At 53.1% G+C, this 139,798-nt stretch overlaps 3 protein-coding genes and 2 long non-coding RNA genes across 18 annotated transcripts in view; all 5 read left to right on the plus strand.

Annotated features, from left to right (window-relative positions):
• The first annotated feature begins 21,362 nt into the window (after window positions 1–21,362).
• Window positions 21,363–34,855, plus strand: U2AF1 (U2 small nuclear RNA auxiliary factor 1). 5 transcript variants are annotated; one of them, XM_023630245.2, is made up of 9 exons: window positions 21,407–21,554; window positions 25,065–25,152; window positions 28,042–28,108; window positions 28,950–29,016; window positions 32,418–32,467; window positions 32,633–32,731; window positions 33,265–33,398; window positions 33,485–33,577; window positions 34,569–34,855. In XM_023630245.2, the coding sequence occupies exons 5-9, from the start codon at window positions 32,438–32,440 to the stop codon at window positions 34,714–34,716; spliced, it is 504 nt and encodes a 167-aa protein (XP_023486013.1). In that variant the 5' UTR covers window positions 21,407–21,554; window positions 25,065–25,152; window positions 28,042–28,108; window positions 28,950–29,016; window positions 32,418–32,437; the 3' UTR covers window positions 34,717–34,855. The 5 variants fall into 5 exon arrangements, with proteins under 5 accessions (XP_023486011.1, XP_023486012.1, XP_023486013.1 ...); XM_023630243.2 differs by lacking the exon at window positions 28,042–28,108 and having other exon boundaries at window positions 21,363–21,554; XM_023630244.2 differs by lacking the exon at window positions 28,950–29,016 and having other exon boundaries at window positions 21,389–21,554.
• An 892-nt stretch (window positions 34,856–35,747) lies between these two features.
• On the plus strand, window positions 35,748–39,101 carry LOC138920905 (uncharacterized). The gene is made up of 2 exons (XR_011432898.1): window positions 35,748–35,916; window positions 38,790–39,101. It is a non-coding gene; the product is annotated as an uncharacterized lncRNA (long non-coding RNA).
• Window positions 39,102–50,520: 11,419 nt separating this feature from the next.
• LOC100146156 (cystathionine beta-synthase-like protein) lies at window positions 50,521–91,615 on the plus strand. 10 transcript variants are annotated; one of them, XM_070252240.1, is made up of 17 exons: window positions 52,514–52,639; window positions 55,311–55,527; window positions 56,351–56,567; window positions 59,950–60,056; window positions 62,103–62,237; window positions 63,636–63,715; window positions 63,806–63,940; window positions 64,493–64,562; window positions 65,781–65,872; window positions 66,704–66,829; window positions 67,481–67,565; window positions 69,206–69,311; window positions 71,621–71,698; window positions 71,914–72,048; window positions 72,744–72,852; window positions 76,290–76,374; window positions 78,132–78,904. In XM_070252240.1, the coding sequence occupies exons 3-17, from the start codon at window positions 56,359–56,361 to the stop codon at window positions 78,260–78,262; spliced, it is 1,683 nt and encodes a 560-aa protein (XP_070108341.1). In that variant the 5' UTR covers window positions 52,514–52,639; window positions 55,311–55,527; window positions 56,351–56,358; the 3' UTR covers window positions 78,263–78,904. The 10 variants fall into 10 exon arrangements, with proteins under 10 accessions (XP_023486015.2, XP_070108337.1, XP_023486014.2 ...); XM_070252239.1 differs by lacking the exon at window positions 52,514–52,639 and adding an exon at window positions 53,141–53,267; XM_070252242.1 differs by lacking the exons at window positions 52,514–52,639; window positions 78,132–78,904 and adding exons at window positions 53,146–53,267; window positions 88,548–91,615.
• Window positions 91,616–99,180: 7,565 nt separating this feature from the next.
• CRYAA (crystallin alpha A) lies at window positions 99,181–102,174 on the plus strand. The gene is given in 3 exon segments (NM_001164011.1): window positions 99,181–99,369; window positions 100,724–100,846; window positions 101,965–102,174. Coding segments are annotated over 3 exon segments (522 nt in total).
• Window positions 102,175–138,139: 35,965 nt separating this feature from the next.
• The window catches only part of LOC106782640 (uncharacterized), an 8,185-nt gene continuing 6,526 nt past the window's right edge, over window positions 138,140–139,798 (plus strand). The window contains exons 1-2 of the long non-coding RNA XR_001379884.3: window positions 138,140–138,323; window positions 139,393–139,733. This is a non-coding gene — a long non-coding RNA (uncharacterized lncRNA). The remainder of the gene's footprint in view (window positions 138,324–139,392; window positions 139,734–139,798) is intronic.

Below are 139,798 nucleotides of genomic sequence, written 5' to 3' on the forward strand. Positions count from 1 at the left end.
GAAATATATAATAGCAGAGTAATATTGGAATAATATAGAATAATCTCTGGTGACCAAGTGGGGTTTATCTCAGGAATGCAAGACTGTTTCAGTATTCGAAGATCAATCAGTGCGATTTGCAACACGATTGTATTAGGTGAGGCAGAAAAGCATGTGACAAAAGCCAACAGCCAATTATTCAAAACTGTCAGCAAATTGATAATAGAGGGGAACTTTCTTAACCTGATGAAGGGCAATACAAAAACCCTACAGCTCACATCATACTTAATGGTGAGAGACTGAATGTTTTCCCCTAAGATTGGGAATAAGGCAGCGATGTCCACTCTGCCTCTTGTCCAGCCTTGTGGTGGAAACCCTATCCAGTGCAGTTAGGCAAGGAAAAGAAAGAGAAGGCATGCCAGGTTGGAAAGGAAGAAGTGACAGTGGCTCTAGGCATAAACAACACGAGTGTCTACATAGACAATCCCAGAGAGTCTGCCAGAGGACTTCCAGAACTAAGTGAGTGGGTTTAATCAGGTCACAGGGTGCGAAGGCCCCACATAGAAACCAATCCTTTCTCCACACCAGTCATGTACAGTTGGAAACAAATTAAAAAGAGAATACCATTCACAAGGGCTCCCCAAAATTTAGATATAAATCTAAGAAAACTCGTACAGAACCTTTATGCTGAAAACTATAAAATGCTGATAAAATAAAGGAAAACATAAATAAATGGTGGGACATACCATGTTCATGGAGTAGGAGACTCAACACAGTAAGGATGTGGGTTCTCCTGAAATGGATCTGTAGATTTAACACCATTCCGAGTAAAGTGTTAGCACGTACCTTTGTACATATAGACATGATAATTCTAAATTTTATATGGAAGTCAAAAAGAACTAGACCAGGTAAAACAATTTTGGAAAAGAATAAAGTTGGAGGAATGAACAATAGCTGAGACTTGGAAGCAAGCCAAGTGCCCATCAACGGATGAATGGAAATGAAGAAGTGGTGTCTATACACCATGGAATACAACCCAGTCACAAAAGAGACAAAATCGTGCCGTTCTCGACAACATGGTTGGACCCTGAGGATATTATGCTAAGCAAAATATCTCAGACAGAGAAAGAAAAACACCATATGATTTCATTCACATTGGAAGGTAAACACACACATAGATAAGGAGAATAGGTTGGTGATTACCAATCAGGAAAGTAGTTGGGGAGCTGAAAGGGGTAAAAGGGGCGCATATGCACGGTGATGGACAAAAACTAGAGTATTGGTGCCAAACACGATACATTCTATACAGAAAGTGATATATAGTAATGTACACCTGAAATTTACACCATGTTATAAACCTATACAACCTCAATAAAATAATTTAAAAAAATATTGGAGGAGTCAGTGTACCTGATTTTGGGATTTATTGTCACATTACAGTAATTAAGATGTTGTGATATTGGTGAAGGGTTAAACACATAGACCAATGTCCCAGAGAATCCAGAAATGGATCTATGCAAACATGAGTCATTTGCTCTTTGTCAAAGGTGAAGAAACAATTCAGTGGAGAAAAGGGAGACTTTCCACAAATGGTGTTGGAACAACTGGACATCCATATGCAGAAAAAGATCCTTGATCTGATCTCAAATCTTATACAAAAATTTACTCATAATGGAGTGTAGATCTAAAAGTAAATTTTAATACTGTGAAACTGGTGCATCCCTACAAGGGAATACTATGTGTCCATAACTAGGAGTGAAGCACTGACACATGTTGCTACATGGATGAGCCTTGAAAACGTTATGCTCAGTGAAAGAAGCCAGACCCAGAAGGTCACACATTGCGTGACTCCATTTATCTGCAACGTCCAGAATCGCCCATCGATAGAGACGGAAAGGAGATGATGGTGGCCTGGGGCTGGGGTTTGGGGGGAAGTGGAGAGTGATGGCTGATGGCTACAGGGCTTCTCTGGGGATGATGAAAATGTTCTAGAACTGGCTGTAGTGATGGTTGCACAACTCTGTGAATATACTAACAACCATTGAATTGTAAACTTCAAATGGATGAATTGTATGTGAATTATATCTCAAAGCTTTTACACAAAATAACGCATATATACCTACTAAAACATTCTCGTGAAAAGGTAGAACATACTTTAAAAATTTTTTTCTTTTTTCCCTCAGGCATCCACTGTTTCCCTTGTTAGCTTTGTTGTTTGAAAAATGTGAACAATCTACACAAGTCTCAGAGGCACGACTTCTGCCAGTTTCGATGTGGATATTGAGAATTTTGTAAGGAAGCAAGAGAAGGATGGAAAACCCTTTTTTTTTGTGAAGATCCAGAAACTGACAATTTAGTAAGTAAAATGTTTTATTTGTATTTTCTATTTCTTCCAAATGTAAGATCTGTTGAATGAATTTTAAACTTCTAATTAGAACTTCAGACTGTTTGTAGTTCTGCTAAAGGGGAGGACCTCGTCCGTTCATGGCATAGCCTGTTTTATGTGCGTGTGGCTGGAACGTCTCCAGTGTCCATCCTTCTCTGGTTTCACTCTCCTTCAGGGGGCAGGTGAGACGGTTGGGCTTGTGTCCTGACAGGACTGGGGAGCCCAGTTCTCTCCTGCAGGGCGCCCCCCCCCCCCCCCAGCATGGAAAGGCACCACTCCCTCGGGTGCCACAATGATGTTAACCCCAAGGATTTTCCCTTCCTTTGGAAAGCACAGAGAAGCCTGCATGCTGGAGCACTGGCCCTGGGAGCACGGGGCTCACATGAGACAGACCGATTTCAGAGGAAAGGCCTGGGGGGCCAGTGAGGGCCTCGGAGCCTTTGTTAAGCCAACCCCTGCTCTGTGTTTGTCCCCTGTGTCTGTCGCGTGCAGCCCCAGCATAACCAATGGTTTGCCCCCTGGGTTCAGCCTACATGCTCCAGCCTCAGTACTCCTTCTCTGATTTGTGGATGCTGAACCATCCCTGTGTCCCTGGTATAAATCCCATTTGATCATGATGTATGATCCTTTTGATGTGTTGCTGAATTCGGGTTGCCAGTATTTTGTTGAGGATTTTTGCATCTGTGTTCATCAGCAATATTGGCCTGTAGTTTTGCTTTTTTGTGTTGTCCTTGTCAGGCTTTGGTATCAGAGTGATGTTGGCCTTGTAGAATGTGTTAGGAAGTGTTCCATCTTCCCTAATGTTTTGGAATAGCTTGAGAAGGATAGGTATTAAATCCTCTCTGAAAGTTTGGTAGAATTCCCTAGGGAAGCTGTCTGGTCCTTGGATTTTATTCTTTGGGATGCTTTTGATTGCTGTTTCAATCTCTCTTGTTGTGATCACTTTATTCAGATTACCTGTTTCTTCATGATTCAGCTTTGGGAGGATGTAAGAGTCTAAGAATTTATCCATTTCCTCTAGATTATGCATTTTGTTGACATAAAGTGTTTCATAATATTCTCTTATAATCTGTTGTATTTCTGTGGTATCCGTTGCTATTTCTCCTCTTTCATTTCTAATTTTGTTTATCTGAGCTTTCTCTCTTTTTTTCTTTGTAAGTCTGGCAAGGGGTTTGTCAATTTTATTTATCTTCTCAAAGAACCAGCTCTTTGTTTCATTGATCCTTTCTACTGCCTTTTTTGTTTCGATAACATTTATTTCTTCTATGATTTTTATTATTTCTCTCCTTCTGCTGACTTTGGGTTTTGTTTGTTCTTCTTTCTCTAATTCAGTTAGGTGTAATTTGAGATTGCTTATTTGGGATTTTTCTTATTTGTTAAGGTGTGCCTGCTTGGCAATGAATTTCCCTCTTAATACAGCTTTTGCTGCATCCCATATGAGTTGATATGGCATGTTATCATTTTCATTTGTCTCAAGATAGTCTTTGATTTCTCCTTTAATTTCTTCAGTGATCCATTGCTTGTTCAATAGCATGTTGTTTAGTCTCCACATCTTTGTCCCTTTCTCAGGTTTTTTTCTTGTAATTAATTTCTAGCTTTATAGCATTGTGATCGGAGAAGATGCTTGAATTCAATTTTTTAAAATTTATTGAGGCTTGCCTTGTTTCCCAACATATGGTCTGTCCTTGAGAATGTTCTGTGTGTACTTGAGAAGAATGTGTATTCTGCTGTTTTTGGATGGAGTGTTCTATATATGTCTATTAAGTCCAACTGGTTTAGTTTTTCATTTAATTACACTGTTTCCTTGTTGATTTTCTGTCTAGATGATCTATCCATTGATGTGAGTGGAGTGTTGAGATCCCTTACTATTACTGTGTTATTATTGATATCTTCTTTTAGGTTTGTTAATAGTTGCTTTATGAGATCTGGTGTGCCTGTGTTGAGTGTATAGATATTTATAAGTGCTATGTCTTCTTGGTGGAGTGTCCCTTTTATCGTTATCTACAACACCTCTTTGTCTCTCTTTACCTGTCTTATCTTGAAGTCTACTTTGTCTAAGTATTTCGACACCTGCTTTCTTTTGTTTGCCATTAGCTTGGAAAATTGTCTTCCATCCCTTCACTCTGAGCCTGTGTTTGTCTTTGGGGCTGAGGTGTGTTTCCTGGAGGCAGCATATTGTTGGCTCTTATTCTTTAATCCATCTTGCCACTCTGTGTCTTTTTATTGGAGAATTCAACTAATTTACGTTTAGGGTGGTTATTAATGTATGAGGGATTAATGCTGTCATTTTATCACTCACTTTCCAGTTCTTCTGCATTTCCTTTGTTTCTCATCCTGTGTGTTTTTGTCTATCCATTGAATTATGTAGTTTTTTAAGATATGTTTCTTTGTTTTGTCTTTATTTATTATTTGTGTCTCTGTTCTGCTTTTTTGTTTAGTGGTTACCATGAGGTTTGTATTCAGAATCTCGTGTGTAAGATAGTCCATTTTCTGATGGCCAATTATTTCCTTAGTCTAAATTGATTCAGCCTCTTTCCTCCTCCCCTCCTAAGCGGGGTTTTTTTTTGGTGTTTTCCTTCCCTTTATCTTTAATGCTATACTTGAGTACTTCCTATTCAATTTGATTCTGTCTACCTATTTATCTCCTTACTGTGTGCTTTGTAACCCCTTTCTCCCTTTTTTCCCCTCAGTTATGAGGAACTTCTTGAAGATTTCTTGTGGGGGGGGTGGGTCTCATGGCTACAAATTCCCTTAGGTTTTGTTTGTCTGGGAAAGTTTTTATTTTTCCATCACATCTGAAGGATATTTTTGCTGGATAGAATATTCTAGGCTGCAAGTTTTTGTCTTTTAAAGATCTGAATATTTCATTCCATTCTCTCCCAGCTTAGAAGGTTTCTGCAGAGAAATCTGCTGAAAGCCTGACAGTGGTTCCTTTGTAGGTTATTTTCTTCTGCTTTGCTGCCCTTAGTATTCTTTCTTTGTTATTAATTTTTGCCAGTTTTGCTACTATATGCCTTGCAGTAGTTCTTTTTGCATTGACAAATCTAGGAGATCTGGAAGCCTCTTCCACATAGATTTCTCTGTTTCCCTAGGTTTGGGAAATTCTCTGCTATTATTTCTTTGAACACACTTTCTGCTCCATTCTCCTTCTCTTCTCCTTCTGGAATACCTACAATTCTTATGTTGCACTTCCTCATTGAGTCGGATATTTCTTGGAGACTTTCTTCATTTCTTTTTAGTCTTATTTCTTTCTCCTCCTCTGTCCGGAGCATTTCAACAGGTCTGTCTTCGATTATGCTGATACACTCCTCTATGATGTCTACTCGCGTGTTCAGGGAATCCGTATTTTGTTTTATCTCTTCCATTGTGTCTTTCATTTGTAATATTTGTGATTGATTCTTCTTCATAGTTTCCATCTGTTTTGTGAAGTAGCTTCTGAACTTGTTGAATTGTTTCTCTACATTCTCTTTTACCTCGTTGAGTTTTTTAATGATAGCTGTTTTTAATTGATTGTCATTTTGATTACATGTTTCTGTGTTCTCAGGAATTCTGGGTACTTGTCATTTTCTCTCTGGTCTGGGGATTTGATGTAGTTTTTGTTATTGCTAGAGGGGGTGGGTTGGATGTTTTCTAGCCTGATATTATTTGGTTGCAGTTACAGCCTACCGCCACTGGGTGGGGGTTGAGAGCTGCATATTCTGAGCCCTCTGCCTTCAGCTGAGATCCCAGGCAGTGGGCAGGCACCGTCCGGATGGGCAGAGGGGCACTTTCTCCTGAGTGCACTCCGGGCTTTCTTGCTCTGATCTCACTATCCGGTCTCCTGGGGTGTTGGCTTGATGAAGTCACTCCCAGTGAAAGCTGTCGCCCTGGTAGAGGTCTTCCCTCTAGGCTGCACGGGCCCTCAGGGGTCCTTGATGTTGCCGCGAATGACCATCCCTCCCCACCTCCTTCCCTCACAGATCCTCCCATGGTGGTGGGCCACAGTCTGTAGGGGAGGGAGTGAAGTTCTCTCTTACCCTGTTCCAGCTCCTCTGAGGGGGGCTCCAGCCTCTCCACCCTCCATCGTGAGGTTGCATGTCTCTCTGACTTTTTTGTGTTGTGTTAGGATGTCGTCTGTTGGAGTATGGATGCCCCTTTTCACTGTATGTTGGAGGGGAGAGAATCCTGGGCAAGTTCACTCCGCCATGATGCTGACGTTCTCCGCTCCTCTGCCCTTGGACTGGGGGACAGGCAGGCCTTGGCCCTCACAGGTTTGCTTTCTTTTTCCTTTTCGTGCTTGTCCTTGCCTTGACTTGTTTTCCTTGTCCCATTTGCCCGTCTAGATCCGTCTTGTCAGCCTCTTTCCTGTGCTCTTGGACCTCTCGTTCTCCTTGTAGCACTCACTGTCCGCCCTGGGCGCCTGGCTTCTCTATAGTCCTGACCCCCAGAGGCCTGCTGTAGCCTGAGTTTATGAGCCAAGCAAGGTCTGAGGCCGATTCTAGAGGCAGTTTCCTGTCAAGCATCCCAGAAACACACGGGGGTCTGGGCATGAGGTCACACAAGCAGACAGCACCCAGCTGAGTAATAAATGTGTTCCCCTGACCACCCGTGTCCTGCCCCCCGCAGGAGCTGTTGTGACGATCACCACGCCCGTGAGCATGAATGTGGACAGCCTCCAGTCTCTGTCCTCGGATGGGGCCACCCTGGCAGTACAGCAGGTCATGATGGCGGAGCAGAGCGAGGATGAGTCTGTGGACAGCACGGGGGATGGCGGGGCTGCGCTGGCGCCCACCCACATCGGCGGGCTGGTCCTGGAGAACAGCGACTCCCTGCAGTAGGGGCCGGGCGCCAGGACCTGGGCGGACGGCCTGACTGTTTATAGTTTGCACAGCAAACATTTTACACAGTTTTATTTCTAATATGTTTTATATGTAGATATAGAAGAGTGCACTTTTGTATTTCATAGTCAGCTTCAAGAGCGTCTTTGCTGGTGCAGTGACTTCTTTCAAGTGTGTGTGTATATGTGTGTGTATGTGTGTGTGTATGTGTGTGTGTGTATGTGTGGGTTTTTAAGGAAATTCTTTAAAGGTTTAACGCTAAAAATGTGATGAACGACAAACACCCCTGTGAACCCCTGATTAGATTAAGGACTAGTGCTGCCATTTTCTAAGAAATCATGCAGTTTTCGTTTGGTTTGCTGGTCACAGCAGGTCTCAGTGGGCCTACGGGCCCAGCAGCTGCGGCTCCAAGGAGAGACTGGACTAAAGTTACAGATTTAGCGTCCATCACACAGAGATGGTGCCTGAACCTGAAGGAGGGTCCGAGGTCTCCCAGGGTGGCTGATGGCCCTGAAATTCCTCCAATTCTGCCTTACTGGAATAAGCCAGACAGGCCCCCTTCCAGGCACAGGGAGAGGCAGGGACCTCCCAGAGGAAGGCCATGAGAGCCCAGAGGGGTTGAGGGCCACCTCTAAAGGTAACCCCAAGAGGCCCTGGCACCCTCGGACTTCTCCACGGCCAAACCAGGCCTCGTTCCAAGACCTTCTGGCTCACAAGGGACATGTGCAGTGGCTGTCCTTCACCTGCTGGCCCCCGTCTCCTGCTAGAAATCTGTGGGGTGATGGCACTCGCTGGTGATGAGGTTTTAAGGTTCTTAAAAGAAGAAGGCCCCTCAGAGGCCCCTTCCCCTGGTCTAGTCACACTACTGTCTGTATTTGTCTTTTACTCCCACCTGAAACGGAACCACTGGAGTCTGAAGGAAAGCCGTCTCCCGGGGCCCCTGGGAGGAGCACAGCGCTCCTGCAGGGTCCTGTCTCTGCTAACTCAGAGTTCCAAATCCTCCTCCTTGGGATAAATCTTGCATCAGGTTCTCTGCACCTCTTTATACCCCACCCCCTGGCTCACCCAGCTTCCCCTCCTGAACCCAGGAGACCTGGCCCCCCTGTCTTCCTTAACCAGGGATGATGGCCAGTGGCAACAAAGGCCAACATGTGACCACCCCTCCAAGGAAGCGGATTGTGGTCTCAGGGCCTTGGGAAGGCTGGTGCCAGGGGAGCCCTTGGGCTGCCCCTGATGTTTGCAGTCCTATTTCCATCAGAGATAATCAGGCCAACCATCAAAACACAGCCCCTGTTCTGGAATGAAAACCAGCCTGGGCTCAGAGCAAACACAGACGCCAGAGACAGCTCACCCCTGGGCCATCAGGGTCCACTCAGGAGACGGAATCCACATGGCAATTTGAATACGGAAGGTTCATGACAAAGAATTATTCACAGGGCATTGGGGTATGGAGAACTGGCAGTAGGACTTACAAGAACACTAAGGCGTGCAGGCATGGCAGACACAGGGAGCAGCCCTCAGGCTAACACAGAGCACCCAAGGAAGCAGGCGTGGTGTGGCTCCAGTACGGCTGTCTGCATGAGGAAGGCACAGTGGGGCTTGATGCATGGCGAAGTCACTGAAGGCCTTGCCAATGGGGTTGCTGGAGGTCTGCCCTCTGGGGTCCAGAGAAAGCCATCCTAAGGGGTGTCATGCCTCAGAACTCTCTGCAAAGTCACCCCACAGGGTGCCAGGAGAGGCTGCTTGTGGGAGGTGCCTTGCCAGGTCACTTCGCTGCAAAGACACAGGAAGAGATGCCAAAGGAAGGTGCTGGCCCCAGCGCGCTGCTGGTGCTGTGCACTGAAGGGGCCAGGAGCTGCAGGGGCCTGAACACTGGAACCAGGAAGAGAGAACCTTTCCCTCTGCCGTGCATCCACAGGGCTGAGCATGGCTCCAGCTGGCAAAGAAGAACCATTCGCAAAGCCCACCTCCATTATCTAGAGCAGCCCACGGAGGGTGGATGTGAAGCTGAGAGGCAATAAACTGATAGCTGACAAGCCCCCGCCCTGCTAAGCCATCCCTACATTCAGTCCTTGCACAGAATCTACTGGGTGCCTCCCCCCGAGCTGGAGGACCATTTACAGAGGCAACTGAGACCCCAGCAAGGGTTACCAGATTTAGCACACAAAAGTGCAAGAGAAATTTCAGATAAATGATGGACAATTTTTTGGTATAAGTCTCATGGGGTGTTTGGGACACCATTATACTAAAATGTTTTGTGTCATTTTTCTGAAATTCAAATTTGACTGGGCGTCCTGCATTCTACCTAGCACCTGACCCCAGCACCGCCCTCAAGGACACAGAGTCTGATAGACACAGTGAGTTCCATTGAGGCATTTCCCTTGGTGGCTTCTGTTCCAAGAGCAACCATCACAGGGAGTGGCTGACTCCCCACTCCCCTCCTCTTGCTCCCTATGGGCTGGCCTGGGCCATCGCTGCTTTCGTCAGAATGTCTGTCACACCACACGTGGTCACCCCCCACTATCCTTCATTCGCTCGCAAACATTTCCTGGGATCCTCTTGCTGAGCACCAGCGCTGAGTCCTCTGGGGCTAGCTGTGCTTTGGAATTCAAAGCATTCAGAGCTGAAAAAATTAACAAGCCCATCTACTATATATTGCATAACTGCCATCAGGAGTCTGGGGCAGGACCCCAAAATCAAATACACTAAAGTTTCTGCAGCCAAATTCATCCCTCCAGTGGGATAAATATCCCATAAATACTATTGCCACTTGCTTCCAGCTGATTTACACAGTAATAAAGTGGTTCGTGAAATACTGAGCTAACTGCAGACAATAAATTCCAGTACTTCTTATTCTCGAGGAAAATGCTCAGTGAAGCTTCAAACAGACGCTGGTTCAAGGGGAGCTAAACGCCTGTCTGTGTGCGTGCAATGAGTAGTCTCTACGTCTGGCTGTTTGCGGTCTCGGGAAGAGGGCACAGCAGTGTCGCATGGCTGTGGTCATTGGGCTGGAGGTGGACGTTGGAGGAGGGTGGCCCCGAGTCATGATGGGGCCCCATAAGGACGGCGCTTCTCAGCATGTCTTCCCACGTCTCCAGTCCCATAAATGTCCCTGATTAATGTCTGTGAAGCCAGCGATTAGCAGGTCACGCATCATGACCCCATCGTCTATGGGGGCTTCCTCAGTGTCCACAGGGTCTTCACTATCTTCACCCCTCCTTATTCTTATCCGTCTTGAACCCATTCCAGTGATTTCTCCATCAGTCCGGAAGGCACAGGAGGTGCTTCGTTTCCACGTTCAGCATTTCTTCCAGGTCACTTTCCCCTGACTTACACCTTTTTTTTTTTTGAAGATTTTATTTTTTTCCTTTTTCTCCCCAAAGTCCCCCAGTACATAGTTGTATATTCTTCGTTGTGGGTCCTTCCAGTTGCGGCATGTGGGACGTCACCTCAGCGTGGTTTGATGAGCAGTGCCATGTCCGCACCCAGGATTCGAACTGACGAAACACTGGGCCGCCTGCAGCAGAGCGCGCGAACTTAACCACTGGGCCACGGGGCCAGCCCCTGACTTACACTTTTGGGGTAAATAATGAGGCTTGTTATCACCTTCTTCTCCTACGGGAAAGCTTCATTTCCAGGCTCAGTTTCAAGCATCGTTTTAGATCACGGTCTACGCCAAGCGTGTGTTAGGGGCGCTGTCTGTCCAAGCATTAGCGACAGTGTAAACGGCAGTCCTGCGGCTGGACTTATTCAGGGAGCCCTGGTCTCTGTTAACTGCAGGAAGCGTACATACAAAAAAGCACTGATATTCACTCTTCATGGAGTGTAAAGCTCCTTCCACAAATGGGGGAAAAGTAAATGTCAGAAACGTTACTTTTCAAAAGGCATTCAGGAGGAGAACGTGTGCAGTGGTTGTGCAGAAATAATAAAGTGTTAGTTTTCTTCCCGTCAGCTTATCCGCAGTGGAGTCATGCCGCTGATAGAAAGGGGTCATCTGACCAGGCAGCACACATTTCTGGGTTACCAACACACGTCTGTTTGCATAATAGGATACAAGGACACAGCTTGTGCCATTCACAACCTGTGGCTTTTTCCAGTCACCGCCAGCTTCACCCTGAGTCAGTCTGCACTCCGCATGCTGAAACCCTGCCCTGCCCCCCGCTCAACCATTCTAATGCCTTTCTAGAAACGGAGCACAGGCCCCGGCTGCCTCATCAGTGTGGAAGACCCGGTCAGACAAAGGTTTTCATCCCACTACGATTTTAGCAAATCCCACAGTGTAATTTTCAGACGTTTCCTGAATATCTGCCAGACAGTCAGCTTGTTTTACATCACGACACTTCTTAAATTTCCACAGCCAACCTTCTGAATATTCATGCTCACCTTTAAAGATCAATTCTTCCGACGGTACCCGAGCTGTTTCATGACCAGCCAACCACTCCTTGGCGTATGTCGGCATCTTCATTGCCAACTCGACTCAGTCCACTCCTGTTCCATCCCTCCTCCTCCCCCTCCCCATGCAGTGTTTTCCATTTCTCTATGCTTCTTGGTCATCGCGGATGCTGTAAAAGCTCACCTGCTAGTGTTTTGATTTCCTAAGTCGTATGTCTCGGCGGTTCCCAAATTCACTGACTCCCTGCTCTTGATAAGGGCAGCGTTTCCATGTGTCCCGCCCACAGAAAGCAACGGGGCGTCTTTAACGCTTTTTTATGCATTCACAGTGCGATTGAACCCAAAGTCACAGAAAGAAAAATACATTTTAAAATTTAAAACACACACAATGTCAGCGAGCAGCAGAGACGCCTTACCACTGGGAGCGTTGGGCCGCCCCACCACCTCAGGTCAGGTCGGAGTTTGCAGCAAACCGAATTTTGGCACCGTGAGGAAGGTAGAAATACTCCTCTACCCTCTAGGTCCTTCTGGCTGACCTAAGAAGACCCAGAGAGAGAGAGAATAACAGAGGAAAAGTCAAAGAAAGTTTAATAACATGTACACCTGGGAGGAACTCAGGAAAACTGAGCAACTCGCCAAAATGGCACAAGCCATTACCTGAAACACCGCCTGCCACTGAGAACAAAGGAGGACGTTGGGGGTAATGGTTTGGGACTTCAAAGAGAAGGAAGGCAATTTACATGGAGATGAAAAAGCAAATGTTTGATAAGCAAATGTTGCCCATGCCTTGCAGAGACGATGAGAGATGGAGAGGACGTCCATTAAATGGCCTCGTTGGGTCCCTCCCTGTCTACCAGACCTAGTTCATATCATGCGACAGTTATCTATGGTGATAGCTCCTTCCTGGAGCAGCCTTTCTATCTTAAATTCTTTTAGCCAGTTAGGGGGAAGGTCAAAGTTTCTTTCAGAGTCTTTTGTTTTTAAAAGTAATCAAGCCAAAGAGTCACATTTTGGGGTGGCCAGTTCTGATGCCCCACGGCGCCAAACCTACAGGAAAAAACACTTCTAGCTTTCAGAGCTTTTTGCACTTTGGAATTGCAGATAAGGGACTGTGGATCTGTTCTACCGGAGAATCAAGGAGAAGATGGACCCGGGGTCTTCAAAGAGCCCGCAGTCTAGTAGGAGAGAGATATCAAGATACAAGCAGAGCTGGGGCGACGGTGAAGGCAGCCATGGCGCAGTGAGCACTGACTGAGTAAGCACCAAGGTCTGCACCGCGCTCCAGGGTCGGAGTCCCTGATCCCATTAGCAAATGGAAACTCTGAGTCCAGAGAGGTTCATGACCAAGTGCCAGAGACTGAATGTTTTTGTCCCCCCCAAGGTCATTGGTTAAATCCTAACCCCCAGTGTGATGACGTTAAGAGGTAGGGCATTTGGGGGGTGATTAGGTCATGAGGGTAGAGCCCCCATAAGGGATTAGGGCCCTTGTAAAAGGGACCCCAGAGAGCTCTCTTGCTCCTTTCCCCACATGAGGACACAGCCAAAAGAGGGCCGTCTCTGAACCAGGAAGAGGACTCTCCTTAGATGTTGGGTCTGCTGGCATCTTGGTCTTGGCTTTCCAGCCTCCAGAGTTGTGAGAAATAAACTTCCATTGTTTACAAACCACCCAGGCTATAGTGTTTTTGTTACAGCAGCCTGAATGGACTAAGGCAGAAATTAGTACCGAGAAATGGGGTGCTGCTGTAACAGATTCCTAAAAATGTGGAAGCGGCTTTGGAACTGGGAAACGGATAAAGACTGGAAGGGTTTGGAGGCTGATACTAGAAAAAGCCTGCATTGCCGTGAACAGATTGTTAAGGGCAATTCTGGTGAGAGTTCAGAAAGAAAAGAAGAGAGCTGGAGAGAAAATCCCAATCTTCTTAGAGAAGACTAAATAATCCTGAACAGAATGTTGGTAGAAATACGAACGGTAAGGCCATTCTGGTGAGGTCTCAGATGGCAAGGGGGAACGTGTTACTGGAAACCGGAGGAAAGGTGATCTGTGTTGTCAAGTGGCAAAGAGCTTGGCTGAATTGTGTTCACGTCCTGGTGTTTTGTGAAAGGTAGAATTTGTAAGCGATGAAATGGAATATTTGGGTGAGGCTATTTCTAAGCCAAGTGTTGAAAGTGTGACTTGGTTCTCCTGAGTGCTTACAGTAAAACAGAAGAGAGAAATGACTTAAACACTGGACTGTTAATCAAAAAGGAAGCAGATCTCAAGGATTCAGAAAATTATCGGGGCGATTACACATCGCAAAAACTGACAACACTAAGGATGTGCTCAACGGACCGTGGATAAGGAGATTAGTCAGGATCAGCCATCTCAGCAGAAGCCAGGAGCTGGCTATTCTCCAGGACAAGGGAAGAACGACCCTGATGGCAATTCAGAGATCATCAGAGCTGCCACTCCCAGCACAGGCCAGAGTGCACAGGCCTGGGGGGCAGGGCGGTTTCAAAGGAGGGACCACTGGCACCTGTGGGACCTCAACTAGGTTCCAGCTGTCCTCTGCAGCCCCAGGTGTGGCTCCAGGTTGGCTGGTGCAGCGTGGGCTTCCCCCTCAGAGTCATGGGGACATGGCTGCCTCCACCTAGATTTTCAAAGACAGGGCTTCCAGGGAGAGCTGTGGTTTGGGACCCCAGCCGCAGAGAGCTGCTGTGTGGTGACCCAGAGTTGCCATGGGGATGGGGCAGAACTGCCCAGAGCCTTGAGGGACCAACCCCTGTCCAGCAAAGCTTGGGGCAGGACCCCCATCCAGCAGGGCTGGAGGGCAGGGTGTCCAGCTAAAGAGGACTAGTCTCCAGCCTCAAACTCTCACGACTTTGCCTTGTACGGTGGACTTGTGGGGGCCTGTTACTCTTCATTCTTTCCGATTTCTCCCTCTGGGAATGGGAGTGTCCATCCTTGTCCCACCACTGTATCTGGAGAAACATAACTCATCTGGCCTCAGAGGTTCCCAGCGGGAGGGGGCTCTGCCTCAGGATGAATGCAGCTCAAGCCTCACCCACATCTGGTTTAGGGATATTTAGATGAGACTTTGGACTTAGACTTTAGAGTTGATGCTGGAACAAGCCAAGACTTCTGGGGCTATTTGGATGGAGTGAATATATTTTGCATGTGAGAAGGACATGAATTTTGGGGGTACCTGGGGTAGAATGCTATAGACTGACTTTGTGTCCTCTCAAAATTTCCATGTTGACTCCTAACCCCCGGTGTGACCGTATTTGGAGGCGGGGCCTTTGGGAGGTGAGCAGGTCGTGAGGGTGGAGCTCTCCTGAATGGGACTGGTGCCTTTATAAAAGGGACCCCAGAGAGCTCCCTGCCCCTTCCAGCACAGGCAGACACAGTAAGACGTGGTCTACGAACCAGGAAGTGGGTCCTCACCAGACACCTGCTGGCACGTTGACCTTGCACTTCTAGTCTCCAGAATCGTGAGGAATAAACATCTGTTGTTTATAAGCCCCCCAGTCTGGGGTGCTCTGTTATAGTTGCCTGAGTGGACTAAGATACTAAGGTGGCACAGGTGGAAGTGGCAGGTGCCTGGTGGGCGAGCCCAGGTGCCTGGGAGCCATGGAGGGCTTCACAGGAAGTGAAGGAATCAATTAAGCATTTCCCACAGAGCCCTCTGTTGGAGGGATGAATTGTCACCTGGGAAAGGAGGAAAGAGCTGTGATTGACAACATTTGTGTGTCCCAAAAATTCATATGTTGAAACCCTGAAAGACAAGGTGAGTGGAGCTCCTTGGGCACCAATGAACTCTTCCTCAACACGACTCACCCGCCTTCCTCCCTGAGCCCCTCTCCTGCAATCTGAGCACATCTGAGTTCCTACTGGAATCTGCGTCTCCTGAGTTGCAATTCTTGAGACTACAAATAAATTTTTTGCTTCTCCTGCGTTTTATGCCTCTTACTTGTTGACAAAACCCTAATCCTCAACGTGATGGTGAAACGGGTGAACAGTTAGCCCTTGATGATAGGGTAGCTGGCAACTAAAGGTTTTTTTCTTTTTTGCAATTACTGATTATAGCTTTTAGTCATTCCCCAGCCCACTGTTAACTGTGCTGCTTGGGCAATATGCTACCTGACTCCCACTAGGTTCCTGTAGAGAATGTCTCCCTGGAGCCTGGGTCACCATGGCAATGGGTGTGTGAACTGTTTTTTAGGATTAGAACTCCTTGTCCAGTTCAGGCCGGTTGAGACCACCAACCCATCAACTGGGCCTGCGCAGGTGCCTGATAAGTGACCCTTTTGATGTCAAGAGACTAAAAACTCTTCAGATCATGCTCACACCGCCATTTTGTGAACACGCGTCCTGTAAAGAGCCATGGAGTCTGAGTACGCTTGCCCAGATCATCCGTTACCTCAACTCTCCTCACCTCCAATCACATCTCTCCACATTCTCAGACCTCTTTGTCCCCCATCCCATAAATGTCCCTGAGTCCACACTTTCGGGGAGGCAGATCTGAGATCGATTCTCCTGCCTCTCCGCTTGGCTGCCTTGTGATTAAATCCTTTCTTTTTGCAAATTCATCATCTCGGTGACTGACGTAATTGTGCAGTGGGCAAAACAAACCTGGTTGGATAACAATGGTACCTGGAGATAGGGTTTGGGGAGGTAATTAGGTCATGAGGGTGGAGCTCTCATGATGGGATTAGTGCCCTTATAAGAAGAGACACGCGAGAGCTTGCTTTCCTCCCCCCTGCCCGCCGTATGAGGACGTACAAGAAGACGGCCATCTGCAAACCAGGAAGCAGGCCCTCATCAGGAACCACAGGGGCCAGCATCTTGATCCTGGACTTTCCAGCCTCCAGTACTATGAGAAATAAGTGTTTGTTGTCTAAGGCACCTAGTCTGCGGTATCCTGTTATAGCAGCTGGAACAAACTAAGATGATAGTATAGGTCCTGTTGTGGTGATCCAGGTGCACCAAGGCATGGCCAAAAGGAACAGAGATGGTTGAGAGAAGCCAATGAACTAGAATGGATGTGAGAGTGAGGGAATCAGAAAACCAAGGGCAACCTATGCGGTGGATGGGTGGATGAATGGGTGGGTGGATGGACACATGGATGGATGGACAGATGGACGAAAGGACAGACAGGCGGATAGATGGACTGATGGATGCATGAATGGATGCACGCATGGATGTACAGACAAATGGATGCATGGACAAACCAATGGACAGATGGATGGACGGATAGTTGGATGGGTGGATGAAGGAATGATGCTCATGGCCCTGGTTCTAGCAACCACATTAATTCTTTGTGATGGAGTCTTGTATTTCAGTTCAGCTTCCATGCACAGATCTTACCCCTGCCTTCTACCCCTTCTCCCAGGGTCTCCACAGGTGACACCCTATTTCCAGCTTCCAACTCTTCAGCAGTCATCTTCCCTGGACTGTGTCCTGCTGCTGCACCCTCTGGACGCCATACCACCCGCTGGACTGGCTTCTGTCTTGTCACTTATCTGGCTCAACTCTGAGTCTCTGCTCTTCCTAAGGGAAGTTCTGGTTTGCTGGTCCAGCTCTTCCTCAGGTGGGGGATGCTCTGTTGCCAAGAGAGATGCTGTTCTAACAGGTGAATTCATCCAAATCCTGGCACTCAGCATACAGCCCCTCCCAGCCAAGAAGACCCATGGTCCTGTCACATAGCTCACTTCTCAGCCACATCTTGTTGCTCTCTCTGCTGTGACAGCTGCTGTTGAGGCCATCTGGTCCCCTGGCTTCCTGACTCTGGCTCTCTTCCTCCAGATGTCACTGCCCAGGCTCCTCTGAGGCTGCCCCCCAAACACTGCTGTCCCTTGGGGCTCCGACCCTTGATCTGCTCTCTCAATATTTGGGGTCCTTAACCAACAGACAACATCCAGGACCTTCGAGGTCCTCTTGAATTTTGAGGCTAAAGACTTCTTTGGGAATCTGACAAAATTATGGACTATTTGTCCCCAGGAAAACACATATACACTAAAATCTTGTATACATGTTCCAGGGTTCCATATGCATTTATATACATTAACTCGATACATATTAATGAGTCCCAATATGCGACGCGACCTGGGCTCTCCCCTGAACTTCAGGTGCACATGTACCCATGATGTCCAGTGCAGCAGCCATTAGCCTCACATGGCTGCTTAAGTTTAAATTTAAATTAATTAAAATTACATAAAATGTAAAATTCAGTACCTTAATCACACTAGCCACATTTCAAGTGCTCAACAGCCATGTGTGGCCAGTGGCTATTGTATTGAATAGCACGGACATAGAGCATTTCCACCATCACAGAACGTTCTATCAGATAGTCTACTGATACGTACAAATGTTTGCTGGTCATTTCTACTTGAATGTCTGACGGGCAATTCACACCCACGCTGCGTTAGTCAGCAGTGCTGCCCTGATGCTGAGAAACAACTCTAAGGTGTCAGTGGCTTACAGAAATAAATATATTCCCGGCTCCCTCGCCTGCAGGGCATCTGGGGAGACTGATTCAGGCTGCAGGTCTGGTCAGGCCGGCTCCACGTGCTTCTCATTCAGGCCCCGGACTGCAGGGGAGCAGACACTTGGAACTTGCTCTTTCCCCAAACCGAGGAGCACTTAGAGCTTCCGTGAGATGTGGCTTACATTAGGTCTGCTCACATTCGGTGGGCCAAAGTGGGGCCAAGCCCCAAAACCGTGGGTGGGTCATAACATGTGCCCCGCCTGTGGTGACCCAAGGGCAGGCAGCAAGGGAAGGAAAAGCTATGGACAAACCTCCCACGGAGGCCAGGACTACTCCCGGATCCATTCCTCCTCAACCATTCTCTGCCTTAGTAGGTGCCCACTCTCCCCTTGGCCACTCAAAGAGCATCTAGAAGCACAGGCCAGGAGCTTGCCAATCCACCACCACCCAGCCGGAACACACAGAGGCAGGGATGGTGAGAACTCGCTCGGGGAACAGAGCACTGCACACTACGGAGCTCCTGGTGTCACTGGGGGCAGGGTGGGCTCACAGTGCAGATGCAGCAGCCCCGGTGGGTCCTCCCCAGACCAGAGCAGGAGTGCTCTCCCAGTGACATGATGAATGACCCAATTTCCTTTTAAAACCCCTTTTAAACAACAGAAATGTAGTCTCGTGCAGTGCTGGAGGCTGGAAGTCTGTCGGCAGGGCTGGTTCCTCCTGAGGCCTCTCTCATTGGCTTGTCGATGGTGTAGACGGTATCTTCTCCCTGTGATCTCTCATGGCTGCCCCTCTGTGTGCGTCTGTGTTCTAATCACTTCTCTTAAGCAAACTAGTCGGATTGGTTTCGCTCCCACCCTAACAGCCTGCTTTTAACTTAATCAGCTCTGTAAAGATCCCATCTCCAAACACAGTCATATTCTGATGTCCTGGGGGTCAGGGCTTCATGATATGAACGTGGGTGGGGGGGGGGACACACAGTTTAGCCCATCACAGTATCTGTGGTCAGTTTCTGTAACTTGTGGCCCAGGACTCTGACCACTACACTTGCCACCCCCGCCGCAGTTCAGGCCCCATCATTTCTCACTGTCTCACTGGTCTCTTGTTCCCTTCCAATCCAGGCAGGACTCTAATGATGTCCCCTCAAGATTCTCGGCCCCTGGTTGTTCAAACACTAGACTAAGGGCTGCCATCAAGACACCGCAGATGTAATGAACAAGACCTTCACACAGGGAGAGCATCCTGGGTCCTCCAGGGGGGCCCAGCCTAGTAATCGGAGCCCTTAAACAGAAAGATTTCTCTGGCTAGAGGCAGAGGCAGAGAGATGAGGCAGAGAGGCTCACAGCGTGAGAAGGACTCAACCCTCCCTTCCTGAAGGGAGCCATGAGCCAGGGAATGCAGGCGGCCACCAGAAGATGACCGACAGCCAGCAGGTAACAGGGAACTCAGCCCTCCAACCATGTAGAACTGAATTCTACCAACAACCTGAGTGAGCCTGAAAACAGTTCTTCCCTAGAGCCCCTGAGAGCCTGAGCCCAGGCTGGCCAACCCCGTGATGCAGCCTTGCGGGACCCAGAGTAGAGAAACTAAGTGAGGCTCCTAGGCTTCTGAACTACGGAACCGTGAGATTATAAAGCTCTGTTGTTTAAGCCACTTAGTTTGTGGTTACTCGTTACAGCAACAACAGGAAACTAATATATCATCCTCTATACAGCACTGAGTGATCTTTCTGAAGTACAGATACGATCATAGCCCCCTCTGTTTAAAATCCTCATTGGGGGGCCGGCCAGGTGGCACAGCGGTTAAGTTTGCACATTCCACTCTGGCGGCGCAGGGTTTGCCAGTTCAGATCCCGGTTGCGGACATGGCACCACTTGGCAAGCCACGCTGTAGCAGGCGTCCCACCTATAAAGTAGAGGAAGATGGGCACGGATGTGAGCTCAGGGCCAGTCTTCCTCAGCAAAAAGAGGAGGATTGGTGGCAGATGTTAGTTCAGGGCTAATCCTCCTCAAAAAAAAGAAACATAAAATAAAATAAAATAAAATAAAATCTTCAGTGGACACCCACCACCTAAACAGTGGTTCTCAAATTGTGTCCAAAGGAAACCCAGGGCTCCTCACAGTGGCTTTAGGCATACACAAGCATCTGATTATCATTTCTTCTTATGTGCAATCCATTCTCAAATGGGTTCTATACCAAGTTTTAACACACTAGAGTCCACCAAAATATTAAGCATTTCTGCCAGGACAACTCATTTTTGTGCAGTCCTCATCCAAGAATAAAACTTCTGTTGCTTCATCTGTCTAACTATGAAAGACTTGAGACTGCAAAAGAGGGAGGCGGTGCATTTGTCCCAAATACAAAAAGATGCATACAGGGGGCTACTTGTAGCAGGACTGCTAGTTAAAGCCAGAGACTGGAAACAACCCACATGTCCACCAACAGGGGACTGACTAGTTGAATAAACCATTCAACATCCACACAGTGGAGCTCCCACAGCTACAAAAGCAGTGAGGACCACCCGCCCCTGGAGCACGTCCTCCCATGGAGCGATCTCCAGGATGGACTGTTGTTACATGGAAAAAGGCAAGGTGCAGAAAGGAGTGGAGAGAAAGCAGGGACCGCAAACGTATATACATATCTTCTTACACACACAAAAAAAACCCAGAATAAACTAGAAAACTTGGAAATGGCTAGCCCTGGGGGAAAGACCTAGCATCCCCTTTAGATCTGTAACCTCGTGCTCAGCTCCCATCCAGGCCCCTCTTCCCTCAGCGTTCCCCCGGTGTCCCATCTTTTCCGGGGTCTTTAGGATTTCAGGGTGCTACTGATCCCCATCCCATACCCTGCAGCCCCCCGCCCCAGCGCAGCCCCTCGCCCATCGCGGGGCACGGCCCCAAGAGACGTGCGGGGTGGCTTCCTGGGCGATTGGAGCCTTTCCGAGCCCCGCTGGGCTTCCCCGGGTCCGGGCCGCAACGCGGCGCTGCTCCGAGAGGGAGTGCGTGGGGGGCGGCCAGGGGCGCCCCGACTTCCTTCCTGGCCCGCGGGCGGTGGAGGAGGGACTCCCTGGAGGAAGGGTTCGACCGGCGGAGGGGTCCCCCAGGGAGAGTGCGGGGAGGGCGAGGCGCATGCTTTTCCCGGAGCTCCGCGAACCCGCCCACGAGGGATCCAGGGCCAAGTAGGGGACGCAGGCCTCGGACCCCGCCCGCTGGGCGAAGAGCGCGGGCGCGAGGCCGGGGGCGCGCCGCCAGGGGGCGCCGGCGGGCGGCGCGGCGGGCTCCCGTGCCGAGGGGGCGGTGCCTCGCGCACGCGCGCCAAGTTCCGCCCACGCGCCGGCAGCGTCTCGTCTGATTGGGCAGCGCCGCCACGCCGTCGGGGCGGGGCGAGCGTCGTCGCGTCCGGGTGACGTCTGCTGCGGGCGTCGGGCAGGGTCGGCGGCGTCGGCAGCGGTGTCGGCGGCGGCGGCCGGTGGGAAATGGCGGAGTACTTGGCCTCCATCTTCGGTACCGAGAAAGACAAGTGAGTGAGAGCCGCCCGCCGGGGCTCTGGGCCGGGGAGGCGGCGGGCGCGGCGGCGGCGGGGCCCGGGCGGCGGCGGCAGGCCCGGGCGGGCCGGGCGGGGGGAGGGGCGCGGCGGCCCTTCCGGCCTCGGGAGCCGCGCCGTCGCCTCGTGGGCGCTGGGCGGGCGGGCGCTGGGCGCAGGGCGGGCGCGGGCTTCCGCTGGGGCGGGCGGCGGCCTCTCCCGCCCGGGGCTCCTCGGCCGCCCCCGCCGTCCCGTCCGTGGGCCGCCCGGGCCCCGCGCCCTGCTTTCTGGGGCCGTCTCGAGTTGTCCCGAAGTTGTCAATGTTCCCGATGCCCCCAACTTCCAGCTTTTAATGTCGCGCCTGGCAGCTGTAGTACAAACCTCGCCAGTGTCGATCACTTAGCTTCCTCATTGTCGGGGTTTTGCCCCATTGACAAGCCTCTTGCGTGTGTAAGCGGTGATCGGGCCGGTCATAAGGACATTTGATGGGAAAAAGTGTTAGGGAGACGCCTGGGTTAACCAACCGTGAAAGGCGTGATCAGCTTTTAAGATACTTGAAGATGCAATTCCAACATAAGGGAAAAGGTGTTAGGTGGTCCCCCCCCCTTTTTTTTAAGGTTGCATGCCTTCCCTTATCAATTGTTAAAAGTAAAAAATTTAATTTTGGTCTTGCCATCTTGGCACGTATTAATTTCCAGTGCCTTGACTGAAGTTTAGACTAAACGGCATGTCTTCAGACATTTTGGGAAGATAATTCTTGTTTTGAAAACCTGAAGACTAAAGGTCTGGCTTAATCTCCTCTTTGAGTGAGTAGTTACCATCTTGTGATTCTGCCGGGCTGTGCAAGGTTTATGTGAACATACGTCTTTAATGATAAAATCTCAGAAGTGGTAAAAGATAGTTTTAATACCACTCTTTCAAACAGTTTAAATTGTTTCTGTTCTCCAGGATGGAGTCTGTCTTGTAAAATGTCTACTTTTACACACAGTAGAGTCTCCTGTGTTCTTGGGATGAGGGGGTTATATTTTTTCCTAGCAAAAATCACAAGAAAAGCATCAGTCATAGTTGCTCCAGAATCATATTGGGTGTCAACCCTAGGCCGGTCTCTGTGGACTCAAAGATGGATGGAGTGTGGATCTTGTTTTCAAGGAACTCAGGGAGGGAGGGCCTGCATGTCGTGTAAAGGATAATTATAGTAAGATGTATTAAAACCCTGTGAATGCTGTGGAAGAGGTATGGACCCTGAATGCAGAGGAGGCAGCTCGGGGAACTTGCCTTTCACCGTGATCTTCACTGAACCGGTCGGCTCTGCTGGGAAAAGAGGCTCCTCTGAGGCAGGCTGGAGAGCAGGCAGCGTTTCCCTCTGCAGCTTGTGTCAGCATGGCCGCGGCCCCAGCCCCAGCCCCAGCCCCGTGCAGGGCTTTTTTCTTGTTCCTATAAAATACTGTATCAGGTGGTGTCTGCGCTGTTACCCTACAAAACTCTTACTTCAGAGGTTTATTCCGGTAGCATTTTTTATATTCCTGCTAGAAATAACCACATTTCAGCTGTTAGAAGTGTATGGTGAAAGTCATGGCTGTAGTTCAGGAAACTTGATTATTTAATCGAGGACACTCGTATTCTCATTTCAGGGAGATTTGGTTTTAGTTTCTGAGAAACAAAATCACCTCCTAAAAAATGAAGATAACGATTTCTGCTAACTTGTTCTTTTTTATAATTTAAGCTGGAAGTAAAACATAGGTGTCTCTACAATTAAAAACATTGTCAGTTATGCATTTGAAGTTATGCACAGTTTTCTAATCCAAGTGCAGATTAGCTAACGTCATCTCTGTGATAGTAAATCACACATCTTCTTTTACTTTTCTTTTCATTTCAGTAGTTAAATAAGCGGATCACTAAAGTTTATTGCTAGAAAAATTTTGACTAATATACTAAACTCTAAATAATTCCTTGGGCATCATGACGTGGAAGCCACCTCGGGAAGCACAGGAACGAGGGTTGCTTCAGCTCTGTGGAGCAGTTGAGTATTAGTTGTTCATGCAGGCATTCTGCCCATTCTGAGATTTTTTAAAATAAGTTCTTCATTTTTAGGTGAGTCCCTGAAGATGTAATGTTGTATACTCAAGTTAGATAATCTAGATTAAGATCTGTAAGTTTGTAAATATATATACTAATCGTTTTCCTCCCTTGACAAGTTCAGATTTTTCCATCTTTATTGCTCCTTAATAATAAATCAGTGGCCAATCCATCTTCCTGGTCCATCAAATTTCATTGAGGCCCTTTGATCTTAACTCTGGATTGGCTATCTAAACATATGGCACTTGCTAAAAAATTGAATCTGCAAGGTAACCTTCCCACCTCTGCTAGTCTCAGTGGGAATGGGGCCCATCTAGTAAGATTTCATAGTTCATCGCAGATCTCTTGAGCCACCTGGCACTGCTGCCACACTTGCCAGATCGTCCAGGTGTTTGAACAGCATTAAGGGAGAGCTTTGCGGTAGGGACAGACGGTGGCCTTGTGTGGTTCCTCCAGTCAGGTTGAGCTCCCCCAGTAGTTGCTTTTTACTGTATTGAAACCAGGAGAATTATTTATTTCAGACGTGTTTTTGGAAATTTCCTGTTGGTCTGGTATCATGGATGAGAGAACCTGGACTTTGTGTTCTGTTTGATGTAGGTCATGATTGCACTTAATGGGCACTGTGTATGAAGCGCACACACACAGAGGGGTAGGGTGACTTGCCCAAGCCCAGGCAGCTGGGAGCAGAGGCAGGATCTTGACCCTCACTACACTATCTCTCAAGAGAGAATTTCGTCGTGGAGGACTAGAGAACAGGTGCATTTCAAGTTAAATTTAGTTTTAAATTAACATCCTGTTTAAGAAAAAACAATAGAGCAGAGAAAGTTCAGAGCGGAGGGGATTTGACTGAGGAGGAATCAAGTTAGAATCAGAGTGTCTTTATTGAAAAAGTAGTGTGTGTGTGGAAGGGCAAATTCAAGCTAAAGACAGTCCTCCCCCAGCATCCACAGGCATTGGTTCCAGAACCCCCGCGGATACCAAAATCCACGGATGCTCAAGTCCCTGGTATAAAATGGTGTAGTCTTTGCATGTAACCTACACACATCCTCCCGTGTACTTTAAATCATCTCTAGATTACTTGTAATACCTAATACGCTGTAAATGTGGTGGAAGTAGTGGTTATACTGTATTGTTTAGGGAATAACGAGAGGAAGAAAAGTCTGTGCAAGTTCGGTACAGATGCAGCTGTCCTAGGTCTTTCCATCCAGCGTTGGTTGACTCTGCAGATGCTGAACCCGCAGGTACAGACCGACTGTAGTCCTAAAATATAGGCAGGAAGGAGAAGGTACCTGCTACCAACAAAAAATGATGTGCGTATGTTTTTGTAAAGTAAAAGAAAAGTAGTTTGATAGCATATATCACGTTGATGACGTATTTCCATCTCTTTGATGTCTTCCCAGAAAAATAATCGGCTCTTATTTCCCTTTGCAGAGTCAACTGTTCCTTCTATTTCAAAATTGGAGCATGTCGTCATGGAGACAGATGCTCTCGGTTGCACAATAAACCGACCTTTAGCCAGGTTTGTTTGTTTTTTCCTTTTTCCCTGTTTTCATGTAAATTAGCAGAACTTCGTGTACTTTGCGCAGGTAGTTAATAATTTCCATGTATCCAGCAGGTTGTTTTTCCTCCAGTTGCTTTATTTTCCATTTGTGTTCATGAGTGTGTTCTGTTGTTTAAGTGAGAGTGAGGCAGGTGAACCAGCCCCCGTGGAAGGTCTGTGAGCACCGTTCCGTGTTCTTGCCATTAGAGAAACTTGAAAGATAAGTTTTTAATGTTTGCACGTTGGCTGGGACCACTCTCCGTGCCTTGCCGCCCTGCCTGCGCCCTGATAGACGTGGTCCAGAGGGCAGCCCCGCCAGCACCGACTTGGCCTCTTTTCCAGGCCCCGGTAGCTGCAGGTGGGCTTTCTGCTGTCTCCCTCTCCGGGCAGCAGAGGAGGCTGAGCGAGCGGCCTGCGGGAGACGCGGGCGTGCTTGTCACAGACCCACGCATGTGCCCTGCACTCAGGGCTTCTCAGTCCTCCCGGGTGTCCTCTCTTTTGGACCCCTAGTTGAGGAAACAGCAGTTTGCTTTAAAAGAAACATTAAAAATGAAACTCAGCATTAGAAGTTGGGCGTTTCCCGTCGGGGCTTTCTGGCTGGTCTGCTCAGTCAACTGAGAAATGCCGTTGTCTTGGGCTTAGGCCTGCTGTGAGTTCAGATCAATCAGAAGTTAGAATTTTTGATAGTTTGTTTTTGGTTAAGTGAAGAAAAGGCAAAGGTTTGCACCCTACAAGTGATCGCTGGTGAATTAAAGGGAGAAAGCACCTATCGCAGGAACGGAAAACTTCCGTCTGTGTTGAACTGAACACTTGGAATTGGAAAAATCTGTGCTTCAGTCTTTGCACACTGAGGGCTGCTGAGCTCCTTCTCATGCCCGTGGTCCTAGCGCGCAGCCTCTGACCACTGGGTACCTGTTACCTGTGACCCTGCACGCTGCAGCCTCTGCCTTTGAGCTCGTGTCTTTCTGTTCACATGTAACAGAATAGACATTTATGTTTTCCTGTAAGTATTTAAGAAAATCAGCCAATTGATGTAAGAAAGAGACATTGGTAGTATTTTCTAATTTAAGCCCATAGAAAACTCTACAATTTAATGTGTTTTTAGAAGGGGGGTGATGGCTTTCCTCTCCCCGTTATTCCTGATTACCAAGTGGTTACTATAACAAGAATGTATCTTCTAGTAGCTTTAGACGTGTCTCTTTTTTGAATTTTACAATATTGGAGGACTTGCTTTAAATTTTCTGTTTTTTTGTAGATCTTTTTTAGTGCTCTGATTTATGAATTAAATCTCCCCAACTAAGCTAGTGGCCATAGATTGGGTGGTAACTATGCATCTTCAGTGTCCACTGAGTTCTTTGATTTGGGGGTAACTTATAGAGGTACCAAGTGTTGGGCTGAGAGAGAGAAAGCTCCCCTATTATGAAAGTTTTCTGTAAGTCACCCACAGACACTTGGTTTATTTTCTTTCTGAATCACTGATTACCTAGACTGTTAATCTGAAGTTAATTTGGGCACTATGGATCAAAATGAGGCAATGACTCCATTGAAGTGTGGTGGGGTCGGTTGTGTTAACTTGAGCATCTTGTTTTGATTTGCTTGGTTGGTTTTAGGTAATCTTGGCCACCCCTGATTTTAATGGACCTGCATTGCCCCCTTTAAGTGAAGTTTCTTTCATGAAACAGCCACTTCCCTGAGTGTGACCTAAAATCACTTTTCCTGTTGAATAATTGGGCTCAGTATAGCTTTCCATCAAAGTTGTCACACTCTGGTGCTTCCAGTTGGAAACTGAGTCCATCGGCTTTGGGAACATCTGAGGCCCCAGATTGGTTGACTCGGGGCAGTGCCAGATGGCTTGGGGAAGGTGCCAGGCCCTGAGTGGAGGGTCTGCGTGTCGCATGTGGTCTGGCTGTCGGATGTTCCCCCAAAGTGGGTTTCTAGCAGCAGACCTCGGACTGGGGAGTTCTCACAGAACCACCCCCCTTTAAATGGAGTGCAAGTGGAACTGGCTGGTTTTGTAAAGCCACTTACAAAACTGCTTTGGACACATGTTGAGACTGAACATTTATTTTTCTAAATCATGTGGTTTGTTGGTTCAGCTTGTGAATCTCTAGTGTATTCAGTGTGGGTTTCTTTTTAAGCTTCGTACAGTGATGTGGACATTAAGATTCATGTAATATATTAGCCTACTAACTTAAACATGGTTTGTTTTTTCAGACAACTTGATTTTAAGAAGAACGGTACAATGTAAGGTTTCAAGTCTGCCTGATCCAGTTTAAAGCACAAGGGCTAAAAGGATTTTTTCCCTTAAAAGAAGGATCGGAAAAGAGCAAATGTTTTAAGCTATTGTATTATGTAAACAGAGATCCCACCAAGAAAATGTAAATATGATAGGTGTCCATGAGAGTTAGGAAACCCATGTGGTGTGCCTGTTTCCTACAAGACCAGAGAGCTTGATGGGCTGCATACAGTAGAGTTACGCATTTGGTTTTAAAAAAGTAATTTTGTATGGGGAATATGATTATATGTGAATTTTCCGACATCTTGGTGTCTGCTAGCTTGAAGTATAAGAAAATGTTAGCATTCTATTATTTATCTTACATTAAAACACTTTAATAACGTGGGACTACTCTAAGTAACAATTACAGTTTCTTCTTGGTTGCTGGCTGACTTGACCGAAGTCACTGCTCCAACTCTGTTTTCATAATATGATGGTTTGGGTATTCTCTTCAGAAGACACGTGTCTGACTTGCGGGAAACAAACAAGCAAACAAGCGTTTAGCCATTTGCAAACAAGTTGTCTCTTTGCAATTGTCTAATATATGCACAGCAGCCAGTAGAATTCCCCTTTTTATTTTTTTTTCCCCGCAGACCATCTTGATTCAAAACATCTATCGTAATCCCCAAAACAGTGCACAGACGGCTGACGGCTCACACTGTAAGTCCCACAGTTGGAGAAATTTTTTTAAAACAATGGTGTTAAAGAGCCCACTCTTAATTGAGACAAACAATGTTGGCTTCTGAGCTGCTGACATAGAGCTGTTGCAAACAGGACAAGGTGCTGGAAGTCCTTGGTGCCTACAGCAAGAACTCGATACTTGGCCACGTTCAGGAGGCTGTCCTAGGGAAGGTCACTGGCGGGCCTCTTCCCTTGATTGACACTTGTTAATGAGAGGGGTCCGTCATGTGACATTTGAACAGTATCAGCCCATCATTGGTCTTCACAGTGACTGAACCCCTGGCATTTATTAAGTTCTTTCTGTAAAATTAAAAATCTTAGGAATATTTAGGAAGCAATAAGGTAAGTTGCCCAATAAGTGTGGGTTTTATTTCACCATTATAATTTTTCCTCTAGGAAGTGGAGATTTCATGATATGTAATTATTGTATTTCTCTAATACAGTAATTTTGCCATCCGTTTATACAGGCACTTTTCTCTCTCAGTTGTTGATTAAAAGTTTTCTGTAGCATCCAAGAATACTGCAGTGGTAGCCTGCCGAGTTATTTGCACTTTTAATTGGATTGGAACTTTGAAGTGGAGAATTTTTCCATTCTGTGACCAGAAATACAATATTAGCATATCATGGGATCTCTGTCACATTGCAGTGTTAGGGTGCTCCAAGACAGCCATCAACTAAGAGAAAACATCTCTGCTTCAAAAGAAAATAACTTGCTCTTTTTTCAGCACTGAGTCTTGACTGAAGCGATCGCCACAGGAAACCGGTTAAGTGTTTAAATTTAATTTTCCGTAATATAAAGTTGTTGCGTTTTGTATTTCAGACCATTGCCCTCTTGAACATTTACCGTAACCCTCAAAACTCTTCCCAGTCTGCTGACGGTTTGCGCTGTAAGTTCATACAAGTTCCTTCCCTGGTCCCCTGGGCTTGCGTGTCAGAGCTCAGTGTCAGCTCCACCTGGTCTGCGCTGTAGTGTCAAGGACCGCCTTTCTCTAGAGGTGTCGAGAGCTTTTGTCCCATGGCCCTGTGGAAACCGCTGCTTGAGATGTGACTCCTGCCCCCCGATCTGAGGAGACAGTGACTGGAAAGGGCGCCCTTTGCACTAGCCCAGAGCTGCTCTCGCTTCGCTCCGCCCGCCGTCCCAGGGAGAGCGAGCTTGGGCGTGACTGTGCGGGTGCTCTCCCACTTCAGAGCAGCAGTATTGGGAACTCTCTCTCACTTTAAAACCAGTCATTCTGAAATTATTTTTCAGATTTTCTTTCTTATTAGACATTTTTCCCTTAAACTCTGTTTTGGAGATCATGCTTTCATTGTGAGAGCCTCGCTCTGAGGATGTTTCCCAAGTGAGGGTCCTCCGAGTTGCGTTGAGCCCCCAGTTTTCCTCGACACCAGCCCTGTGCCGACTCGGTTTTTAATCAGATGCTTTATGCAGGTCTCCAGCCTCAGGAGTTAGTGTACTGCATTTGGAAAATACGGGGTCCTTGGTGGGGAACTAGCTCTCAAGTGGGTGTTCAATAGATATTATGATTTCTTCCTCTATTGAGAAGTACCGGATTGAAGTTAGGAATATTGTATTTACTGAGGGCTAGTTTTTAGAGAACAGGATACATAGTAGTTTCATTGGAAAGTTCAAAAAACTGAAAGTTAAATTTTATAGCTACTGAACTGTAGAATCAATTTAGTCATATGGATAAATTGAAATGAACATCCTGGACTCTTGCTAAAACCAAGAGGTCCAAACCCAAAGGTAGATGCTTCTTCCTCACCGACTGATGTTAAAGCTGTAAAAACTAAGAGAAGGCACTATCAGAAGTACCCCCGGATAGCCACAGACCTACCAATGCGCCCTTGACCGTGAGCCCTCAGTTTATAGGGTGAAATGGTCCGAGCGGGCGCCACCCACTGGAGCCAGCCCCAAACTGGGAGGCCTCCCGGTTCCGCACCTGCGAGTGCACTGGCGCTTGTCTCTGCGGGGGAGGGGCTGGGAAGTTTTTTCTCACAAGACACTAGATGTTTTTCGATGCTAATACTGACCTCATAGTAGGGAATTCATTTCTTTCCCTAAATCTGATGGTTTAAAATACCTAGGTTTTGTTTTGTTTTGTTTTTTAAGATCAATAGGTGGAGGGTAATGTTTATATATGGACTTAATAATGATATTTTTAACAGCCTGCCCTGGGGTAAAAATGAGTGAAAAGTGGGTGACTGAGGAACAACAATTAATAACTCTTTGCCCTCATTGTTTATTTGGGGACTGCGTATGCTTTATTGACAAAAGAATGTTGTATTAGTTTTCTTTGTGTCTTTATTTGCGATTCACAGTACTCTTGTTTTGTGTATGCTACAAAATAAAAGTTTAGCTGTGCAAAATATTCCAATTCTGGGGTCCAGATTGTACAAATTAAATGAAATTCTCATTCTACAATCTAGGAAGAAAATCAGTTTAAGTTGGTAAACCAGAAGTATTTGGCATCAGAGCCTTCCAATAAAATTTCAACCAGCTAGGTTCCTTAATTTCCTAAAATTACTGGCTGTTTTTTAACATACCCTTTCATCTGTAGAAAAATAAGCTTTCTATGCTTAGATTAAACTTAAATATGAGTCCCAATTTAAGAATGTTTCTGTAAGAAAACTGTGTATTTTTCAAGTTGTATTATTTAAAATATATTGAGTCATGTAGGTAATTTTTGTTTTTTTGTCAATCTCTGCCTTTCAAGTCATTTGGATTGACTCATAAGTTTTAAGCAGAGCATAGAAGATAAAATATGCCCACGATCAAGCATTTTCAAATATGAACTTTCCAGAAGCTATTAAAATACAAGATTCTATGGTACATGGTAATGATAGAAATATCATGATTTCAGCCAGTGTTTTAACCACCACCAAAACTTGATTCTCAATCCTGCTACGACCTGGAGCATGTGGATTTGTTTTTTCTCTTCTCATTTTTTCTGAGGTCGAGAAGGCAGTTAATTTTAAACCTTAAAACCTGCCCTTTGGAATGGGCTTCTCTTGGCGAGGTTTTCTCTTGTTCAGTACTTGGTTTCTGTTCAGGAAAGGGGATCGTTCCTGCAGCTTTTAAATTGGGACAGGCTGTCGAGAGGAGCAGTTGTGGCCTGATGCGTTCAGTGTTGAGTTCTAAAGCAAGCCACATTCCTGGAAATTCAAAAATAACTGAAATGCAGGGAGCCATCCGTGGGCCAGAAAGTGAACTAAATTATTCTCAGAATCAAAAGATTGAAGTTAGTTCTTATCCTTGAAGATAAAAAGGTTTTTGAGAGAGCCAGGAAATTTCTCAAAAGCACAGTCTGGGATATGCCACAGCCCAGATGCCCTTGGTGGGGTGTACAGAGGAGGCCACAGTCCAGGAATGTGGCTGTGGAAGGGGACACTTGAAGAGTAAGCTGGCCCACTTTGAAGCTGCCGCTGGGTGGGCTCCCGATCTAGTGTTTGGAGCATCAGTTTATTGACACACCAGCTTTGTGATTTCTCAGATTTAGGTTAAGAGAACTCTAGAATTCGAATGGTAAAATTTGGTAGAGAGAATGACAATGGGGATAGAATGTAAATTTGCAAAATCTACCCACACAGTGGACATGACTTCACTTAGTGCATGTGAATTATGAAGAAGAATGAACTTGATGAAATTAGTTTTGGAATATAAAATAAGAATGCTTTCCTGAACAAAGCATTGTAACTTTCCCTTTATTCAGAGGGCATTCAGAATACTGTAATTGAACTTGGTAATTCTACTGAGTCTTTATTGATGGTCATTTGGGTTTTAATCACATCAGAAAGAATTTCCTGGCATTCTGTGTGGCTGATAATCTGTAAAATAAACTAGTCAGGAACATAAGCTCTGAATCGCTTACCCTCCTTTCAGCTGTCATTTTAACCTAATAAAGGGGGGAAATCAGTGTGGTTACTTGGCCTCTATTTTAAATCTTAAAAGGAAGAAAATTCTCATTTAAAAATTTCTTGAGAGTCAACTTTTTCCTCACTCTTTCTGAAAATGTGGCCCTTTGATGCTGATTAAAATTTGTTGTGGTTTTAATATTTTAATAGCCAGAATTGAGACTGTCATAAGGGGCATTTAAAAATGTCACCACACTTCACAATTTTAACAACTGGCTGTGTAATGCAGTATCTGCAGTGCTCCACGAGAATGCAACTCTGTTGTGCTTTCTCTCTAGATAACCTCATGTGTGTTACTGTAGCAGTGTGAGTTTAAGCACGAGCTCTCTCAGGTCCCGTGCCCTGCTCTAACCAGCCAGATTTCTGTTGTCTGCAGGTGCTGTGAGCGACGTCGAGATGCAGGAACACTATGATGAGTTTTTCGAGGTGAGATCATTGACTATTTGAAACTGATAGACCTGTTCACTTTCTCTATCTGTTTGGGAGGAGTTCATTTTTCCTCATTAAAAACAATACTTACCCGTGAATTATGTTGAATTACTCTTTCATCTTTAATGTGTCATGAGCCTAACACCACTGTCCCTCCTCCAGGAGGTTTTTACAGAAATGGAGGAGAAGTACGGTGAAGTTGAGGAGATGAACGTCTGTGATAACCTTGGCGATCACCTCGTTGGAAATGTGTATGTCAAGGTAGGAGTCAGGAGTGAGGTGTAAGGGGTGCTTGCTGTGCTTTGTTAGCTGTTAACCTTGACGTTGGTACTATTCACGACTCTGCATGCACTGACTCGGCCCTTTCCTGGCTGGACGCCCGTAGGAGATAGAAGCTCGAGTAGAAGGACTGACGGGCCTCCGTGCTCATGGTTCTTCTGGTGTCACATATCTTAATCGCTGTTGGTTAGAGGCTGTTTGTACTGGGGAGAAGTTGCTTTATATGTTCTTGGTTTTGTTTTAATAAAACTTTCATTGCCTATGCCAGTCATTACATTTGCTCTTTTAACCAATCGAATTTGAAAACCAAGGCAACATAGTTGGCATAATCTTGGACCATCACAAAATTAAGTAAGCTAATTGTAAAGAAAGGATTGTCTGGTTTTTAAATTGCTGTACAACATTACTCTGCCTTTTTTATTTTACGTACATGAACATATAACATATTTGCATCAGTAATTGAAAACATTTGTTATTAAAGTGTGGTGGCAAGCATTCTTGATTTATCATTTCAGTTTCGCCGTGAAGAAGATGCGGAAAAGGCTGTGATTGACTTGAACAACCGCTGGTTTAACGGACAGCCGATCCATGCGGAGCTCTCTCCCGTGACCGACTTCAGAGAAGCCTGCTGCCGCCAGTATGAGATGGGGTAGGTGTGGGCAGCCTGGAGCTGCCTCGTTGTTGGGAAGCTAGTGTGCTGTGCACTGACGTAACGATGGTGGTTCTTTCCCTCAGAGAGTGCACACGAGGAGGCTTCTGCAACTTCATGCACCTGAAGCCCATCTCGAGGGAGCTGCGGCGGGAGCTGTACGGGCGCCGGCGCAAGAAGTGAGTGTTGCAGTGGGTCTGTCGTAGCTTTGAATTGCTGTTATTGTTTTCAAATGAAGTTTGGCCTGTTATTTCTGCTCTTTAAAAGGCACTGCTTAGAATGTAGTGCATATTTTAAAGCACACAAACCTACTCTTTGAAGTAGACTTTGTATGCATACCTCTCCCTCCTCCCCAAGTAGAGATCAACCTCAGTGACTAAGCAGGGGCCTGGTTCAGCAGGTGACCTGAAAATGCGGCTCGTGTGTGCGGCCTGTACGCTCCGGGTCGGGTGCTGTGCCTTCCTTTACATACTGCACGTTTCCCTTGGGGTTTCTTGTTTTTTTTTGGATTGGGGAGGTTTCCTTGGTTTGATTTTGGAGAGGGGTGGTGGCCTCGCCCCTGTGGACCACCGGCACAGTTGAGCACGGTCACCTCTGTCTGGTCCTGGTGTTTCCATGCAGGTATTGGGGAGAATAATGAGTCACTCTCCTGCTTAGTTTCAGCTCTGACCCCAGGGAGGTTCTCAGCCCTCTCCTGTTACACATAAATAAGGAAAGGCAGATGTTGCTCCTGATTCTGCTTTGTCAACAAAAAGAAGCATAAGGGAAAAGAATCCTGCTTCCTCCCCCTTCTCCCCCCACTCAGCCTGATGGACACCTCAGCCCATGAGCCTCTGAGCAGGGACTGGGCTGGGGAGGAAACTGACACTGGTGTCAGGTGAGGGTGAGGGATGGGTACGTCCAGTTCACCTTTTTCGTTATGATTTCCCCGGATCCTTTGTTGGCGCTACAGAATATGGAGGCTGTCGGACCTCTTCGGTTCTGAGATGCCCTTTTTGCCCTGACACTTGCACGTCTTAGCGTCTGGGTGTGCAGCTGTGAACTGGCGTTGGTGTGAATCGGCGCTGGTGTCGTCAGCTCAGTGAAAGGGAGTGTTTGAGTGTTGGGCACTGTGATTTGGGTGTGTGTTGGCCTGGGTGCCATGGTTTTGTTTCTTTTCCTTGCTTGCAGGCATAGATCGAGGTCCCGGTCTCGGGAGCGTCGCTCGCGGTCTCGGGACCGTGGTCGCGGTGGTGGCGGCGGCGGCGGTGGAGGCGGTGGGGGACGGGAGCGTGACCGGAGGCGGTCGAGAGATCGTGAAAGATCTGGGCGATTCTGAGCCATGCCGTTTTTACCGTATGTCTGCTAGAAAGTGTTGTAGTTGATTGACCAAACCAGTTCATAATGGGAATTTTTTTAAAAAACAACAAAAAAAAACAAAGATGGGTTTCTGAATAAAATTTGTAGTGACAACAGTATTCTTGGTGTAACTTATTTCTTGTGGAAAGTGGTTCTTTTAAATCTCTTCCTTTGCAGACCTGCACATCGTCAGTCCTTGAGGTGAAGGTTAGTATCCATCAGTCACTTGGAGGATGAACGACACTGTGTTTTAAAACCAGGATGTGAAATAAAACACCCAGCAGAGGGAAAATTCATATGGGGGAAGTCAAATCTGTTTCTCCTTGTCTGCATATTAGCAGTGATCCCGCGTTCTCGCTGAGGCTGTGAGTAGCCTGGTGTGGGGAGCGTGTTGAAGTCCCTTTCCTTACTAATGAGTAAATCATTGCTGAGACGTAACTGGACTGTGCCGGCATTGCTAGGACAGCTCATCTTTCTGAGAAAATGCAGTCAGTGGACCCCGTCTGTGTTACATTTTTCTTACATACCCATGAGATTTCTAGTTTTCCTTCCAGAGCTGCTGTGCGTTCCTGAAACGTGAGTGGGAGAGAAAGCAGGAGTGTGCTTTGTGTAGCGCGGGAGCCGCTCGTCGCGTTTCCATGTTCTGTCATAAGTGATGGCAGCATCACTGCTCAACTAGGTTACAGGAGACACAGAAGCCCTCTAATGCAGACCTGCCTTTCTGTAGAACTTCCCTGTTTGGTGTCGCGTTCCCTAAACTGTCTTCCTTGTCGTGACTCGGGGTGGTCTGCATGCTGGCAGTGTGACTCGTGACAGCTGTTGGCTTGTTCCAGGTTCATGCCTCCCCTCAGCTGGGAGTGAAGAGTTTTTCTTAGGAGAACTTCATACCTAAAGGCAAGCCAAAACCTGATCCCAGTGACCCTCTCAGGCCGTTACCAGGCGTCTGCGTGCTTCATTGTGACAGACCTGCAGACTCTGGGCGGCTGTGGTGCTGGGGTCCCAGGACGGGGTGTGCCGGCCTGTGAGCTCTGCTGGGCATGGAGAGGAGACCACCATGCTGCAGCTGCACAGCTGTTGAGGATTTGAAGGCAGTGCTACTGACTGGATCAGCTTATTTCATGGGAGTCAGTTCGGATGAGCTCCAGAGAGATTCTAGCGATGGAACATTAGTTTTATTCAGGTTTGGTGTCTGTCGAAATTATTTTTTTTACAATAGTGGGCAGGTGATTTGGGGTGAAGTAGTGTCAGTTTTAAGGTGATCTAGGACGTTTGTTTTAAATCATCTCATCCCCCCTCCCCCCAGAAAGTACCAATCCTTCCATTTTTCTACCTAAGTTTGGTTGCAGTCATGGAGATTATTGAGTCATTTCCACTGCATCTGAAGGAAGGAATGTGGTGACAATTTTATTTTGTGTTTTGTAACTTTGATTAGAATCACCTTTTTCTGTGCAAGTCTCTCTAAAACGTAAGTGAAAATGCCATCGAAAGTGTCTTTAAAGATCACCACTGAAGTCGGAAAGACGAGCTCACGGACTGGAGCAGGACCCTGCCTGCGCCTCCTTCCGTGCCAGGCGCAGGTCTGGACAGAAGAGTCCGGGGGGTTGGGCCCAAAGAGGCCCACCAGGTCGCCGCTGGTCCTGGGATGCGTGGCCTGCGGTCGGCAAAGAGCAGCCGCATAACCGGCCCTGCAGTCCGCCCACGGCAGAGGGAGTGCCGGCTTTCACACAGCCCTGGGTCGAAGGAGGTCTCTCTCAAGAGGGGAAGAAAGCCACTTGAAATGATTGTGATTTGTGATGAGTTCAGGTCCAGATATCACTGTAAAACGTTTCTTGTCCTGAATGTTACATCTGTCAAGACTGAAACCAAGTGGAGGACAGCTGCGGGAATGAACTCCGGATCAGGTGTCAGCACGTCCTGTCCAGCAGTCGTGTCAAGTAACTCAGCTCCTCCTTGCAGCAGGTTTTCTGCTTGCTGTTTTGACCCAGTAGGCATAACAGATGAGCTGACAGGCGCGTGTGTGTAGAGTAATTAGAAATCACTTTAAACATTTCCAGCATGGATGAATGGAGTTAGCAGTGCCCCACTAATTGGAGAAAGTTCTCTTCCTCTGAATGAACTAGTATTGAAGGAAGGATTAGTGATGTGGAAATTGCACTGTCTAAACTCAGTGGTTAATTGTCACTTCTCAATTCAAGATTCCTTATTTACCAAAAGCGGGTAAAACTGAAAATCATTTCTCAAAACAAAGAATTTTGATGCAAAGGACAGAAACAACAGCATTGCAAGTTTGCTTCTAGAGCCTTTGCAATGGGAAGTCAGACTAAGGCCTTGGTGCATTTGGATGTCACGTGGGGCTCAAGTGTGGCTGACCCTAATTAGATTTGGCTTTGTTTAGTCCAGGGTTCCCAGGCTTGTGGATTTCACAGACCATGTGAATTCTCCCAGAGAAACAAACCTGGTCGTCAACATAGAACTGTATCTTGCACTTTGCCAAGTGAGACTTTTAAAATTGTTCTCACCAAGTTTCACCATCATTTGCTGAAAGAGCATTTTATTTGTTTTTAATTTTTTATTTTATTTTTTGAGGAAGATTAGCTAACATCTGCCACCAGTCCTCTTTTTGCTGAGGAAGACTGGCCCTGAGCTAACATCCATGCCCATCTTCCTCTACTTTATATGTGGCACACCTGCCACAGCATGGCTTGCCAAGCGGTGCCATGTCTGCACCTGGGATCCAAACTGGTGAAGTCCTGGGCCACCGAAGCAGAATGTGCGAACTTAATCGCTGCACCACTGGGCTGGCCCCCATTTTCATTTTTTATTGCAGAAATTTTTAAACAAACAAAAGTGGAGACAATTGTAATGAAGCCTCAGATACTTGAACCTTGCATACTTCAGTTTGCATCCCTAACATATAAGGACTTTTCCACGCTACAATCTCAGAAAAGGACAACCCCTGATTAAGCTCAGCTCTGTGAACAACTCCCGTTTTCGTATTATTTTTGTATTTCTTTGGGTCCAAGGTTTGGCAGCCACAGGCTTGGCCAGCACGATCGGGGTTACGGCACATATGTCATGCCAAAAGTGAGCAAAGTGGAATAAATGCCTAGTTAGCACTTAGAATTTCCAGCTGGCATTCTAGGGCAAAACCAAGCAAGGGCTCCAGTTTTGAGAAATGGATGCTCAGTAGAACAGGCAGTTCAGACAGCTGTGGTGAGAGCTCGCTCAGGGCCACACCGGCAGCTTAGGATGCGGGCGGGGCCTGTCTGGGGCCTGGGGATGAGAACCTGAAGGCTTTGGAAGGCAAAACAGATTCCCTTCCTTGCCTATCCAAACTCAGGCAAGGGAGTCATAGGGGACATGGAACAAAGCAGGAAGAAAAGGGACCTCGTTAATCCCACTTAATCCAGGTAACCTTGGGAGAAACAGGAGGAAAGAGCTTTGGAAATATTAAGTAAATTGACCAGGCTGTCCCAGCGCTGGTCAGCGACAGCACGGAGAACTAATTTGAGCGATGACAATACAGGCCGTACTGGCTGTGTAATTAGAAGTGCCCAGAGGTATGAGGACGTCTGACTGTATCTGGCTCCAGCCTTGTTTCTCAGTCGGCTCTGGGCTCCGCCCCGCATGGGGTTTGTATCACCTCGGGTGAATAGCAAGTGGCTGCAGCCTCTCTGGGCCTTATGGGGCCTTAAATGCAGACGCAGGTGCAGGCCAGGCCTGAGGAAGGGCCCTCTTCCCCCAAAACAGCCAGCATCTTACGGCTCATTGACCCAAATCGGTGCTGCTTATTTTTCCAATCAGAGAGTGAACAGCTTCTAAATCCTCTACATGAAGTGAGTGTGATACTGAGAAAACCTCACAAAAGTGGGACACACAAAAAACTACGGGGGTGTCTGAGTTCTGGATATGGATGCAGAAACCCTCAGTGTGATGTTGGCAAACAATCTAGCAGCATATTAAAGTAAATTTGCCACAATTAAGTGGCGTTTATTCTAGGAATTTGAGGATGAATGATATCAAATACTTAATTTGTTCTGTTTGTTTTGGTAGGAGATTTCCAATCATGCTTATGTTGTATCTCTTAGCTGGCTCCATGTTTGTCATATTTTTAATGAGATGCGGATGCATACAGCAAAGTATTGAACGTGTAAGTCTGGATTAAGGAACAATGAGAAAGTGAACATCCTCGCATGAACCACCTGGGTCGAGAAGCAGCACACTGCCAGCACCAGATCAGCTGTCACGGCCTCAAACTCTTCCTCTCCCAGAGGGAACAGCTCTCAACATGTGCGTCATCGCGTTGATTTTATCTTACGATCTGCATAAGCTTCATTAAACATCACAGTTTTCCCTGTTTTTGAATTTTGTATAAATGGAATCTGCGTATTATCTGTCCTGCTCTTGCTTAGCTTGTTTGCAACAGTGAAAATGTTGGACATAGCTCACTTGAAACTTGCGGTGTATCAGTGTGGTAAGGAAGGAACAGAGTAGTTAATACACAGTGCTGTCACCGCTGACCAGCTGGAAGAACAGGAGGAGAACGGGGCGGGGGGCACTTCCAGGCAGAGGGAATGGTGGGGTAAATTCCCCGAGGCGAGAATGAGGTTAGCCTTGTGGATCAAAATAGGCTGGCACCAGGCTGTGCTGTGGAAACAACCCTGACCTATGGGCAGCTCTTCTCGCCCTCCCCGGACATGTCCATTGAGGGCTGCTGCAACCCCCTTCGCTGTCATCACTCAGGGCCAGCTGGGGGGCGGCCCCATCTGGATGGAGCGTTGCCAGCCTGCTGGCTCTTCAGGGCTCTAATCAGAGTGATGCAGGAACTTCCTTCCATGCCCCATCAGTCAAAGCAAGTCACATAGCTGCCTATGACCGCGGCCAGAGGGGTGCCTGACGGAGCAGTCCTGGGACACTGGGCGGGCAGCAGTGTCTCCCACAGCGTGTTCAAGGCGCCCTTCCCCAGAAAGAGAGTCAAGGAGACGTTGTACAGGCCTCTCAGCTTGCAAAGGACCTGGAGGTCTGTTCTGAGTCGAGGGAAGGGTTTGATGCTTTCACAGCAGTGTCTCACTGCAGTGTGGAGAATACTCCAAAAACGGGTCCCAGGGGAAGAAGGGAGACCAAGGGGGAAGCTGTTGCCATGGTCCAGGCCTGCGGGGAAGGCAGCGTGGACCCTGAGCGGGTGGGCGAGGCCGTGGAGTCTGGGCTCGCTGTTCCAGTTTTGTTTTGTTTCTTTTAGCCCTTCTGGTGGGGGTGCAGTGGCAGTCACTGTGGTTTCCATTTGCATGTCCATCGTGAGCTCATGACGTGGGGTGCCTTCTCATGCTCTTGGCCCTTGGCATTTCTCTTTGTGAAGCACCTGTTGACATCTTTGCCCACTTTTTAAAAAAATTGAGTCATTTGTCTTTTTCTTATTTATTTCTAGGAGTTCTTTACATGGTCTGGAGATGAGGCCTGGGCTGATGTGTGTTGCATGTATGTCCCCCAGCCCATGGCTTGCCTTTTCCCCCTCTCCAGGTGTATTTTGATGAACACGTGTCCTTAAACTGAATCTAGTCCAACCCATCAATCTTCCTTTTATGGACAGTGCTCCCTGGCTCATATGGAAGCATCGTCACCTCCCCAGGTTCCTGCTTGTGTTCCGTCTTTGCCATGAGCTTTGGTGACCACCTTTCACATTCAAGTCTGTGATTTCTCTCCAGTCGTGTTGTGTGTGTGATGTGAGGTTGGTTCTTTTTCTCCACAGGTGTCCAGTTGCTCCAGCACCATGTACTATAAAGACCATGGCTTTTCCCTGCTGAGCTGGGGGTGCCTTTGTGGGGAATCAGAGCCCACGCGTCCGCTCTGGATTCTCTTCTGTCCCGTGGGTCTGTTATAGATCCTTGTGCCCGGCATATGAGCCAACAGGATTCGCAGGCGGGTCCGAGGTGGGAGGGGGAGTGGACACTCAAGGTGACCTCCATGGGCTTTCACTTCAGTCGAATTCTTTGTCTTCATGAGCTTTGTTACTGAGAAAGCTGACTGGAGAACGTGAACTTGGGTGTTAAGGCCCAAAGAACTTGTGGTACCACCTCCATCCGTGGTTTGACCTGGGGTCAGCCCAGGTCTGCAGAGCATGCCCCGCCACCAGGATGGCCCGTGGTGGCAGATGTGACGAGAAAAAGAACTTTCGTTTTTCTGAGTTGCTGCCTCAGCATTTCACGGTATGAGAACCCTGCTCACACCCAGAGTTGGGACAGTTAGATAAGGACCTGAGCCTAGGACGCCCGCCAAAAGCTCCCGCTCTGCCGTTCCCAGGGCGCCTTTTAAAATAACCGCTTAGAGGTGAGCCTGTGAAATGTTAGTGACTTCCGCCCCACCCACCTTATCAATAACGGGTGTTGCCCTCTGTCTACCTCCTGCTCGCTAGGGACCCGGACGGAGGACGCTCTTTCCCAGCTCTTTGCGCCCCTACACTGGCATCTGTAAGTAAGAAATCTGACTACTTTCACTGCGTGGGTGTACGGAATTGCACCTTCAATCAAAACGACCCCAGGGTTTTCACTTCCCCAAAGCTGAAGCTCGGATGCTGAGGGAGCCACCTGCTGACCACGTGTGGAGGGCTTGTGCCCTCACTCAGCAGGTCACAATCTGCATGCTCTGCATTTAGTACACAGCTCGGGCTTCCCAGCACAAGAGAGAAAAGAGGGTAAGTCCCCAGCGTTTGCACCTTTTAAACAGAAGAGAAATCCTCCAGTCGAGAAATATGGACAAGTCGCTGTCGGAGCCTCGTCATCCACTGAGCAGATGCTCCACACCTCTCCTGCATGAGGAGGGAGGGGGCAGCGAGGAGAGGAGGCAGCGTCACCTGACCGTAGTACATGTGGCTTCCTCGAGGAAATGCAATGCTGGATTTAAAGGGATGACTCCCACCCCCAGCATTCCTCAGTGTTCTCTCTCAGCCCCCTGGGCGGAAGCCGGTGGTGGTCCAGAGTGGGCTGGGGAGTGCACCCACCCTCCTCAAGGCTGTCCTCCCTCTTCCGCTGCTCCTCCTGGTTCCAGGATGGACAGTCGGCTTCCACCCCAGGAAGGCTCTGAACAGGTGGGAACCAGGCTGAAATTAGCTCAAGGGCTGCCCGGCAGCCGAGGCTGAGACCACGCCCCCCATCCTGCCTCACGGGAGCTCAGACCAGGAGCTCAGACTCGCCCCAGGGAGGCTCCCCCGCAGCTGTGGGAGAGATCAAGTGAAAACAAGGCTAGCTGTCCATAACTGCCAGAACTGGGAAAATGTAACTCTCCTCCCCCGTAAATTCCTGAGAGAGAACATCCAAAGCTGAAGTCACCTTCTTCTCTTCAAAGTTCAGAGACAGTGAAGCTCAAGGCCTCTGCTGCCCACCGCATCTTATGTGATGGGAGTTTCTCAACCAAACGGTCCTGAGGCCAACCAGGTGGTGGCCTTCCCATGCACCTGTTCCAGGAGCAGTAGGACAGAGCTGAAAAGGCAGCCCCTGCAAGTCCACGGGGCCTGTCAGCAGAGGCCCCTGCCCAGGGCTCATCAGACCAGCCCGGGACCCAACAGGCCTGATGGCTTGTGCAGACGGAGTGGTATGGCTCCTGGGAAGGGGACCAACCCTTCATCCCCCTTGGGACTTGCTGTTAAAGTGAGCAAAAGAGCTCAAGCCCCCAAAACGGAGCCTCCATCTCAGGACAGAACTGCAGTCTTCTGCTCAGAAGATGCCAGGCATGTCCAGGGGTGCCGGCTCACTCACAGCTGGGGCTTCTTCCGGGAGCATGGTCAAACCCTACACAGCAGGGCCTTAGCTCAGAAAATCCCCACCCGCACCTGGTGCACAAACATCCAGACACCTGCTTCAAATCCCACGTCTTTTTTTTTTTAACATGTTGAATCACATGAAATTGCTTTTTATAGGTCACAAAAGATCCAACACCAGCAATTTCATGTGGTTCAACCTGACATATCCCAAGGTTGTGTTGATTGTCATTGCAGAAAAGGCATGAAGTTCAGCCGGGAAAGCAGAGATGCAGGAGTCAGAATTTGGGTCCTAATCCTGGCTTAGCTGTGGACATTGGGCCAGTCCCTCGACCTCTCCAAGCCTCATTGTACCCACCTCCTACGATTGTTAGAAGGATTCCATTAGTTGGTAAAGGTAGAGTTCGTCATTCCAGGCACATGCATGGTGAGTGCTCAATATGGTTAGTTGTTACTAGTAGCAATAGTGCTAGTAACTGAGGGTCAGATATGCGTGGTGGGAAGAAGGACAAGCAGAGGAGTCAGTAGGAACCCTCACAGGCTTGTTTGACAACGTGAAGAGTTGACAGATAGTGTAAAAAGTTACTGAGTCCAAAACTTATACTCTGAAAATGACAAAACATTGTTGGAAGAGGTAAAAGTAGACCTAAGTAAACAGATATCCCATGTTCATGGGCCAGCAGACTTACTGCCCAAATCAAAAAGAATAAAATACTTAGGAATAAATGTAACCAAGGAAGTGCAAGACCTGTACACTGAAAATTACAAAACATTGATGAAAGAAATTAAAGAAGACTTAAATAGATGGAAAGACAGCCCGTGTTGACAGATGGGAAGCTTTAATATTGTTAAGATGGCAGTACTCCCCCAAGACGATTGACAGATTCAATGCAAACCCCATCATAATCCTCACGGCATTTTTGCAGAAATGAAAAAGCTGATCCTAACATTTTTAAGAAATGGCAAGGGACCCCAAATAGCCAAGACAATCTTGAAAAAGAAGAACAAAGTTGGGAGACTTGCACTTCCTGATTTCAAAAGTTAGTACAAACTTGTAATAATAAAAACAGTGTGGTTCTGGCATAAGGATAGACATATAGACCAATGGAAGAGAATTGAGGATCTAGAAAGAAACCCTATGGGCACATGTATGGTCAATTGATTTTTTTTTTTTTTAAGATTTTATTTTTTCCTTTTTCTCCCCAAAGCCCCCCAGTACATAGTTGTATATTCTTCGTTGTGGGTCCTTCTAGTTGTGGCATGTGGGACGCTGCCTCAGCGTGGTTTGATGAGCAGTGTCATGTCCGCGCCCAGGATTCGAACCAACGAAATGCTGGGCCGCCTGCAGCAGAGCGTGCGAACTTAACCACTCGGCCACGGGGCCAGCCCCTGGTCAATTGATTTTTGACAAGGGTGCCAAGACTAGTCAATGGGGAGAGAATAGTCTCTTCAACAAATAGTGCTGAGGCAGCTGGACACCCACGTGCAAAAGACTGATGTTGGGTTCTTACCTCACACCAGGTACAAAAAGTCAAATCAAGATGGATCAAAAACCTAAATATAAGAATTAAAAAGAATTAAAACCATAAAACTCATTGAAGACGACATGGGGGTAAATGTCGATGACCTTGGATTTGGCACTGGCTCCTTACATATGATACCAAAAGCACAAGCAACAAAAGAAAAAAAAAAGATAAGTTAGAGTTCATCAAAACTGAAAACTTGGTGCATCAAAAGACACTATCAAGAAGGTGAAAAGACACCCACAGAATGGGAGAAAATATTCGCAAATCATATATCTGACAAGGGTCCAGTATCCAGAATATATGAAGAACTCTTTCAACTCAACAACAAAAAGACAACCTAATTTAAAAGTGGGCAAAGGATCTGAATAGACGTTTCTCCAAAGAAGTCAAATGACCAAGAAACACGTGAAAAATACTCGGCACCATTTGTCATTAGGGAAATGCAAATCAAAACCACAGTCAGATATCAGTTCAAACCCAATAGGATGGTTATGATCAAAATGACAAATGATAGGGGCTGGCCCTGTGGCCTGGTGGTTAAGTTCAGTGGGCTCCGCTTTGGCGGCCCAGGTTTGCCGGTTTGGATCCTGGGCACAGACCTATACCACTTGTCAGCCATGCTATGGCAGCGACCCACATACAAAATGGAGGAAGATTGGCACAGATGTTAGTTCAGGGCTAATCTTCCTCAGCAAAAAAACCATAAAACAAAACCAAAAACCAGCAAATGATAGCAAGTGTTCGTGAGGGTGTGGACAAATTGGAACCCTCATACATTCCTAGTGGGAATGTAAAATGGTATAGCTGCTGTGGAAAAGTTTGGCAGTTTCTTCCCAGGTATTTCTGTTCCTAGGTTTATACCCCCCAAAAATGAAAATGTATGTCCACACAAAAACTTGTACATGAGCATTCATAGCAATATTAATCAGCCAAAAGGTCGAAACAACATAAATGTCCATGGACTGATGAATGGATAAATAAACCATGGGATGTCCATATGATAGTGTTTTATTAGACAATAAAAATAAATGAAGTACTCTTCTGTATTACAACATGCATGAACCTTAAAATGTGATGCCACATGAAGGAAGCCAGTCACAAAGGGTCACATATTATATGATCCCATTTATATGAAAAGTCCAGAACAGGCAAATCTGGAGACAGAAAGATGAGTGTTGCCCAGAGCTGGGGGTGTGGAAGCATTGGCTAAGGGGTGTGGGGTGTGAGGTTTCTTTCCACAGTGATGAGAATGTTCTAAAATTGACTAGAGATGGTTCCCCAACTCTGAATATACTAAAAGCCATTGAATTGTACACTTTAAATGGATGAATTGCATGGTATGTGAATTGTATCAGTAAAATTGTTACAAATGAAAAGTTATTGAAACAAACATAATGTACACCTGAAATTTACACAATGGTATAACCAATATGATCTCAATAATTTTTTTTAATTGAGGTTATGATAGTTTACAACCTTGGGACATTTCAGTTGTACCTTATTATCTGTCAGTCATGTTATAGGTGCACCGCTTCACCCGTTACGCTCACCCTCCAACCCCGCTTCCCCCTGATAACCACTAATCTGTTCTCTTTGTCCTTGTGTTTGTTAATCTTCCACATATGAGTGGAGTCATACAGAGATTGTCTTTCTCTGTCTGGCTTATTTTACTTAACATAATACCCTCAATGTCCATCCATGTTGTTGTGAGTGGGACAATTTTATCCTTTTTTATGGCTCAGTAATATTCCCATATATATATATATATATATATATATATATGCCACATCTTCTTTATCCAGTCAGCAGCCGATGGGCACTTAGGTTGCTTCCGTGTCTTGGCTGTTGTAAATAACGCTGCAATGAACGTAGGGGTGCATGGGTCTCTTTGAATTTGCTGATTTCAAGTTATTTGGGTAGATATCCAGTAGTGGGATGGCTGGGTCATATGGATATTTCTAGTTTTAATTTTTTGAGAAATCTCCATACTATTTCCCATAGTGGCTGCACCAGTTTGCATTCCCACCAGCAGTGTATGAGGGTTCCTTTTTCTCCACAACCTCTCCGACGTTGCTTATTTTTTGTTTTGATTACTTTAGCCATTCTAACGGGTGTAAGGTGTTATCTTAGTGTAGTTCTCACTTGCATCTCCGTGATGATCAGTGATGATGAGCATCTTTTCATGTGCCTATTGGCCATCTATATATCTTCTTTGGAGAAATGTCTGTTCATATCCCCTGCCCATTTTGTGATCGAGTTGTTTGATTTTTTGTTGTTGTTGAGTTGTGTGAGTTCTTTATATATTATGGAGATTAACTCTTTGTTGGATATGTGACTTGCAAATCTTCGTTCCTAGTTGGTGGGTTGTTTTTTTGTTTCAATCCTGTTTTCCCTTGCCTTGAAGAAGCTCTTTAGTCTAATGAAGTCCCACTTGTTTATTCTTTCTATTGTTTCCCTTGTCTGAGAAGACATGTCTGAAAAGATCCTTTTAAGACTGATGTCAAAGAGTGTACTGCCTATATTTTCTTCTAGAAGTCTTATGGTTTCAGGTCTTACCTTTAAGTCTTTAATCCATTTTGAGTTTATTTTTGTGAATGGTGTAAAAGAATGGCCTACTTTCATTCTTTTGCATATGGCTGTCCAGTTTTCCCAACACCATTTGTTGAAGAGACTGTCTTTTCTCCATTGTATGTTCTCAGCTCCTTTGTCGAAGATTAGCTGTCCATAGATGTGTGGTTTTATTTCTGGGCTTTCAGTTCTGTTCCGTTGATCTGTGTGCCTGTTTTTGTACCAGTACCATGCTGTTTTGATCACTATGGCTTTGTAGTACATTTTGAAGTCAGGGATTGTGATGCCTCCAGCTTTGTTCTTTTTTCTCAGGATTGCTTTAGCAATTTGGGGTCTTTGGTTGCCCCCTATGAATTTTAGGATTCTTTGTTCTATTTCTGTGAAGAGTGTCATTGGGATTCTGATTGGGATTGCATTGAATCTGTAGATTGCTTTGGGTAGTATGGACATTTAAACTATATTTATTCTTCTAATCCATGTGCATGGACTCTCTTTCCATCTTTTTATGTTGTCATCTGTTTCTTTCAGGAAAGTCTTGTAGTTTTCATTGTATAGGTCTTTCACTTCCTTGGTTAAATTTATTCCAAGATCTTTTATTCTTCTTGTTGTGATTGTGAATGGGATTGTGTTCTTGAGTTCTCTTTCTATTAGTTCATTATGAGAGTACAGAAATGCAACTGATTTATGTAAGTTGATTTTGTACCCTGCAACTTTGCTGTAATTGTTGATTACTTCTAGTAGCTTCCCAATGGATTTTTTAGGGCTTTCTATATATAAGATCCTGTTGTCTGCAGATAGCGAGAGTTTCACTTCTTCATTGCCTATTTGGATTCCTTTTATTCCTTTCTCTTGCCTAATTGCTCTGGCCAAAACCTCCAGTACTATGTTGAATAAGAGTGGGGAGAGTGGCACACTTGCCTTGTTCCTGTTCTCAGAGGGATGGCTTTCAGTTTTTCCCCATTGAGTGTGATCTTGGCTGTGGGTTTGTCATATATGGCCTTTATTATGTTGAGGGACTTTCCTTCTATACCCATTTTATTGAGAGGTGTTTTTTTTTTTTTTTTATCATAAATGGCTGTTGGATCTTGTCAAATGCTTTCTCTGTGTCTATTGAGATGATCATGTGGTTTTTGTTCCTCATTTTGTTAATGTGGTGTATCACGTTGATTGACTTGTGGATGTTGACCAATCCCTGTGTCCCTGGTATAAATCCCACTTGATCATGGTGTATGATTTTTTAACGTATTGCTATATTCGGTTTGCCAATTCTTTATTGAGGATTTTTGCATCTATGTTCATCAGTGATATTGACCTGTAGTTTTCCTTCTTTGTGTCGTCCTTGTCAGGTTTGGGGATCAGGGTGATGTTGGCTTCATAGAATGTATTAGGGAGTGCTCCATCTTCCTCTATTTTCTGGAACAGTTTGAGAAGGATAGGTATTAAACCTTCTTTGAATGTTTGGTAGAATTCTCCAGAGAAGCCGTCTGGTCCTGGACTTTTATTTTTGGGGAGGTTTTTGATTACTATTTCAATCTCTTTACTTGTGATTGGTCTATTCAGATTCTCTCTTTCTTCCTGATTCAGTTTGGGAGGTTGTATGAGACTAAGAATTTATCCATTTCTTCTAGGTTGTCCAGTTTGTTGGCATATAGTTTTTCATAGTATTCTCTTAGAATCTTTTGTATTTCTGTGGTATCTGTTGTGACTTCTCCTCTTTCATTTATGATTTTATTTATTTTAGTCTTTTTTTGTTAGCCTGGCTAAGGGTTTCTCAATTTTGTTTATTTTCTCAGAGAACCAGCTCTTTGTTTCATTGATCCTTTCTACTGTCTTTTTTGTTTCAATATTGTTTATTTCTGCACTAATTTTTATTATTTCCCTTCTTCTACTGACTTTAGGCTTTGTTTTTTCTTCTTTTTCTAATTCTGTTAGGTGTAGTTTGAGATTGCTTATTTGAGATTTTTCTTGTTTGTTGAGGTGAGCCTGTATTTTGATGAATTTCCCTCCTAGGATCACTTTTGCTGCATCCCAAATGAGTTGGTATGGCGTGTTTTCATTTTCATTTGTCTCCAGATAATATTTGATTTCTCCTTTAATTTCTTCAATGATCCACTGGTTGTTCGGTAGCGTGTTGTTCAATCTCCACATCTTTGCCCCTTTCCCAGCTTTATTCTTGTAATTGATTTCTAGTTTCATAGCGTTATGGTCGGAAGAGATGCTTGATATTATTTCGATCCTCTTAAATTTGTTGAGGTTTGCTTTGTTTCCCAACATACGGTCTATCCTTGAGAATGTTCCATGCGCACCTGAGAGAAGTATAACCTGCTGTTTTTGAATGGAGTGTTCTCTGTAGATCTATTAAGTCCATCTGGTCTAGTTTCTCATTTAATTCTACAATTTCCTTCTTGACTTTCAGTCTGGATGATCTATGCATTGGTGTTAGTGGGGTGTTGAGGTCCCCTACTATTACTGTATTGTTGTTGATATCTCTTTTTAGTTTTGTTAATAGTTGCTTTACAAAATTTGGTGCTCCTGTGTTGGGTGCATATATATTTATAAGTGACCTCAATAAAATTTTTCAAAGATTTTTATGAAAAAATGTTATTGGAACAAGAACTAGCATTTATGTTTATTGTATAAAATAGATATTGTCTAAAGTTCATCAATCAAGAAAAAGAAATGCAGGATGTTGTCTGCATTATGGAGATGAATACCATAGGAATGAAAAAAGAAATGGCTGAAGACATCACCTCTGAGACCTGGAACTGCCGGTGGGAGAGGCGCAGGCTGCTCCTCTCATTAGCTCTTCTCCTGTTTGCTTTATTACCCTGTGGGTGCAGAAACATTTCCTGCTGTCCTGTCCTGTACTGGGAAGACGCAGCCTCGGGTCCTGCGTCTCCCAGACACACCTCCCTCATCTGCCGCAACCACCTGCCACTTGCTGAGCTTCACGCTCTTCCGCTGGCCCTTAGGGAACTTGGATGCAGTGGCAGCAAACTCCATCACGACAGACATTTATTATAACCTACATAATAAAGCCAGAATCCACGAATCTAACTGATAGAAATGCAAACAAGGAGCTATGTTTTACCTATGGCTGGGAGGTTGGGAGGGGGAATGGGGAGTGACTGCTAATGGGTACAGGGTGTCTTTTTGGAGTGACACAAATGTTAAAATTAAATTGTGATGATGGTTGCACAACTCCATGAATACTAAATATTATTGTTTGTATACCAAAAACCACTGGGTTGTGTGCTTTCAATGGTAAAATATATGTTTAAAAAAATCTATGAATCCACACTGGTATACAAAAATGAATAGATAAATGATGGAGGGAGAAGAAAAACCCTTATAGTGGAATGCCAAACAATAAATATAAAAGAAATGATGGAATTAGAAAAATCACCACTTGGCAACCATTTTAGTCTAAAGTGGTTCCGACACAAATCATCCAAGGATGTTAAAACTAGAGAGTGAGAGTTTGCGAAGTAACAGAGTATTTACATAGTTTCAAAGTATCTCCCTACAGATACTTATCAGTGGCAAATAGTAAAAACGGTAAGTTTTGCTACTACTAACAAAAGCAACAGTGGAGAAAGCTGGCAGACAGCACCTTAACTAAGTGGCCCAGGTTAACACTGCCAGAGATGGGACACACAGCGGGTGCCCGACAGGTCACAGTCACTCAGCATCCCTCCCGTGGTCTTCCAGCAAAAGCGCATCCCCTGGGTCTAACCACGAGGAAAAATGTCTCCCCTGTACACTTCAAAAATGTGAGTGTCTTAATACAAAGAATGACTAGAGAAACACGGCCACCGAGGGTGGATTTGCTATAAAGGACACTGTTGAGACTATTCGCAAAGTCTGAGTAAGGTCTGTTGATTAGATCATAGGTTTGTAGCAATGTTGACCTTTTTGTGTGTTTATTTTTTTAAGACTTTATTTTCTTTAAAGCAGTTTTAGCTTCTTGATTTTGACAGTTGTATTGTGGTTACAGAAAACATCTCTGTTTTTAGGAAATACACACTGAAGTCTTTAGGGATAAACAGACATCCTGTCTGCAACTTACTGTCAACCATTCAGAAAAACTAGATGGATAGATGACAGATAAATAGATGATGGATACTTAGATCGGTATTATATGTAGAGAGAGAGACACAGACAGAGACAGAGAAGCACAAAGCAAATGTAATAAAAATCTAACATTTGGAAAAGCTGGTTGTAGCGCATCTGGGAATTCTTTGTACTCTTCTTGCCACTTGTCTGACAGTCAGAAATCATGTCAAAAATCTTTTTAAATTTTTCTTTTTTTGGTCCTTGGGCTGCCATAACAAACTACCACAAACACGGATGGCTTAAAACACGTAAATTTGCTGTCTCTCGCTTCTGGCGGTGTCAGCAGGACCTTGCTCCTTCCGAAGGCTCCGGGGAGGGTCTTTCTGCCCCTCCAGCTCCTGGTGGTGCTGGCAGCGCTTGCCTTGGCCACGGACTCCATCTTTGTCTCTGTCTTCACATGGCCTCCTCCTCTCCGTGGGCCCACGTCCATTTCTGTTTTTATGAAGACACCAGTCATACTGGGTTTAGCACTCCCGTCCCTTACCCAGTGTGACCTCATCTTCAGTTGATTATATCCTCAGAGACCCTATTTGCAAATAAGGTCCCACTCACAGTTTCCAGGGGCTGGTAAAAGTCTAACATTTGAGAATCTGGGAATCCTTACACTATTCTTGCCACTTTTGTGACACAGTCTGAAGTGATGCCAAGATAAAATAATTCAGAGCATAGTCAAAACCTCCGCAGCAGGAAACCCTCCAAGAGTGTCCCCTCCCCAAGGCTAAAGCCCAGATGCCCCTGGCCTGCAGGCCCTCAGGAGCCTCCCCTGCCCCGCCCTGACCCCCCCCCCAACTTTAACCACGTCACCTTCCCACCTTCCTCTAGCCCCCTGAGCTTGTTCCTGCCCCCGCACTTCTCATGGCTGCAGCTTTCCTCCCCCAGAGCAAGACTTGGCTCCTCAGGCCGCACCAGTGCCTGTCCAGAGGACTTCTCACCGCCTCATCTAAGACTGGCTCCCATTCCCGTCTCTTCCCACGTTGCCGGCTTGGTCGCTCCTCACATCAGTTCTCATTCGTGGAAATTTTATTATAAAATGACAGTGTGGTTGAGCCTGTCGGCCGGAATGGGAACAGCGCAGCGGTGGGGCCCGGTTTGTCTGGATTCCCGCTGTTTCAGGGCTGGTACAAAGGCGGGCCCGTGGCGCGGGCTTGCTAAGTAATTGAGGATGAAGCGGAAGCACAAGGTGCTTGGTAAATACCTCTGCGCCTCCCTGTGCCCGGCCTGGCGACACCTCCCTCCACTGCCAGTCACTCCAGGTGCCCGAGAAACTCAGGGGTCAGGGGTCCTCCCTTCCGCCGCAGTCACCTCGAGATATGGGCTCCTTACAAGTCAAGAGCACGTGGGTTTGGAATACTGTGAGCTCCGGCCCTCCCAGGGCCTCGGGCACTGTCCTCCCGCAGCCCCTGGGGTCCGGTTGATGGGGAGAGCCTGCGTGACATCTCTGTTCTAGGCGGCTCTGGACTTCGGGCTCAGGGCCTTCCCTGCCCCGGGGCAGCGGTCACCGGGCCAGCAGATAGGGAGCTCGGATGGCGAGGCACTGAGTATTCCGGGCACCTGCAAGCCCAGGGCCTGAAGTGAGTCGTGCTAAGCCGCTGCAGGGCCGGTCCTTCCTGTCCTACCGGTCCTTCTCCGGAGGCCACACGCTTTAAAACTCATCAGTAAGGGGCAGGCAGGTGGCCCAGCAGTTAATTGCATACATTCAGCTTCCGTGGCCCGGTTTGCCAGTTCAGATCCCACGTGGGGATGTGGCATCGCTTGGCAAGCCATGCTGTGGCAGGCGTCCCATTTATAAAGCAGAGGAAGATGAGTACGGATGTTAGCTCAGGGCCAGTCTTCCTCAGCAAAAAGAGGAGGATTGGCAGCAGATGTTAGCTCAGGGCTAATCTTCCTCAAAAAGAAAAAAAACCTCATGAATAAATATTCATTACGCTCCGCAGAGAGAGCAGGTAACCCTCAGGACGCCGGGTACAGAGCGGTGGCACCAGGCCAGGACTTCGCGGGTCCGGCGGGGTGCGGGGGCGGGCGGTAGTGTTGATAGGGCCAGGGTCCCGGGGGAGCGGAGAGGGGAAGCATGGGTCCGGGTCGGGAGAAGAGGCCGTCAGGGGTCCGGAAGGTTGGGGGAGAGAAGAGGGGGATGGGGGCCCCTGGTTGCGTCAATGGAGAGTGGGGCATGGGGGCGGGGCCGTGGGGGTGGGGTGGAGGCGGGGTCCCGGGGGCAGATTGGGGATCTGGGGGCGGGCAGGGTTCCAAAGTAACCCGGGCGGGGTCCAGGGGTTGTTATGGGCTGGGGGGCGGGGCGGCCGGCAGCTGGGCAGAGGGGCGCGGCAGGCGGGGGTGGGGCAGCTCGGGGGCGGGACGAGAGCTGCGGCGGGCAGGGCGCTCAGCATCCCGGGATTGGCCGGCGCCGACCCTCCGCCCCCGTATTTCGGCCAATCGCCTTCCGCCCTGTCTCGGCCGCTGGGTCCCCGCCAGGCCGGCGGGTCCGGGGGTCTTTTCTCTGCCCGCAACTGTTGAGGGTTCAGCTCCCCGCGCCCGGACGCGCCAGGCCCGCCCCTTTCCAGCGTGTCTGTCCAGGTGAGCACCCCTGGGCCGAGACCCACGCCGTCCTGGGCGGAGGAGTCGGGCTGGGGTCCGGCCGTGGGTTCCCGGGTCGCCCCACTCCTCCCCCGGAGTTGCATCATCTGCCTGTGGACGCCGCGGAGCTGAGCCGGCGCCCCCCGCGCCCCGGACCCTCCCCCTCCAGCGCATCCAGATGGTCCTGAAGCCGGAGGTTCAGCGCCCACGTGGCCCCGGCCCCCACTCCAACCCCCGCGGCTGCGGAGCGGTCCTGGAGCGCTGCGAGCGGGAGCGTCCAGCTGGGACCCGGGGAGGGAATTCTTTGGGAGATGCGCCAATCTTTGAATTTTCGCTGCATTTTGGATGGGAAGTGGCCGTTTCGCTAATTGCTCTTTCCCGCCTCTTGAATGGGGTGAGGGTAAACATTGACGGAGTTGGGCGAGCGGCACGCGAGGTGGGTGGCCGTGGGGAAAAGGGGCGCAGGGCACGCGGGGCCCTGTCCCGGGCACGTTCTCAGGGGGTGAAGGGAAGGTGCCCTGCGATCCCCCACATCTCTGAACCCTGGGCGAGGCGAGGCTCAGCTGAGCTGGGGAGCTGGAGGGGGCTGTGGGGGAGGGGCGGGAGCGCAAAAGTTTCAGCCTCCCCAGGATCAGCTGGGGGTGACCCAAAGTGCCCCTCCCGAAGCCGGGTGACCCCAGCGGTGTCCAGATCGACTGCAGGGTCTCGATCTGCCGCCGAAAACCTCCCGCCTTGTAAGAGGAGTGCTACCGTCCGCACCTCCGGCCCTAACCTAACCCTCTCGGCGGGCGGGTGCGGGCGTGCAGGGGGCAGCGTGCCCTTGGCGGCGTCGTGACCCCAGCAGGGTCTTGCGGTTGAAGGCGCGGCCGGAGCCAGCCGGGCGGCGCCAGGTGAGGCCACCTTCCCGGGACGCACGTGCGTCCGCCCGCCAGGCGCTGTGGCCCGGGAGAGCCGAGCCCGGCCCGGCGGGCCGGAGCCCCCGGGTTCGCAACCGGGTCGCCGTGCGAGCGTCCCACCGAGTGCCTTTGTGTTCTTGCGAGACTGAGTCGGCTGCGACCTGTGTTCCCAGCTGCCCCTTACCTTGCCGGAGTTTGCGTGCGGCGAGGCAAGTAGCCAAAAAGGAGGCGCGCGGGTGCCGCGTCTACTGGGCCCGGCTACGCGGGATTCTGGCGGGGGTTGGGGTGGGGGTTGCAGGCCTCGGATGGGGAGGGAGGCGTTGGACGAGGGGGCTTTGCGGGATGAGAGAAGCCCCTCCCTGCGGGCCACCCGGGCGCACCCGGAGAGAAGTCGCTGTTCCGCTTAGGGTGGAGCCCTTTAAAAGGGCGGAGGAGAAGGCCGCGGGACATCCTTGCATGGCTTCAGGGGGACCCGAACCTCTGAAAAAGAAGAGCGTGATCCCAGACCAGAAAGAATCCCCACTCTAGGACAGAAAGGCTGTCTGTGGGGCAGAAAGGCTGGGAGGCTAGATTCGCCCGGAGAGCCTGGTGAATTTGGAAGGGGTGCAAATGGCAAAGGGTAGGGAGGTCGCTGCCTCCCTGTGGACAGGCTCTGGCCTGGGCATCTGTGGTCATCTGTGGGCGCTGGTCTGCATCTGGTCACCCGCGCTTGAAGAAGGGGAACCAGCTGGGGCCGCCTCCATCCGCCTGGGCTGCTCGACCTTTTCACAGCAAAAGTGCCTCCGAAGTGTCCTGGGGAGCAGAGGAGGTACAAGGCTGGGGCTGGGGTCCCTCCTGCTTCCAGGGTCGGCATGGGCGCTGCCCTTGGAGAACACCCTGAGCCACCTCCCCCAGCAGGAGCTCCTCCAAGCTCACAGGGCTCTAGAGTCTTTATTTTTTTGTCTTTTAGAGAGTTTTTAGATTTACAGAAAAATTGAGAAGGTAGTACAGAGGATTCCCACATCCTTGCCCCTCACACACAGTTGCCCCGAGTTTTAACGTCTTGTATGAATGTGCCACCTCTGCTACAATTACTGCTCGCTACTGTTAACTGAAGTCCATCCTTGCTCAGATTTCCTCAGTTTCCTTTATCCTCTTTCCGCTCCAGGATTCCGTCCAGGGGGCCTCATTACATTCAGTTGTCGCGTCTCCTTCCCGAGTCTGAACTGGGGTGAATTGCAGTCCTCGGTCCGAGAGTGGTGGCTGCGTTTAGCGGTGGCCTGGCCTTCCTTCCAGGGTGGGGTCGGAGGAGGCAGCACAGGGTCTTTCCGAAGAGCGGCCGGTGCTGTCTGGACGCAGCGGCAGGGCTGCAGCCTCACCGTTGAGTATGGGCCCGCCTTTTCTTTCCTTGTTTTGATTTGTTTCCTGTCTCATCTATTTTAAGGTTCCACATGATTTTTAAAAATTGCGATAAAATAGGCGTAACGCACAATTTATCATGCTAACCATATGTAAGTAGGGTTAAGTACACTCACAGTGTGCAGCCGTCAGCATTATCTGTAGCCAAAACTTTCTATCATCTCTAACAAAGACTGTACCCATTCGACAGTGACCCCCCACCCCAGCTGCTGGTGATCTCGATTCTACTTCCCATCTATGAATCCAGGACCTCATGTAGGTGGAATCATACAGTATGTGTCCTTCTGGGTCTGGCTTATTTCACTAAGCAGAACCTTTTCGAGGCCCACACGTGTGGTAGCATATATCAAAACTTCATTCCTTTTATTTTTTAGGGTGAAAATATATTTATTATATTTCCATTTCCCTCTTATTATTTCTATCATATAAATGTAGTCTTTTTAAAACTAGTTTAGTGAGATATCTTTGCCATATAAAAATGGTATGATGTAAGATGTCCAACTTGGTTTTTCTATATATGGTGAAAAGATCACTACAATCAAGGGAGGGGAATTGCTGAGTCTCATGGTAGTTCTGTGTTTAGCCTTTTGAGAAACCCCTAAACTCTTGTCGACCACAGCTGGTGCCTACGTTTTATGCCTGTTCTTGCTGAGCTCTTTGAATGAGTGGAGCCCCCGACTCAGAGGGGGTGGCTGAGCAGAATTCCCTGGATGCAACCACATCAGAGCAGACTCCTTGGCACTGTTTGAGGTGAGCTAAACTGACATCTCCACCCCCTCCCTTTGACAGATCCCAGCATGCTTTCCAAGACATCCCAAGCTGAAGAAGGGTGTTCAGAATGCCCCCACCTCTCAGGGGTGCACTCGGGGAAAGGGGGCCTGGAGGAGGAGCCCCCAGAGGACAAGGAAGCCAACGAGTGCCTGTGGATCCGCCCAGATGCCCCCAGCAGGTGCTCCTGGCAGCTGGGAAGCCTGATTGCTGACTCACCGCATCACCATGCTCCCTCGTAAGTCCCTGTTTATGATCCTAAGATGGTCCATCTCTTACCTGGAGGGGAAGAGTTTGTTACCTGGAGGCCACATAGCTAGGTAGACCTGGGGTGTGACCCTCCACATCACCACACTGCCTCGCAAGTCCCTGGTTTATGATCCTGACACGGTCCATCCCTTACCTGCAGGGGAAGAGTTTGTTATATGGAGGCCACACGGCCGGGTGGACTTGGGGTGTGCCCCACTCCTTGTAATCACTCTGGGTGGGTGGTGACCTGGCGCGAGGATCTTTACAGATGAGTTGACCAAGGCCCAGAGAGGCCAGGGCTTGTGTGCCTGTGGCCAGCACCTAGGTCAGCGCCTAAAAAGAGCAGATGCTGAATCAGTAGACGGATGTGCCCAGGTCACACACTTTGAGTGATGAGTAGGGGTGAGATTTCCAATCCAGAGTGTCTGGCTGCACGCTCACGTTTGAGGTGTGTGCTCGTGTTTTCAGTAATTAGCCTCATGCCTGCACTTCTCTACATAACTCTAGGTCGTAACCATTCTCCTGGGCAGGAAATACTTTTCTATGGTGGGCTCTTTTCGTGGTTGCACAGAGACTGTTGGGTGAATAAACTAACTCTTAAGGCATCTGTTGGGCATTTAGATGTTTGCAGTTCTCTCCTTGTGAACTGCAGTAGGAAACACCATGTCCGTTTTGTCGGTGCATCAACGACTTGATTGATCACCTGCCATCGTTGGGCCATGTTCCAGGTGCAGGAGATCGATCGCGGGGAGGCAAAAAAGACACAAATGCCTGATCATCGTGAAACTCAAACCACGCTCGCCAAGTCTTAGGATGATCTTGATTTCCTTAGAATAATCTCCCAGAAGTAGGACGAAGGAGTCAAAGAACATGCCTTTTGGATGTCTGACTCTTACTCCGTATACACTGCTCTGCCGCGTTTACGATCATTGATTTTAACATCCAGTCTGGGAGCGGGGAGGGGGGTGCGCTCCTCAGTGGGCCCGTAATAGGAATGAAGGTCTGCACATCCAGACGCTCCGAACATTAAATGCCTCCGGGTGCCGGCAGCTCAGGAGGCCCAGTCGGCTGCCAGGCGGGCGGGGTGAGCCGTCACTCCGAAACAAATGGGAGCAGTGGGCGGAAAGCCTGTGGGAGGCTGAGGTGTGGCTGCTGGAGTTGGGGTGGGTCGAGAAGAGACCCAGATCCCCCAGGGCTCCCGTGAGCTTCTAACCCTCGGGCCTGGGCTGGAAACACACTATCCTATCCAGGTCATAAATCCTGTTGCATCTTCCCTTCACAGAGTGGTGGAATTAGCCCTCTAGAAAGCTCTGCAGGGGTTGCTGTTCCATCTAGGAAGCGCGTGTCCCGGTTCAGGCACGCGGTTCTCAGGGAGCTGGGCTCAGGCTCATCTGTGAGGAGGACACTAGACCAAGGTCCCCTGCAGGAGCTGGTCGTAGGGAGCCTGATGGTGGGAGCAGTGACGGGCCTGGCAGCCTGGGGACGGCCTCAGAACTGGTACCTGGAGAGGCGGAAGGCTGCAGCTGTGTGGATATTGGGGGGAGGGAACTCCAGCGAGTTCCGAGGGAGGGTGGGTTTAGAAAGAGGACCAGAGTGGAAGCAGCAGAGAGGAGGGGCTGTGGAGGGGGAGGGCCAGGCAGGGCCCCGTCCCTGGTCAGGAGTTTGGGTTTGTTCTAAGATGCTGTGGGGTCGGCCTCCCGAGGCCTCCTGGGCTGTGAAAGTAATCACAGTGGAGGTAAGCTGACTCCGGGCCCCTCCCTGGTAAGTTCCTTCCTGGGGCTGCTGCCCTGAGCACCTCGGGCCAGCTTCTCAGGTGGCCGCCCCCAAGGCCCGGTGCTCAGTGAAGACCCCAGACTTCTCCATGCCCTGCTCTGCAGCCACCTGCCAGCCCTGGGTTACTGCCCCACAGGTGTCCTGCCGCGGCTTAATCTAGTTGATGAATCAACCCAGGTGTCACGCCGAGGGCCTGGCCTCCCTCCAGGGCTGGGGTCAGGAGCCCTTCGCCCCAGGCCCAGGCTCTCCGTTCCCCCTACCATCCCATCCTGCAGCTCTCTTTGCCAAGCCTGCCTCCAGCGTGCCTTGGGGTGTCCCTTTAGCTCCTCGCTACCTTGGAAGGATGCAGTGGATTCCAGCTCTGCGTGTAGCCACCTATGTGGGCCGAGGGGTGGAATGCAGTGTTCCCTAGCTGCCGCAGGGCCCAGGGGAGCTGGATCACCACCTTAGGGGTTGCGCAAGGAGGCTGCCGGGTTAAGGGGTTAATGGGTTCCTGTGCCGGAGACTGGGGTTCCCTCGAGTTTGAGAACCGCGGAAAGGTAACTGAGAAATCAGGGGGCTGAGAAGCTATGGCCTGTCCTGAAACGCAGGTCAGTTGTGCATCTTCCCAGATGAATGTTTGGTGAGCGCATCCTTGGCACAGACGGGGAGAGAGTGTGGAATTGACAGCGGTCCCTGAGGGTGATGACAGAGGAAACTTCATGGGGGCCATTCAGGAAATGCCCGTGTCACAGTCGCACACACATAAGATGCTGCCCAGCTGCAGCTGTCCCACCCTCACCTGTCACCTGCCCCCAGCTTGTCGGGTGGAGGAACCTGGGGGGAGGGGACTGGTCACTGGAATGTGAGGGAGACGGCCCGTGAGGAGGAAGCCCACTGTGACCCTGGAGGCCCCCCCACCCCGGCTTTGTCCTGACCCTGACCCCAAGGGCCACAGTGACCCCGGGCAGGGTGTTTGTTCACACCGTCCGTGTCCCACCCTTTCCGAGTGAGGCCACGCATCTGGGCGGCTCTCTGCAGCCCCCGTCACTGCCTGGTGACCACACAGTCTGAAGGGTCTCTGCCCTGGGGTTGCCACCAGTTTTTCCATCAAAGAAGTGGGACATCCCAGGGCTTAGGTGCTGACAGCTGAGAGGAATTGGAGGTCACACATGGACGGACCGGGGCCTGTTGTCCTGAAGTCAGTGTTCATTTAGTTTACCTTTTTTTGTTTGGAAATAATTTAACACTCACCAGAAGTTGCAGAAATAATAAGTCCTGTGCCCTGATCACCCAGCTGCCCCCGATAACGTCCTAAGTGACCACAATGCATTTTCAAACCTGGGGAACAGCGTCGGTGTGGCTGCGTCACCTGAGCTGCAGACGCTGCTCGTTTCCGTAGGTTTCCAGGCGCGCTCCCGTGCTCACGCGCACGTGTGTGTGCGAATGTGACTGTGACCTTCCATCCATGTGTAGGTGTGTGTCCTCACCACTCAGCTCCCACATCAAAGCCAGTTCTTTGATTTATTTCTTGATTCATTTGAAACAATGCGCTGGACAGCCAAGGCTGGTCCTGTTTTCATTTGTTATCTGAATAATCATAGATTCCTCCGTTTTAGGACAAAAGCCCCTAAAATCTTGCCAGATATCCTGCAGAACATTGGGGATACCCCCATGGTGAAAATCAATAAGATCCGGAAGAAGTTTGGCCTGAAGTGTGAGCTCCGTGAGTACCGGGATCCTCTGTCCTACCCTTGGCCCAGCAGCGACTCAATGGGCCTGGGTGGCGGGGGCCCCTCAGACCCTCCTGGGGGCAGAGAGGCCAGGAAACAAGCTGGTTAATGAAGGACTGAGACACATCAGGTACGATCCGAAAATGATCCGACAGGGTGACTGAGCTGGCCGCTCTGGGACCAGGTTTCCCGTGAACCGTGCCCAGGATGAAGGAGAGAGCGTTCCAGACCCGGGAGGCGGAGGAGACTGGCCCTACTCAGCTGTGGCAGGAGGGGGACCCCAGACCCGAGGAGCGGCTGTTCCACCTTAGACTTCTCTGGGGAGGATAGACCAGCTCCTGCCGGGCTGTGGGACCACGGGATGGTCTCAGGCATCCGCTGGGCAGAAGTGGTTATCTCTGTTCCGCTCATTTTGTGGGCACAGAGAGGTCATCTGTCACTTATGAGACAAAGAATGGGAATTTGGGGGGGTGTCTGGCCTTGTCCTAGGTGAACAAGGGGGTCACCTGGGAATCTTACCTCAGTCATATGGGGAAGGGGCTTCTTTGCAGGAAGCTGTTTCCGGGAACACAGAGGGTGGGGGGTTTCTTCACCGACACGGAGCCCCAGTAGACTTCAACTTTGTCACAGAGGAAGTGGCAGGTGAAGAGGCCACAGAGGAGGAGCAGGAGTAGTGGGCTGGGCAAAGTGAGCTGGAGGGGACAGACCAGAAGAGCGTGGGGTGGGCATGAGCAGGCCCTCAGGGTCAGCTTGTTGGGAGTGGCACCACTGGGGGGAGGGCTACGGCCATGATGGCTGGTTCCCCTGGGGCATCATCCTCAGATGATCCCCCCAAACCTCTGGAGAGAGACTCTTCTGAGAAGCAATGAGCAGTCCACACCCCCCGGCACGGCTGGACACGCAGACTGCATGAATGGCCCCAGGAGACCATCCCAGCCCAGGGGCGCCTGCTCTGTGCTATTTATCAGATAGTAGAGACCATTAACTAGTGCCCAGTGGGGTTGGCCTGCTGCATCAGCTTGGCAGTAGCCCCTGAAGTAGGTGTCAGTGTTTCCATTTTACAGATGGACAAACCAAGGCTCAGACAGGTCAGCGCAGATCCCGGCTGCATGCTGGCCTTCCCAGGGGAGAGCCAGAATTGTCTGACTAAGTCTTTCCAGTGTGGGAGCTGGAAAGGTCCTGGGCGTGGGTCCTGCTGAGGGGTCAGGCACTGGGGAGCCCACACACATGTGCACACATGCACACTGTCCCCGCCGGGCCCTCTCCTGCTTCTGGGAGAGAAAGTCTGTCCAGTGGTGGGATTTCAGAAACGAGGACGAACTAGGAGGGAGGTGGTTTTCCTTTGCTGTTGGCCGGCCCTGGGTCCTCCCAGTCTCGTGGGATGCAGTGTCTCCCCCTTTACAAACACGGCATCTTTCTAAGGGATGGGAGGGCATCCTCCCACAAGGAAAGACAGAAGCAAAGGCCTTGGCCCAGGAGAGGATGTCTCGTCGGCCAGGTCGGGGAGAACAGAGAGCCCCGTGTCACTGGGCCTTTGTCCCAGGGGAGGAGGACGATGGGAGGAGGCCTGCAGGGTGTGCAGGTCCCGGTCAGGAGCTGTGATCCAGGGGCCGTGGCTGCAGGACATCAAGTCGTTGGCAGGGCCGTTGGGTATGGCTGGGCCACCTGCCCCGCATTCAGGGGCTCAACTCAGCGGCCCTTTCACGCCAACAAGTCACTGTTGGGACTGGGCTGCCCCTCGGGAGGGGGGTTCTGATCCATCCACCCAGCGGGGGCTCCTTGGGATGCTTCTGTGTCATCCACTCGGAGTTGCCACGTGGTCCAAGGCAGGTGGGATGGGCGGGTGGGAGAGGCTCCGAGGGGCGAGCACCCTCGTGTAGGTGCAGGTGGGAGGTGGCAATGGAGAGGGGACGATTTACAGAACCAGAAAGACCCGGCCTGTCTCTGCCTCCCGGGGGGCGTCAGGTCCTGGGGAGGGAGAGCAGGACCAGTCTGGGCTCACGGCCTCTTCCTCCTCGTGATTCCTCTCTGGCTCCCAGTGGCCAAGTGCGAGTTCTTCAACCCGGGCGGGAGTGTGAAGGACCGCATTGCCGTGAGGATGATCGAGGACGCCGAGCGGGCTGGGATTCTGAAGCCTGGGGACACGATCATCGAGCCGACATCCGGGAACACAGGTGGGTGCTGAACAAGCCAGGAGGTCCCCTGGCCTGGGGTGACCTGCTGCCGCGTGCGCTGGCCTCCTTCCTGGCAGCTTCCTCAGCCCCTGGTGTGCAGGAGCCCGCCTCCCTGCCGTCTTGCCACCCAGGCCTGCGTCGATGATGTTGGGGTCTTCACGAGCAGCTACGCTGGGACTGAAAGTGTGTCTTCGTGTCCCAGAGCGGAGGTGGCAACTGCCACAGCCTGGGGGCTCAGCCAACCAGAGAGACTGGTTCTCTCACGGTTCTGGGGCCTGGAGTCCGCCGTCCAGGTGTCTCCTGAGGCCTCTCCTTGTAGACGCCGTCTTCTCCCTGCCTCCTCACCTGGTCATCCCTCTGTGTGTGTGTGTCCTGGTCTCTTCTTACGAGGACACCAGACATATGGGATTAGGGCCCCCCGTATGATCTCATGTAACCTTGATCGCCTCTTCAAAGACTGTCTCCAGATGCAGTGACACTGGGGTGCTGGGGTTAGGACTCCAGCATATGAATTTGGGGGACACAGTTCTGTCCATAACACTCTGCCGTCTAGCCCCCTGAGTTCCTGTCCTTCTCTCATGCGAAATACACTCACTCCCATCTCAACAGCCCCGAAAGGTCCTACCCCATTCCGGCATCTACTCTAAGTCCACAATCTCATCTAAATCTCATCTCCATCAGAGGGGTGAGACTGGAGGCGCCATTCATCCTGGGTGGAATTCCCCTTGAGGTGGAAACCCGGGAGACAGGACAAGTTATGTGCTTCCAACGTACGGTGGCGGGACAGGCATGATGGACGTTCCCATTTCAGAAGTGAAGGAGCGACAGGTCCCAAGCGAGTGTGGAACCCAGCGGGCGGACTCCATTAGGACTCCAGGCTTGACAGCCATGCTCTTGGGCCCAGCACGCTGTCTCTGGATGGTGGCCCTGACCCCTCTGGAACCAGGGAGGAGGCACCTCGGGCCTGTGCCCTCTGGGCCGTGGTGGGAGTGGCAGCCTTGCTGACATCTAACCCCCTCAGGTTCATTCGGTCTCTCGAAGGATCCTGCATTTTCACAGTGAGCTCCACCGTGTTGGCTCTTATTGCTCTCGTTGTGTGGGTTTCATCATCTCCTGCAGTGCTCAGGACCCGGCCTGGAGCCAGCCACAGCTGGAGGAATTGGAGTCCACCTGCGTTCTCCCCTCTGCCTCTCCTCTCTGAGCTCACTCACCTCTTTGTTTCTACCTCCAGCATTCTCTCTCCTCCCCTCACTGGGGGGCAGAAGGGGATGACGTGGGCATTTCTGGGATCTTGCAGGGCCATCTCCCAGGGCCTTCACAGCTGGGGGCAGGGCTGCAGGTGCACGGGGCAGGATCCAGGGGTTCCGTGGTCCCCCTTACCCTGTGTGCTGTCCCCAGGGATCGGGCTGGCCCTGGCTGCCGCTGTGAAGGGTTACCGCTGCATCATCGTGATGCCGGAGAAGATGAGCATGGAGAAGGTAGGCGGGCCGGGCGGTGCCGTCTCCCAGGGACCCCTGCCCCTGAGCAGCAGCCTGGCAGGCGGATGAACGCAGCGGCTTCCTCTGCAGGTGGACGTCCTGCGGGCCCTGGGGGCCAAGATTGTGCGGACGCCCACCAACGCCAGATTCGACTCCCCTGAGTCGCACGTGGGTGTGGCGTGGAGGCTGAAGAACGACATCCCCAATTCTCACATCCTGGACCAGGTGAGGCTCGGGGCCTGGGGGACAATGTGGGCATTACCAGCGGGATCTCTGTCGGCGTTTGGGGGTGGGGCCGCCTCTCCAGGATTGGGGCTGCAGAAGTGACTGGTGCTCAGGCACGTGGGCGCTGGCTTCTCCTGGCCGGGTCAGGTCCTCTGGCATGCAGCTGGCGGGATGGGCTGAGCCCGTGGCTCTCTCTGTCCGTGCCAGCCTCCGCGGGCTCAGTTCAGCATGCTGGCTGGGCCTGCCCTTTGCAGAGGCCCTAAAGCTCTCTACAGGCATAAGATGCATAGAAACCTTTCTACCGGAAGCTCTTCTGTCTCACCCATTTCACTTCTGGGCTAATTCTGGAATCGCATCTTCTGGAGAGCTGGAGCTGGGTTTAATGCTCTGCACCTGCTGAGGGTCCTGAAACTGCCTGTGCCGTTGGCCCCTCTCCCTGAGCTGCTGGGCCCCCTGCGGCCTGCACTGAGCTGTTTGCCTGCTGTCCTGGGGCTGCTGCCGGGTCAGTGTATTTCACCTCCCTCATGACCTCTTTGCTCTCTTTCTGCACAGTACCGCAACGCCAGCAACCCCCTTGCTCACTACGACACCACTGCTGAGGAGATCCTGCAGCAGTGTGACGGTGTGTATTTCTGTCTTAACCCCTCTGTCCATCTTGCCTGCATCAATCCCTGATTGCCTGGGAGAGCACAAGTCACTTACCCCCTCCTTGGTAAACTCCTAATTCATCCTTCCAAACCCAGCTCCGATGTCCGCTCTCTGGGAAATGCTCTGTAGAACGTTTCCCTAGAGCAGTTTCCTCCCTCTGTTGTGCTCTCTTGGACTTTGCCTGGCCTCTCCTGTAACACCAAACGTACCATTCGGTCGTATTGATTTTCCCAGCAGACTGTCCTGCAGACCCGTGGGACCCCCGAGTGCAGGGTGCGAGGTGGTCCAGGCTGGTGCTGGGCTCGCAGCCAGGGCTTTAGTTACTGAACGGCCCTCGGCGTCAAGCCCCAACCTGGGCGCTGAATTCAGCCTTCGGGTTTTCTCGTCTCCAGAACCGGGGTGGTGACGTCAGCGACTGGCTGACTCTCTGTGTGGACTTGCGTCTCTTGGGAGCCTTTCCTCACCTCGGGTGCCCCGGCCCTCGGGGTCGTGATGTTCTTGGACAGGCTGTTTCCCTGGGAGATTTTAGGCAGAAGTTGCTGGGGTTGGCAACTGTTTGGAGCCTGGTGCTGCCCCGAAGTGCAGGCTCATTCCTCGCCCGGAAGCCAGGCGGCAAAGTCCAGGCATCTGCTGCCCCGGGCTTCATGTGTGAGAATTCCTCCCTTTGGCACAGCCTCTGCCCGGCACAGGTGCCACGCCGACCTGTCTGCAGGAGGCCGAGCTGGCGCCCTGCAATCGGAGAGCAGGATGGTTTCCGAGCCGAGCCCGAGTGCCTGAGTGTGTTTCCCTTGATAATTCAGTGCACTTAATCCCATCGTCCAAAACCGAACAGCCTAAGATGGTGCACAGCGAAGAGCCCGGCTCGTCCCTGAGCCACCTGTGCCCTGTCCCTGTGCCACCACGCCTCTGGACGGGCTCTGTGGATCCATAGCAAACCAGGAGGATTTCGGTGGCTGCATGTCATTGAGAAAAGACTCAGTGCAAGTCACTGGGTCCCTGTCACTGTGAACACTTTTTAGAGATAAAGGACTGTGATGAGAGGCTGTTGACCTCTGAGAATAGTTTATATTTTGAACTTTTTGGTAACTTGCCTTCATTTTGGTTGAGCATGTTTTCAGTTATTATTAAGAGTGGTGGGCCGGCCAGGTTCCAGCCCGAGAGTGTTCTCCCTGATGGGCTCTCCTCCCAACAGGGAAGGTGGACATGCTGGTGATCTCAGCGGGCACGGGCGGCACCATTACGGGCATTGGCAGGAAGCTAAAGGAGAAGTGCCCTGGATGCAGAGTGAGTGAGCGGGGTGGCGGGGGCCGGGGGAGGCACGCGGCCCTGCCCAGGAGAGGCAGGCTGGACGGCCTGCACTGCCCACCTGTGGCTTGAACTGCGGCTGGGGCTCAGTCATCGAGTCCTTGGCGTTGGCCCCCTGAGGGGACTCTGCGTTAGAGCTGAAAGTGCTCGTTCCTGACGTTTCTGCCTAGGCAGCCTCAAATCCTATACAGGGTGTGTATCTGCACCTGCCTGGGAGATAAAGGACCCAGTGAACCCCCGACCCAGATTGGGAGAGTGGATTTGAGTGGCCTCCAAGGATCATTCCAGAAGCTCTAAGCTCTTAGGCTCAGGTCCCGCGGCTGCCCACCTGGGGCTTTGAGAGTCGGGGAAGGGCCTGGATTTGAGGCTGAGTGTGGACCTGGGAGGGCTTGTGTCATACCCAGCTCATGTGCTGGGCCCATCTTCTCCCTCTGACGGTTCCTGTGCCATCCAGGAAGAGCTCAGTGCCAGCACCGCCTCTCGTCCCCACGACTCCGGGTGTCCCCCAGGGTGGTCTCTCGGGGCTGTCCTGGGGTGCCCTGCACAGGAGGAGCTCCCCTGGGAAGCCGCTTCCCCCCAGCATCCCCTGAGTGCCCCGAGCTGGACATTTACCTTGTGATCTCCCAGGGCCTGGGCCTGGGTTTCTGGGTTTCAAGTCTTGCCCCCGAAGCCCGGGAATGAAGCCCGCATCCCTCGGGCAGATCGTTAACTGGCACCTGTTAGCGGCGGGCTTGGCCGCCCTGATGGTCACCAGGCGCGTCCAGGTGCGACGTTTGCCAGACTTGATCCCTCCTCCCACCCACCCTGCAGGTCATCGGGGTGGATCCCGTAGGCTCCATCCTGGCAGAGCCTGAGGAGCTGAACCAGACGGAGCAGACGGCCTACGAGGTGGAGGGCATCGGCTATGACTTCGTCCCCACGGTGCTGGACCGGAAGGTGGGTGGCCGGAGCGCTCCCTCTGCAGGGCGGGTGCGGTGACCAGCCGGCCCTCAGGGCACGCCTGACCACAGGCAGCCGGCCCAGCTTTCCTCCCGAGTGGGAACAGAGAAGTGAGCGCTGTGGCAGCAGGGAGAGGAAGCGTAGTCTGCAAGGTCCAGACTAGGTAGCAGGCAGTGCTGTACTGAGTAGGTGCCATGACGCCGCTCAGCAAAGACACCGAGACAGCTGGCGACCAGTGTGCAGCCCTGTGCACAAGGCAGGCTCTTGCAGAGGGAGGGAGCGCCGGGCAGTGGGGCAGGTGAGCAGGAGGGTGGGGGAAGTAACGACCCAGGACAGGCTCTTTTTAAGGACCCTAAAGGGTGCTTCGGTCTGAGGGACCTACAGCGGACCCTGCAGGGACACCAGGCCGTGCAGTGCAGAGGGGCGGGTGCGGTGGTTTTAGTTGCTGTGTTGCAACAGGGAGAGGTAGAGTTCTGGGTTTGTGTACGTGAGTCCCGGATTCCAGAAGAGGGGCTGTGTCCACGGAAGATCGCGGCTGCCTGGACCAAGGTCGTCTGTGAGGTTGCAAACGTGGGCTGTGGAGCCCCCACCCCCACCGCACAGCTGCCCGAGCCACTCCCGAGCCTGTCCCCTGGGTCCTGCCTGCAGGTGGTGGACAAATGGTTCAAGAGCAATGATGAGGAGTCCTTCACCTTCGCCCGAATGCTGATCTCGCAGGAGGGACTGCTGTGCGGTGAGCGGCAGGCGGGTGGGTTGTGGGGTGGCAACAGGGTGCAGAGAACAGACAGGGTGCTGTCCATCTGCCCTGGCCCTTCATAAGGTTGGCCTGCCTTTCCTCCAGTTCGAGGCTGGGTCACCTGCACTGGTGTGGGCAGGAGGCCATGGGGCAGGGGCATCGAACGCCCCTCCAGTGTGTGGAGGAGAAGGGTCCATATTCCTGGGGTCCCTGGGGTGCACATGCTCTGTTTTTGATGTGTAACACCTTTTCTGGGGAGGGGGGCATGGCACCCAGACCTGAGAGGGAAAGAGCAGGAGATGTGAGGGGGCTGGGGTCTGTGACCTGCTAGCCTGAGAGACGAAGTAGGCTGCTGGGGCCTTGGCCCCCCTGCAGAGCGGGCCCTGGAGCTGGGGGTGAGTGGCGTTGGCCCCGCCTCCCCCCCAGGACTGTCCTGGCAACATGGGCCTCTGTGCGGTGGGTTTTGGGGTGAGGCCAATGCTCTTGGGACACGTTGTTTTCAGTCAAGACCAGCACTGACCTTGGGGTGGGGTCTCCCCATCCGCGGGGGTCCGGGGCTGGACTGGGGTGGGAGAGGCTGGAGGGTGTGGTCACTCGGGCGTCTGAGCCGGAAGGAGACGGGCAATGTGCCCACGCACTCTCCCTCCTCTGGGAGCCCCGAGGCCCGTCCGGGCCCCACAGGGAAGAGGCTCGACCTCGATCCAGGGGACTTGCGTGCAAGAGGATGCACAGCGAATCCGCTTTAAATCTCCGCGGGAATATAGCAGGAGGTCATTTGAGATGTGCCTTTGCTCCGTGTTGTGTCACCTCGGGGGTGGGGACAGAGGAGATGGAAGGAAATCAGCCCTCAGCGTGGCCGGGTCCCTGGACAGCCGAGCCCCAGTTTAGAGATCGGAAACCAGCCCCTGTGATTGGAAAAACCTTTCCAAAAGGATGTTGTCGTGAAAAGGCAACTTTGTTCTTCGTAGTCGTTGCCCGTGTGGTGCTCCTGGTGTGTCCCCGCTTCCCGTCGTCACTGCGCATGGAGCCTGAGCGTGGATGCTGGCAGCAGGCCCGCCTCCACCATTTAGGAGGAAGGGCCCCTTTTCCTGCGGGGCGCACTCTTGGCGGCTCCGTCGCGCCTCCTTAGCGCGGCCCAGAGGGGCTGCAGGCGCACGGCAGAGCACAGTCACCTCTTGGGGTCCGTCCCTCTGCCTCTGACCCGGGCTCCTGGGCCGGGGATGGCTGGTCTGCAAAGTGGGGAAGGGCGTCGTCTGCCTGGCGGGCGGCTGTGGGCGGTCAGTGACATGAGGCCGTGCTGGGCTCCCTGGTGCTTGGGTGGGTCTCGCGGCGTTTTCCTGGGGGCACCAGCCCCGCCCTACTGAGCGGCGTCCCGTTGGTTCCAGGGGCTCTGTTTCCTTGGGGAGGGTTTAGTCATGAAATCCTGAGCAGACATGAAACTCAGGGGGACGAGAGGCCCATAGCTGGATGGGGAGGAGCTGGGTCCTCCCAGCACGGAGCCCGGCGCCTCCTCCAGAGGCAGCCACGGCAGCAGGTTCCCCGCGGATCCCTCCAGCACGTGTCCGGGTGTGCAGGTGTGCGTGCAGATGCGTGTGCACACACGCACACTGCAGTCTGACTCACGACCCCCTCGGCAGGTGGCAGTTCGGGCAGTGCCATGGCCGGGGCCGTGAAGGCCGCCCAGGAGCTGCAGGAGGGCCAGCGCTGCGTGGTGATCCTGCCCGACTCGGTTCGCAACTACATGTGAGCCTCCCTCCTGCGCCGTCCTCGGAGCTGTCGCTGCTCCCTCTGTGCTCCCTGAGATCCGACAGCAAGAAGGAGGGCGGGGTGGGGGTCCGCGGGTCTGGGAGCTCTGCTTTTCCCTCCGGGCCCCTCCAGGCTGGGGCGCTCATTTCTTCATCCAACCTTGTCCCCTTGGGTCTAAGATCCGCATTTCAAAGGCAGCTCACGTTCGCGGTGGCAGCGGGCACGTGCCTGGTGGAGCCCCGTGTGCAGGCGGCTCTGCTTCCATCGCAGCCCCGAGCCCCCCTGCCCTGAGAGCCACAGCCGAGGGAGGGGGAGGGGGCGCCACCCTAAGCGCGCCTCCTTGCCACCCCTACTCGCTCGGTGGTTTCCCCTGCACCGGCGAGGAGGGCCCAGCGGGGGTTTCGGCGACCCCTCAGAACCTGCTGTGACATGTGTGTGCCCGACGTCTGAGGCCCTTCGCGTCTGCCGGTGCCGAGCGCTGTGCGCTTCAGGTCCAAACTCGCTGGAGCGCAGGTTGTGCTCCTCATGTGGCAGCTCACAGCCTCCTGCCGTGAATTCCTGTCCCCTGGGTGAGGGCCCTGCCTGGGGTTACCGGCTGAAACTGAGCGACTCTAGCTCTGCAGAAGGCCTCGGGGCAGTAGGGGCCAGGACCTAAAGGCCTACTCCCGCCTGCCCTCCCCGCCCCCCGGGGCTGCCTCCTGCCTGCACCAGCTGCAGGGCTGCGTGTCTCCAGGGACCTCGGTGGTGGGGTCCAAGTTGGGTTCCCAAGGGTGGAGGCATTCACATCTGGGTGCCCATCGCCAGGCTGCCCTGAGCTAGGTTCCTGCCTACCCTGCTCAGTGCGTGAGAATGCCCATTTCCCCTTTTGCTCAGCTGGCCTGCTGTGCATGCACACGTGTGTGTGAGAGAGTGAGTGAGTAACAAAGTGTGGGTATGAGTGTGGTTTGTATGTGAGATGGAATGAGTGTATGTGAGAGATATAGAGTGTGAGTGAGAGATAGAGTAGGGGTGTGCATGGGAGATGGAATGAGTGTGTGAGATGGAGAGTGGGTGTGAGAGATGGAATGAGTGTGTGTCAGAGTTGGAATGAGTGTGAGAGATGGAGTGTGTGTAAGAGATGGAATGAGTGTGTGAGAGTTGGAATGTGTGAGAGATGGAGTGTGTGTGTGAGAGATGGAGAGTGTGTGTGAGAGATGGAATGAGTGTGAGAGATGGAATGAGTGTGTGAGAGTTGGAATGACTGAGAGATGGAGTGTGTTTGTGAGAGATGGAATGAGTGTGTGAGATGGAGAGTGTATGAGATGGCGTGGGTGTGAGAGATGGAGTGTGCATGAGAGATGGAGTATGTCTGGGATGGAGTGGCTGTGAGAGATGGAGTGAGTATGAGAGATGGAGTGTGTGAGATTGAGAGTGTGTTTCTGAGATGGAGTGGGTGTGTGAGATGGAATGAGTATTTGAGAGATGGAATGAGTGTGTGAGATGGAATGAGTATGTGAGATGGAATGAGTGTGTGACATGGAGAGTGTGTAAGATGGAGAGTGTGACAGAGAGGGAGTGGGTGTGAGAGATGGAATGAGTGTGTGAGAGATGCAATGAGTGTGTGAGATGGAAGGAGTGTGTGAGATGGAGAGTGCATAAGATGGAGAGTGTGAGATGGAGTGTGTGTGAGATGGAGTGAGTGTGAGAGATGGAGTAAGTGATGGAGAGTGCAAGAGAGATGGAGATTGTGTGAGAGATGGAGTGTGTGCATGAGAGATGGAGAGTGTGTGAGACATGGAGTGGGTGTGTGAGATGGCGTGTGTGTTCGTGAATGACTGTGTGCTCACTCAGCATGTCTTGGTGGTGGGTTCTCTGCTCCCTACTCCCTTGGTCCTCGGTTTACCCTGTTAGGGTAGGGCCATGGCAGTCCCCTGGCCTGCTCTGGTGTCCTTTGACCCCAGGTGGCACAGGCTCCGTCTGCCAGAGTGGACTCGAGCGGGGCTGGGGCAGAGGCCCAGGGAGCCCCGGGGGGCCTGATGGCAAAGGTCCCTGGACAGAACCTTCAGTGCTCTGAGCCATCCAGCTGCAGGCCTGTGTGCCCTGGCTGACCAGGTGCCCCATCGACCCACGGGTCCCAGCTGGGGTCTCTCTGGAGTCTGGCTCCCAGGCCTCTCCCTGGAGCCCCAGCCAGCTGCTTGGGGTCTCTGCTGGACCTGCGGGGTCCGGGGAGGAGTGCTGGGCTTCCCCTGAGAACAGTGTGCCCTCGGCCTGGGCAGAGGTGGTGGTGAGACCCTCTGTCTGGGTCCTGGTGGCCCCGGCACCTGTAGGTCCAAGTTCCTGAGCGACAAGTGGATGCTGCAGAAGGGCTTCCTGAAGGAGGAAGATGTCCTGACGAAGAAGCCATGGTGAGCACGCCTCTGAGCAGAGGTTCCACCCTGGAAACACCTGTGGTGTTTGCAGACACGCGTCCCTGGGACCTGGGGACCCTGTGCTGCGCCCCACACCTGACGGGTCATCCCCGCGGTCCCCCTCTGTGATGCTGCCTGTGTGTGTGAGTGTGTTTGTCCCTGACTCCCGCCCCCCAGTTCATGGCCCTCCCTGCCCTGCCCGCTTCCCTCAGGTGGTGGCACCTCAGAGTCCAGGAGCTGAGTCTGCAGGCTCCGCTGACGGTGCTGCCCACGGTCACCTGTGAGCACACCATGGAGATTCTCCACGAGAAGGGCTTCGACCAGGCACCCGTGGTCGATGAATCGGGGTCAGTGTTGGGCACCGCCATCCGAGCTCTGCCCACTGGGCTCTGCTGGGACCTGGGCTCCACCCTCCTCTGTGTCAGCGATGCTGGGCAGGGCAGCCATGTGGACCCCACAGCTGCCTGGCTGACCCTGGTCACTTTGCATCAGGATGTCCTTGCATGAGACCGCCTATTGGATGTCTTGTCCCTGGGCACTGGCGGGGCGGGGGGCCTGCCGTAGTGACCCGTAGGGCTTATGCCCCTGTGCCGGCCTGCTGCACTCGCTGTGTGCATGCAGGACGCAGGCGGTAGATAGTGGCTTCACTCTGAGGCTGTCAACACAGGAAGGCCTGCCTGGGAGACCACCATGTGGGTTCCCTGGGACCGTCCCTGTTCTAGCCCTGAAAGTCCCGTGTCCCAGGACACCGGTGGGCTGGTCACCCTTGACATCTGTCAGAAGGGAAATACCCGAAGGACTCAGTTTACTGTCTCCACACGCTGGGGGCAGCTCCAGGGGCAGGCGTTGGTCCCCGCGGTGCTCCCGCTGCATGGAGGCGCTCTGCAGATACTTGCTGAATTCTCAGAGGAGTTAGTTCCGAGTTTGGCCAAAGACCTTGCTTGGACGCGGAACGTGGCTGTGGGTGTGTTCTGCTGTTTGGGGAGAGGCCCCTTCAGTGACCGCTGCCCCCTGCCCTCTGCCCCCCGGCCCCCTGCTGCAGGGTGATCCTGGGGATGGTGACTCTTGGGAACATGCTGTCGTCCCTGCTCGCTGGGAAGATTCGGCCATCGGACGAGGTCCGCAAAATCATCTACAAGCAGTTCCAACAGGTACGGGCTCCGTTCCGCTCGAGCCGTGGGTGCCTGAGATCCGGCTCTGTCCTCGAAGGCACGGCGCAGTGCTTCCCATGCGAGGGGGCCGTGTCCCCAGCCTTCAGCACCATGTGGGGTGTCAGCAGGCTGATGCTGGCTACACCTCCATCAAACCCATAAATCTGAGGACCCACCCCCACTTTGCAAATGGAGGCGCCCAGGTCGGGAGGGGCTCTCATGGGGGGGCTCACCAGCATCCACTGTGTTTCTGCAATCCCTGGGGGTCATTAGCAAACCCAGCCCGGGGACCATCCTCTCAGCCATGTGGGGCATCAGCCAGCGTGATTGTTTCCATAACGTTTGGCCCTAATTTTTCCAGGGCATGCGTTCATTTAAGAATACCTGGCATGCCTAATTATTTAGTAAGAACGAGAATGTTCCGGAAATACTGGTGTCACCCCTTGCTGTGTCAGGGCTGGTCAGACCACCTGGTCATCCTGAGACAATGGTGGCCACCCTCTGATGGGCCTGAGCAGAACCACCTGGACGCTGCTCTTGGTGTCCCTGAGGGTGGGGGAGTCAGGACACTCTCCCAGTGGCACCTGACATTTCATAACCATATTCCCCTCCCACCTGCCAGTGAGCAGCATTGGCAGCTTGTTGGCTGTTTGGGGTGTTTTAGGTCTTATTTTGGCTTTGTGTGTGTGTGTGTGTGAGGAAGACTGTCACTGAGCTAACATCTGTGCCATCTTCCTCTCTTTTGTATGTGGGGTGCCACCACAGCATGGCTGATGAGCAGTGTGCAGGTCTGTGCCCGGGATCTGAACCTGTGAACCCCGGGCCGCTCAAACAGAGTGTGTGAACTAAGCACTTGGCCACTGGGCCAGGCCCTTGTTGGCTGTTTCATATCAGGAAGGCTAAGGAGTTGAGCCCAAATCTGGGAAGGAATTTGGTTTTCCTCATTCCCCGTCACACCCACAGCTGACATGTCACCAGAATCCATGTATTTCTCACCATCTCCACCCCCGCTGCCCTTGCCTCTCGCGTGGTCCCTGCAGACCCCTCACCCCTTCTCCTCCAGCTCCTGCAGCTGGAGAGACCACAGAAGACAGGGGCGGGTCCTGCTCTCCCGGCCCTGGCAGCCCCCTGGGAGAGGCCCTCGGCCTCTCCTGATTTGGACATGAATGTACACCCACGAAGCCATCACCACATTCAAGAGTGAACGTCTCCGTGGCCCCAAAGGCTTCCTCGTGCCCCTTGAGCCTCCGCCCCTCCCTGACCCCATCCCTGGGCACACTCATGTGCTTCCTGTCACGGTAGACGGTGTCTGCACACAGCCCTACGTGTGGACCCCTTGCCTGGCTTCTTGCACGCAGCACGGTGTTGAGACCCATCTACAGCGAGGCATGCACACTGTCCCTTCCTTTCCGTGGCAGAGTCTGGTTCCCTTGTGTCTCTGGCCTTCGTGTTGATTCTCCACCGTGTGTGCCTGGCCCCTCCCTCAGGGAAGGCCTGAGCCTGCGCTCCTGCATCCCGCATCCCGGGACCAGGCCTCCTCTGGCTCCGCTGCCCCTCTCTGCCGGGATAGGTCTCTGCTCTGGTGGGCGCTGCGATTTTCTGTTTTGTTTTCAAGCTGGCAGAGCTGAAGGCCAAAGGGCAGAGCTGGCGGCCACAGCTGACGCCCAAGTCTGTGTTTTGCTACCTGCATCAGAGGCCAAGTCACACCTCCAGGGACACCTTCCTCCAGGGCATAGCCAAGCCCCTAGGCCCCGCTGGGCTCCGGTGTTGTCAAGACCCCGGGCTCTCAACACAGGGTCTTCCATGTCCTGTCACTGAGATGCTAGGCCAAACGTGTCAGGGGCCATGCTGTGCCTGCTCTGCTCTGGGCACTGAGGGGCCGGTGCGGATGGAGGAGACAGATGTCCTTCAGCGGGGAACCCAGGCTTCCCTGTTCCAGATCTTGCCCGCAGGAGAATTGGGCACCACCATATAAACTCGGGTGGGTCCCGTCTCCTGGGCACACCCACCCTGCTCAGGCTGGGCCCTTCCTGCCGCCCCCTTGGGGTCTGGTCGCCCAGCAGTGGGAGGCGTAAGGAGGTCCCCAGGAGCCGTGGCTCTCCTCACCCCGTGTTTCTCCCAGGGGCAGGAAAAATCTAGACTCCTGTGGTCTTCTGACCCCATCCAGCATCTGATGTAATAAAAGCGAGCGTTGGGGGGAAGCTGGTCTCCAGAGACTGAGGCCGTTGTGTGCGGGCTCAATGGCCCTCTGACTCCCAAATGTGTCATCACACTGTGTAAAGCCTGCTGACCTTTCACCCAGCCCTGTAGTGCATGGCTTTGTATGGAGACATCGCCCCCGTCGCCACGGTTGAGATGGGAAGGGCGCCCAGTCAGGTTCCAGGGCTAACTGTGCTTGGAAGTCACCTTGGGGGTTGTGCAGCCACGTCTGATGGGCAGCCCTCACCGCCCCCAGGAGGGGGTCATCCAGCCCTTGACCCTCCCCAGGGAACTGAAGCAGGGAAGGCCACGGGGCGGAGGACTCTCCAGGTCCAGGGACAGGAAACAGGTGACCTGACACGGTTGTTAACACCAGGTGTGGCCTAGGGCTTCACTGCCCGTGCCCTCCGTCTGTAAATACCTGTCTAAGGACCTTGAACTGTGGCCAGTGGTGAGAGCGGGTGGGGTCCCAGGCTGCCCAGGTCTGCCGGTGTGCATCCCCTTCACAGTGCTGGGTGGGGAGTGGAAAGCTCGTTCCATTTCCTCTGTCCCCGCCTACTGCTTTCTTTGCCCTTTGCGTCACTCCAAACCAGAAAGATCTCTGGAAATGAATTATGGCCTCAGACGACTTCGACTTGCAGAGATGTCACCTTAAGCCTGATTGAAGGTTTAAGAGGAGGGGATGGTTTCTGTCCTCACCTGAACCTACTGCCGCCTGTGCTCTGACATGTGAAATGCCGGGAGTGAGACGAACACCCTCCCGAGGGCAGGGAGGCTGGAACCGGGGCGGCCTCCTCAGACTTATTTCTCGAAGATGGAGACACAGACTGGGGGCGCGTCGGCCTCTCCCCAGTAGCAGACATCCTCCCTCTGGGCATCTGGTCACTGTGACTTCCACTTCCATGCAGTTGGGCCGAGAGAGGGGCCCTGGGGTCAATCCCCTCCCTGCTGCCCACATCCCCAGGGTCTTTCCTGAGTGTGAGCTGGGCCAGGCACTGCAGGCTGGGCGCTGGGATGTTGGGGGAGGAAGGGGTCTGGCAGCCTTTCCCAAGGGGATGGCCACACGTATCCCCACCAGACCCAGTGGAAGGATCAGGGCCTCTGGGTCAGTTGGTGGTGACTTGTAGGCTTGTGTTCAGTTTCTAAATCAGCAAGAGAACCTTCTGGAACAATGCCCACCCTCTCCTGTTGCCTGGCTGGGCTCCCCTGGTGAGCGCTGACCACGGCTTCTCTTCCAGATTGTCCTGACTGATACGCTGGGCAAGCTCTCGCACATCCTGGAGGTGGACCACTTCGCCCTGGTGGTCCACGAGCAGATCCAGTGTAAGTGGGACCAGGGGGTGGACAGCGGCCTCCTCAGCGCCCCTCTGTAGGCCAGGGGTGCTGTCCTGGTTCTGGGAAGGACGAGGCTCGTAGGAATCAGGAGAACTGGGAGGGTCCTGGGGCAGCCCGCATCCAGCCCCTCCCTGGTCCTTGGCTCCACAGCGCGGGGCCAGGGCTGGTCAGGAGTTGGGGGGGCTGCGGGTATGTACACCCCACCACCCGTCCCTTTTGCATGGCTGCAGTCAGAATGTAGCCCCCGAGAGCACAGGAGGGCATGCCTCCAGTGTCCCAGGACCCCCAGCCTGGGTGGGAGGGTTCTTCCTCTTTGTCTCGCATTTACTTGTATTTGAACATCTCCAAGAAAAATGACAGGTTCTCGTCTCACAGTCCAGAAATCAAGTCTCCTGGGACACAGCCGTGCTTGATTTCGCTGTCCAGGCTGCTTGCCCACCATGTTGGCAGAGCCGAGTGGTCCTGAGACTGCACGGCCCTCTGCAGAAAGTCTGCCCACCCAGGCTCTGGACGGGTCTCCCGAGGGGTTGGCAGGGCCAGGTTCCGGGGCTGCTGCACATGGCCCTCCCCGCGGGGACGAGCAGCAAGGAAGTGGCCTGCCCGGGCTTCTCCACAGCCGCCCCCTGCCCGAAAGTCCCTGAAGTGCGGGTGGCTGGTCTCTTCTGTGTCCCCTTGTTTTTCCCGAAATGCTCTGAGTAGGCCGGTGGGATGCCCAGCCTACCCCCATCCCCACCTGTGCAACCTCTGCCCCCAAAGGCATGAGGGACAGATGGCCCCGGAGGTGCTGGCAAAGGGGGTCGGACGGAATGGGATGCGACCCCGCATTTCCCACTCGCTCTGGCCCTCTGGGTGCTTCCTGACAACTATGCGTCAGGGCTCTCCCGAGAAACAGAACTGATGCGATGTGTGTATCCAGAGAAAGAGACCCATGGTAGGGACCTGGCTTCCAGGATTAGGCTGGCAAGTGCCACGGTCTGCAGGCTGAGTGGGCAGCTCGAGCTGAGGAAGTACCAGTGCTTCGGTTCGAGTCCAAAGCAGGAAAAGTTCCCTCTGCTCGGGGAGGGTCGGCCTTTTTGTTCCATTGGGGCCTTCACCTGATTGCATGTGGCCCCCCCACACACTGGTGGGGGGTTGGCCTCTTTACTCAGTCTACCCGATCAATGTGGATCTCGTGCAAAGACACCCAGAATACGTCTGACCAAGTATCTGGGCCCTCCGTGGCCCAGTCAGGTCGACACATAAAATTAACCATCCCCCGACCCTCTCTGCCCATGGGCTGCATGGGGTGGGGCCCGGGGGCCGGCATTCGTTTTGAGCCTGAGAACCAGGCGTGGGTGGAGTCAGAATCCTAGGCCAGAGATGGGAGCTGATGCAGGTCACGGATGTGGGCAGGGCTGGAGCTTCCTGCCTAGACTCGAGCCCTGGGCACCGAGGAAGAGCCGTACGCGGTTTGGAATCGATGAGGCCTCGGCGGGCGTCTGCTGGTGGGTGTGGCTCAGAGAGGCAGGAGGCTGCTCTGGGTGGCTCTGCCCAGACAGCTCGAGTCAGGAGAGGGCGGCATTCATCCTTGGCTGCCCTGGGTGCCACACTCGGGCAGGCTCAGGCCGGGACTCGGGAGCCCTCCCTGCCTGGGCCGGGCCCCCAGGCAGCAGTCTGGGCTCAGCCTCTGGCAGTGGAGGTGGGTGGGGGGACTCCATCAGCTCCATACACGGGCGCCTCTAAACCTGCCCCTGTTCCCTCCTCAGACCACAGCAACGGGAAGTCCAGTAAGAGGCAGGCAGTGTTCGGGGTGGTCACTTCCATTGACCTGCTAAATTTCGTGGCTGCCCGGGAGCGGGACGAGAAGACCAAGTCAGGAAGTGCCCTGGAACCCTGAGCTGCGGGGGCAGCGGCCCAGCCCTGACACCCACCCACTGTCGGCTCAGGGTCCAGGCTCTCTTGCTTTTCGTCAACACTAAACAAACAGATGTGCGATTTCTCCCCACCTGGCGCTGGGCATCGCTCTAGCGTGACAGGTATCGAGTAGCCGGGGCCAGCTCAAGTGTTAGTCTCCCTTTAGTAACATCTGGCTACCTGAATGAATGTATTTATGGTTTGTTAGATCAAACGTGCTTTTCTTTAACTTTCTCTTACAATGTTTCAACAAGGAAATCTCATTAAAAGAGAACTCAGCCAGGTGGACAAAACCCGGGCAGGGAATGGGCAGCGTGGATGAGACGGGGAGGATGCGAGCCCTCTGTTTTCCTTATGGTTTTATCTCTAAAAAGTCTTTAAACCACTGAGCATCTTCCCTAAGCCATTTACAGCCGACTCGTCAGCTCTCAGCCACAATGATTCGATCCCGCCCTGCCAGGCCCACCCACAGAGAAGCCCACGGCACATGCCCTGGAATTTCCTTGTTTCCTTTCAGCACATCAGAGGTCCTCAGATATACAACCAGCAAACGGTCCTCCCATTTAAAAAAAGCTAGCCAAGTGGAGTGAGACACATTGTATTAAAAAGTATTGTGTTGAGGTCATATTGGCTTGTAACATTGTGTAATTTCGGGTGTACGTTATTATATATATATTTGCCGCCAATAGTCTACTTTTTAGCTCTCACCTACACATGTGCCCCTGCACCCCTTTCACCCTCTCCACCCCCTTCCCCTCTGGTCACCACTAATCTGTTCTCTTTGTCCATGTGCGAGTTTATCTTCCACATGTGAGTGAAATCATACGGTGTTTGTCTTTCTCTGTCTGATTTGTTTTGCTTAACATATGTCCTCAAAGTCCATCCATGTTGTTGCAGATGGCACATTTGTTTAGTTTTTTATGGCTGAGTAGTATTCCATTGTATATATACACCACATCTTCTTTATCCATTCATCAGTCACTGGGCCCTTGGGTTGCTTCCACATCTTGGCTATTGTAAATAGTGCTGCAGTGAACATAGGGGTGCATAAATCCTTTTGAGTTATTGATTTCATGCTCTTTGGATAAATGCCCAGTAGTGGGATAGCTGGATTGTGTGGTAGTTCTATTTTAATTTTTTGAGAAATGTCCATACTGTTTTCCAGAGTGGCTGCACCAGTTTGCATTCCCACCAGCATTGTAAGAGGATTTCCTTCTCTCCACATCCTCTCCAACACTTGTTATTTCTTGTCTTGTTAATTACAGCTATTCTGATGGATGTGAGGTGATATCGCAATGTAATTTGTTTTTTTTTTAAAGATTGGCACCTGAGCTAACATCTGTTGCTAATTTCCTTTTTTCTTCTTCTTCTCCCCAAAGCCCCCCAGGACATCGTTGTATATTCTGGTTGTAGATCCTTTATGGTTGTGCTCTGTGGGACGCCGCCTCAGCATGGACTGATGAGCGGTGCTAGGTCCATGCCCAGGATCCAAACCAGCGAACCCCTGGGCTTCCAAAGCAGAGCACGCGAACTTAACCACTCGGCCACGGGGCTGGCCTGTCTCATTGTAGTTTTGATTTGCATTTACCTAATAATTAGTGATGCTGAACATCTTTTCATGTGCCTGTTGGCCACCTGTATATCTTCTTTCAAAAAATATTCGTTCATATCCTCTGCCCACTTTTTGATTGGAGTCATTTTGTTGTTGTTGAATTATATGAGTTCTTTGTCTATTTTGGAAATTAACTTTTGTTGGACATATAATTTGCAAATATTTTTCTCCCAGTTGGTGGGTTGTCTTTTTATTTTGTTCCTAGTTTCCTTATTCTGATGTGTCCCATTTGTTTATTTTTTCTTGTTTCTCTTGCCTGTGTAAACATATTGTTTGAAAATATGCTGCTAAGACCAGTGTTGAAGAGCGCACTGCCTATATTTTCTTCCAGGAGTTTTATGGTTTCAGGTCTTACGTTCAAGTCTTTAATCCATTTTGAGTTAATTTTTGCATGTGGCAAAAGGTAATGGTCTACTTTCATTCTTTTGCTTGTGGCTGTCCAGTTTTCCCAACACCATTTATTGAAGAGACTTTCCTTTCTCCATTGTATGTTCTTGGCTACCATCAGACTGTGCTAAGAGCTGCGAAGAGAATGAATGAACACTTGGAGGGCAGGTGGGCGTGGGAGGAGGGCCTCAGCAGCTAGGATGAGCAGGGAAGGCCACTTGGGGTCATGATATTTGAGCTGAGACCTCACAGATGGAAAGAGTTGGGAATGAACAATCCAGGTGGAGGAGATGGTGAGTGCAGAGGTCGAGAGGGGGAATGAGCGTTGGGGGGGGGGGGGGGGAGCGGGCAAGCTGAGGCTGGCTGAGTGTGGGGAGCTGCTCCTGTCCCTGCCAGGTCAGGTGGGCTGGGACACCCACATTGGATATCATTCTAAAATAAACAGGTGCCACTGGGGAGTTTGAACCTGAGAGAAGAGAAGTGAGACCTGACTCATGTTTGTAAAAGTCTCAGAGTATGTCGTTGGCACCTATTGATTTTAGAATGACACCCAGTCTCACACAAACTTTACACAAATGTTCACAGCAGCATCATTCACAATAGCCAAAAGGTGGAAACAAACCAAAGTCCGTCACTGAAAGAGTAGACAAACAAAATGTGCTCTAATACAGTGGACTGGTATTCAGCTATGGAAAGGAAGGAGATTCTGTTACATGCTACACCATGGATGAATCTTGAAAACAATAGGCTAAGTGAAATAACCCAGATGCAAAGGACCACATATTGTACTATTCCATTTATATGAAATGTCCAGAATAGGTAAATCCACAGAGACAGGAAGTAGAGGAGTGGTTGCCTAGGGCTTGGGGGGCGGGGGGAGAGGGGAGCAAGGAGTGACTGCTCATGGATATAGGATTTCTCTTTGGGGTGAAGAAAATGGTCTGGAATTTGACAGTGATGATGTACGATTCTGAATACTTTTAAAACCTTTTGTTTGTACACTTGAAAAAAGTGAACTTTATGGTAGGTGAATTATATCTCAATAAGGCTGTCTTTTAAAAAAGTAGAGCTTGGAGGGTTGGGGGTGGGCAGCAGCGGGGTACTGGTGAGGGAGCTGATGGGGGTGACACGGCTCGGACCAGGGTGAGGGCAAGAAGGTGGAGCGTAGACAGATTCAGGAGGCGCTGGGAGGTGGGGGTGCCGGCTCTTGTTGGCAGGTTGGCCGTGGAGGGTGTGGGTAATCAAGGGAGAGGTTTTTGGCCTGAGTGACAGGGTTTACTAAAGGGCTGGGAGTCAGTGGCTCTGTGTCACTTCCTCCAGTGGGCCTTGGTCTGTGTGTCTAGAAAATGGGGCTGGACTGGTTGATTCCTAAGGTCCCTTCTCAGACCCTAATTCTGTGACTTTGTGACACGGAATCTAACCGCCCTGGCACGGTGTGAGGAAAGCCATAAAATTTCACTCTCCAGTGATGTGGAGGAGGAAGGCAGGGTTCCATCTCCCTGGTGGCCCAGAAGCACAGCCGGGTCTTGAGGGGGGTGGGATGCAGGGCGAAGAGACCTGGATGGGTCCTGGTCTGCCTTCTGATGCAATGACACATGATCACTCTGATCACATGATCACTCTCGAGCGCATCCATTAACCTGGTCTCAACAGAGGAAACCCAAGTGTGTGTTTCCCTTTATAAGCAGGTGCCATTGACCAGACCACGTGGCTAAACCTGAAAGGAGGCTTCAGGTCTGCACGCTGGCCCCTGCCCCAGGACACCTTTATTTCCCACAGTGTAAAGGCGGTCAACACACACACACACACTTACACACAACTTCCACGGTGCCCCCTATGTCTTTATTCTTTGCATTTTTACTTTAATTAATGACTTTGTGTGAGGACAACGTATTCTCACGGTTCAAAACTAGAAAGCCAGACCCCCCTGCTGGCTCTGTGCCGCTCCCACAGCCCTGCCAAGAGCAGTCACGTCACTGGTTTCCTGCTGGTCCTAGAGATCGTCTATGCAGTAACTGCGTGTGTATTTCCTCTGTTTTGACATAAATGTTAGCATGTAACACACACAGTTCTCTACCCAGTTTTTTGGTATTAACTTAGAGATATTTCCATATCACAAGATAAAAAATTTGCTCATTTTTTTTATTATAAAATATAAATAACAAAATGCACCATTTTAACCATTGTTAAGTGTGTGGTTCTGTGGTGTCGGGTACATTCACATTGTTGTACAAACATCACCACCATCCATCTCCAGAATGTTCCATCTTCCCAAACTGAAACTCTGTCGGCATCAAACAGTAACACCCCCACCCCAGCCCCTGGCACCCACCGTTCTGCTTTCTGTCTCTGAATTTCACTACATTAGGGACCCATACAAGAGGAATTTTAGAGTGTCTGTCCGTTTGTGACGGGCTTATCTCAGCATAATGTCCTCAAGGTTCTTCTGCGTTGTGGCAGGTGTCAGAATGCCCTTCCTTTTTAAGGCTGAGTAGTATTCCACTGCGTGGCTAGACCTGTTGGGGGAGGTCATCCAGAGCACGTGACTGCCGGTTGACCCCTAGAGCTGGCCCTGGGCTATCAAGGCTCCTCACCCCCTCCCTTGTCCTTGGAAAGTTCATTCTACCCACCATTCTGCACTAGAAGCCATTTCAAGGACACAGCCGTGGGAGAGTAAGGTGTTGTTGAGGTCATCTGGACGGTATGCATGACTGAACCCAGTTAAGGCCTCGCTATACGCTCTTAAGACTGGCGGGCGGGTGCACAGACCTCCTCATCTTGAGGCCACCCAAGAAAGCCTCAGTACGATTCCTTATGGAACCCGCCGCCTACCAAGCTGGGGTGGTCGCGTCCTGCTTCGTCTTCCCTCGCCCTCCGTGTGCAGGCTGCTTGCCGATTCCACCCGGGGAACTCCCGAGGTTTTGAACAGACCATACCATGCTTTGTCCCTTCTTCTGTCGATGGACACTTGGGTTGTTTCCACCTTTTGGATTTGTGACTAATGCTGCTATGAACACGGGTGTGCAAGTTTCCTCGTTGTTTTAGACCGTTGCAGAATATTTCACGCAGCAGAATTTAGTACACCTGCCCTCTACCGAGGCGCCTTCAGCTAATGTCCGTTTTTTGCTGTCACAAACAGCGCACAGAGTAAGCTCGTGTGGGGCCACTCCACACATGTGCCCATGTATTTGTAGATGCATTTCTTCGGGTGGAATTGCTGCATCAATTGGAAGGTGGCTTTGTGATTTGATGACCCTGTGTCTTTCATCACTTCCGCTTGGCCGCTGGTTTCAGGTGCAGCAAATCCCGTGGGCGATGGTGTGAGGGGGGTGGGTGTTTATCAGGCAATAGTTAGGGACAGACTTTGCAGATTGCAGACTGTCACCGCACCTGGGGCTTCGACAGTACCGTCGCTCTGCCCTGGGAGCAGAAACTCCGCCTTGCTCCGGCGATGGGCACCAGAGGGCGCGAGTCTCCCGCTTTTAGGCCGCAAGAAGGCTCTGTCCAGTGCTCAGCTTCTGCGGCTGCTTTATTATTCAGGACTCTTGAATGGGGGGAAAAAATCGGTGTCTCCTAAAGATGCTATGCAGGATTTGTGGTTTAAACTTTGGGTAGAGAACAGGTTTGGAAGATGGAAACTGACTTGGGATTGCTTCTTCCATCCCACCTCACTCCAGTACCCCCTGTTTAGCCACTGGCTCTCTCTGGGCATCATGTATTAGGTTCCCATGGAAACGGGGCCCCAGGGTTGCTATGGGTAAGTTCTTTCAAACAGATAATGGCATATTTATTTGTCTAAATCCAGTGGCCCTGACCTTCAGTTCACAGTGGCCCTGATGATGGACACACCTGGCCTCCTTCTCGTCCGTTGACCAGGACTGACCACACGGCCCCACCTGGCTGTGGGATCAGAGATGAGCTCAGGAGCCACCTGCTGGGGATGCCGCCGTGGGCCACAGCCTTGTGGGGAGGCTGCAGGAGGGGCGGGCCCAGTTCTTCCTCCTGCTGTCAGTGGGGGTCACTGTTGGGGTCCCCACTGCTGGTGCAGACTCCCCTCCCCCTCTGCTTGCCAAAACAGGTGCAGGGGCCACCCTCCCTCCCCGGGTGTCCAGGGCTTCGAGGTTTCGGGGTGTTTGAAGGAGCCCAGAGTGGCCAGGGGGCTGCCGGCTGGGGAGATGCTGGTGCGGAACTGGGCTGCCTCTGGGGATAGGTTGGGAGGGGCCGAGTGGCAGAGAGGCGGGGACCGCAGTGAGGCTGGCAGGGCTCCTGGGCTGGGCTTGGAGGGAGCCCTCCTCATTGCACTCACTCAGCCCTCACTGGGCAGTTCCCCCACCCACCATGCCACCTCTTGGTGGGTCCCCCCGCAGTCAGCACTACATCCGGCAACCTGCCTCTCTGACCTCCAACCCCCAACAAGAGTGGGCCTCCCACTCCTTCTTCCCTGGACTCCCCACCATCCAGGTAAACGAGAGCCCCAGTCGCCATGACTGGACCACCTGACCTCACGCAGGTCTGCATTCGGTGATGACAACGGGCAGCTGTGCTTGCTCCTCCCTCCCCCCAGCGAGGGCTCTCTGTCAGATAGGCCTGCCTGCCTGGTGGTCCCAGTCCCCGTCACTCTCGGCCCTCACCACATGCTGGGTGCCAGCCCAAGCCCCACAGGTGTGCGGCCCACCCCAAACTGACCACACAGCTGTCCCACTCTGACTGCGTGTCCGTGTGCACTCGCCGTGCCGCTGCATGCTGGTCCTCCCTCGCCACTTTTGGGAGGCCACCCCAGATGCTTGGGCCACGCTGGGACCAGGATCTGTGCTGTACTGCACTCGTGGGCGTCTGCCACCCTCACGGGGCAGGGCAGGGCCAGGCTGCATGCGTCTTTCTGCCTAACCCATGTTGTGATGTGGGCGCACTCTGGGAAGGACACACATCCCTGTGCCTCCCAGCGAGGGTGGGCTGGTGACACTGTGCTCTGTGCCCACAAGGTGCAGGACCTGCTCAGAACCAGGGACGCTGGGATGGAGGGGACCTTCTACCTGGTGGTCCAGCCTCTTGTCTTATGGACAAGGAAACAGAGACCCAGAAATGGAGATAAAACCTACCCAGACTGCCCAGAGGATGTTTCTGTCCGTGTCCGACTACCACAGTTCTGGACTCCAGAAGTCTGAATTCAAGGTGTTGGCAGGCCACGCTCCCTCTGAGTACCCTATGGGAGCATCCTTCCATGACTCTTCCAGCTTCTGGTGGTTGCTGGCCAGCTTTGGAATTCCCTGGCTTGTGGCAGCATCGCTCTGATCTCTGCCTCCATCCTCACATGGCTTCCTACTTCTGTGTGCATCTCTATGTCCAAATTTCTCTCTTTTTATAAGGACACCAGCCACTAGGTTAGGGCCCATCCTAATCCAGTAGGACCTCATCTTAACTTGATTATGTCAAATGCCCTATTTCCAAATGACATTCACAGGTTCTGGAGGTTAGGGCATGAAAATATCTTTTTGGGGGGACATCAATCAACCCAGGTCAATCAACCCAACTGGACCTCCATGAACTGTCAGGGGTGAATGAGCTGGCAGTGTAGACAGGGGCTCTAGAGAAACACCACACCTGGGAACACAGAGAGGGTAACTTGGTGGAAACTCCAGGGAGATTGTTCTCAGAACGGTTTGGAGAAGCTGAGGGGCCTGGAGGAGGCTGTGGGCGTCTGTGTGGGACATGAATGGGAAGGAGGCTGATGCTGGCCAGCAGGAGGGAAGGAAGGGGGCAGCTCTGCTCGGGTGCCACCAGCCTGGCGCAGCAAGATGAGGACGGCCCAGGAGGAGGGGGAGTAACTCCTTCTGGAAGGATGGGCGCTGGCGGGCTTGGAAGGTAGAAAGAAGAAGATGCTGTGAGCTGGGGCTTCAGGAAGCCTCTGGCTGCTTAGACTGGCAGGTGCTGGCCGCTCAGGTCCAACAGCCCCCAAGGGCGAGCCTCGGCCAGAGGTGGGGGCAGATGGGTGGAAAGGGGAATGGTGCTCCTGGATTGGCCACAAAGTGGCCACCTGACCATGTCCACTGGACCAGAAATTTCTCTTCCTCACTGTCCACGTTTTATGGGAAGATACTTACTGGTGAATGTGGACTCAGGGGAATTAAAGAAACATTCTTTCATTCACCAAAGAATGGATTTATTGAATACCTGCTGTGCACCAGTTCCTGGGGATGGAGACATGAATACAATGGTGCTCCTTGAATTTCTCTGCCCAGACTCTTAACGTGCGGGTATGCTACTGTGGGGCCACCTGCTCCACTGTTTGCCTGGAGCAGGGAAGACCCTCCCCCATGGTCAGCCCCCTTGGTTTTCGAGAGAGGCTCAAGTCACAGGGAGAGAATGCTTTGTCTGTTCCCATAGCCCAAAACTGTGTCCACGGGAGGGTCAAAGACAAGGCCTGGCCACCCCCTACCAGCCAGGATCCGTCTTGAGGGAGCGGCCAAAGCAGAATGGAGGCGCCAGCTCTGTGCTACCGGCCACCATGGGGTGTTTTTCTTTTTTCCTTCTAATAGGGGGAGATAAACCCACAAAAAGCATTGCAGACAATCTCGTCTATTTCGACATGTGAAGGACGCCACTCTTATCTAACTAGATTTAGAGAAATTCACTTGTACAATTTCTCCAGGGAAACAAGAGAATATAAACATTGTGCTTGTTCATTTTACGTCCGCTTTTATGAGTTTACAGGAAGCAGTAGGAGGGAGCTGTAGTTTGCATCTTGACTGAAATGTGATTACTTGATTCAGCAGTTTCACGTCTGGGAGTTTGACTCACAGAAATACTCACACAGAAATGTGGGTGCAAAGATAGTGACCGGGATGTTGTTTATAATAAGCCTGACTGGAGGCTCCCTATGTGTTTCTCACAAGGCAAGTCTTGGGCACGTTCATATGCACATAAGGAGTGGAGACTCAATTGGCTCTTAGCAAGGTAGATGCAATGACCTGGTGGTGACAAAGTGGCTGCAAATGCTCAGTGTACTGTGATCCCATCCCCGTGAGACCAGAAGTCACTCCCACAAAGGCACACAGTGTGATGAAGCCCCTGCAGCCTCACGTACATGCAGTAGTCATCAAAATGTCTATATGCCCCTCAGCTCCCCCCTCCCTGAGTACTTTAATCCAAATCTTGACATCACGCCCTCGCTCCCCAGCTGCTTCAGGACAACCCTCTATGCACAGAGCGTTTCATGCAGAACCATTACACCACTGTCGAACCTAACAGAGTTGGCAGTAACTTCTCAATAACACATAATAGTCTGGGTCCAGATTTCCCCAACTGTCCCCAAAATGTCTCTTTATAGCAAGTTTCTTTGAATCAGAATCCGCACCTTGGGTTTGGTTGCTGTGCTTTGCATGTCCTTGTGGAGCCGGGTCTGAATTAACATTCTGTCATCCAGGACAACGTCACTTTTCTGTCGCTGCTGTAACACATTACGCAGGCGTAGTGACTTAAAACAACACAAATGTGTTGCTTATGGGGGAGGTCGGGTGACCAAAATGGGTCTCACTGGGCTCAAATCAAGGGGTTTACGGGATTGCATTCCTTCTGGAGGCTCTGGCAGACAAGCTCACCTTTTCCAGCTTCTAGAGGCTTCTAGAGGCTGCCCACCTTCCTTAACTCACGGCCCTGCGTCGCTGCAACCTCCATTTGCCTCTTCACATCTGCTTCTCTGATGCTCCTGCCTCCCTCTTTCCATTAAGGACCCTGTGATGATATTGGGCCCACCTGGATAATCGGGATCCTCTACCCATCTCAAGATGCTTAACTTAGTCGCATCTGCCAAGTCCCTTTTGCCTACAAGGTCGCATAGTTACAGGCTCTGGGCATTCGGACTCAGGCGTCTTGGAGGGGGCAGTATGCTGCCGACCCAAAGAGCTAATTAACAACACGGGGAAGGAGAACCGGAAATGCCCGCAGTAGGATTCTCTGAGTTTCTGCAGCGGAGTGGCAGCGGTTGCTAGGCTTGTGAAGAGAGGCAGGGGCGCACCTGGGGCATGGGGTGGGGGCTGCTGCACGGTGATGCGTGAGGAGCTGAGCTGCAGCCTGAAGAACAGCTCAGATGTCGCTGCAAAACACGGTTTGCTAATTGGAATCTGCTTTGGCCACAGCCATCCCTGGGGGATGGGGGGGTGTCTTCCGGGCCCCCAGGTGAAGTTTGTCATAGCTCCTGGGTGGTTGCCAGGCTCGGCATACACCCTGCTCAGAGCCTGTGATGGTCGGTTATTCTGTTTTATTATTTCAGAAACAGACCACTTGGCAAATGGAGAGAGGCTTTGGAGGAGTCATGGGGACAGAACCTGACTGGAGGGGGAACTGGAGACGAGCCAGAGTCCCCTGGGCACCCCATTATCTCTGGGATTTGAGGATGAAGGCTGAGTCACTGTTCGCCATGTGTCACCAGGGCCCAGCACGGGCTTGGCTCGTGGTCCCTCCGTGTTTCGTTACCACTGGCTTCACTGGCTGACCACTGACAGGGCCTCCGCAGGAGACCAGGGGACGCACCTGTAGGTGGACAGGGTGGCTCCGTGACTCATTGTCCCTGGGGAACCATGGGGCGTCTCAGTGAGAGGGTGTCAGGAAGGGCCTGTCACAGGGCTTGGGCTTGGCTGGGATCTGAGACGGCTCGAAGGCGGCGATGTTTGTGACTAATTGGAGGCTGTCGGAAGCCTGGTGAGACTCTGCCTGGGTAACGAGCATCCCTCATCAGCAGGAGAGGAGGCAGCTGGGTCTTGCAGGTGCACAGCGACCCTGCTTCCGGGCTCAGACACCATGACCAGTGGCCCTGCTTTGCCTCATCGCCTCATGACCTGGAGCATCCTGTCTGGGCTTGGCGTTCTGGGAGGTTGTTTATGTCCAAGAGGAGAGCCTTGTGGCCTGGCCATGAGGGCCAGATCCGTTCCAGACGCCAGGGGCCACCGTGTTCTTTCTCACCACACGTGAGTCTCTGGACTGACACAGACTCTGAAAAGCCCATTAACCGTTCGCACGTGGTCGTGGGGTCGTGGTGATCTGTTAGCAGCCGTCACCTCGGAGGAAATCTGTCCTCGGCCCCAGCACTCACCTTCCCCATGGCTTTGAGAACAGCAGGCAGTCCCCCCAGGTGTGATGGTTAATGTCATGTGTCACCTTGACGGGGCCGTGTGCCTGATTGTGTGGTCAAAGGCCAGTCTAGATACTGCTGTGAAGTTGTTTTGTCAATGAGATTAAGATTTAAGTCAGTGGACTCAGAGGAGAGCTGATGACTCTGCATAACGTGGGTGGGCCTCACCCAATCAGTTAAAGGCCTTAAGAGCAAAGACTGAGTTTCTCAAAGAAGAAGGAATTCTGTCTACGTCAAGACTGCAGCATGGAAACCCTGCCTGGGTTTCTCACCTGCTGCCCAGTGGAACTCGGACTCGAGACTGCAGCACCAACTCATACCTGAACTTCCAGCCTCCTGGCCTGCACTGCAGACTTCAGACTTTGGCATGAGCCAAATCCTTACCATAAATCTCATGCTGTATCTGTCTGTCTGTCTATCGATGTATCTATCTATCCATAAGAACATAATGTGAGCAGAGTTTAATGAAATAGAAAACAGCATACCCTGGAGAGGGGAGAACATTGCCAAAAGTGGATTCTTGAAAAATCTAATAAAATTGATAAACCTCTCCAGGTCAATCAAGGAAAAAGGCAAGGGGACATAAGTAAAGATTAACAAGAATGAAAAAGAGAACTAACCACGCATGCTCACAATGCTCAGCAGATTAATCAGAGTATATGATGAGAAACTGCTGGCTGATAAATTTGAACACTTAAACGCAAAACAAAATTTAAAAAAATAGGGAAAACTACAACTCGCCATAAGTGACTCAGGAAAAAAATAGAAAAGGAAGTCCCATAACCATTAAAAAAAACTGAATTGGTAGAAAATAAGTCTCTCCATAGAAAACATCAGGCCCAGATGTTTACAGGTGAGTTTCACCAATATTGAAGGAATAGTTTCAATTTCATAGAAACTCTTCCAGAGAAAAGAAAAATAGAAAAAGTGCCCCCATTTTATGAGGCAATCATAACCTTGCTATCAAAACCAGATCAGGACAGTTCAGGGAAGAAAAGTTAGAGGCCAGATGCTTTCAGAGCATGGATGCAGAATCTTAAACATAACCGAGCAAAGGGGACCCGCTGGCTGTCTCCTAACACCCCCCGGGAGGCAAGGCTGGGCTCAGGGTCCCCCACCCCAGCATGGTGGGAGCTGCGGCAGCTCTGGCTCTCAGGCTGACCTGCCCGGCTCCCAAGGGGCTGTGCCTCCCCAGTCACTTCCCGGGAAAGACAGGTGGGAAATGTGGGGGAGTGAATGCCCTTTGGAGCAGATTTGGCCAATGGGAGCCAGGAAGCAGGAAGGGACCAGCAGTTAAATTGCTGTTCTGAGATGCACCACTGTACCAGCCGTGCTCTCATGAGGGGCTGTGGCCAGCTCCACAAAGCATCGGGTTATACTATATTAGATGTTACATTATATGATATTATGTTATAATATATCACATTATGTTATATTATGCTACAGTATATTATATTATGTTACATTATATCATATTGTATTCTATTACGTTACATTATATTACTTTATGTTACTTTACATTGTGCTCTCTTTGCATCCTTCCCTTCCTCGCTTTACTTTTCCCCTCACTTTTGCCTCCCTGGGGTCGCACCTCCCACCAAAGTGTTAACACCCACACTTTGCCTCAAGCTTGGTTTTCTGGGAAGCTTAGGATAAGAGTCAGCTGGGCTTATTCCAGCAATGGGAGATTGGCTAACATTAGACAGTGAAGTCATATGGTTCACCATCTGAACAGATCAAAAGAGAAAAACACACACGATCATCTTAATAACGCAGAAAAAGCTTTAAGAAGAAAACATCCACATAACAGCCAAAGGACCGAGCGGATTTGGTTTGGATCTTGATTTGAACAAGTCAACTGTAAAAGGATCGTTTGAGACCCTCAGGAGTGTTGGTAGGGGTCTAGGTTTTAGATGATGCCAAGAAACGGCTATTAATGCCGTCAAAGATGAAATAGAATTTGTGCTTTATAAGGAAATGTTCCCATTTTTAAGTACTGAAGTGTGTAGGGGTGAAATGACATGAAGTCTGGGCCTTGCCTTAGAATACTTCAGGAAAGAAAAAAGACAGATGAAGCAAAATGGGGCCAAATCTTCATAATTGTGGAACACGGCTGACGAGTATAAGGAGTTCACTGTACCATTTTCTCTCCTTTTGAGAGTGTATGAAACATGTTGTAATAAAAATAAACTCAACGAGATAGCACTTTACTCCCATGGCAAAAATTCCTGAAAATACCAAGCGTCGGTGAGCAGAAGCGGGCGTCGCCGTCGTCCGCGGCCTGACGGGACCCAGCGTGTAGTGGAGCAGAACTACCTCTATCTGTCCAGCTGAACTCGTGCCCCTCAGGCAGCATGGGGAGGGTGTCGGCGGGGTCTCCTGATGACTTTGTCCCGGAAGGGGCTGGCAGAGCATGGCTGGCCCCTCGCCCCTTTCCGAGGGCTGCGGTGGGGTGGGCAGTGGGCCGTCCCATCAGCCTGCTGACCACATGCAGATGGAGAGTCAGGCGAGGGCTTAGCCCAGGCACATTCCTGCTGACCCACAGCAATGCCCGCCGGCCTACACAGCGCGGATTTGTGGGGGAGCCGCCCTGGGCCCTGGAGTGGAAAATCAGGGTGCTGGGGCTTTGTGACTGCGCCGGCAAACTGCTGACGTCACGGGAATCCTGTTGATAAAGCAAATACCGGCCTTTGTGTGAGAAGGGCTGGCACTGAGCTCGCATGCAGCGGAATGCCAAATTGCTGAGAACAGGCTCACGTGGGCCCCGGGGGGAACAATGCAGAGGGGACAGCGCATCTCACAGGGATCATCCCCAAGGCCGCATTTCCTCTTCCCACAGGGCTCTGCGAGGGTTTGACAAAAACTTCCTGACAGGTCACCGTTTGCTTAGATATCAGAGAAAGATGATGTTAGGGACTGTGCCACACTCCCCCAAACACACACACCACACAGAGAGACACATACACGTGTCCATCACGCATACACATGTACATCATGCACACACACATGCATACAAACAGACACAGACACACACTGAGCCTGGCCAGGGGGCCTGCCCTCACAGCCCCGGCTCCCCAGGTCTCTGTCCCCCTGGTCCCTTCACTCTCTCGCCCTCCCTCCCCAGCGCTCTGCCCATCAGGTGGCTTTCAAGGCCCCTTGGCCGCCCCAGCTCATCGTCCCACCTTGGGGAGCCCCTCCTCCCTCTGCCTCAGTCCTCCAGGCGTGTGACATACCCAAACTCCCCCATGACACAGGTTCCATTTGGGCAGCAGTTTCCCTCGAATTCATGGGTGGCCTCCGTGTCACACAGGCACAGCAGGACCTCACCAGACGTCTTGAAATAAATGGCATCATCTATGCATTCAGCTCCTTCTCTTCATTTTGGGAGAGATGCCTTTTTTCTGTTGATCTTTAGGCAGCTCATACTTCTCTTCAACCTGCCATGTTGGGTGAGCCTGTGGCCACCCTGGGCTCAATGAGATGTGCCAGGCCCGGGGCTTCGCTCAGGAGCAGACTACCCAGCTGCAGTGTCCACAGTCTGTCCTTGCAGCCTCTGGGCCTGGGTGGCAGGGCAGAGGGAGCTCGGGGTGTGTGTGCGGAGGGTCAACCATCTGCATGGAGCCACGCGGGAGCCTGGCTCTCACTGCCTCGCCGAGCCCCAGGCCGTGCAGGCTCCTGGGGATACCTCACTGTCACTTCCCGGTCTCTCATTTGCAGGAGGCAGCTGTCTCTGCAGGCCCCTCCCCACCCCACGCCAGCGTCACCCCCCTTCAGGCCCAGGTGGCCTCATCGGTTGGGCAGGGGCCCCTCTCGGGGCCAGTCATGCTCCCTCCAGAGTCTTGGTTTGGGGCATGGGTGGAGGGTGACAGCGACTCTCCAGGAAGCCCAGGGTTGGGGAGCTGTGTGCAGGGTGGGGTGGTGGGAGCAAGAGACGGTGAGTGAAGGTCGCCCACATGCCATCTTCACACAGATCCCGGGGAAGGATACCAGTCTCAGAGGCACCAAGTAGCGCCTGGGGCCAACCAGTGAGTGAGCACTTGTTCTCACTTGGGCCCTGCGCAGGGACGGCCTTCTGCCCCCGCCCTTCTCCTCCCTGCCCACCTTGGGCCTGGTCTCCCCATGCTCCCTGCACCCCCCCCCCCCCCCCAGGTGAGAGCTCCAGGGCACTTCCTGACCTTGCCCTGCACAGACCTGGCCCAGAAGTCAGAGACACACACCTGGGCATTTCTTCCCTCCCTCGGCTATCCTGGGGGTGGCCTTGGGGTCAGCACGGCGGCCTGAGGTGTCATGACTGGGCCAGGTGGGAACACCTCTGTGAGGGTCTCCAGGACAGGCAGGAAGGATGGACACACAGCCAGAAACACAGCCTGTCCTGGTCAAGGCCCAGTGTCTGGGCATGCCCAGGGCGGTCAGACTCACGGCTCAGCCAGAGGGCACCGATCTGAGACAGGGGCATCTTTGTCACAGAGAGGACCAGTGGCCGTGCCTGACGCCTGGCACCCAGGACCCCAGCCTCTGGGGGCATCCTCAGCCAGGCCCGCCCCTCATCATCTGATGAGTATGCTTTTGGAATTTTGTCCCTTCATCTTCTTTCAAGTACCCCTTTTGGTTGGCTCCCAAGACCCCGATAAACAAAACGGGGAAGACCCCTCATCTCTGAGACAGCCTTTAATAAATACTCGGGATTTGGTTAGATTATGGGTATTTTCCCCCCACTTTTAGATTTATTTGATTTGTTCAAATTCCGAACAATGGCAATGTATCACTTTTATAATAAAAATGTTATTTAAAAGAAAATAAAATTCACAGGGTCAATGGTCCCATCGGCTCTTTTAAAAACTTACTTCAAAACACCTTCTTGAAAAAGCATCTCCTTGTCAAAAAGTCAGCTTTTGCATGTGGGAATCATAAAAAAGACAATACAGAGGGTTGTGGATGCCAAGGGACATTCAGGAGCGGGCGGTCCTCAGAGTTCTAGTCAGTGCGGAGTGTTAAGGGCCCTGGGGCTGGAGCTGCGGCCCCAGGCTGCTTTACCCCACTGGGAGGCACTGGAGGGGTGGCACCTCAGTCTTCTGACATCCTGGGGTGGACTCTTGCCTCATGCATCCTCTCTTCCTGTGGGTCCCAAAGCTGCTGGTGACCAAGCAGATTGCAGCCCGAGCCTCACAGAGGCAGGGCTGAGATCCGAGCCAGGGGGCCCTGAGAGCGCTGTCCACCCCAGGCCTTGCTGGACAGCTTCTGAGTGGGGCGTGTGTGTGGCTGGCTTCCGGTCTGCCTTGGGCAACCAGGGAGTCCAATTCACCCTTGCAGACCTGAGCTGCAAGAAGCTTCTGGAATGCTGACAAGCAGCCCAGAGGAACCCAAGCCAGCTGCATACCTGGTGCATTTGACGCCCAGAGCAGATCCCTTTTTGCACACTCTACCCTCCACATGGCAAAATTATTTCTAGTACAATCACGGAATAATCACGATTTTCCTGACTTGTTCTTAAAAGCAAACAATTAACAGTAAAAAAAGAACATGCTTCAATCTTAGAGGTATTCGAATTCAGTGAAGTATTTCATGTGTGAACTAACGTTGGCACTGAGACGATGCACCTCGCAGTTTGCACTTGGTTTCACAGTTTCAAATTTTAAACACGCAATAAAAACTCCAAGAAGTCACACAGAACAAGAACAGAAATAACTCCAGCTTGCAGTCTTCACGTGGGCTATTGTTGATTTGAAATCTCCTGTTTAAGCCCAGGAATACGTCCAACCTCAAGAGCGGGGGGTGAGACGCGGCCCCGGTGAGCCAGACCCCTCCCAGACTCGGAGCCGCGCTCCAAAACACGCACAGGGCGGAGTCCGCCTCGGGGTGGGGGTGGGGGGCCAGCTGTGTGACGGGGGCTGTCTGGATGGGTTCCACCTCGCAAGTGTTTATAGAAGGATAAGAAAGAAAACTCTGCCTATCTGAAGATTACATCAATGCAGTCGCTCCTCACTGTGCGTGGATTCTGTATCTGAGAGCTTGCCTGCTGTGCCGGTCGGCTCAGGCTGCTGTAACATACCACGCGGGGAGGCTTAGACAACAGACATTTGCTCTCGCAGTCTGGAGGTGGAGGTCCGAGATCCAGGTGTCTCAGGGCTGGTCACTCGGAGGCCTCAGTCCTTGGTGTGCAGACGCCGTGTGCTCTGTGTCCTCACACAGTCTTTTCACGGTATTTGAGGATCCCTGGTGTCTCCTTCTTGTAAGGACGCCGGTCCTATTGGTCCAGGGCTGACCCTAACAGCCTCCTTTAACCTAACGACCTTTCTAAAGACCCGTCTTCAAACGCAGTCACGTTCTGAGGTGCTGGGGGTCGGGGCTTCAACACGCGAATTTTGGGTAAGAGACAATCCAGCCCACACCACCCACTCGCTAAAATTTATTTGTGACCCCAACATCGATCCTCACGGCCCTTTCACAGTCATTCACGGACCAGAGTGGTCGAGAGGTGGAGAGTTTGAGTCACTCGATGTGCTCGTTCCCAGCTGAGGAGGGACAAGGTGACCCTCCCCCTTCTTGTTCCAGCTCCCGCTGTGAACAAGGGTCCTCTGCGCAGTCTACGTAGTGCCACGTTTTTCTCATTTTTGTGCTTTTTCTCGGTGATTTCCACTGTTTAAAATGGCCCCCAGGTGCAATGCGAAAGAGCCGTCTCATGTTGCAAGAGTAACAAGGCTGTGATGTGCATGAGGAAAAAAATACGTGTCCTGGATGACCTGCGTTGAGACGTGAGCTACAGGACCGCTGGCCTGAGGTCGGTGTTGGTGAATCAACAGCATGTGTGAAACTAGGTGTCTTTAAACAGAAACACGCAACGATACACATCTATTGTTGGGCTGACAAAAGTATTGTAACCAGATACTGGCAGGAACCTGATGCATGTTTCCTATGGGCGACATGGTTCAGTCGCCGCTAACTCCTTGTCCACAGCAACTTTGTAGCACATTACTGTGAACAAGGAGAATCGGCAATAGTGTTTATGCAGCTACTGCTTAGAACTTTGACAAAAGGGGCGGCATGTTTTGCACTGACCTACTCAGAATTGACAGTGCCTGGGGACAATGAAAAGTATGCAAACTTTTAGGTGGTTTTCTCGTTTCTAAATCTCTGCAGACTGCACCCCCTCAGTGCACCGCCAACAGCTCCTTCTGCACCATCATGGCTTTGAAGTGACATCTTCAAAGTGAATTCAAGGAGGAACACAGGCACAGAGCAAAAGGGTCTTGTTTTTCCAGAATCCAGGTGGTGAGGGGTGGGGCTAGGCTGAGGCAGGGGTTCAGGTGAGGGTGAATTTGCACACATGTGTTGAAAACAGCCCATCCCCCACCGATTCCCATCCCTGCAGCCTTGGTGCTGGCTCACTCTGAAGGCCACCCCTACAGGCCCGGCCAGCTCTGCGACTGGTGCCACCACGCCCCACGGAGGTCCCTGTTCCCCATGGTCACAGCACATGGGGTTCCCAACCCTAATAAGGGCAGGCGTGTAAAGGGTTTGAGTGACTGCCTGGGCACCCCTGCACGACTGAAGGACCTTGGTGGTCCCTTGGGTGCCCTGAACCATGTGGCCCATAGGATGAGGTTGTGCCCAGCCCCAAATTGGCACGTCAGCTCATCCCTGCCTGCAGTCCCAGCCTGTTGCAACGACCACATGGAGGGCCAGGTGTAGGGGGAGAAGAGTACGGCACTCCCCTTGGTGCCAAACGTCAGGGGACACCACAGAACGCAGTCCTCAGGATAAACCATGTCTTAATGCAATGTTTCAAAAACTCGAATGCAAAAAATCTGCGATGAATAAAATATCAAAACTTTAAACAAAGACAGAATCAGTGCTGCTGCCCTTTCCTTCTGTCTCAAGGTCTTGTGTGGCTCTGCCTAGCCCCGACCACGCCTGGCCCTGTGGGACCCTCTCCACAGAGGCCCCAGCCAGCTTCCTCCCGTTCCCTACGCCCAGGAGCAGGCAGCCAGCGCTGGGTGAGGCCACCCACCACCCCGCCCACAGCCCCACCACTGTTCTCCCATGTTGAACCCCGGCCGGGCAGGCGGCTTGTGTCGAAGCCCCCTCCCTTTCCTCCACTCTGAGTGACCCGGGCAAGGAACTTCAACTCTCCAAGCCCCAGTCTCCTGGTCTACAAAGTGGGGGGATGTTGGGACCTACATCCCCTATAGGGCGGCTGCGAGGAAACCCGCAGAGCACTGCCTGGCACAGGCCTGGGCGGGGAAGGCACCCTCTGCTCCCCGCGGTGGGATTATCTGCACCCTAATTTGGCCTTTATTTCCTGAAACTCTGGGGAATCACTCCTTGAATTTGTAAACCTGCAGGACAAAGGATGGCATTTCCAGATTTTTCAGGGCCCTTTACCACCCGGCTGGTGCTCTGCCCGGAGCAGGTGCTCAGAAACACAGGTGGAAAGATTTGATACCCAGTACTGCTAGTCAGGGAGGAGACATGGGAGGGAGGCTCTGAAATTCCCACTTTGACGCTGATTCCTTTTTAGATGTGTCAGATACGATCTTACTTAAATACCGGGGAAGTCTGTTCTTTCCTGACCAAGTCCAGGGGCTGGAGATAAATTTGCAAAGATCCCTGAGTGTTTTGAGGATGCATTCATTCCACAAACGCGAAGCAGATGTGGTTCGAAGCTGTGCTTCTGGGGCCTGGGGAGGCACAAAGGTGAGTAAGAACCTTCCCGCTGTCTGGATCGTGCACTAAAGAAGCCGTTCCCTAAGGGCCGTGGGAAGAGGTGCTTTCCTAGTTGCGGTGGAAGTTAGAATAATGCTCCCCAGAGGCCAAGCTACTGGAAAAGATCAGAAACCTTAAAACTGGGAGTGCCCTGACCGGTGGCAGGTCCACTCTGGAAATGCCTCCGAATAACTGCACGGGGCCACAGAGAGAGGGGCAAAAGTCGCCAGGCCTTGCCGACAACAGTGACCACGGGGACCAGCTGCAAGCCTGACAGGAGCACGTGGTTTAAGGACCGTGGTGTCGTCCACGGAGGAGAGGATGACTGTTGTGGGGACGACGCTCAGGGTGAGCCGCACGGAGGAGAGGCCAGGGTGCGGTTTTCCAGGTTTGGAAAGCAACCCTGCCTCCTGTGTGGGCGCACACAGACCCTGAAACAGGGCTCCCCTGGAGCCGGAGCTGCAGTGTTTTTTAGTTTCTTCTCCTACTTTCTGTCTTTCCCAAGATTTTTACAGTGAGTGTGTGTGATTTTTGTAATCAAGAGAAAGCGATTCTGTTTTGGAAAACGATGCACCCTCACCTGTGAGATTAGGGGACCACTCGTCCAGCCTCTGTGCCTCAGTGTCCTCTTCTGTGAAACAGGGGTGCAAGTGCCCACTGGTCAGGTGGCCGTGGGATCACACAGGACCGTGTATGCAGACAGCTGGCACGTAGCGCCCTCGCCCAGTAACGGGGAGATGGAAGTCTTTGCCGTTCCCCCTGGGCGAGTTGAGGGGGCAGAGCCAGCAGAGAGAAGCTGCTTGGGGATGTCTGTCCTCCCTGTGTCCAGGGCTCCCTGCCTGTCAGTGCTGCTGCCCGGGGCCGGGAGGGGCGGGGGCTGAGCGCAGCCCACGTTTCTGCTGACTGGACAGCCTCCCTCATGAGCTCACGCTTTCCAGAGAAATCCCCCTAACGCCTCTATTCTGTCGCAGGCGTATATAGGGAGGGCCGGCATCCCAGCTCCTCACTGCGCTGCCCAGAGGCCCCTGCCCTGACTGCCCTCCAGCCCTGGTCCCTGCAGCCAACACCCAACATGGACATCGCTATCCAGCACCCCTGGTTCAAACGCGCCCTGGGCCCCTTCTACCCCAGCCGGCTCTTCGACCAGTTTTTCGGCGAGGGCCTCTTTGAGTATGACCTGCTGCCCTTCCTGTCCTCCACCATCAGCCCCTACTACCGCCAGTCCCTCTTCCGCACCGTGCTGGACTCCGGCATCTCTGAGGTAAGCCCCAGCTGCTGCCAGAGGGAGGGCCCGGGTCAGGCTGGGCAGGGAGCGGGACCTCTGAGGGCTGGTCCCGAGCAAAGGCACCTGCATGCTCGCCCTTATCTCATCAGCTCATGGAGCTGATGGTGATGGCTGGGGAGCCACTTTCCCACTGGACGCTGGTGGGAGGCGGAGTGGCCATCCCCCCAGCAGCCTGAGTCTGGCCACTGTCTTTCCCTCCCATCATGACCCGCATGTGGTCCACAATGCACCAACCACTTGCTGGAAACCCCAAGAACGACCCCGCTAAGGCAGGTTGGACGGGAGGCGTGAGCTTTGTGTTCGCAGCTGTTGGCCTTCCCTCCAGCAGGAGGCCGGGGCTGGGCGGTGCTGGCGAGGCCCCAGGGGAGGGCCTCCTATCTGAAGCCCTTCCGGCCCATCCTGCAGAGCTGCAGAGAGAGCTCCTCCCAAGTTTGCCCAGGTGCCCAAGGCCGGGCCCAAAGGGCAGGCAACCAGGCCCCCAGCCTTCCCTCCCCAAGCCGCTTGGTCCAGAGAGCCAGAGTGCTAGTTCTCACCACTGCCTGAAACACTCAGGCCTGCCCAGAGCTGATGCAACACCAACCAACTCCATGGAGCAAAGGAGCCTAAAGGAATGTTCCGAGCGAGAGAAGTGACAGGGAGGAGCACAAAAGCGCTTTGTGTGCAACGCAGCCAGCGGCCCTGGGCAGGCAGTCAGGCAGTCCCTGGGAAAGACGGCCCCGGGTTGTTTATAGAGAGACGAGGTGAAGCTGAGGGCAGCACCGTTATTCCAAGTGCCCAGTCTGACCAGCCAGCCAGCCAACCCACAACCTGCCCGCCAACCATAACCAGCCAGCCAACTAACCCATGGTCAGCCCCCAACCATTACCAGACAGCCAACCAACCCATAAACAGCCTCCCAACCATAACTACCTAGTCAACCAACCTATAACCGGCCAACCAACCATAACCAGCGAGCCAACCAACCCATAATCAGGCTCCCAACCATAACCAGCTAGTCAACCAACCTGTAACCAGCCACCCAGCTCATAATCAGCCCATCAACCCATTGCCAACCATCCAGCCAACCCATAACCAGCCAGTCAACTCATCACCAACAGGCAGTCAACAGACACCCACTGCCTTCAACCCCAAGATTCTGGTCCGCAGTCCTGAGTCCTGGGTGGGTGCCTCTGTCTTCTGGGCATGTAGAAAGAGAGGCTAGAGTGGTGACCTGCAGTTTCTGTTCTAATCTCTGGGGACTGAGCTACCGGTCACTCCATGTGGGCCACTCTGGCCAGCCCTGCAGAGCCGTGGCCCCCGGGAGACACTCACACGAGCGTCTGGGTTTCAGGTCCGGTCTGACAGGGACAAGTTCGTCATCTTCCTGGATGTGAAGCACTTCTCTCCCGAGGACCTCACCGTGAAGGTGCAGGAGGATTTTGTGGAGATCCACGGCAAACACAACGAGAGGCAGGTGAGTCCCGGGCGAGCGCCCGCTTCTGGAGGCCCAGGGAAGCTCTTGGGGCCCCAGATCTGGCCCCCTCCTCCTGGAGGGAGGAGCCACACCCACTTAAGCAGGGCCACCTCCCAGTGACCGGGGAGGTCACTCTGAGCCCTCCGCAGGCCCGGGCAGCAGGGCCAATGGCTAGTGGGGGCCTGACGGGACCGCCACTCGGGCACTGCTTGGGCTGTGGGATTAGGAAGGACCCTGCAAATGCCCAGCGCCACGGTGGCGGGCTCCGAGCCAGCGTAGGTTTTCACATAAACCTAACTTGGGACGATGAGCCGTGCCGATGGTGTGGCCAGCATTTACCAATGCTCCGAACGCTCTGTGTGTGCTGACACAGCCGCCTCTCAGTAGCCCTTCGAGACAAGCATCCCTATTATCTCAAGTTGGCAGGTGACAGAGCCAGGCTCAGGGAGGTCCCACAGCCAGGACAGGGTGGGGCGGCTTCTCAGCCGGCAGTCAGAGGCCAGAGTTTTCTTTTGGTGGCTGGAGAGGTTGTTCGTGTCGGGGGTGAAACCCCAGCTCCATGTCTGCTGCCCCTCATCCTGGGCCCCCTAGAGCTGACCCTATTGTTTTATCCAGCACAGCCCTGGGACCACCCCTCCTGATCTCGGTTCTCCGTTCTCCGACCTTCTACCTGGAGGCAGAGTTAGTTGGGTCCAGTCAGAGGCTGAGGCTGGGACTAGGGCCATGTAGGAGGAGGGGACGCTCTTTTGCTCATGCGTGGCTTTCTGACCCCATTAAATGGATCACAGGGCCCCTGAGCCTGAGTAATCTGGGCAGGTCCCAGGTAAAAGGAACACCTGCCCCAGGCGCAGAACCATTCAGAAGATTTTGGAGAGAAATTAGTCTGAAGAGCCACCTCCACGGCAGCGAGGGCCCCGGGCAGGCCTGGATCCCCCGCACAGGGATGGGGGGAGGCCTGCCTGGAGGAGCCCTTGCCGCAGCTCCAGCCTCCCCACCTCACCCTCGAGAGCGCCATGGGTTTGACCCTTGTGCGGTCCAGGAGGGCCTTCTCCAAGGGGGGGTGGTGGCCGCCCACTGCAGTGGCGTCTCTGACGGTGCCATCCCTGTCCCCTCCCCAGGACGACCATGGCTACATTTCCCGTGAGTTCCACCGTCGCTACCGCCTGCCTTCCAATGTGGACCAGACGGCGCTCTCCTGTTCCGTGTCCGCGGATGGCATGCTCACCTTCTCTGGCCCCAAGATCCCATCCGGCATGGACGCCGGCCACAGCGAGCGAGCCATCCCCGTGTCTCGGGAGGAGAAGCCCGGCTCTGCACCCTCGTCTTAAGCTCGGCCTCAGCCTCGGCTGCCACTCGCTGCTGCCCCTGCCACCCGCCCATCCGGGAGACCCCAGAAAGTGGGGCATCTGTCTTCCTTTGCTTTCTTCTTTTTCATTTCCTTTTCCTCTTCTCTGAGGGAACGAGGGTTTGATGGAGTAGCCAGAGATCCTGGGGCCTCTGCCTGAGGTGCTTTGCCCTCAGGGAGACTTGGGTCCCAACACCAGCCAGTTGTGGAAGTGAGGGCCATCCCAGTTTCTTTAGACCACAGCCCTGTCCTCCCGGGGGATGCAGGCTGGTCTTGGTTCTACTGAGGGGTCAGAAGAAGAACGCCCCCTCACTGAGCATCTCTGGACGAGCCCTGGGTCTCCAGGGCCAGCCAGGGGCATCCTGACCCTTGGCGGCGGGCGCCTGCCTTGAGGCTGCGCAGAGCACCCCGCCTACATTCCCCGGGCTCCGTGAGGTCCATCTGGCAGAGGCTCCGTGCGTGCACCTGGGTCTCGGCAGCCCGATTCTCTCAGACCACCTTCCCTCCCACTTCCTCCGTGTAGTAATGCTCTTGGGGTATCTGGTCACCCAGGAGAATGCAGCCCGTGGCAGTCAATAAAGAGCAGGTGACAAAAGCAACTTGCCGTCTGGTGGCCGTGCTGTCTGCATCGGGGGAGTTTGGAGAACAATGGAGAAGGGGCGACACCACTCATAGTGGGGGTGCAGGGGGGCGCGCCGAGGGGAGGGAAGGACACTGGGGAGCGTCTGTCCCCGTTCCACCCCAGCCGTTGCAAAGTGACTGGGTCACTTCCTCGCTCCCAATCCCAGCGTCCCCTGACCTGGGCAGGCGCAGGAAGGAGAAGGTTTTCTTGGACTGTGAGGGATGGAGAGAGGAGGGAAAGGACGGGAGCAAGTGGGAGGCAGAAGACCGGGGCTCCCTTCTCTAGCCCTGTGTGGGAACTGGGGTGCCAGCCAGGCCCCACCACCCTGACTGCTGGCCTCCCTCTGGGGGCTTCTCTCCTGGCTCCTTGGGGGCTGCAGCTGAGGAGCTGCCCCATCGCTCCGAAGGGATGAGGAGGGGCGGGCAAGCGTGGGCAGAAAGTGTCCACCTCCATCAGGCGCCACGCCCTGGGCTCCCCGTCGGGGAGGTGCCCCTGCACGCTGCCTCCCCCTCTCTGGAATGTCACAGGCCCTTGGGAGCTTCTGGCCACCAGGGCTGGGCATCCCTGACCAAGAGAGGGAGGCCTTCTCACTGTCAGCCCCGACTCCCCGAGCTGAGGAGGAGAAAAGGCCTGGAGGCCCGCAGCCTCCACGGGGAAGCCGGCAGGTGGCTCAGCCAGGGGCCCTGCCAGCTGCACAGTGACCATGGAGAGGGCAAGGTGGGTGGGCAGATGTGGCCTCCAGGAGTGGCTGGATGGGTGCTTCTGGTGTGGTCAGGCCATGTAACGGGCTTTCTCCCGTGGAATGGAGGCCAGGGTGCTGGGGACCCTGATGGAGCTCAGCAGATGGCCCTTGGGGTGGCGCCCACACTCCTCCTGAGAGAAACTGGACACCAAGAAGGGAGGACACAGGAGAGAAGAGTTTCCGACAGTGAGTCCTGCTCCACGTGCAGTGAACAGTGTGCCGTTGTTTCAATTTAAGTGGAAAGCAGTGCACACAAGCAGTGCGCGCGCGCGCACACACACACACACACACACACACCGTGTTTCTCCTTCATCACTCTGGGTTTGGCTCCCCTCTAGAGAAGGGTCCTCACTCTGTGGGAGGTCCCCAGACTCCCTCCCACCACCGCCCACAATCTCCTTCCCGCAGGAAGTCCCCCCAGCCCCTCTCCCGCCCCCCGGGGCTGTCCTGCCATTTCAACCACATCAAAAGAACTGGGGGTTCTCTGTGGCTGGCGGCAAGAAGGACCCCTGCACTTTGGGGCTAGGGCTGGATATCTTGGAAAATCAGAGTCCCTGAGGCTTCCTGCCCCTCCCGATCCACCTCAGACCGGCTGTCCTTAGAAGAGGCGCTCACTTTCGCACAGCCTGGTGCATCATTGCACCAGAAGTCTGGTGGCCTGGGGTCCTGTGGGGTCTGGCTGCAGCCAGAACTGAGCCTTATAGGTTAGATGCTGATGGTCTTGTGTTCACTGCAGTTCTTGCTCAGGCTTCGTAATGGGCTGAGCCGTGTCCACCCTAAGTTGAAGAGCTAACCACCAGCACCTCAGAAGTTGACGGTATTTGGAGATGGGTCTTTAAAGGGTGATTAAGGAAAGTGAAGGTCATTAGGGTGGGTCCTACTCCAATCTGACTGGTGCCCTAATAAGAAGAGGAGATCAGGACACGGACACACACAGAGGGACGGCTGTGTGAGGACACAGGGAGAAGACGGTGTCCACACATTGTAGGGGAGGAAGACATTTCTTCTACCTTCTCTGGGTTCGTCTGGCCAGAGAATGAATTAAATTCACATGAGACAGAATAGCAGGAGAAAATTAAACAAAGCTTTATGAGGACCATGGCCCAGGGCCTTTCTTCCCAAAGGAAGAAAGGGCACCGAAGAAGTGGAATGCACAGAGTGGTTATATCCCCCCAAACAGGATATTTCACATATGATTGAAATGTCCCTCCCACAATAGTCACAAGATTGCCCTGTCGGCACAACGCTTGATGGACACAGCAGGTAGTGGGTCTGCTGTCTCAGTGGGCATAGCAGGAGGCAAGTCTATTGTCTGGAGCTGGGTGGTCACAGGTGAGTGCAGCAATCAGTTCCCAGCCTAAGGAAAGGTGCTTAATCCTTAAAGAAATGCCAACGTTGGGAGGGGGAGGGAAGTCAGTTACAGGAGGTTACCAGACAAGCACAATAAACAAATGCAGATTTAAGTCCTTCCCTACCCCATTGATTAAGAGTTTCTAAACATAAGGTCATCTCCCCTTCTTCCTGGTACAGGGGGAGATATCTTTACAGATGGAGAGTTCCTTTACAATGTATATGTCTCTTACAAAGGGTAAGTAAATTCTGCTTTTCAGTTGCTTTCCTGCCTGCAAAGGAACCAGCCTCAAATAATCCTCATGCCAAAGAGACATATCTTGGGGTAGCCAATTCCAATCCCCCACAACACCAAGGAGAGAGGCCTCAGAGGAAGCAGCCCTGAGACACCTGGATCTCAGAGTTCCAGCCTCCAGACAGTGAGAGAACAGACGTCTGTTGTCTAAGCCTCCCCATCTGTGGCATTTGTGACAGCCGCCTGAGCTGACCAAGACAGCCCTGAGGACACAGCCTTTGGCTGGCTGGGCCCTTCAGCCAGGGGTGTGCGGTGGTAGCTCACGGAACCCTGAATCCTGCTTCTTGAGGATTTGCAGGGAGCGCTGGGGCCCAGCTCAGGCAGGGGGCCGAGAGGTCGTGTCAGAGAACCTGCCCCCCCAAAACCCCCCATGGCAGGATTCCCCGAACTCCTCCGCTGCACACATCGGCTCTTCCTGCTCCTGGGGTACGATAGTCATCAGAGGCTGTTGACCGTGGCACTCCCATCCAATGTGAGTCCCACAGGCTCTTGCAGGAAGAATTTCTGAACCCAGAGGAGTATCAGCTCCCTTCCCACTCCTTTCAAGCCCCTCTCTGTCTGTCTATTGCAGGGCCTGGAGCTCTGCACCTGCGCCATTGCACAGCCTCCACTGACCTGCGTCTGTGTCTCTACCGGCCGGCCCCCCCTCACCCTTGCCTTGTCCACCTCTGGTAGCATCTCTCCTTGGGAACACTCCCCAGACAGTCCTGGGCAACCGTAGCCTGGCCCTGCCCACTCTAGGACATGTGGGTGTCCCCACTTCAGAAACCATAAAGATGGGGTTGGCCAGCATCCCCAAACCTGCTGGCCCGTGGGACCCCCCCCCCCCCCCCGCCAGAGGGCTGTGCAAATACAGATTCCTGGTCCTCACCCCAGATCAACCAGATCGGAGTATGCAGGGCTGGAGTCCAGGAGTCTGTGCTCTCAGCATTTCTCCAGGTGGTGCCTACCACCAGGCAAATTTGGGAAGCTCTGGAATAACAAAGGCTGCTTCCATGGGTGGGTGGGTGAGTGAAGGGGGAAAGTTCTCCTGAAGCTGCCTTTTCTGCCTCAGTGTCTCGCTTCTAGGTCTCTAGGTGGGCCCCTCTCTTCCACCAAAAATGAGACTTGAATGTACGTACATGGAGCAAGAATGATCCATGTCCCTGTGGGGACCTGGATTTGGCCAAGATATGTCTCTTTGGCATGAGGATTATTTGAGGCTGATTGCTTTTGATAAATTGGGACAGGGAAGGAGGCTCTGAGGAGTGGAACTTGCTTGCCCTTTGTTAGGAGACATTTACATTGTAAAGGAACTCTCCATCTGTAAAGATATCTCCCTCTCTGTACCAGGAAGAAGAAAGGAGATGACCTTGTCTCTAGAAACTCTTAATCAATGGGGAAGGCAAGGACTTAAATCTGTATTTGTTTATTGTGCTTGTCTGGTAACCTCCTGTAACTGACTTCCCTCCCCCTCCCAATGTTGGCATTCCCTTAAGGATTAAGCATCTTTCCTTAGGCTAGGAACTGATTGCTGCGCTCACCTGTGACCACCCAGCTCCAGACGATAGACTTGCCTCCTGCTGCGCCCTCTGAGACAGCAGACCACTACCTGCTGTGTCCATCAAGCGCTGTGCCCACAGGGCAATCTTGTGACTATTGTGGGAGGGACATTTCAATCATATGTGAAATATCCTGTTTGGGGGGATATAACCACTCTGTGCATTCCACTTCTTCGGTGCCCTTTCTTCCTTTGGGAAGAAAGGCCCTGGGCCATGGTCCTCATAAAGCTTTGTTTAGCTTTCTCCTGCTATTCTGTCTCATGTGAATTTAATTCGTTCTCCAGCCTGACAAACCCACATTAGGTAGAGGAAAAGTCTTCCTCCCTACCTCCCCATCCTGGGACCCTGTTTTCATCTTGAGCATCATCAGTATCAGCAGCAGCAGCATCAACATCAGCAGCAGCAGCAGGGAAAGCATTAACTGATCATCTATTGTGTGTTAGCATCATGCCAGCCACACTGGCAATGCCCATGTGGACCGCCCAGCAGCCTGTAATGGGCTGCTCTGTTAGGGAGGAGATCTGGGCTTGGAAGCTGAGTCATTTTCCAAGCATTCCCCATGGGTGAGGACCTGGCCAGGACCCACCCTGTCTGCTTGACTTAAGGCAGCATTCTGAACCCCTATAGGGGTGGGTATGACAACCCGTACATCAGGAGGCACTGAGGAAGCCAGGCTGGTCCTCTTCTGATGGTGACTTGCCGTGTGACCTTGGGCAGATTTGTCAGCCCCTCTGAGGATTAGATTCCCATCCTCGTCAGTTCAGGGTGGTGGACTGGACGCTCCCCGGGGGCGTCTAGCCCAGAGATGACCATCTGCAATCCCAAGTCTCAACACCAGGTGGCAGCAGAGGCCTTGCCTTGGCCTCCAGGACTCATGGGCTGGAGGCGCGAGCTTGTCTCAAAGGTCACCTTCACGGGGACAGACCGCGGGAAGCAGCTGCAACACAGCTGCAGAGGGCTGGGCTCCTGTGGGCTGGGTTGGCAATGCAGAGCTCTGGGAGACCCCACCTTGACCCTAGGGGGCCGGTGTCCAGCCCTGGAGTCTGGAACAGAGAGAGAGAGAGAAAGCCACACAGCGGTATTTCTTTACAATAAGCAGCTTTTGTTTCATTTGCTTGTTTGTAAAATCATTTGCAAAAGGAGAAATCACTGCCTGGCAGGTCAGCCCTGTGCTGCCCCCCAGCCCCCTCGCCTGCTCTTCCCCGTGGCCTCTCCCAGGAAGAGCCCGAGAACATCTTCTGCCCTGCCGCCTCCCGCCAAGGCCCTGAGGCCCGTGTGGGGTGGGGCAGGGGAGGAAGCGGCCCTGGGGACGGGGAGCTTGACACAAATGGCAGGGGCCCGGGGTCAAAGGTCCTGCTGGCCAGACACTGCAAGGGACAGGCCCCCGACAGAGCCTGGAGCAGAGGCATGAGCCGGGTCTGCCTTCCGGGGCAGAGCCTGCCACCTACACTCCCCTCTGCCTCCAGAACAGAAGTGGGGACGTAGAAAGTGGGGCAGTGCTCACGCTGGGGGCGGGGTGAGGGGTGGCTTGGCCAAACACTGCAGCCCCCGCATGGGCCCCGTCAGGCCAGCTCCCTGGCTGCCGGGAGCTCTGCTGCCACGGGGTTTCCTCCGAGATCTGGGGACTGAGTCCACACTAGCAGGGCAGGTGGGCAGGCCCCTGGGTGTGCAGGCTGCTGTCAGGAAGACAGAACAAAATGGAAGATGTATGCACACACGCACACATGCATACACACACACACACACAGTGCAACTCACATGCACACTCAAACACAAACACACAGACACACACACATGTGCACAGCATAAAGTACACACACGCACATATGCACACACATATAGGCATACACACGCACACAAGGCTGCATACATGCACTCGGGTATGCACATGTGCGTAATACCCACACACACATGCACACATACACACATGTACACATATAGACATGTTTGTGCACACACACAAGCCTGCAATGGCCACGGGCAAGCTCCAGGCTCTGTTTCCTGACTCTCATTGCCCTGGCCTCCCTCTCTGTCGGATTTATACTTGAACTTGAAAGACACGATCACACAAAGACATTTCCTACCTGTTCTCCGCCTCGAGGGAGCCGTCTCCCTCGCGTGCGGTCAGCAGACCCTTCCACAGGGAGGGGCTTCTGGGGACACCTGACATTCTTTGCGTTGCTCAAAGCACCTGATTACCTTCGATGCTCAAGATTGGCAAGAGAGAGGGTGGGGCAGCGTGCTCAAGGGCACCCCAAGGTCACCGGGAAGGAGCAGTGCGGAGCAGGGGCGGCTCGTTATTCCGCAGAGCTGTCAGCTGCCCTGACGGAGCCCATGAGCATTCTGCCTTGACTCCCACCAGGAGCAGGAAATCAATCAGAAATAATAATAATCTGGCTCAGAGGCGCAGCTTTCCAAAGCCGGAGCAGCCTCTTCAGACAGAATCCTGCTGGTAGTTAAGGGTGGGTGTGCAGATCACTATCGGGGGACATGGGGCACCATCAATGGAGACCAATCAGACCAGGAGGACCGAGGTGGGAGACAGGACACCCCCAAATGCCATCCACACGGCTGCAAGAACTTGGAGGCCGAGGCTGGCCAGCAATGGCTCCCAGAGGGCAACAGAGGGGCTCGAGGCTGGTTTCTCGCCGAAGCCGATAACGGCGAGGTTTGGGGTCAATGTGAAGTTCTGTGCAAGCATCCACGCCTGGGCTCACAGTGGGGCCCTCCGGGGGCTGCCACTCTCCTGCCATTTCCTGTAAACCTGATTTAATTGAGTGATCTGAGGACACGTGGCTCTGGGGTGGGGGGTGCCAGGATGTGACTTCCAGCTGTCTCCTCCTGAGTCCCGTCCTCACTCTCTTCACTGCCTGTTCCTGCAGCCGCAGTACAACGTGTTTCCTGGGACGGGCAGCCCGCGTCCCACAGGGCTGTGTTGGTGTCCTGGGGCTTCTGTGACAGATGACCACAAGCTGGGCAGCTGCGAACAGAGAAACCCTCAGAGGCCAGGAGCACGAGATGGAGGTGTGGACAGGGCCGCGCTCCCTCTGAAGGCTCCGGGGAGGGTTCTTCCTTCCTCTCCCGGTTCCTGGTGCTGCTGCATCTTCCGCTGGTGGCAGCATCACTCCCATCGCTGCCTCTCTGGTCACGTGGCCTTCTTCTCCCTGTGCATGTCTCTTCTCTTCTCCTGAGGACACCAGTCATGGATTTGGGACCCACCCAGACACTCCAGGATGCTCTCATCTTGGTCCTCCCCTTAATGACATCTGTGAAGACCCTTTTTCCACATGAGGTCACGTGAAGGTTCTGGGGTTTGGAACTTTGTCACATCATTTGGGGACCACTATTCTACCCACAGCTGGTACTGACACCCCTGAGTTACACAGCCCTTACCCCCCGGGGCAGTGTCACGTACACCACTGCATTTGTTCCTCGAAAGAAGCCTCTGAGGTTGGCAGGACAGGCACCAGCCCATTTTAAAGATGAAGAAACTGAGGCTCAGAGATGTAGCGCCAGAGTGCGGGAGGCCTGGGTGGGAGCCCCGCTCAGCCACTGGCTGGGCAAATTCAGGTTGATATCATGGCCCACGAGGTGGACGGCAACGTGCCTGAGGTCCCTTTGTGAGTCCTTGATTTTGGGATAAGCGACCGTGAGTGGCTTGTGCTGCATTTGGTGACCTGCCACCACAGCAGGCTGTCCCCGCGTGCTCCTCACAGCCTCAGGGTCTCTGCTCGAGATCTGGCTGTGGCTGTGCCCATTTGGGGTGGTTGGGGGCCCACTCTGGCTCCCCCAGAGCCTAGCCGCATTCTGTCACCAGAGGCCCATGTTTCTGTTTCAGACGTTTCTATGGCAACCCACGATGCCTGCCCTTGGGCAACTCCATGTCTCGTGTCCATCAATGATTCACCCATTAACAGACCCGTGGGGCAGCCACTGACCCGGGGCCACCCACGGAGCCCCAAACACCCCTGTCTGGAGCCATGAGACGCTGCGGGGGCCACTCAGGGAACAGGGGTGCTGCCGTCACAGGTTCAGGCCCCCGCCCTGCCAGCAAGACAGTCCTGGACCTTGAACCTTGCTCAGGGCACCCGGCCCCCAAGGCCAGGTGCCAAGGAGGTCGTGTCCAGGCCCTGGGCACCAGGAGAGGTGGGGGGGAGGGAAGGCCTGGGGGTCCTCCCCAACTCCGGGGGTGGGACACGCCCAGCTAGCTTCCTGAAACGCCTCCACCCTCTGCCTTTGTGGCTCAGAGAGCAGAACCAGGCGCCTCTGGGGTGGGAATTCGGGTGACAGGGGCTCAAGCCCCATGCTTCTGGTGAGAATGGCAGAGAGGGAGGCGGGGGTGGTGTGTGGTTTCTGTGAGTCCGTGTGTGTGTGGGGTCTGAAGTCACTGCGTGCCCTTAGACACTGCTTCCTCCCCACGTCCGGAGGACTCGGGTGTCGCAGGGTTGGGCGCGTTGTGGGGGGTGGATCTGCCCATGGGGTGAGAGGACATCTCAGGATGCAGGTCACGACCTGCTGTGGGAGAGCAGAGAACACGCCCTCCAGGCCCCAGGCCGTGGCCCATCTTCACCGAGGACCAGGTCCTTGCCTTTGGCCTGGGTCACATCAGCCCAGGCTGGATAGCCATGGGGATGGACAGCCACGGACACCCTGGGGATGCAGTGACTGGGCCGTGGCTCGGGGAGGCCCCAGGAGGGCAGAAGGGGTGGTTCTGCCTGTCGAAGTAAAAAGATGGGGAGTGGGGTGCCCACAGCTTCCCTTTGGTGAGGGGTTGGGGCCACCCTGTCGTTCTCCCCCTCGCTCTGCTGGGGAGCTCTCCCTCCTTCTCCATGGCCCCGGCTCAGCCCACCTCAGCGCTTCCCACCCCCCTGCACCCGGGAACCCCAGGGAGCGTCCACACGTGTCTGGATCCCAGAGCCTGGGGCTTAGTGGTCTGCCTGGCGGAGTAAGGTGGGGGCTTGGGGAGCTGGAAGAGCCCCTGGTGAGTATGAGGCTGGGGTGACTTCTCTCCCGACACTGAATGTGAGGACACCACAGCTGGGGACACTGAGTCACAGCCCCAAGGACCTTCCTTCTGGGTGCCCCCACTGGTCACTGAGGAGTCCTCTCCCTGAGATCCCCCGGACCCCCACCTACTCACTAAGCCCCTCCCTCTGCCCAACCCAGGCAACCTCGCACACCTTCCCCGCCTCTGCTAATTAAAGCAATTTAGGGCAAACCAATAACTCACCCCGTGAGGGTGTTCACAGCTCAGGGAGGAGGAGGATTTCCTTCCTAGAAAACAGGGAACCGCAAATCCTCACCCAGAGCCGGGAAGGGGCAGGGGGCCCAGCACAGTCTCTCTGGTCTGGCGGGAACAGGGCACTGCGAGATCAGTGAGCGAAGGCTGAGGGAGCACCCCCCATTCCGCCCCTGACCGTGGGGCAGGGACACAGGCTCCCTCCGCCGGGGGCTCACTGAGGACAGTGTGGGGAACGCACAGCCTGTGCCTGTGTGGTCCAGGGCGGAGGGACGAGAGGAGCCGGGTTCCAGGGTGGCCCTGAGAGCGACACGCTCAGGTCCTGCGGCCTTCCAGGAGCGGCTCACCTGTCCTGAGCCCCACTGCCACATGCAGGGCAGGAGACACAGCTGTGGGGATTGAGCAGTGGGCGTGAATGGCCCGGGGCAGCCTCACAGCCCCCACGTCCTCAGACCCTGTGGCTGCCTCCCGTCTTGGCGTCACACCACTTGAGTCAGACTTAGACGGGAGGCCACACTGGGGCGGAGATCTGCCTTCCCAAGTGACCTATGGGACAAGAAGTGCTGGGGAGTGGGGGCCCCATAGGGCAAACCTTGACCTGGGGAGACGGAGGCTGCGCCCTCTCCCAGTCCGTGGAAGCCCCGTGTGCAGAGCTGGGGGTGCCCGCTGCACGGTGGCAGCCTGGGTGACTGCCCTGCCCTGCGTGGCAGCATCTGTCTTGTTCTTGGCCTCACGCTCCCCGCCCTGGTCTTGCTCTTCTGACTTGAGGCTGCTGATCCTGGACTCAGACTCTGCTTTCTAGAGCAGCGCCACCCCAACACCGACGTGCAGGCAGCCTCTGCGGAGCTTCTGGAATGCACGCAGTTCTGACCCGGCACACGGGGGCTGCCACCCGCCTTCCTGCCCAGCTCCCAGGATGCGATGTTCAGGGGGTGGCGGTTCAGTGGCCAGGGCCATGTCCGAGTTAGGTCTGAGGTGTTCGGGCAGCAGGGACAGCCTCTGGGAAGCGGTGCTTTCGTCAGTGCCCCTCCCTCCAGCCCCCACTAGCCCTGGGCTTCTGTTTGCTCAGACCCCACAGTGGGGAGGAAGGTGAGGGCGTCTCCTGTGCAGGGTTCCTGGGCGTCACCAGGGCGGCTGCAGGGGTGCCGTGACTCGCAGGGCTCACACGCACAGAGCCATGGGGCCTGGATGCCGCCCCCTGCCATGGGGCCTGGACCACCCCCCACCCCCGCACACACACACATTGACGATCCTCCTGTGGCAGGCGGGGTGGGGCAGGACACGGAGCGAGGGGGCCAGGGACTGCAAGCCCCGGGCTGACCTGGCTTCTGGCTCAGCCGCAGCGAGCCCAGCTCTTCAAATGCATCGATTCCTTGCTCTCCAGCCTGAGCCTGGGGGGCGGGTCCTCGTACCAGCGCCACCTTATAGATACCAGCTGAGGTTTGGAGAGGACAAGGAAATTCCTAGGTCACATCTGGCTGCTAAGAGGCAGAGAGGGGCATGTGGGGCTGCTTCTGGGTGGCTCTGAATTTGGGGCGGCTGGATGACCTCAGCCCTGGGCTCGGAGAGAAATCCCCGTGGCCCCTCCCAGTGGGGGTGGCCAGCGGGCCTGACCACAGGAAGGAATTGCCCCGCCCCACAAAGCTGCCAGCTGGGGAAGCCCCAACTAAGAGAGGCCTGGGGGCTTCACAGAGGATTTCCTCTGGTGCCTCTCCCCCCACCCCCGCCTGTCCCTGAGGGAATCCCAAGAGGAAAGCTGGCGGACGGAGGGGTTTCTTGTGGCCCCTGAGGTCTGGAAGACAGCGGCCACAATGCAGCCCCCGCATTTCCTGCCTGAGCAGCCTGGCTCCCTTCGGCTTCCCCTCCCATCCCCCAGCCCTCCTGGGAGTTGGCCCCACAGCTGAGCTTTGTGCCTTGGGGGTGGGGGGTGGGGGATAGCAGGGCCCCTTGGCCAGCAATTGTCAGGGGGACCTCTTGTCTGTGGCCTCTGTCACCCAGGGGACCGTAGGCCGTTGGTTGCTGGGTCAGCCTGTGCCCTTGGCCCTGGTGGGAGGAGAGGTGCGGGCTGCATGCAGGGACGGGGCACCCGCAGTGAGGTTGTGAGGTTGTGGGGGAACAGGAGAGCAGGGGTCCCTGCCTTTGGGGTCAGTGGGTCTGGACCAAGTCCTAGCTTGGAGCTTTGGGCTTCTTGCCTCAGTTTCCTCAGCTGTCAAGTGGGATGCTGACGACAACCTCAGGGAGCCTCCTGCCCCCTGGCCCCCCCAGCGCCCAGTCTCCATCCAGCAGCTGGGGTGATTCCCCACCAGCCAAGAAGGGTCCCTCGCCCCCCGCACTGGAAACACTCTGCTGACACTCGGACACCCACATCGTGCTGTGAGCTCCCCAAGCTCGTCCTTTGTAGCCTCCTTGTCAGAACTCAGGGCTGGACTCGTCCAACAGCAGTGCTTGGAAGATCCCAGAACAGATCCGAGGGCCTGGAAGAGTCCCCGGAACAGGCAAACACTGTGAAAGTGTGCATTGAAGGAACTGTTGAGTCCCGCTAAGTGTGAGCAGGCCCAGCATCTTCTGGTGGCCTCGTCTGATTCTGATGAGGAAGAAAGCTGGTTCTTGGGCCAATGAGGTCCCCTCTTTCTCCCTGTCCTCAGCTGGACCATTCGCACTTTGCCCCAGCTACCCTACCCCTTTTAGGCTCCCGCCCCAGGACCTTCGCACATGCTGCTGCCTCTGGCTGGAGTGCTCTTGTGCGCAGCTCACTCCCACCTGCCCAGCTCCGAGCCCTCTTGCTGGAGGGGCCTTCCTTGAGCTCCTGATGTAAGGCAGCCTTCACGGCACTCACGTGCTCTGATGAATCTTATGCTGAGGGCTAGCTGCCTCTCAGGCACCTCCCAGTAGGACAAACGCCCCATGAGGGTGGCTGTGGGGTCTGTCTCATTCATTGTTGTCTCTTCTGGGGCCTCAGACAGAGCCTGACACTGAACAGGTGCTCCACAAATATCGTGGAATGAATGCAGGAACGCATGAATGGATGGATGTGGCGATGATTAGAGAGGGTGACGAAGCAGATGGTCCCCCATTTGGATATAGTCTGGGTGGGCCTCCTCCCGCATGCTGTAAAAACCCTCAGGTGATTTTGATGTGTGGGCAGCATCAAGGACCACAGTTTGGCTTTATTTCAATTCTCCACCAACTGGAGGTGCATTTAGGTTAATTGGCAGATCCCATCAGCCATTCACTCTTGAGTATGAATTAATGGAGGAGCCGATTCTTTCGGTAACACTTTGCTGGGTTAGGTTGGTCTGAGGGAGTAGAACATTTTCTGGGTGGGAGAGAAAAGAGACAGGTAGTTTGAAGACAGAAGGCCCTTGGGGGGCATGTTTGAGTGGAGGGAGGATGATTTGAGGACTTGGAGGCGGGAAGGAAAGGGGCAACATTTAGGAGATGGAGGAAGGGTGTTCTTGCTTTCTGGATGTTTCTCAGGACCAGACTTGGGATAGTGTCCCCTCCCCCAAGGGCGGAGCTGGACCTACCCCCCCCCCCCCACACACACATACTCTCCCCAGTATGAGGAACCCCAGGTGCTCCGGCTCGAGTCTGATGACCAGTCGATGGCCATCAGGTTCATGACAAGGTCTCTCCAGCTTTCCATTATGGCCCCTCCTCCTTGTTTAACCCACGGGACCCTCGGTGATCCCCCTACGTGCAGCTCTCTGTCCACCACGCCCCGCTCAACACGACTGGACCTTCCCCATGATCTGCGGCCGTGCTTCCTCAGGGTGGCTCCTGGCACCAGCAGCGGCAGTCTCTGAACCGGGGTCAGAGGCCCCGAAGCTGCCGGTGGTGGGGTCGGGCTGTAACGAACCCTCCGGGGTCTCTGCGCCCGGAAATGGGCGTTCCTACTCCATTTTACAGAAGAGGAAGATGAGTGCTGAAAGATGCTGGTCCCCACAGCCGACGGTCCCCAAGTGCTCAGAGATGCTTGCAGCCAGGCCCTCCCAGCACCCCACACCTGCTGCCCAGGTGAAGCCTTCAGCGGGCAGCCGCCTCCCCGCACCCCCCCCCCCCAGGTGATCTCAGGGAATGGACAAGCCATACCCCATCTCAGAGTCTGTGGATCACACCCCTTAGAAGTGAGTGACCTTGAGCAAGTCCAAGGTCGCTGTCAGCAGGAAGCCTGAAGCTGACACCCACAGAGTCTGGAAAGAACCTGTTCGAGAGTGAACTTGATCTGCCCTCCAAAAGGGGGGAAGGGTGACAACATAAATGGAGTTTCAAAGTGACAAATCAAAAGCAGTGAGTTTAATGAATTTTACCACTTTAAAATTCAATAGAATGTTCTTTAATTAAACATGTTCTTTATCTTGGTGTTAACAGACCCTGGCAGCTGGCACACAACTTGCAGCGGGCAGGGCCCTCTCCTGTCCTGCTGGGGCAGGTCAGCCTGGGTGGAGGGGCTGGGTCCTGAGCCCCGGGGAATGGGGAGAAAGCAGTGTGGCTAGGGGGCCAGCATGTGGACCAGTATCAGACAGACCCTGGGCCTGTCAAAGCCACTGAAATGCATTCCAGCCCGGGTGGGGGTGAGCATTCTGCTGTGGGCAGAGTCGGGACCCTGCCTAATCCATGTGCTGCACAGGGGTGTCTGGCTTTGGGCCCAGAGACCCCAGGTTCCTGGATCTCTAAGGTTCTGAGATTCCTTCCTGCAGCTGGGCGCCCAGGCCGGGGCCAGCGAAAGCAGGGCTGGGGGCCAGGAGGAGCTGCCGTGCCGGAAGGGGTAGATCCTCGGTGTGGAGACCCAAAGGTGGGCCACAGGGCACCCGGAGGCCTGCAAAACTCGTCGCTGTCTGGGGCAGGTGGGGTGCAGGACAGGAGCCGGCGCTGAGCCCACAGCGGGAAGCGGGTGCTGGGGTGGGGAGGGAATAACGCCTGTAGTTCACGCGAGCCCGGAGCTTTAATGCTACAGCTCCTCAAAGCAGTCTTGATGCACCCATTTTACAGCCCAGGAAACCGAGGCAGCGCGGGAACCAGGCGGTGCTGGGGTCAAGGGAAGGCCGGGAGGGGGCGAGGCCTGGAAGGGGTGGGGACCTGGTGGGGACGCACGACATTTTCTCCTCGCCCCCAAACCGCCGTTTCGGGCAGCCCCAAGAGGGGCCAGGTCAGGGTGGGGGCTCTGCCCCGCCCCGCCCGCGCGCCGAGCCGGCTCCCTCCGGCCCCCTCCGGCCCCCTTCCCGGCGGGCGGCGGCGTCAGCCCCGCTCCGGTTACGCACGTCCGCGCCGCGCCCGGCGGAGGGCGCCGGGCTTTTGAGACCCCCACCCCACTACGGGGGCAGGTGGCAGGGCTGGGGGCGGCCACTTGTCCTGTCGCCGCGTTCGTGGCAGCGGGGCTCAGGGCCCCAGCGTCGTCCAGGGCTCCCAAACCCGGCGCGAGGCGGAGGCGCGCTCCCTCCCAACGCCCCCTACCCAGGCGGATTTCCCTCATCCGGTCGCCGCTCCTGGAGCCGGGCAGCAGCCTGGGTCCCCACTCCCGGGGAAGGTCGCGACCCCGCCCCGAGGAAGGGGCCCTCCCCGCCGCGCCCGCGTCTCTTCCGCTTGCGCCACCGGTGACTCAGGCACGTGCCCCTGAATGTCATGGCAATACCGACATGATAACCCTGGCTCCTGGAAGGGTGACCCCGAAACCAGTCCAGCCCGGGGCCACCCTGGCGCTGGCACATGGCCAAGTTGTCAGGGCTCTCTGAGCCTCAGTCTCTTCATAGGACCAGCGGGAACCCAATACCCAGTCGTGGGATGTGGGTGACCAGGAAGAACTCTGCAGGTGGCTGGTGATGTGTTTGGGTGGAGGGATTCCCAGGGCTTGGGAGGGAGGGGCACAGACCTGCAGGGGACCCCAGGGTAGGAAGTTCTGGGGACCAGCTTTGGTCCTCCTGGGCTCACTTGTGCCCTTGCCTGCTGCAGGCACGGACACAGCCTAGCTTCCGGGGCCTTTCCTGTGCTTTCTTGTCCCAGGAACCCTGTGTCCCTGCGAGTGTATGTAAATATAATCCCCAGCCAGGAGACAGCGCTGTGGGTCTGACACCACAGCTGCAGGTCCTGCAGACGCAACCCCTTATTCAAGGGCTGTCCTCTGCCTTCTGTCAGTCCAGCCCAGAGGAGGGCCTGTCAGTCCCTGGAGACACGGCCGCCATGGATGTTGAAAACCAAAAGGAGGCGTTCTCTCCGCAGACAAAAGGAAGTCATCCTGCCCGGCCACCTGGGCCCCAGGCGGCCAAGATCTGTGATGGTTGTTGCTCAGCAAAGTTGTTGCAGATCAATGTTTGGTTCCACAAGGCCAGGGCTGAAGTAGGGTCAGGCCATCAACCATGTGGCCTTTAGTAGAAAGAGGGGGTGCCACGCCTTCACGTCCACTGAGGCGCCGTCCATGGGGCCTGGCATCCTTACTGTGTGCATGCGTGTGTATGTGCATGCACACACGTGCACACACGTGCATGCATGATCATACACAGTTATGCATGTATGGATCTCTACATGTGTGTAGATACATGTCCATGTGCACACACGTGTGAATGCGTAGATGTGTGTGTGTGCATCCGCTGGGTAGAAATGCACTTGTTCTGTGACAGTGACCCAGACCTTCAGGGCTCTGTTCTGAGAGTGGCTGCAGCTGGTTTTCACATGGTGCATCCCTGGCCCGTGGGGCCCCCTGGAAGCCAAGACCGTGTTTCTGAGTGAGCTGTGAGCCTGTGTGCAGAAGGCCCCACGTGCTCAGTACACACAGGGCTCTGTCAGCTGGGGGATGTGTGTGTTGGTCTCTTGTGAATACCTTGTTGGTCTCTTGTGAATACCTCTTGTGGTCACGTTGTGAATAATGTGGTCTGCCAAGGCCGTCTGGTGGACTCATGCACTCATTCACCTGTTCACTCATTCACCAAGGATTTATTGAACATCTGCTGCGTTCTGGGCTGGCCTGGGTTTGGGGAGGCTGGGCCTTGTTCTTGGAAACTGCTCTACTGGGGAACGGAGGGAGGTGGGGGAGGAAGGGGGACCTTTCCTAATAATGGGAAGATGTAGGCAGCATCGTGGAAATTGATGTGCTGACCAGAGCAGGGGCGGAGGTGGACGTGCGCCTCCCCAGCAGCCGTCCCTGTAGCAGCCCAGGAGAGACTGGTTTGTGCTGCATAACAAACATGCCCTCGGTCTCAGGGGCTTGTGGCAGCCTTGTCTCTGACGCTGGGCCCCAGGACGTTCATTCTGGTTGTCGCTGTCCGACCTCACAGCGAGGCTTTATTGTCGGCGCCTCTTCCTGAGAAGTGGACTCTGCCCTCGGGTGTGAACCGGGCGAGGGAGTGAAGAAGAGGAAGAGCGGCGCCTGTGGAGCTCCTGCTGCAGCCCAGCACCCTGCGGGGCCCTCGGATGTGTTATCTCATTCATCGGCCACAGCCCGGGGATCGGGGTCACTGTGACTGTTTTGGGGAGGGGGCAATGAGGCAGAGGATAGTCCTTGAAGAGGTGACTATGTGAAAAGCATAGCAGATCCTTGTGACTGGAGTGACCCCCATGCAGGGGCCCGCCCTGGGGGCTTCCCAGAGGTGGCAGTGGGTGTTAGTGAGTCTCTAAACCCCTTCTCCATCCTCGGCGAGCAGAGGGGAGATGCGGCACGTGAGCTTGTTGCAGTCATTCAGGCAGAGGGGAAGTGAGACCATTCTGGAGTCCTGGACGGTCCCAGCTCCTTTCCTCTAAGAACTGAGCCACTCGTCCTGGTCTCCCCAGCAGCCATCCATTCCAAAATATTTACTAAGTTACCACTGTAATCTGAGTACGTAATAGGGGCCCCAAAATGGCAGCACTGATTATTCCTAAATCAGAGCCGAGGGCCAGAGAGCTGCCGTTCTGTAAGGTGGCGTGCCCATGCTCATAGCAAGGACGCTCGTAAATATCCTGGCCTCTCTGTGGGGAAGTGCGGCCACCGTGTCCACTGCACCGTGTGGCATCTCTGGGTCTGCACAGTTTGTCATGCTCTCTTCCTAGATCATCTTTGACTGGTCCCAGGAGTGAGTCCCAGGAAAGCCACTTGTAACAGCTTTTGGCTGTGTAACAAGCTAAACAAAGTGGAAACAATGCCGTTGATTTAGCACGTGGTTCTAGAGGTGGGGAGTTCCAGTTGCACTCAGCTTGGTGCTTCTGCTGGTCTTGGCTGGGCTCCCCTGTGTGTCTGGGGTCACTCAGGTCAGCCGGTGCTTGTGCTTCTGCTTGCCTCTGCTCCGCCCGGCCTCTATCCTCCAGCCGCCAGCCGGGGCGTGTTCGCGCGGTCCAGGTCAGGTCCAAGAGAGTGAAGGGCTCAGGGCCTCCAGAGTTCTGGGGTTGGAGCTGACCACCATCCCTTTAGCTACCTTCTTTCAGCCAAAGCAAGTTGCAAGGCCGGCACAGAGTCGAGGAGAGGGAGCTGGGCTGCACTCTTGTTGGAGGAGCTGCAGAGTCATGCGGCAGGAGGCATGCATACAGGAAGGCCTGGGACGGGAGCTGCAGAGTCATGCGGCAGGAGGCATGCATACAGGAAGGCCTGGGACGGGAGCTGCAGAGTCATGCGGCAGGAGGCATGCATACAGGAAGGCCTGGGACGGGAGCTGCAGAGTCATGCGGCAGGAGGCACGCATACAGGAAGGCCTGGGACGGGAGCTGCAGAGTCATGCGGCAGGAGGCATGCATACAGGAAGGCCTGGGACGGGAGCTGCAGAGTCATGCGGCAGGAGGCATGCATACAGGAAGGCCTGGGACGGCGGGCGCAGTCTCTACACCCTCCATGTCAAGGAATGGGCCCTTGTCCCCTCCCCATCCTCTGTTTCTGCAGCTGAGCTGGTAGCCCCTTGTGCAAGGCATTTCTCTCCCTTGGGGGCCCTGAGACTCAATCTTGACAAGCCTTCTGTCCCAGCTTTTCCAGGCACTTGTGCCCTGTCCCGCCTGGGTGCTTATGTTGCTAACAGGAGGGTTTTGTATTTGGGAAGCACCGGGTGGATTTTCCCTGCGAAGTCACCTGTGTGCCTTGAGCACAGCTGGCCGGAGGGTGCTTGGCACCCCCCGGGGCCTCGGCGGGGCTGGGCTCTGGAGTCTGCTGCCTGGTCCAGCACGTCTCCTCGCTGCTCTGTGTGTTTGTCACCATTGGCCAAGGCCCGCTGCTGATCTCCCCACCTTGGTCTGTCTGCGCTCACTGGATGTGTGGATGGTGAGGCGTCGGGGGAGAGGGCACCGCTGAACACATGGCAGAAGTGGGGAGCATGGTCCTAGATGGGCTCACCAGCCCCACCCAGCTGGATCTTCCTGAGCCTAACACACCCCCTTCCCGCCCGCGGGGTCTTCAGTGCCTCTGGGGACCCTCACAGCAGGCCCAGGGGGCACTTTCATGAGGGGATCTTGGGCCAATGCCTCCCTTCTGGGCTCTGCTCTGGCTCAGAGCTGAGTGTGCGTGTGGGGAGGAAAGGGGCATTGCCCTCCTGGTCCCTGTCCTGGGGTAGAGCCCTGGGAGCGCACGGGGGATTGGAGAGCATGTGGTACCTCTGTCCCCTCCCCCACCATTGGCTTGGCCCCCTGGACTTGCCCTACTGTGTGAGAGCAGTGCTTAAGATGTCTGGCGAGGTGGATGGTGGGGCAGCTCCCATATGCCCAGCAGTGGGGGCCTGGGGTGCGCAGAACTGGCTGCTGTGGGGGGAGGGCAGTACCCTCGGGTTCTGGAACTTGCTAGCTTCTTTGCTTTTGAAGAGGGTTATGGGTGGGGGACCCTCAGTGTTGGTGGCTGGTGAGGAGTTTGTGGAGGGACATCTGTCCTGTGGGCTGCCCCGTCACCCTTTCACACAGCCCCTGTTCATCCCCAGCCCCTATGGGGGCAGCATGAACTCCTCGCAGGAACCCCACCCTCCCCCCCGCCCCACATATCTAACCAGTCAGACCCCTTCATGACCCACTGGACACACAGCAGGGGGTGGGCAAGGGCGTGGTGCTCCAGGCCCCCTGCCAGGAGGGCTGAGAGTATGACTCTGCCCTGGGGCTTGCAGAGCCGAATAGCCCAGGAGGGGATGCGTGTCCTGGACCTACAGGCTTTGAAAGCCCAGTGTGAGTTGTTTAAAGGTACAAACTTGCAACTAACACATGAATAAGTCCTGGAGGCCTAGCCCACAGCGTAATAATTACACTCAACAATACTTATTATCAACTTCAAAGTTGCTAAGAGACCAGATCTTAATTGTTTTCACTGCAAGAAAAATAACTATATGACCTCATAGAGGTGTTAGCTAACACTACGGTGGTAATCATATTGCAATACATAAATGTATCAAATCAAATGTATCAAATCAAATCACAAGGTACACCTTAAACGTATACAATGTTAAATGATGATTATATCTCAATAAGAAAAAACGAAAGGGAGCTGAGTCCACGTTGGAATGGGGTCGGGGCAGGGGTTAGTGGGACAGGGTCTCTGGATGAACCCGTTCCACGGGGTTGGCAGATGAAGAGCCAGGGGAGCCCAAGGATGGGGTTTCCTTGTGGAGAAGTCTGGAAGGCCTGGGGCCCTGGGAGGCTCTGAGAGAGGGGCGACCTCCCATAGCCACGTTTCCCCCAGAGCACCCACAGGGCTCCTCCCCACGTAGATCCTGAAGGGCGTGCCCTGGTTTCTTTCCTTCTAGTGAGCGAGGGTTGTGGTCTGAGCATGCACTTTGGGACAGACAAGCCTGGACTCGTCATTGCTCGTTATGGGACTTGGGCAGGTTGTTGAAGCTCTCTAGGTCTCGATTTCCTTTTCTGTAAAATGGGACTAATTATGTCTATCTCGTGTAATTGTTTTAAAGGTTAAAAGAAGATGTGAAACACTTAGCATACTTGTTGTTGGGCCCAGAGTAAGTTCTCAATGACTTGTAACAACATCATCACCGTTATTACCATCATCCCCATCATCATTACCACCACTACCATCATCACTTCTTTACCATCATCACTGTTCTTACCATCATCACCGTCATCCCCATCATTACCACCATCATCACCACCATCACCACCATAATTACCATCATCACCACCATCACCATCATTGCTGGGTCAGGTTGACTGAATGCTTCATACTCCTTTGGTGGTCTAGTCCAGGGTGCAAAAAGGAGAGTGCAAAAGAGAGTGTCAGACCAAAGATTGACCCCCATAAAATCTGACCACAGATTGACCATGGGGTGGGGCGTGGGGTGGGTGGAGATGAAGAAGGGGATGGTGATGGTGGGGTAGCATGTAGAGTGGATTCTGAATTCCATCACGCAGCAGGGACCTGTGGAGGGCCTTGAGAAGTTGGGCAGGCCCATCAGAATCGTGGCTCCCTGAGCTGGAACGCAGTGAGTCAGGAAGATAGGAGGACTGGGCTGCCCAGGAGCATTGACGATGGGAAAGAGGAGAGTTAAGAACTATGAGTCCTTTGTGATGAAGTTCTCAGTTCAGAGAGGGTCAGACCCAGAGCACAGTGAACTGGTCGAGCGTGTGTATGTGTGTGTGTGATGCATGTGTATGTGTAAGTATGTGTATGTGTGTGATGTGAACATATGTATATGTGTAAATGTGTATCTAAGTGTGTGTATATGTGAATGTGTACTCTGGATGTGGTGTGTATGTGTGTATATGTGTGTGTGTATGTGTGTGTCTCAGGGACAGGGTCTCAGGGTAAGCCCAGAGAGTCAGAGGAGGGGTTACGATGAAGGCCAGGCAGTCTGGGGGTAAGGAGGCTGATCTGAGGAGTGGCCTGGTTGGGGACGTGGGGTTTGGCAGGAGGGAGGCTGGGCCAAGAGGCCCCTGGCAGAGCTGGGGATCCAGGGTGGTGCTGGCTCCTTGGCTGTGTCCGTGACACTGGCTTCTTGTCAGTGTCTGTGAAGAGTTCTGACTCAAAAACAGAAGGGATGGCCAGAGCTAGGATGGGCAAGAACCCCAGGGGGGTGAAGAGGAAGCTAGATGACAGTTTCCATGTGGGGTGGACCCCAGGGGGTGTGCTCTGTGCTCAGTGCAGGGCTGGTCCGTGTCCCACTCAGCTCCCCCTCCCCATGGCCCGAGCCACCTGCAGGACATGAGGCTGTATCTGTGCTTTGCCTCAACCAGGTGCTGAGGTTCCCTCCCCAATGTTGAGACTAGCTGTGCACCTTCAAGTAGTTGGGTGTGTGTGTGCAAGAATGTGACCATGTATGTGAGAGCAGGAATGTGATTGCATGTGAGTGTGTGCATGTGTCCATGAGCATGTGGATGTGTGTGAGTGTGAATCCATGAGTGTGTGTATCCGTGAGTGGACTGCAGTGTAGACAGCGAGGACCTTCCTGTACCTAGATTCTTGGTCTTCGCAGAGAAGTCCCTGTGTTTGGGGGAACTCAGGTGGCAAATATCCTACATGAGCCAAGGCGAGCTGTGCCAGGAGTCATCTGGGAAGGTTTTGTTGGGGGGCTGCCCACGGTGGGTCCCTCTCCTTATAGGGCACATCCAGGGGTTGGCCTCACGACTCGGTGGAGTAGCTGGTCACCTCTGGGCTGTGCTGCCTGCTGGTGGCCCATTTCTGTGTCAGCCTGGGGGTCTGGCTTTGCCCTCCCATGGGCCACCTGCACCTGCAGACTTGCTGGGCGGTGAGGCCTCCTTCCCTTTAGTGGATTCCCATGCACCCCACGAAGGGAGCCGGCTGGGTGCTCAAGTCGTCTGGGGGAGCTGCACCTGCTCTAAACTGTGATCAGGCTAAATTAGATGGAAAAACATGCAAATGCGGTTGGAACTTTTTGGCAAATCAGCTTGCAAACCGGTGGAGTAGGACGGCTGGGGGAAGGGCGAGCGCTTGCACCGTTTGGCTAACCATTGAGGTGCTCAAATGAACGCAGTGGGCTCTCCATGGGGACCTTTTTCAAGGGGCAATTATTTCAGCTACATTTCCTGAATTTGCCTAAAAAAGCCAAGAAAAGGTACTTCCCTGCTGGGTTTTTTCGCATCGAATGGGTGAAAGTTGGAAGGCCTGTCCGTGCCAGCAGTCTGGAGATTTTCAGCCCTTGACTGATCACAGAACGTGGAATCCTGATTTTTTTTAAACCAGGAGGGGCAGCTTATTTTGGCTGCACTTGCTGAAGATGGAGCAGGCGAGGCCCTGAATCCGTGGTCATCCACGTTCAAGAAGCAATTGTCCAGCTCCGTTTGCGCGTGCCGCCACCTTAGGTGATGTCTTAAAGACAAATTGCACCAGATGGTGCTTTCGGTGTTAGCTGTCCATGAGAGAACACACGGTGGGGACCCACCAGCAAGGAGGACCCAGGGGTGACGAGAGACGGGCACTCGCATGGAACAGGCCCGCGGGGCAGTTGGCGTCCAGTTCCTTGCCTGTGACCTAGGGTCACAGTCAAGACCAAAGGCAAGTCTGGGATGCCAAGTGGGCACAATGGACATGGCAACTGTCCTCTGGGGCAGAGTGAGGAACCTTCTCACATTACCCCTGTCCTCTATGTGGCCCCACCTTCCTCTGATGTCCAGGGCTCTCCAACCCCATCACTGGTGCGGCCCCTTTGTGGTCTGACTTTCCCTTCTCCCACCTGCCCTCAAGGTCACTGCCCAAAGCCATGCTGGAGGCATGGGCTCACCCTTGTGCAGTCCAGGGGCTCTCCCAGGTGAGGCATCTGCTGCTGTCTCTGGATGCCTGAGAGGCAGGAAGGCCTCCTCGGCGCCTGCTCCTTGGGAGAGAAACAGGGACGGGAGGCCTAGCTGATGCGGGGGCAGTCTCTTCGTGATGGCGTCACTATCTGTTCATCTTCTGATCTCAGAAGTCACCTGAGCTCTGTGGCTCACACTTGTTTCCAGACACACCAACAAGCAACCTACTCCGGTCTCCAGGGGTATGCATGCTTGTGGCTGAAGGGGCTGCCAGAGCAGGTGACTTTGGCAAGATGGAGCCGTAGGTAGTGACCTCCCTGTGCCTGGGCCTGCACCTGTGTGCACCTGCCACAAGCAGGGCTGTGGGGGTTGGCGATGTTAACCGTCTCACTAGTGGAGGGTTGGACTGAATCTAAGAAACTTTTTTCCTGGGCTGGAATTTGGAGGTAGGAAAATTCACATGAAAATTAATGTAGCTACTTAACAAGTATACATTGAACAATTTCCATCGTTTCTGACAACTATCGTCCTGCAGCAGGTAAATAGAGGTCAGCACGACAACAGCACAGCCCCCGCTGAGAGATGCACCATGTCTTTAAGAGCGTGACCTTTATAAGTTGTCCTCAAGGTTACTTATAACCTTGTGGTTAGAGAGATCCACTGTATCATCTGTGTGGCTGGAATAGACAAACTGGGAAACCTGGGACCCTGGGGGAGGTGGGACCCGAGACGTCTCCAACCCTTGGTGAGGCGAGATGAGAAACCATCGCTTCAGAGCTGCAGGCAGCATCTTCTGCACAGAACAGACTCGCCTTTGCATCTGGGGGGACTGTTCACTTGCTCTGGGTCCCTTGTGGTTCTGAAGACGGGTAGCAGGGCGCCGTGTTTCAATCTTGGAGGAGCTGGAAGCCGCAGCAGTGTAAATTGGGGATATGTTTTAGCAGATCTGTCTCTGCAGGTTGTGTTTCCTTTACATAGACTGTTTCTTTCCTGCTTTGTCATTTCCCGGGAGACACGCTGATCCTTTCCAAGCACTGAGAGGGGAAGGACAAGGACTGGAAGAAAGACGTGCAGAAGCCTTTCTGTTGGCGTTGAGGCCGTGCTGCGCAGGGCACTGCTGCAATGCAGAATCCACCTGGGCTCCAACGACGTGCACGTGGTACCACTTCAGGTTAAAGCACTTGGCCAAGGGCAGCTTCCAGAGAAGATTTTGTTTCAGAATCTTCCTGCGGATTATGAACTCTGCACAAAATAGAAACCACAGGTACTTGAAGGCGTTGGGAAGTGACATAAAGCAGGAAAGCAAGCCCTAGAGGGCTGTGACCTCTGAAAGCAAGGAGTCCCCTGAGACTGCCCTCTCCAGACCCCATGGCAGGGTGGAGCTCCAGCAGAAGGCGCAGTCTTGTTGGGCTGAGAGGTCAAAGGCTAGAGTTTGGGGCTGCCCGAATGTCTGGAAATTTAGGGAGGAATTTCAGAAAAGCCACATAGGGAGACACCCCTAAACCTGGCACGATCTCTCCTCCAATCCTTGGCTGATCCCTGAAGCGTGCATGTGCGGAGAAAGACCCCAGGAAGCCCAGGAAAAGGCGACGGCTGGATGGTGGAAAGAGCTGAACAGAGATTTCAGTGTCTGGCCGGGGCTGGGAAGCCCAGGTTCAGAGTTCACGTCTCACCAGCTTGCAGGAACTTGCTAAAGACCGTGGGCTTTTCACCAAAAGCCCTGAAATGGAATGAAATCTACGTGCTGAGATAAAATGACTGTGAATTCATACAGTCAGAAGACGGAAGAATACTATACTCGAACTGCTGAGAGAAGAAACTGTTAATCTAGGACTATAGACCCAGCTAAACCATCACTCAAGAACGATAGCAAAATAGACATTTCAGACACACAAACCCAGGAGCTGACTGACAGCAGACTCTCATGAAGGACTCGTAGATGACGGTTTTCGTGAAGACAGATCAGAGGGCAAGAAGGGGCCCAGGGTTTGCGTCACACAGGAGACGGGAAGAGGGTTAGGGGTGCATGCTGAAGTCAAAAAAGGTAACTCAAAATAGTTGGTGGAATTAAGGGATTTTACCATAATTTTAATCAATCCAAAATGATATAGCGGAGGAGAATTTAAAAAATAGGAAAAGAAGGCAAATTAATAAACCAGCCGTTGGGGACGCACTAATTGTGAACTCCCACGTTCTGCTGTCTTGCAGGAGTCCGAGGGAAGACCCCTTTCCCTGGGGAGGGGAGTAGTCGCACACGTTCTCTGCTTTTTCCCAACCAAACACCCTCTGAAGGGGTCCGTTTTGGGCGGGAATGAGGATTTTAGAGGCAGGTCTTGGCTGCAGTGAGGGAGCCACAGTTGTGCGGACCTTGAGCAGTTGGAGCCTGGTCTCGGGGATGCAGGAGAGAGGGCTCCAGGCGCCCTCACTGGTGTGGTCAGGTGACTGCCAGAGCACACGGAGGCTAAGGCCCCCGTGGAAGGCAGAGGCAGCTCACGCCAGACTTGAAGACCCCGTGTGGAGGTTCCTCCAGGAGCCCAAGCCTCAAGGAGGTCCTGTTGCCTGTGGTAGATTCCCCCAGCCACCCCATCCCCGAGGGGAACGGAGGGAGGGGCTGTGCCCTCAGATGGCACAGAGTGATCCAGGAGAGAAGTGGGAGGCCGACCCCCATGCTGAGAGCTGACCAGCACAAGAAGACAGCAGGGACCCAGGCCAGGAAGGCTGGGGGCTGCATGTGGAAGGAGCCAGCCTTTCCCAAAGGCGGAGGGTGCCTCTCAATGAGCAGGCTCCAGATGGTTAGATTGGACATCCGAGGGCAAATGGGCTTGCAGGCTAGGGCTGTCTGGGGCATCTGGGATGCTGGAATGTGGAAAACCATCATTTGGTCCACGTTCCTCTGACATGGCCTTGCGTCCCTGGCACCCTCCATCCCACCATTTCCCCTGCTGTGGGGTAGTCGGGTGGTTTTGGGGTCCCAGCCCCTGTGCTCTGATTGTGGCTTCAGGGCTGGGCACCCCGAGCCATCAGCACCTGGCACTTTGGGAGTGGGTAATGGAGCCAGACCTGTGAGCTGCAGGAGGAGCTGTGCTGGGACTTCTTGCCCTTGGAAGAGCACGTCCAGGGGTGACCTTTCTCCCTGCTCCTTGCACATCATCACAGATGGATCTGGTTTGCTGGCGAACCTGGCCGCAGCGTGGGGACAAAGCCCACACGAGGAAGAGGGTAGAGCTGGGGCACCTCGAGAAACGGAGCTGGGCCTTGACCGACCCACGCCTGGCCTCCTCCCTCCCTCTGGATTTCCCCATCCTGCACAAGCCAGTGGGGCTGGCTTTCCTGTTACTTGCAGCTGAACGAATTCCCCTGGTGCACAGGCGTGAAAATGAAGTAGTTGATCACGCCGCCCGATGGCAGACGCAGCTCCGTGCTTAGGACGGCCTGACCTGAGGCTCTGTGAAGGCTCTCCTGTTGTGCAGCCAGTGACTGTGATCAAAATAACTCAGTTGGATCAGCCCCGTGGCTGGTCCGTCGCTGCTGGGCCTTGAGGCCCCTGGTCCTACTGCAGGACTTGTGGGCACCTGGCGTGGAGGAGGTGCAGAGAAGGGGATGGGGGCTGACAGACACGGATCCTGTGTGCTACGGGGTGCAAGGCCTTGCACAGTCCCAGGCAGGTGTCATTGTCACCATTCCGCACCCCAGGAAACGGGCTCCCGGGGGCTAAGCCACACGGCTAGGGCAGAGCTGGGATTCAACTCAGCTTCCGATTCCGCAGCCAGGAGCCAGCAGTTCTTTTGGGACTAGGGCCCTTCCCCTGCTGCCTGTGAGTTGTTAATCAGCCACTCCAGGCGGCCTGTGCCCAGGGCTCAGGTGACCAGTGCTGCTTTCTGTGAACACCCCTTAAAATATTCACGCTTGGTGGATTCTCCTCGTGTGGAGTTCCCTCCTGGGGCCTCGTGTGCCGGGCACTTACTCCTCAGAGCTGCAAACGTGTTCTCATCCTCGGGCTGTGCAGACCCCTTGTGCTTTGTTTACTGGCTTAGTCCTTCGCATCATCAGTCCGCAGCTCCCTTTCCAGCCCAGACCAACCCGGGGAGGGGGCGCTGTGTGTCCTGCGGCTGTGGGTCTGTGCAGTGTGCATGGTTGCTGGGTGAGGGTTCAAGTTTGGGGGAGGGTGTTGGGTCCAGGGCTGGCTTCTTGGCTCTTCCTCGGCTTCTTGGCTCTTCGGTGAGGCCGGGCCCACTTGTGAGACCCTCCCCAGCCTGACGTCCACCTGGGCTGTTGCTCTTGCTGCTGTGCAGGGTCCCAGGGTGGGCACAGCCTGGCATCTGCGGTCAGCGGATGACCGACCCTCGGGCAGCACAGGCAAAGCGCAGGTTTCTAGGGGCAGACCAGACAGGCCTACCTCCCCTCCTGGTTAGGGGGTGGCCACGGATTCCCTGGGCACCTCAGAAGGGGCCGGCTCAGCCGGGAGGTGGGACTTCTGCCTCTGCTTGGCCCTGAATCACTGTGGGCCTCCCAGGACCTCGGTTTCCTCGTCTGTGACGTACGGACTGGGGCTGGCTCAGGGAATCCAGGGTGACTCTGAAAATGTGATCGGAAAGCACAGACTCATTTCTAGGATGTGTGCGCGTGCGTGCGCGCGCGCACACACACACACACACTCACACATATACACTGACGCACATGTACACTCCAGGACGCCCGTCCACGGATCCTAGGTTGCAAAGCTTTAGATAGACCATACTTGTCAAGCTGTGGTCCCATGCTATGAGCAGGTTATGAAATTAATTTAGTGGGTGACCACCAGCATCCTTTTAGAGAAGGAATTGAATAGAGTGGCGTGAAGGAGGTATTGCTCCATGACCCTTTTGTTTCAGTGTTAACACGCGCAGGCACACGCATACTCCTATCATGTAGACTGGATCGTGGTGTAAACGCACTTCTCCCTGTGGGTCGTAATCTTAGAGTTTGGCAGACGTGAACCAGGCCATCAATCAGGTTCCTCTGAGTCCCTGTGAGCGGCCGCTGGGCTCGGCACTCACACCCCCAGCAGTGGGCAGGGGGTGGCTCTCCCCGTGGCCTGGGGCAGGGGACCAATTAAAGAGGAAGTTACTTTCATTTCCTCATGTTTAAGGCGTAGTCTTTCCTTGTTCCTTTTTTATTGTATTTTATTTTCAATGATGCTACTTTTGAGGTTTGCCAGAGGGTCTCCCCTCCCCTCCCCTCCCCTCCCCTCCCCTCCCCTCCCTTCTCTGCAGAAATGTTAGCCACAGGGGACCCTCCCAGCCTCTCTGGTAGTCACTAATTAGCAGACTTGCCTCCATCCCTGTGGGGAGCTGGGCCGGCTGGACTTTCAGCAGAACGTCCCCCTCACCGGGCGGGTCTGGGAGGACCTCCCATTTTATGGACGGCATGTGCCAAATTCCTCAGCAAGCCCGTGGCATTTCTCCACTTCTGCCAAGAAATGGAGCAACATCCAGCTCAGTTTCTCAAGCTCTTCTAGGGCTCAGAAGAGAAAAAAACAATGATTCCATATTTTCCCCCTGAACTTTCTGTACCCGTTTACTCTGATGTATTTGTCTATTTCTGCCCTAAAACCACAGTGCTTTAGATATTCTACATCTGTGGTGTATAAACAGAGTTCTCCCCTCACCACTGGTGTTTTCAAATGTTTTTGTGATTTAAAACAATTTTATGGGGCCTGGCCTGGTGGCGTAGTGATTAAGTTCGTGTGCTCCGCTTCGGCGGCCTGAGGTTCACGGGTTCGGATCCCAGGCACAGACCTACACACCGCTCAACAAGCCATGCTGTGGCACCGTCCCACATACAAAACAGAGGAAGATTGGCACAGATGTTAGCTCAGGGCCAATCTTCCTCAAAAAAAAAAAAAAGAGGAAGATTGGAAACAGATGTTAGCTCAGGGACAATCTTCTTCACACACAAAAAAACAAAAACAAAACAAAAAACAATTTTACATTTCTACTGTGAAATATACAGTCCACACAGAGGAGTATATACAATATATTTGTACTGTTTAAAGACCGTGTAGCCTCTTCCCAGATTAAGAAATAGAGCATTCACCAGAATTGAGAAGCTGCCTGTGCACCCTCTGTGTTGACATCTCATTCATTCACTCATTCACTCAGTCAGCGCCTCTTTGAGCCCTTGCTGTGTGCCAGGCATCGTTCTGAGTGTTTGGGATACACAGTGAACAAAACGTAACACCCCCGGCCGTGTGGCCCCGCCCCCGTCCCCCACCCCCGCACAGGTAAGCGGCATTCTGACCCTCTGTGATGATCATCCCCTCGCTACACGCTAGTGTTTGTGTGTGTGTCTGTGTGCAACCTGAACAACACAGTGTGCGGTTTGGGAAGGTCAGGGCAGCAGGGTTGCGCTGTGCCTCCTGATGGTCTTGCTTCCCTCCCTGTCTTTGTCTGTGAGACTTGTCCCTGTCAATGTGTGTGGCTGTCGCTCACTCTTGTTCATGCCTGTATAGTATTCTGCAGTGTGACCACAACCCCCCCAGATCCGTTTCCCCAGACTATTGTTGATGGACACCCTCGTGGTGTCTGATTTGTGGCTGTTACAGAAAAGCTGCTGTGAGCCTGACTTGGTGTCTCGCGGATCCTAGGGATGGAGTCACTGAGTGGTGGGGCATGCCACACTCACAGGAGGAGGCAATGGCTGCTCTGATTTATGGTCCTGCCTGCTGGTCTGCATGTCCCCAGTTATTAGTGGGGTTAAGCCTCTTTTCAGAAGCTGGTGTCCCTTTGCATCGGTTCTTTCTGATGTCTTGCCCATGTTTTCCAGTTTTTGTTTTTTTTCTTTGACCTAGACATTCCTTCTATTGTGGTTCTCAATGGGGGCAGCTGTGCTCCCCAGGGGACATTTGGCAGAGTGGTTCTTGCTGGTTTGGGTCTCTGTCTCGGCCCCCCTTGGGCTCCAAGGTTGCAGCTGTTCTCTTAAATGCTCACACATCCAACCGTCACCGGCAAGTGTGGCTGCTGGGCATGCGGTTGCTCCCCACTTCCCTGTGGGTGTCCAAGCCACCGGCCAGCCCTAGGTCACTGCTGGTCAGTGTTCCTCCTTGTGCCTTCCTCACCCTGGGTTCTTATTTTTTTTATATTGGCACCTGAGCTAACATCTGTGGCCAATCTTCTTCTTTTTTTTCTTTTTCTTCTCCCCAAAGCCCCCCAGTACATAGTTGTATATTCTAGTTGTAGGTCCTTCTGGTTGTGCCATGTGGGACACCACCTCAGCGTGGCCTGGTGTCCATGCCCAGGATCCAAACCTGTGAAACCCCTGGGCTGCCAAAGCAGAGCACAGGAACTCAACCACTTGGCCACGGGGCCAGCCCCTCGCCCTGGGTTCTTACCCTTAACTGCAGAGGGAGGGGCTGGGGTCCCCCTTCTTCAGATCAGCTCAGCCTGCACAGAGTCTGGCAGAAGCAGCCTCTACCTGGCCACCCGTCCTCTTGTCCTCCTTCTCTCGGGGCAGTGAGTACCTGCCCAGGTGTCACAGCTCAGGCACTGGCACTCCTCCCCAGTAAAGGGGTCTGCCCCACTGTCACTGCCATGCCCACCCCCAGAGGAGGGCTGGCAGCTTCTCAGGCTATTGAGGCTTGTTTGGCCCCTCTGGGATGCTGGCACCCCTGTGGGATGCTGGCACACCTGTGCTGGATTACCCACAGGTTGGGGGTTGTGTTGCCAACACCTCCTCCCGAGAGGTTTGGGAACTCTGCATCAGCTAACACAGGCAGGGCCCCGTAAAACATGACGGCCACCGCCCCCCCGCCACTTCTGTTACTGTCCAGACCCCCATGGCAGGAGGCGACTAAGGCTTTGGTTCAGAGATGCATGGGGAGCGGGGCTGCAGTCCAAACCCACTCCTGTCAATCAAACCATATCAGAAATGAGATGAAGGAGCTCACCATTTACAGACATCCTGTTGCGGACTTTTCGGTAAATGGGAAAATTTTTCTTTGAAATGTGGATTTTCTGGTGTCATTTTGCAATGAGTTTACAATAGAGTTTACAGGCTAGCAGTCAATAAGGGATGCGGGAGACGGGCAATGACAGGAACATCTGTGTCAAGTCCCATGAGAGTCATGATGTGTGAGGGGCGTGGCAGCAGGAGGGAAAGCAGGTGCTGGTCAGCACAGGCACCCCCCGCGTGCTGGTGGGGGGGGAGGGCTTCTGGTACCCCAAGAGGGAGACCCCCGTGTGCTGGTGGGGGGGAGGGCTTCTGGTACCCCAAGAGGGAGACCCCCGTGTGCTGGTGGGGGGGAGGGCTTCTGGTACCCCAAGAGGGAGACCCCCGTGTGCTGCTGGGGGGGAGGGCTTCTGGTACCCCCAGAGGGAGACCCCCATGTGCTGCTGGGGGGGAGGGCTTCTGGTACCCCAAGAGGGAGACCCCCGTGTGCTGGTGTGGGGGAGGGCTTCTGGTACCCCCAGAGGGAGACCCCCGTGTGCTGGTCCAGGCGTGGGGCTTGGGGAGGGTTTCTGGTGCCCGGGGGAAGGTGCCCTCGTCACCATTGTAGGGAGCATCCTCGACCCTTACTTCCTGGGCTCCAGCCCATAATTACAAGCGGCGACGGGAAGCCGTCAAGGGCATGTGGTGAACTGTACCTTTGCAAGATTTAACGGTGCCTTAGATGTTTTCTTTTACACCTTTGAGGCATTAGCCATAAATTTCCTCCCAACAGCACTTAGTTCTATGCTAATGTAAGAGGTGCTAATTTTTGTACTGTATAAAAATGCCACCCAATTCAATTTGTGCAAATGAGCGAAAACAGATGGCAGGACCGAGCACTCTCCCTTTGTTTGTGGAAGGACTCCTGCCTCCAGCTCGTCTTTCTGGGGTCTGTCTCCATCAGTCATCCTGCCAGGGGTGGTGGGCCGCGGGGCAGCTCCAGCATCTCTCCACCCACCCGCAGCTCACAGCTCTGTCTCCAGAGAATTTATCCACGGCACCCAGGAGCTAGCTTGTGCTAAGCCCAGGCTTCAAACTTGACATCCTCTGCCCCTTCCTGCAACAGCCGGGGCCACCTCTGGGCTCTGGGGTTCCCCTGGGAACAGCAGTGATGGTGAGCGGTGTGGGGAGGGATGCTGGGGTGTGGACCCTCGTCTGGGAGGGCTGCAGTGTTCTGAGAGGAGCCATCACCAGCTGGGGACCTTCCCCTCCCCCCCACCATCCCCTGCTGTCTTAGTCAGCTGAGGCTGCCATTAACAAATACCGCAGATGGGGCGGCTTACACAGCAGATGTTGGTTTCTCAGGTCTGGAGGCTGGAAGTTCTCAGGTCTGGAGGCTGGAAGTCTGAGATGGAGGTGCCCACTGATTTGGCTTCTGGTGAGAACCCGCTTCCTGGCTTGCTGTGTGCTCACATGGCTGAGAGAGCTCTGGTCTGTCCCTCTTCCCATCAGGGCCCCAGCTGGGTGGGATCAGGGCCCCATTTACCCTTTATGGCCTCCTCACAAGCCTGTCTCCACACACAGTCGCACTGTGGGGTCGGGCCTCAGCATGTAAATTTCGAGGGGACACAGTTCAGGCCGTAGCACTCGCCCTGCACCAGACGGACCTCCACCCTCACCTGGTTGCTTTCGAATCCGGATCTCAGAACCTCGAGCTTTGCTCGCCGAGCAAGAACCAGCTCCCAGGTTCCTACGTGTTGCTCAGTTTCTCAGATTTGTACAAGTCTCTGTCCCTCCCAGCAGCAAATCTCAGGATGATTCGGCCCCAAGGGACTTCCAAATGCCAGGCTGGGACTAACGCAAACCCAAGCCCAACCACATACCTGTCCCCGAGAACCCCTGCTGCACCCCACAGCCCACCCCGGTTTCTTCCAGCCCCGCTCACCTCCTTTTTGTGCCTGCCCTTCCAGACCATGCGTCTCCCTGTCATCACAGTGCCCCACCCCCCACCATACCACTTCAGTAAATCGCTCCTCGCCTAAGTCCACATTTGTTTTCTATGTGATGCCTGTCACAGGGCTTCTCCTGTCCCTGGGTCCCCTGTCCTGGGGGATGCAGAGCTGACCCTTCTCAGGGTCAGCTGGGCCCCCTGAAAGAGTGAGGGGACTCGTGTCCTTGTGCACTTAGAAAAGAGGAGGAAGGGGCAGGACTCGGGGCTTCCCAGCAGAGCGCTCTGTGATGGCGGAATTCCCTGCGGCAATGGGGGAACGAGTTGGGGACAAGAAAGAGGGCCCCGAGGACATTCCTGGGACCTTGCACCGCTGGAAGTCAGATGGACTCTCCTGCACCACCCCCCTGCCCCCATTTCTTAGGCCCCATACCTGGCTTGTGGAGGGGTGTTGGGGACCAACTGGCTACATTGCCAAGCTCCATGGGACCATAAAGTGACATTCCAGTCTCAGCAGGAGTCTGAGACTGAAGGACCCGGGGGAGATTTCGGGATATGGTCTTGCTACAGAGAGGACGAAAAGAGAGCAGAGGACCTGCCCAGGTGCCCGAGGACCAGGTGGCCCTGTCATGAACAGCAGCAGAGTCAGGCCAGGCGGAGGGACAGACGGCAGGCATGGGGTGGCCTTTAGTTGCTGCTCACACACCATCTGCAGAGGAGGACACGTCACCCTGGATTTACGCATTTGCTCAGAGTGAGCGTTCCCCCGGGGGACCTCCGACTTGGTTCTGGTTACTATTTTCAGGCAGCTTGCCCTCCGTGGCTGATTCCCCAGCTCTCACTGCTGTGGCAGAGGTGTTTCCACCCCTTCCTCGCGGGGCCGCCATGTGTGGTTTTAGGGGAAGGGAGAGGACCGACCCTGGGACAGGCTCTGGCTGGCTCCTGGGGGTGGCCTTGTCAGCACAGGATGCTGGAAGCTGGACACTCATAAAACATCATGAAATGGACTCTGTGTGGTGGCCCATCTGTCCTGGGTGAGTCAGTGTTTCCGGTGGCCCAGGTCTCTGGGGGGCGGGGGAGGGCAGCTCTAGAGCACTCTTCTGTTGGGTTCACGTGGGGACAAGCCTTGGTTTGACCTCCATGCACAAAGGAGAGGGGCAGGTCACAACTCAGTGGTGGAAATGGACTTGTCCTCAAGCGGGAGCTCAGACTGCTCGGTTCCCCTGTGAAGTCTCCGGTTCCCACTCAAGGAAAGGCAGGAGGCTCCTTTCCTCCTGAAGATGCTCACACACGGGAGAAGTGGGATGTCTGGGCGACCAGGAGGTGTGTCTCATGGGGGCGGCCAGAGGCCAGGCGTCCTGGCTCGGGTTGGAGTGGGTCTTCAGGGAGGAAACGCCCCAAAGTTGCTCTGTGTCCCCTTGGATAAGGGGCCCAGGAGAAGGGACAGGTGTCAAATAGGAGACAAATGCAGACTTTGGTAAGAAGAGACTTTACTGGACAGGACATTGCAATGGAGGGGGCACCATGGTGCCAGGGAGGCAGCGCCCCCGCGGGATCAGCAGGCATCTGAAAGATCAGGCAGAAAAGTCTTGTCCTTTTTAAAGAAGAGTAAACAGCTAGAAAGAGCGGGGTGGAAGTATGTGGAAGAGTGGGTGACAGGGCAGCAGAACAGAGGGCGCTGTGGCCCGAGGCCGGCCCGTCTTGGCCTCGGCTGAGGGTAGGGCTAAGTTCAGGGGCCTGCTGGGGGTGGGAGGAGCTCAACCAAGTTTGTTCCTGTTGATCAGTTGACAGTTCAGCTAATCATTTGTGAGGCAAAGAATGGGGGTCTGGGGTCCGAGTCTGGCCTTGTCCTGGGTAAACCAGGGGCATCCGTGAGTCTTACCCGAATCATACAGGGTGGAGGGGGTCTTGGCAGGGAGCTCTTTCTGGACCACAAAGCCTGGGGACATTTCTTTAACCATGGCTGTTTCCCAGGGTCCCAGGGCTGGGATCAAGTTCAAGATTTTCACAGGGTCTGTCTCCCCGGCATTAAGTAACCAGGGAGAGGTCCAGCTCAACCTGGCCTGGAGAGGCAGGTGACTACCGAGGTCACGTGGCAGCTGGAGGCACAGCTGGTAGGAGGACCCAAGGCCTCTGATTCCCAGTTCAGGTCTTTTTCAGTTCAGGAATTTTGCTGCCAGAACAAAAGAGCCGATGGGGAATGGGCAATGGCTTCCCTCGGGCTCCTGAGTCAGGTGCCCCTATAGGAGTTCCCGTGTGAGCAGTGGGGCCGTGGGGCAGGGGGGTGAACTGTGCAGACCCCACCCCATCTAAGGAAAGCGCTGCCTCTCAGCTCCAGATGCCTGTCGTCACAAGGAGCACAAGCCCAGTCTCATGGCATCTTCTGATTTTTCAAGAGAAGCAAGATAGCAGGATTTATTCACTTTTACTGAAAACAGGCTTTTCAAATCGAACAAAACAAGTCTGTGAATCAGATGCGGCTCTTTGGCCTCTGGTTCGAGCCTTCTGCCAGAGCCCTCCTGGCTCTCTGCTTTGCCAAATTAGGGCAACGATTAATTCATATTTTACTAGTCCACTCACGTTCTGTCTTAGCGTCCCTGCTAATGGTAGTGATCATTTTGTTCTGTGTTAGGTATCTTTGGATGTGAATTAGCTCAAGAGATGGGGGCTTATTTTAAAGGTAACATCGAGGAATAAAGGTGGCAGAGGCTCCTGGAAATCCAAGGCAGGAGCTGCGACAGCCGATGTTTCTAGCAGGAGGCACAGCCCCAGGGCACTTCGGGGGACCTCGGCAGTCAGGCTCTGCCATCGACAAGGTGACGTCACCTCCGTGGGTCTGTGCTGTCTCCATGCAGTAGCCACCGGTATGTTACGTCTCATTTTTCTATCTCATCGCTTTCCCTTACTTGTAACTGCAGCAAGTAAGAGCCTCTCGTGCCCCTGTCCCCACAGGGTCCCAGGTCTAACTCATGGCCCATCTCTCTAAGTATCTTTTGAGTTTCAGCTCTCACTACGAAACGTCTTATTCATTTGATGTTTATTGTTCCTGTTTTTTAAGTAAAGGGATTTTTTCTTGGCAGCCCACCCCACAGGTTGTGGGTCAGCGTGTGGACTTGTTACTCCGCTCAGGTGTCCACTCCAGTCCAGCCAACTCAACTGGAGGACAAGGCCCAGGGTCAAGGACTATAAACCGTGGTGGCCGAAGGTCTGCCCACCTGGTAGGGCTCGCGGGCCGGGCACTTCTCATCAGGAAGGGCCATGGCTGGAGGCAGATGTCTGACATGGTCATCCTTATAGCTCATCGAACTTTCCTGAAAGCTGGTTTTACGAGGGTCTACTGACTCAGTCCTAGAAATAGAGAGCACTGTCGTGGCTGTTTGGTGACAGCAGATCCAGGTCCCTCTTCTCAGAAAGGAGGCCTATCCAGGAATATCGTTGGTTGAATCCCAACTCATCTCACTTTGAATAGAGTCATGCGCTTGCAAATTCTGCATATTTTACTTTTATTATTGATTACTTACATTTTACTTTCTGTATTTTTGAAAGAGGGAGTAAATAAGTTCAGATAAAAGGTCGAGACCTCAGGTTGTTAGAATTAGAGGTCACTTTGATTCGTGTCCTTCATCTGTCCCGCTCTGGACACCACTGGCTTCTGCCCCTGCAGGGCCACGCCCACACGTGGGGCCCTCTTCCCCGGCCCGGGGCCTCCTGCTCAAACCAGTCAGCCTCCCCAGGGTCCGGCTGGTGCTCGTTACCTATCTGTTGTAGTCAGTTTAATCGTCTGGTTGAACCTTCTCAAGTTAATTTTCTAAGGGGTCTCAAGGAAGTGAAGTGGTTTTAAAATAACCAAAACAGTTTTCAGAGTTTCTGCCGCCGCCCGTGAAGGAGTAGCTGGGGTGGAACTTGTGCTCGCTCTTTTGTTTTTGCCAAAAGAACTAGAAAGCTGGACAAAATATATGAAACAACCGGATTTGGACATCAGGACCACAGGCTGCGCAGGACTGTGATCCCTAAGAGACAGGAAACAGATGAAGCGAGGTGTCCAGTCCACTCGGTTTTCTTCCTGGAGGCAGCGTTCCTACCACCGCAGGGAGGGGAGAGCGGACAGCGCGTGGCCGTCTGCAGAAGTGAGGAGGCGGAGGCTGGGCCCTGGGGATGCTGCCGGCAGAGCAGCAGAGAGGAGATCCAAATGTCTCATCAGGTCCCCTGGAGCGGTCACTGAGCCGGAATCTACGCACGCACAGGGGGAAACTCCATGAGGCGGGCGGAGAATGGTGAGTGGTAAGCTGAACAATTCCTGGAGCTCAGGCCGGGGAGGGAGACGCGTGCCTTCCATCTG

The sequence above is a fragment of the Equus caballus genome, chromosome 26 (genome assembly GCF_041296265.1).
Source record: "Equus caballus isolate H_3958 breed thoroughbred chromosome 26, TB-T2T, whole genome shotgun sequence".
Lineage (NCBI taxonomy): Eukaryota > Metazoa > Chordata > Mammalia > Perissodactyla > Equidae > Equus > Equus caballus.

What these genes read in the sequence shown, in the direction of transcription:
- U2AF1 (XM_023630243.2), top strand. Translation starts at nt 21,511, where the DNA reads ATGGCGGAGTACTTGGCCTCCATCTTCGGTACCGAGAAAGACAA. An exon ending in TTGGAAATGTGTATGTCAAG is followed by an intron (nt 32,732 to 33,264) that starts GTAGGAGTCAGG and finishes TTATCATTTCAG; the next exon opens with TTTCGCCGTGAAGAAGATGC. An exon ending in TACGGGCGCCGGCGCAAGAA is followed by an intron (nt 33,578 to 34,568) that starts GTGAGTGTTGCA and finishes CCTTGCTTGCAG; the next exon opens with GCATAGATCGAGGTCCCGGT.
- LOC100146156 (XM_070252236.1), top strand. Translation starts at nt 52,507, where the DNA reads ATGTTAGCTCAGGGCCAGTCTTCCTCAGCAAAAAGAGGAGGATTGGCA. An exon ending in CCGCATCACCATGCTCCCTC is followed by an intron (nt 56,568 to 59,949) that starts GTAAGTCCCTGT and finishes CCTCCGTTTTAG; the next exon opens with GACAAAAGCCCCTAAAATCT. An exon ending in GCAGGAGGGACTGCTGTGCG is followed by an intron (nt 67,566 to 69,205) that starts GTGAGCGGCAGG and finishes CCCCCTCGGCAG; the next exon opens with GTGGCAGTTCGGGCAGTGCC.